The sequence below is a fragment of the Durio zibethinus genome, chromosome 5 (genome assembly GCF_047325235.1).
Source record: "Durio zibethinus cultivar Kanyao isolate XHJ-2024 chromosome 5, ASM4732523v1, whole genome shotgun sequence".
NCBI lineage: Eukaryota > Viridiplantae > Streptophyta > Magnoliopsida > Malvales > Malvaceae > Durio > Durio zibethinus.
This window is the reverse complement of record NC_143166.1, coordinates 10,789,550-10,933,728: the sequence shown is the minus strand read 5'-3', so window position 1 is coordinate 10,933,728 and position 144,179 is coordinate 10,789,550. Positions and strand designations below refer to the sequence as shown.

At 29.5% G+C, this 144,179-nt stretch overlaps 2 protein-coding genes and 1 pseudogene across 5 annotated transcripts; 1 reads left to right on the top strand and 2 right to left on the bottom strand.

Moving 5' to 3' along the window:
• The first annotated feature begins 33,798 nt into the window (after positions 1-33,798).
• LOC149518754 (uncharacterized) lies at positions 33,799-34,164 on the top strand. The gene has a single exon (XM_089760388.1). The coding sequence runs from the start codon at positions 33,799-33,801 to the stop codon at positions 34,162-34,164; it is 366 nt and encodes a 121-aa protein (XP_089616514.1).
• Positions 34,165-42,427: 8,263 nt separating this feature from the next.
• Positions 42,428-43,693, bottom strand: LOC111282994 (zinc finger protein GIS3 pseudogene; annotated as a pseudogene). Its single transcript, XR_016342473.1, has one exon. The product of XR_016342473.1 is annotated as a zinc finger protein GIS3 pseudogene (transcript).
• Positions 43,694-58,288: 14,595 nt separating this feature from the next.
• On the bottom strand, positions 58,289-77,105 carry LOC111283088 (chaperone protein dnaJ 15-like). 3 transcript variants are annotated; one of them, XM_089760836.1, is made up of 12 exons: positions 76,810-77,105; positions 76,419-76,632; positions 75,614-75,737; positions 73,270-73,349; positions 73,055-73,166; positions 72,875-72,979; positions 72,603-72,653; positions 59,793-59,882; positions 59,589-59,697; positions 59,346-59,494; positions 59,205-59,258; positions 58,289-58,830 (listed from the first exon to the last, which is right to left on the bottom strand). In XM_089760836.1, exons 2-12 carry the CDS (start codon positions 76,544-76,546, stop codon positions 58,609-58,611), a joined length of 1,224 nt encoding a protein of 407 aa, XP_089616962.1. In that variant the 5' UTR covers positions 76,547-76,632; positions 76,810-77,105; the 3' UTR covers positions 58,289-58,608. The 3 variants fall into 3 exon arrangements, with proteins under 3 accessions (XP_089616962.1, XP_022727218.1, XP_089616961.1); XM_022871483.2 differs by having other exon boundaries at positions 59,793-59,903; positions 76,810-76,947; XM_089760835.1 differs by having other exon boundaries at positions 76,712-76,938.
• Between the last annotated feature and the right edge of the window lie 67,074 nt (positions 77,106-144,179).

Sequence of the window (144,179 nt, the reverse complement as noted above, 5' to 3'; positions counted from 1 at the left end):
TATGATGTTTTAGGGATTTGATTTTAGGGTTTTGAGAGTTTAAGGTTTCGTTTTTAGGAGTTTGAGAGTTTAAAGTTTCGCTTTTAGGGTTCAAAGGGTTTAAAGTTTAATTAGGGTTAAGAGGTTTTAGAGTTTAATTTTAGGGTTTGAAGGTTTGGGGTTTAAGTTTTAAGGTTTAGAGGCTTTGGAGTTCCAAAGTTTTAGGGTTTAATGAAAAACGCAAATATCTCCAAAAATTCTCAACATCTAGACAGATTTTCGGAACAAGTTCGATTTTCATCATTTTTAAACATTAATTGAAATTTTTTCATATATTTCTTTTCTTTTTTACGAAAATTTATTTTTATTATTATTATTTTTATTATTATACCATTTTTTTATTAATTAATTTTTATAAAATAATTCCTCAACATCTAGGGGAAATTATTTTTAAAAGTATATTTATTCCCTCCAACATCTAGGTAGGAAAAATAAAAAAATATTATTCAATTTTTATTTTTTTAGATTATTATTATTATTCTTATTTTAGCATTTTTAGTATTTTTCTTAGTTGTTATCCTATTTGATTTCATTTTATTATTATTAAAAATATTCAAATATGTATTCTAACAAATTTAAAAATTTATCAAGCATGAATATAAAAAGATACTCAAAATAACAAAAATAATAATTTATAAAAAATTTAAAAATTTTAAAAAATAAATCATTTTTACCTGAACCGGACCGGTCAACGATCTGATCAACGTTGGTCTGGATTGGTCTGACCGGTTTGATGGTTCAATCAGTTCTTTAGGCGATCCAGCGGTTTAGACAGGTTAGACATATTCGCTAGCGGTTTATCTGGACCGGTTCAAGGTTGCTGAAGTAGGTCGTGGGTCGGGTTACGCAGATCCCGAGTCAGATTTAGGTTGACGAATGGATCCCCTTAGTCCAAAACGATGTCGTTTTGGGTTTTTCCCCTCTATATAAAACCAAATTTTTTTTTTTACTTCATTCTCACCCTTCAGCCCAAAAAAAAAAAAGGTTAGAGCTCCAAGAAAAGCTCTAAAGGCTCGGTTGGCGTCTGATCGTCGGTGGCCACGCCATTGTGCCGGCCACCGTGCTTATCGCCGTCTATGGGCAGCCGGTAACTGCCTTCGGTGATCGAAATCTTCCAAACTTTCCCTAAAAACTCCACTCGAGCTCATGAGTCCAGATCCAGTCTCTTTTTTGTGAGAGACGACCCCGATTGACGTAAATCAGGGTTCAAAGTTTTTGAGTCCTTTTTTTTTTTTTTAAGAAACTTCAAACTAATATCTTTCTTTTTTGTTGCAGGTATTTCTTTGGCACTGGGTTCCTCGTCGATTTGACGAAGACTGTGGTTTTTTTATTTTTTGTTTTGACGGAGGTGGGTGGGTTTTATGTATGGTGTTTGGGTTTTTTCTTTTTTTTTTTAGTGTGGGAGGTTGGGCCTTTTAGGGTGAATGAGAGCTGGGTTTTCTGGTGTGTTCGAGAGAGGTCTCTTTTTCTTTTAAAATGGGAGAAAATTGAGGCTTTAAAGAGATGAATGTCTGGGAAACATGAGGTGTTGATGGGGCCACAACACCCTGGTGAAAGGACTGGATAGGGGATGGCATGATGGCTAGGGCAGGGGACGCAAATGGCTAGGGCAGAAGCGTGGGCAGCCAGTGGTGCCGTGCACGGTACCACTGGCACCCTAGTCTTTTATTATTTTTTTTTGTTTGTCTTTTCTTTTTTTTAATTTTTTTAAATAATTTTTAATTTTAATTAAACCAATATTATTATTATTATTAAATTATTATTAGTAATATTAAACAATAACTGAAAATAGTAGACCCAAACAAAATTAGTGTCCACAGCTGCCCCTCTTTGCACATTATTGAGAATCAGGAATAAGGCAAAGACAAAGACAACGATTTTGTCCAAAAGCAAATCGTGAATTTTTCAAAAGTTTTTCTTTTTTTTTTTTTTTAACCACGAGTCAAGTAATAAAGAAAACGATCGAGACGACACCACAAGTCAAAAAATAAAGAATCGATCGGGACAACACCGCGAATCAAAATTATACCTGGAGGTCTTAAAAATTATGCTCGAAGGTCTTACAAGTCATGCCTGGAGGTTTTATAGAATTGACCAGGATAACACCACAAGTTTAAGAATAAAGAATCGATTGGGATAACACCGTGAATCAAAATTATGCCTAGAGATCTTAAAGATTATGCTTTAAGGTCTTAAAAATCATGTCCGAAGGTCTTACAGAATCACCGAGATAACACTACAAGTCAAAAAATAAAGAATTGATAAGGATAACACTGTAAATCGAATTTATGCCTAGAGGTCTTAGATTATGCTCGAAAGTCTTACAAAATTGATCGGGATAACATCCCAAGTCAAAAAATAAAGAATTGATCGGGACAACATCGTAAATTTAATTTATGCATGAAGGTCTTAAAGATTATACTCGAAAGTCTTAGAAATCATGCTCGAAGGTCTTACAAAATTGATCGAAATAACACCGTAAGTCAAAAAATAAAGAATCGATCAGGACAACACTACGAATCAAATTTATGCCCGAAAGTCTTAAAGATTATGCCCAAAATTCTTACAAATCATGCCCGAAGGTCTTAAAAATCATGTCTGGAGGTCTTATAGAATCAACTAGGATAACGTCGCAAGTCAAAAAATAAGAAATCAATCGAGATAACATCGCGAATCAAAATTATGTCCGGAGGTCTTAGATATCAACATTTTTGAATGCTCATTTAATCAGAGGTCTGTGAATTTTGAAAATTTAAAAATTTTTTACCTGAAAATCTTGAAAGTTGTGCCCAAAGGCTTTAGAGATTATGCTCAGAGGTCTTACAAATCTCAAAATCTTTGAATGCTCTTGTAATAAGAGGTAATGAAACTTTAAAAATTTAAAAATCTTTTGCTTGGAGGTCTTGGAAGTTGTATCCGGAGGTCTTAGATATTATGCTCAGAGGTTTTACAAATCTCAAAATCTTTGAATGCTCCTCTTAATAAGAGGTAATGAAACTTTAAAAATTTGAAAATCTTTTGCCCGGAGGTTTTGGAAGTTATGCCTGAAGATCTTAGAGATTATGCCCGAAGGTCTTACAAATCTCAAAATCTTTGGATGCTCCTTCTAATCAGAGGTAATTTAAAAATCTCTTTAAACATGGCTTTCGCCTGATTAGAGATTTTTGAGACTTTAAAAGTCTTGTTTGAAAAAAGTTCCTCTTAAATAGAGGCTTTTAAATCTTGATTCAAAATGGTTCTTCTTAAACAAAGGCTTTAAAACTTTAAAATCTTGTTTTTTTTTCTCTCCCTCTCTTTATATATATATATATATTTCTAATGTGCAATCATGATACAAATGTCCATTCTCATCAGATGATGCTAATGAAAATGTCAATGCGAATGTAAATGTCGATGCAAATGCAAGAATATGAATGCTTGATGCAAATATAATTAACTTTTTCACAATGCAAATGACAATATTCTTTTCATATAAATGCCCTACGAATACTTTTTCTTAAGATGCAGATGCCATGATACAAATGCAGATTCTTTGTATGATGCGAATGCAAATGTCTTATACAAATGCAAATGCAAATGCAAATGATGCAAATGCGAACGTCTTTCTTATGATGCAGATGCAAGCGATGCAAATGCAAATGTCTCTTTCATGATGCACAAACAAGTAATGCAACTACAGTTGTCTTTTTTTTTATTTTTTTTGTTTGCAAGTCAAATGTCTTTCTCACAATGCAAGCAATGCAAATACAAAGAATCTTTTTGCCTCTTTTTTTTTTGAAAAATCTCTATTCAAATTTTCAATGTTTCATTTTCACGAAAAAAAAGAAAAAAAATGATCATAGTATTATGTACAAAATGCTCAAATAATCTCTAAAATTTTCAAAAGTGATAAAAAAAATTACCCCACATAAAGTATCTTTGCAATCAAATGAAAAAAAATTTAAAACTCAAGACTTCTAAATCTCTTGGAAATTGACGATTACTATTTGGAATACTTATGGATGGAGGGTAATTGACAATTCAATTCTTTCACTGGTGGGCATATCTCATGGAAAGCTCAACGAAGGTTGTAAAGATTTCTCTTGGGCTTACGAAAAAGATGATTGTCTAAAACATTTTTCTTTTATTGAAAATGTGATACTTCAATGTGTGTCAAAACTAGTCATTATTTTCCAAACAAGATTTGGGAAAAGGACAAGCTGGTTTTTCTTTTTTTTTTTTTTTGAAATAGAAGGTCTTTAATGGGTATTGGTCTTTCAAAAGGATTTGCATTGAGATTTTTTATTCTGGATAAAACCTTGAAACTTTAAAGTTCATTTTGGGGCCTAATAAATGACTTTAGCTCTAAATTACCCTTTTGGGGTTTTCACCTTAGAGCTATATCTTCTATCAATGAAAAATTTGGTGAAATCTTGCTAAAATAACACGTATATACAAATCTTCAAGGACATTGCTCTTCAATTCAAGTGTCTATATTTGATCAAAATAGACTTTTCAAGATATGTAATGTAGGCTGAGGTTAGGGGTTTTGAAAGAATGGATAAACATGCTAAAAATATATATATTATTCAGGGTAATTAGGCTAAGGATCTTAAAGAGCATTTTCTGGCTTTTTTTTTTTTTTTCATTTTTGAAACATCTAGTTTTAATTTCAACAGCTTTATTCACCCTTTTTTTTGCCCTGAATTCTCCTTTTCAAGGTACACATTTTCTCCCCTTTTTTTTTCTCTTTTTTTTGTTTTGTTTTGTTTTTGTTTTTTTGAAATTCTAGCTGAAACTTTAGATTCTTATCTCCAAGATTTCTTTACTCTTTCTTAGAAATGCCCAACTTCATCTTTAACTGTTTACTCTGTTGAATTTTTAGGACTCTAATTGAAGTCTTATTCACTTTTTGCCTCAAACTTTCATCTCCAAACATTTTCATTGAAGTTGGTCTCTTGAAGGTATCCGTATTTTACCCCAAATGTGAAAAACGATCCTTGGCTAGGGTTCATTTTGGAATAAAAAATTTAATAGGCTCAAATAGATAGCAAATGGATAATTTTTATGTATGAAAAGGATAGAGAAAGATGGTTATTCATCATTTCAAACATGATTACTTGGTTAGAAGAGCAAATCATTGAAAATGTGTAATGACAATCAAGTCGTATAGGATCGATCGCATAGTTCAAAAAGGCTTTTTGGGCTTTAAAAATTTTTTGGCATTTTTTTTGATAAATGGAAGAGAAAAGGTATAAAGATATGACAAAAATTTTCTTAGGCAGAAAAGGATTATGTTTTCTTTTTCTCAATATGCCTTAAGACATGAAACACAGGTTACTTAAAAGAAAAGGTTTAGACATTTTGTGTCTATGGTCATGGTAAAATTTTGACACAAATTAAATTATCAATTGAAAATTTGAAAGAGTATCAAATTTTTTATGATTTAAAATAAAATTTTTAAATTAACCTCTTTTATTTTTTGCCCAAGAAAAGATTATCGGCCCTTTAAAGTATGAGTTCAAACTCACATTTCCTGAGGGATTATAGTTTATGAGTCAAATCACTTGAGTAGGGACATGAAAGCATTCAAAAAGGTGTGAAGGTATTTGATGGGCTTTTTCCTAATAGTAATCACCAATTCTTTCAAGAATCCTTCTATCCTTATTACAAAAGAAAACTTTTTTTTCTCTTTTCTCTTTTTTCTTTTTTTTTTCTTTTTTGATTTTGATTTTTTTTTTTTGAAATCTTGAAAGTTACTTATGTGGGACTTTTTATTCAAACAAATGCATAAAGAGAAAAAAAGATCCAAAACATTCAATTCTTTCAAAATAAGTTTGATAACTCCTAGAAACATAATGCACATGTCATATATACATAGTAAAGAAATTCAAAAAGAAATCATCCTATCCTAATTTTCAAAACTCGAAACCTCTCTCTTCATCTCAACTCTTCACATTTGACAATTGGATGGAGTCAACAACTTTCATTATTCTATTACCTTCGAAGTTAGAATACCATTCTTGATAAGATCTTCAACCTTTTCTTTCAATTATCTGTATTTTTTAGTTAAGTAGCCAATTACCTCCATATGATAATCACACTTGCCATTGGGATTATAACTAATTGCTGATGGATTTGGTGTTGTTTTTAGAGGCATTGGAGTGAGATACAGACCTTCTATTAGCAAAGATAAAAGGTGAGAAATAGGGATGGATAATTTTTCTTGATCATTCTTTAGTCTCTTTCGATTCTTTTTGGTCAGATGGTGGATTCAAATGTAGGAACAAGATCATGAATGGCCATTTGAGGATGGGAATTTATTGGAAAGCCCAAATACTGACTTGGTTGGCAAAGATTTGGGTTTTGAGAGATATGGCCTATAGTAGGGTGATGAGGTTGATAAATAAGATAAAGATTGTACGTGATAAAATTATTAGGTAAATGCCCCTCCATTGTGACTGCTTGCACCTCTCTTTTATTTTTTTCTGATATACTTCTCTCTTCAACATTTATCGTATCTTTTAATTTAATCCTGCCACTCTTGATTGTATTTTCTATAATTTCACCAGAAATCATTATGTGAGAAAAGTTTTTGGAGACATTCTCAATCATTCTTTCGTAATAGGGAGTATTCAAAGAATTGACAAACAAAACAGTAATTTTTTACTTTGATAAGGGTGATTGTACTTAGGTTGCTATGTCTCTCCATCTATGTGCATATTTTTTAAAAGTTTTAGTTGACCTTTTCTTCACGTTTTACAAAGACATCCTATCTGGTGCCATATCTTTAACATGCTTATATTGTGCTAGGATGGCCCTAGCCAAGTCATTTCAAAAGTAAATCTTATTTTGGTCCAACTGAGCATACCATTTTACTGTGACCTAGTGAGACTATCTTGAAAGTAATGGATCAACAACTTATCCTCATGAGTGTAACTTGTCATTTTTTGACAGTACATGGTGATGTGTGTTAAAGGGCATTTTGTTCTATCATACTTCTCAAATTTTAAGGCTTTGAATTTCAATGGAATAACAAGGTCAGGCACTAGACTAAACTCCTTGGCATCAACATTCTCGTACACATCATGGCTTTCAATTACTTTTAATCTCCCTTCTAACAGATCAAATTTATCTTTCATCACTGTATCTCTTGATGGATCTGACACCTTTTTTTAATTTTTTTGATTCTTTAGGATCATTCACATTAGGCACAGTAATGGAGTCATGAAGAGTACGTTTGGGGTTGATATTTGTCTAAACTGAGGGTAACTCGACAGAAATATCAGTAAAAGGTTGATGAGTAGTTAGAGGTACTCGTGGCATATGAGGGTCTTGAACATATGTTTACCTAGATGGATACAATGGTGTCTCAACAACTATTTCTTCCCTTACTTTGTGTGTTTCAATAACTTTTTTTTCTTTGTCAACTCTATTAACATCTGTTTTAATTCTGTCAACTGTCTGTTCATGTTCTGTTGTATTCCTGTAACTGTTTCATTGATCTCTCCTTGGGCCTTTTCTATTCTGTCCATTTGACTTACATCTTCATTTTTCATGATTCTGGTACTTACTCGAATGCTATAAGTGTGTAGACTTAATTGACCTCATTTCTTAGGATAGCTATCCTTGAACCTTTTATTAATTATCAAAAGTCTGAAATGCACGACATGAATTTTATTATAAAAAATCTTTTAGCTTTGAGGGTTTAACAAAAGTATATTCACAATCATCATCTTTTGTGCTTAGCTAGCATGAAGAACAATGAATTCTAACAGATGATGCATGATGTGCAAGTCAAATTTTTTATTATTAAGAAGGGAAAACTGGAGTTCCATCCTATATTTTGGCTGGGTTTTCTAAAGACATTCTTTCCTCTTCAAAAGTTTGGTGAAAGCATAATCACAACTATCACTTTTTTCACAGGCTCCTTTAGACAAACAATTATTAAAAGTGGACAGAGGCATCAATTCATAAAAATTCAGGTCAAAAAAAGTTTCCATTCATTCTCAAAAGTATCAAGTTTACACATTATGAACCATTCTAGGGCTATGGCCAAAAAGTGGTAGACCTGCTCTCACTCCTATTTGTTTCACCTAAAAAATTTAAAAATAGTTGATTATGATTACTGGAGAAGACAACCCTTTCCTTTAAAAGCTTTTTATTCATCATCCTGACTAACTTTACTATTACCTACAACACTACATGTTATCTCAGCATGGATCAATGAAAGGTTCTTGTGAACAACTAGCTTCATTTTAACATCAAAACTCAGATATCCGACTTTCATCAATCCCTACACCCTATGTTTCAAAGTTATGTAATCTTTTAGAGAATGGCCCACGACACCAAAAAGGTATTCACATCGGGCATTAGTGGTTTTCGAGGTTTAACAGAGATAGGGGCGATAAGGTAACTCTCTAAGAGCAACAGGTATAACTCTGTGTAAGACATGGGTATTAGATTAACAAGGGCTTTTTTTGGTGTTGCCAGAGTTTTTCTGTCCTATGGTTGGTTTACTTTGCTGAAAAGATGGTGGTATAGTTGGTCTTGAGGTGAATTGAGAAACTTTGTGTCAAAGATTGGGCTACGAAAGTGGTGATGGGATAGCATGTTGAACAAGCAATTGTGAAATATGAGATGGGGGATGTAGATTCAGGTGTAAAATTTTTGAAGGTTGTATGACACTTGGGGGCCTAATTCTAGGTGCTTGGAAAGGAGGTTGAAAATAGTCATAAGAAGGATTTAGATACGGGTTAGGACTCGGGATAGTTGGTGATGGTTGGTTGAAGCCAGGTGACCCTTTCTTGAAAATCAAACTTTTGAGCTCAGTCATTTACGTGGCTAGTTCACCCATTTCTTTTTTAAGTTCGCCCAAACCTTGGTCATTGTTCAAATCATCCAATGCCTTAGTATGCTCTGGAAGAGTTCTAGAACTAAAAGGAGCCAGTTGATCTTAATTTGATGGAATAGAAAGTGACAACGATCTTTAAAGAGGAACAAATTCAACTCCAACACTACCTTTAACCATTTCTATCAATTGAGCCATTTGTTGTTTCATCTCTCGAAGCACGAGCCATAATTCTTTTTGATTTAACTCCAAAGCACTAATCCATACTTTCAATCGACCTTTCATTTTTGCCATTCTAATTTTTACCAAGACTGACATTTTATTCTGGGACTTAGACAAAAAATTATAGATTATTACCCTTATTGAATGAATGCCACAAAATAATTTCTAACTCATATGACACACATAGCGTATTCATGAATGTGACAATAATGCCTAATGAATGTCTTGAAATCCATATATGCTTAAGGTAATGAATTTTTATATATACAAAGGCCTAAATGAAAATTTTTGTCAACCATGAATGTGTATACAAGGAATGTAATGTTATGTTACAAGGATGGAGGGATATGAAATGCAATGTATGTTTCATAAAACCCTACTATTCATGAATTCATATGCATGAAATGCAATGACATACTTACATGAATGATGAGATGTATACCTATGAATAATGCAACATACTTGTATGGAATGCATGAACCTATCAAGTGCTCATTATATTTTTACATGAAAGGCAATGCTTGTGTTATGTCATCTTAATGAACTGACACTACTTTCAAGTATGTAATGAAATGGAGTGTGCGCACTACCTATTAAGATGCAAATGGAAGGCATGTATCATTTATCAACATATGCATAACATGGGATGCATGAACTATCCATTGATATGGATGGGATGAATACTCATATTATCCTATTATGATGTGCATGGGATAGAGTATATGTATTATTTATTATGATGTATGAAATGTAAAAGATGAAACAAAATACAAATTTTTTTTTAGAAGGAAAAATAAAATAACGAGGACTTGAAAATTAATCTTTGTTTGGCCAATAAACAAAGAATTTGAGAAAACCCTTTAATCTTTGAAAATGTTTTTTTTTTTTTTTTGTTGCTTGTTGGATAATGCTAAAAATTATTCATTCTATTCTAAAATATTTTATGAAAATATAAAATTTGGATAACTACCAAAGGAATGAAATACATGTCAGAAGAAAAAAAAATCTTTAAGAAAGTACTTTCTCTTATTTCTACAAAAGGGTAATGCTTTATCCAAGGCTAGTCCCCTAAGATTCATTATATGCTGAGTGAGGATTTATTCATCTAAAGGTACTAGCATCCACGCTGGACTAGTAAGACACCCTGATCCTTACCCATTACAGGCTAGGAGCGAAAATGTTCAATTTGAGTGAAAGTATTTCACTAGCAAATGCGGAGGTTATCACCTCACGAGAGCGTAGCTACTTCACTTCCTCCTAAAAAGGATAGAGCCCGAGCATAGAGCTCATGCATATGAGTGAATATGCAAAGTGTGTGCCAAGTAATATATTAATCTAAATAAATAAATCAAAAGAACAAAATCAAAATAATAACTAACATACAATTTATTCTGTTTATTAACTTGTATTTTTTTTTTGAAAAATTAAAACAAAGGGAATTAAACTAAATATTAAATAAAACCAATTAAATCCAACCATTGCTAATAGCGCATAATTAAAATTTTGGCCTAACTCTTAAAGTCCCCAGTAGAGTCGCCAAGCTGTCGTAACGATTTTAGGATCGCTAGATGTAAAGTGTTTTAAAATAAAAAAAAATAAAAAAAGTCACCACCAATCTTTTTTAAAGTGTGATTGGTCACCCAAAAGTTTATCTTTTTAATAAAACTATAAAAGCGGGTTTAAATTTATCAAAAAGATAAAGTTCGGTTTACGAAAATCAGGTTGGGTCCGATAGTCGATTACATGTGGGAAGGGTTAGCACCCCCACAACACCCATAAATTGGTACCATTTAATTATGTGCTATTTTCGGTGTTGGACGAAATGGTTTCGATTTGATATATAATATAAATTCCCTTTTATTTTGTTATTTTATTTAAATTTTATTAAAATTCATTATTTAGAAATATTGAGGAAATCTCTAAGTTAAAGAATTATTTTAAAATTTTTCAACATCTAGGTAGAATTTTAAAGATAATACTTTTGATTGATATTTACCACGACATCCTTTGAAAATGAAAATAACATCCTTTACAGAAGGTAATTGTTGGTGACTCTTTAACATCTAGGCAGAGTACCAAAAATTATTTCCTTCATAATGTTATTTTTATTTTGCTTTAAAATTGCACATTTTTAAAAGTAAATAAATTAAATTAAAAAAATATTTTGTATGAAAAAGTAAATGATGGTGTTATCAAGTAACAAGTAGAAATTAAAGATAGAGGAATGCAAACAAGTGCAAACAATAACAAATAAATGTATGTAAGCCAATAGGTGTCGTGTATGAAGATGAAAAGCAAATTTGAAATTGGATTCTTAAATATAATGACCACCTTGACTCTCTAACATCTAGGCAGAGTTTAGGTGTGACTATTTATATTTAAGATCCTATTTTATTAGTATTCTTATTTATTTATTGGTCATTAACCCCATTGTTAAAGCGAATTAAGGAATCATGAGAAAAATTTAATGGAATAAGATTTCTTTAAATACCCCATCATCTAGGTGACATTCGAGAACAAATTACTCCACTTAAGATTTTTACATGTCTCGTTAAAGTTTCGAAAAGGTTTTGAGTATAGGTTTAGGTCGAGGTTTTAAGATTTGGTGAGTTTCAGGTAATGATTCGGGATTTTGTACCAAATTTGGGGTCTTTAGAATTTTGGATTTTAAGGTTTTGGATTTTTGGATTTTGGATTTTAGGGTTTCAGTTTTGGGGTTTTAGTTTTAGGGTTTTGAAGGTTTAGGGTTTCAATTTCGAGGTTTTAGGATTTTTTAGGGTTTGGAGGGTTAGGGTTTTGATTTTATGGTTTAAAGTGTTTGGGGTTTGATTTTAAGGTTTGGATGTTTTAGGGATTTGATTTTAGGGTTTTGAGAGTTTAAGGTTTCGCTTTTAGGGTTCGAAGGATTTAAGGTTTAATTTTAGGGTTAAGAGGTTTTAAAGTTTAATTTTAATGTTTGAAAGTTTAGGGTTTAGAGGTTTTGTGATTCAAAAGTTTTAGGGTTTGGTTTTAGAGTTTAATGAAAAACGCGAACATCTCCAAAAATCCCCAACATCTAGGAACAAGTTCGATTTTCATAATTTTTAAACATTAATTGAAAATTTTTCATATATTTCCTTTTTTTATGAAAATTTATTATTATTATTATTATTATTATTATTATTATTATTATCATTTTTATACCATCTTTTTATTAATTAATTTTTATAAAATAATTTTTCAACATCTAAGCGAAATTATTTTTAAAAGTATATTTATTCCCTCTAATATAGAGGCAGGGAAAATAAAAATATATTATTCAATTTTTATTATTATTTTAGATTATTATTTTTTTTAGCATTTGTAGTATTTTTTTTAGTTATTATCCTATTTTATTTTATTTTATTATTATTAAAAATAACCAAATATGTATTCTAACAAATTTAAAAATTTACCATGCATAAATATAAAAAGATACTCAAAATAACAAAAATAACAAAAATAATAATATATAAAAAATTAGAAAATTTTTAAAAAAATTAATTTTACTTAAACCAGACCAATCAACGGTCCGGTCAACACTGGTCTGGATCGGTCTGACCGGTTCAATGGTTTAATCAGCTGTTCGGGTGATCTAGCGGTTCAGATTGGTTCGACCGATTCACTAGCAGTTCGTCTGGACTGGTTCAAGGCTGACTGAAATGGGTCATTGGTTGGGTTACGCATATCTTGGGTCGGATCCGAGTTGACGCACGGATCTCCTTAGTCCAAAACAACGTCGTTTTGGGTTTTTCCCCTTTATATAAAACCAAATTTTTTTTTTACTTTATTCTCACCTTTTAGCCTAAAAAAAAAAGGTTAAAGCTCCGAGAAAAGCTCTAAGGGCTCGGTCGACATCCGATCGTCAGTGGCCATGCCATCTTGCCTGCCACCGTGCCTGCCATTGTCGATGGGTCGTCGGTAACCGCCTTCGGTGATCAAAATCTTCCAAACTTTTTCTAAAAACTCCACTCGAGCTCCTGAGTCCAAATTTGATCTCCTTTTCGTGAAAGACGACCCCGATCAACGTAAATTGGGGTTCAAAGTTTCTAAGTTTTTTTTTTTAAGAAACTTCAAACTAATGATCTTTCTTTTTTGTTGCAAGTATCTCTTTGGCGTTGGGTTCCTCATTAATTCGACGATGACTGTGGTTTTTTTATTTTTTGTTTTGACGGAGGTGGGTGGGTTTTATGTATGGTGTTTGAGATTTTTTTTTTTTTTTGAGTGTGGAAGGCTGGGCTTTTTAGGGTGAAGGAAAGCTGGGTTTTCTGGTGTGTTTAAGAGAGGTCTCTTTTTTTTCTGAAAGGGGAGAAAATTAGGGTTTTAGGAAGATGAGTGTCTGGGAAACAAGGGGTGCTGATGGGGCTATAGCACCTTGGTGAGGGAACTAGACAGGGGTGGCAAGATGGCTAGGGTAGGGGGCGTATGTGGCTAGGGCAAAAGCATAGGCAGCTAGTGGTGCTGTGCATGGCACCATTGGCACCCCAGTCATTTGTTTTTTTTTGTTTATTTTTTCTCTTTTTTTCATTTTTTAAATAATTTTTAATTTTAATTAAACCAATATTATTATTATTAATATTAAACAGGAACTGAAAATAGTAGACTTGGATAAAATCAGTGTATATACTCATCAAAGTAAGTGACATGACTATTTAGGAGTGCTTCACTTAGGTAACCCAAGGATCCAACTATGTTGACCAAGCTTTGATTATTGACCAATTGAATTAGGCGTAATAATTACTGTTGGATTATAAGATCTAGTGGTCTTCTTTAGGGACTTGATATGTTGATTCATTTGGGTGAGGTATCCTATGATGGATCAAATTTTGATGTATAGCAACCCAACTTGTCAAGGTCCAATGGGTGAGGTACCCACAATGGCTTTGAAAAGCCCTTCATGTCCACCTGTCGCTTAGTATGGGGCTCTACACTACCAAAAAAGAATAAGGAAATAGAGTTGCACCTTCACTATTAGCTATAGCTTTTGGTGTAGTGGTAAGCGCTTGATCCTGAAAATTGGTATCAAAGCGAGGTTGTAGGTTCGAGTCCCTCAGGTGTCGTTGGATGGAAGATTGTTGGATTATGGGATCCAACGATCTCTCTTTGGGACTCGGTATGTTATTCATCTATGTGAGGTATCCGATGGTGGATCGAATTTCGATGTATGGCAACCCAACCTGTCGAGGCCTAATAGGTAAGGTATCCCACGAAGGCTTTGCAAAGCCTCTTATGTCCACATGTCACTTAGTACGAGGCTCTGTGCTACCAAAAGAGAATAAGAAAATAGAGTTGCGCCTTCACTATCAGCTATAGCTTTTGGTGTAATGGTATCCAATAATTACCCCTCAAGTTTGTGGGGAGGGAGGTTATAAAGTGACTGCCCTTAGACTGTTGTCCAAAGCCTAAAATAAAGAAAACAAAGGAAAAGAAAATTTTACTTTGGTGAAAGGTCTTAGTGGCTTGTCATGTTAGCCTTTTATCCTTCAGCCAAACCTAATGACAGCTGAGACTCTATATGGGCCTTCCTGGTTGGGTGATAGCTTCTTCCTTCAACCCTCTGGTTTACTAGCTTCATAATTTTTAAGTTCCAGGTCACTAACTTGGAAATGTTTATGTTTAACTCTGAAGTTGTAGTACTTAGTGACCTATTTAGCTCTAACGGCCATTTTGACTTCATCCAAGTCCCTAATTTCTTACAATAAATCCAGGTTAGCTTTGAAAGCTTTTCCATTCTAACTAAGGTTAAAGTGTGTTTTTTTTAGTGTCTTAATGCCCATTTTAATAGGTATTATTGCTTTTGTCTAGTATGTCAAAGTAAAAGGCGTTTCCTCAATTATCGAGTGGTTTGTAATCCTAATTACCCAAAGTATACCAGGTGTTTCTTTTTCCCATGCCCATTTTGCTTTCTTCTTTTTTAGGGCAATTAGAATATTTTAATTTATAGATTCTACCTGTGCATTTGTTTGGGGATGAACTACTAAACTATGCACAATGTCTATTTTGAAATTTTAACAGAAGTGTTTCAATTTGTCAACCTAAAACTATGTTCCATTATCGACCACAATGGTGTGAGAGAGATCAAACCTAAGCATGATATACTTTTAGATGAAGTCTTCCACTATTTTAACCATGATGGTGGCCACTGGTTCTATCTTTACCCACTTTGTAAAGTAGTCATGGGCCATTATCATAAACTTCTTTTAGGCAATCACTATAAGGAATGGGCCAAGATTGTCGATGTCCTATTACGTAAATGACCATAGACTAAAAATCTGATTAAGGGATTATGTTGGCTACCTAGGGACTTTAGTGAATTCTTAGCATTTATCATACTTTTTAACCAACTCCATTACATCTTACTTTATTGTGGGCCAGTAGTAATCTTGTCTTATGCTTTTTGTGCTAATGCTCGCCCACCTTTTTATGGTTGTTACACTCTTTCATGAATTTCTTTTAAAATATATTATGTTTCAAATAGAGAGACACATTTGAGGAAGGGGTTGAAAAAGCTTTCTTATACAGATTGTTTCCCACTAATACAAATTGAGCTACTTTTTTCTATATCTTCTTACTCTTTGTAAGGTCATAGGGGTACTCCCCTTTAGGGTATGTTTTAATAGAGGTTATCTAGCTATCCTTTTTTTTTATACATAGGACAAGTGGAGCTTGCAAGTACTTGAGTATGAGCATATATTCCAATAAGATTTTCCTACGCTCTCTTTGATCTTAATAGATGTTGCCAACTTAGACAAAAAGTCAGCTCTGGTGTTGTTGGCATGAAAGACCTGGTGCAAGGTTATTAAGGTAAAGGATTGACTTAGTTGGCTTATAATTACTGTCAATTCTAGCATCGGTGCAAGGTCATTGACCTGGTGCAAGATTATTAACATTCAAACTTACTATCAATTTGAGTCTTACAATTAAGGTTTCATACTTAGTTGCATTATTAAAGACTAAAAAATTGAAGGATAATCCATGCTGTTATTTTTGCCTCATCGGGTTTAATAACAAAATTCTTATGCTAAAGCTATCTTTTCTTATAGAACCATCCACATACAATAATCATGCGTGTTTTGGTAAAGGACCCACACTGAAAGATGCTGATAATCTAAAAGGTGGTGTAAAGGGCTTAATTAGTTTATCTATCTCTTATATCTTTTGTGGCTTTGATTTAAGCTGTTTTGTTTAGGGATTTAGAAGTATAAAGTGAGGTAGATTTTGGGTTTTTGATTCAAGTGTAAAAAAACATTTTGTGAGAAAGTTTGCCAAAGCCTAGGCCTTGATGGCTTTCCTTAGCTTATACTCAAAATGAAATTTGCTAAGTTCGACAATTTATTTCACTATTCTCCTTAAAGTGTCTATCGTATGTAAGACTTCCTAAACGATTGGTTTATTAGCACAACTATGGCTTGTGCTTAAAAATACTATCTTAATCAGTGAGCTGTCGTGACCAGCATAAAAGTTATCTTTTCCAACCTTATGTAATTAATCTCTTCATTCTATAAGGCCTTACTAGTATAATACACTGGCACTTGGTTGCCATTAGCTTCCTTTACCAACATTACTACCATTGTTTCATTAGAACCTACCAGGTATACATATAGATGCTTGTAGAGATAGGACTATGAAGTAAAAATGATGAATAAAAAATATTACTTGAGTTTTTTTGAAGGTTTTCTAGCACTACTCATCCCATTTGAATGTGGTGGCACTTCAAAAAAAACATTAAAAAATTACAAACACTAATTTACCAGCTTAGACAAGAACCTATTAAGGGCTGTCACTCGTTTTGTTAATCTTGTATCTCCTTAATAGTAAGGGGAGGATTCATGTCCAAGGTTGCTATCACTTTCTTAGGGTTTGCCTTTGCTAAAAACCCATAAAACCTAAAAACTACCTTACCTCCATGCCAAATGTACACTTAACATGATTTAACTTCATATTGTATTTCTTTAAGATGGCAAAGGCCTCTGTTAGCTCCTTATGTGTTGTTCTAATGAAGGGCTTTTCACTAGCATATCTACATACATTTCTAAAGAACGCCTAATTTGCTCTTTAAAAATCTTATTCACCAATCTTTAGGAAGTGGTCTTGACATTCTTTAGCCCAAAAGACATCACTTATAGCAAAATAAATCATCTTTAATTATGAAAGATGTCTTTTTTTTATCATTCTTTATTAATTTGATTTGGTTGTACCCCGAAAAAGCATCCATGAACTCAAGTATTTATGACCTATAGAAGAGTCTACTAATCTATCCACTGAACGTAGATGAAAGCTATCCTTAGGGCATATATTGTTTAGATCAGTGAAGTCTACACATATTCTTCATTTACTATTTACCTTATTTACCAAAACTATATTAACAAGTTAATCAAGATAATTGACTTCCCTAATATATCCAGTTACTAACTACTAATCTAATTTTTTCTCTCACTATTTAAATTCACTCATGGATGAGTTTTCTCTTTTTTTGCTTAACCAATTTGGCTATTGGATCTACATTCATGTGATGAGCGATAACACATTCATCAATGCTAGCGATATTTGCTACAATTATGCAAAAACATTAATATTCTTTTGCAAGACTCTATGGAACATACCCTTTACCTTAGCATTTGACAATGAATTTGCTTAAATGGTGAGATCTGGGTTTGGAGGGTAAAGTTGCATTGGTATGGTTTACTTAACAAGGCGAGTCTTGTATTCCTTAGTCTCATCTCATACATCCAGGCTATCAAAAATCAAAGTCTAGCTAAGGTTGAATTTATGACATGGACTAATGGAAAGGATATGTTTTGGGGTCGTCTACTGGTGGAGATTAGGACAAGTTGGTATTTTGGTCTTTTTTTATGTAAGTTGAAGTCTCAAAGAGTGGCATTGATAAGCCATCACCTAGTTTATTTTCATGTACCTTACCCCAGTGGATGTGCAAATTTTGACTTTAAATAGCATATGACGATCACCATCTTAGCCTTTTTCATCAATGGCCTACCAAAAATTACATTTTAAGTGGAAAGTTGATCAACGACCAAAAAATTTACTAATGTTGTTGATGTGTGTTCACCATCCCCCATCATAACTGGCAAGATTGATTTTTTCACTACAATAGGTTGATTGACAAACCTAAAAGTAGGTTTTAATGGCTTTAAATCTTCATTTGTGAGCCCCATCTACTTAAAGGCTTGATATTAAGTTAACTCTACCACATTACCACTATCAACTAATATTCGTTGCATAAGATAGTTAGCTATCTTTACTGTAACCACTATACAATCATTGCCATTATCCACTAAGATGTTAGTATCATTATCTAAGAATTACACTTGCTAGTCTTCAACTTTCTATCTCTTAGGTGCAACATCGATAGCCATTACATTGTGCAAATGTGACTTGCCCTTAGATTTTTTGTTTACTCAATCTTCAGTGGCCCCTACTATAACACGAATAATGTCCTGAATTGGATGCTTGCCCACTACTATCTCTTAATAGACCTCTTTTGTTTGGCAAGATGAGCTCTCACCTAGGCATTAGGCTAGATGCTATGTAATGGCATTTAGGGCTTTACTTTAGTTTTGATGTTGGTTGGACTGTGTTTCAGAGTTTCTGTTGTTGTTGTTGCTATGCCAATCTTTTTTTTTTTTGCTGGCTATAAGCCTAATGATTGTCATGAAACCACTGGCATGATGAATTAGTCTGCTTGTACTCTCTTTGTGGACCTTTTTGGTTCACATCATTTCGCCCTATTAGTGGCTCTAATCTTTTTTACTTAAAAAAACTTTGAAGCCCTTTCACACAATTAGTAAAACTATTTTGATTTGTTTTCTATTAAAGAATATCTCAAATGGTCATGCCTTAGCCCAAAGGTAAAGGCCTGGATGACCCATTTAACATTTAGATCTTTAATCTCTAAAGTGGTGGTATTGAACTTTTTCAAGTACTGAAATAAAGTTTCTTTAGATTTTTATTTTATGGTCAACAAATTCACACAAGAATGTATGATAGCCTTGCTGTTCAGAAAAATGGTTATATTGAAAGATTTATTTATAATGAATGAACAAACATAAACTTCTATTCAGATGGTTATGATTTTTTGTATAATCATGACCTTTATGAATAATAATCTATTTATATTCAAATAGTTATGACTATTTATCATATGATAATTATTTGTGTTCAAACATAATTATTTAAAATATGAATAAAATTAATACAAAAAATAATTTTATTCATCAAAAATTAAATCTTTCTATCAAATATAGGATGCATCACATTCTAAACTGCTAACAATATGATCTAGGTGATTTTCTGGTTTAGTGGTCGCATTGTACATGTCTTTCAGTGGTTTGAAAGAAGATAGGTTGTTAACTTGCCTGATGATAGAGATAAGAGGATTATAGTCATCCTTAAGCCATTGGAGATCCTTGTTTTTCTCTTTTTTCAAGTCAGCTAGCTCCTTGCGCAAAGCAACAACTTGTGTGGCTAGCTTATTTTTTAGGATAGGGTTTGCATATGTTTGGTTTAATATTGGGTTTTGTATGGTATGGTCAAAATGATAAGTATTGTCATATATGATTTAGGGGTATATTTTTTCAAGGTTGGTTGGGTTTTGAAGTGGTGGTGGTTCTTTGAAGGAAGATATTGAACTTTTTGTAGGGTGGTGTTGTTTTTGAAAGGTTATTGTGTGGTTTCTTGATACTGCTAGAGTAATCTTTGTTAAGAGGCCACCTGAACATTTAACAGTTGTATTTGGGCCATAAGGCCTTAGTAAAAGTTTAAGAGAGATTACATGGCAGGTTGATATGTTAGGATTTATGGCACTGGGAGCAAGACATAATAGTGAAAGTTACAGGGGGAATGTTTGGTCACGAATTAGCATTAATGGGTTATGAAGAAGGGATCTGTGATGTGGGTAGTTACAGAACAAGTTTTAAAGGTCCATGTGTTATGGTGTGGACTAATGGTGATGTCAGTGTTACATTTGGAGATAAAAGTTTCGTTAAATTATGATAAAAGCCTAGAGGCTATATTGCCTAGGCCTTTAATGAAAGTAGATTATCAAGGAATGGCAAAACTCCAAATAGGTAAATTTAATGATGGAATTTGAAAAAGAATTGGTTAAAAAGATGTTACCTTACTAACAGTTACAGGTTGAGTATGAACATTAATGGTGGGAGTTATAGTCTCAAAAAAATGTGGTTAATGAGACATGGTTATCATTTCCCATAGATAGTGTCAATTGTTGATGGTGTTTTTGGAGTTATCTTAGTTGAGAGGAATGAGGTGAAGTAGAAGATAAAGATAGCTATGACATGTAGCTAGAAAACATGGTCAATGGGAGCCGAAGTTATGGATTTAAGGCATTCTTCCAATGCTTAAGTTAGTGCAATGCCAAAGATAAGGTTAGGAAGTAAGGAAGATAAAGATGGTGAAGTGTGTGAAAAAAGTTTCAATGGAGGAAAAGTAAAAAAGTTTCAAGGGTCATGGCCCGGCTGAGACAGTTGATAGTTGATAGGATTTTTGTATGAAATTTGAAAAGGATCCATGTGAGTAAATGGGAATTACATTTAATAATCTTAGGTAGGCATGGACTGCATTTAATGATTTTAGATAAATTGGATGTCGGTTAGTCAGTTTTGAAAAGACAATCTTGACAAATTATTGGTGAGGCCTTGTACGAGTCCTTCTCTTGGTAAAGGGCGAATCATCTTCTTAAAGTAGGTGATGTGGCTGTTTAGGCATTTTTCGCCTAAACGATTCAAAGATCCAACTATATTTATTAAGTTTTGATTGTTGACCAATTGATTTAGACATAACACAACTAAAACATATACAGATGGACAAGTTGCAAATATGTTATTAGAGCATATTGCAGCAATCTTTTATGACCTATAAGTGATATTTTAATTTTATTGTGATTTATAAAAGTCAATTTTTAGATTGATGATTTTTAAAATACATTGCAAATTGATGATCTATTCTATTATTATTGTTAAATTTTGATAAAATCTATCAATGTTACATGATATAAATACTAAATACATGAATATCCACATAGTGAAAATATTTGAGTTCATTTGACATTTTGTTGAGATTTATGCCATGTGGCTTTGAGATTCCGAATTTTATTAGCTTTTAAAAGTAATTGGTGGAATTGATATATTTAAAATATTTTGGAAATTAAAAATTGAAATTTATAAGTCGAATAAAAATGATAAATCACTCAAAAATCATTTATGATCGGTGCATCATTCAAATTAGGTGTCTCAACCCATAAATTTTTTTAATTTATGTGTTTGCTTGGAAAGAAACTAATTGCGGCCAATATCATTAATTTTTTGGTGAACTAGCAAACTAACTAAGATTTCTTTCGATGCTATGTAGACACCGGTTTTGTTCGATATATTATATATATATAATAATAATGATTTTAATAATAATAATAATAAAATTGGTTTAATTAAAATTAAAAATTAATTAATTATTAAAAAAAAGTAAAACAGAACGAAACAGAAAAAAATAAAAAAGAGGGGATGGCAGTGGTGCCTTCCCCGGCACCACTACCATCAACCCTACCACCTTACCCCACCCCTCTAATCACCCATATCACTACTGCCTGTTTACCCTACTACCCATACCGTATTTATTATCCCCACTGTCATATCAAACAAAAAACAATAAAAAGGGCATAGGGCTCATGCTTGCACCCCATACCGAGCCCTGTGCCACGTATGGCTGGAGCTCTATAAATAAAGCTCCGATCGAACCGTTAAAAAGAGAAAAAGAGAGGGAGTGATGCTGTAAAAAAAAATTACTGCAAAAAAAAATAAACAAAAAAAGAACACATTCCTCCCCATAGGGAGGAACCTCAGTGCCGAAGCTCCATGCAAGAACAAAAAATCATATCAGTCTTCGTTTTACAAAAAAAAAAAAAGGAAAATAAAAAACTCAGAAAAGTTCAAACCTCGATCTACGTCGATCGGGGCTTGTTCTCCTGAAAAGGACATTGGATCTGAGCTCAAGAGGTCGAGAGGAGCATTATAGTGAATTTCAGTAATTTTCTGGTCACCGACGATCACACGGTCAACACGACAGTCCGACGACCGGAATACGAGAGCTCTAGAGCTCTCCTTTCTTTTTTTTCTAAAACAGAAAAATAATGAACAAAATTTTTTTTTTCGTTATATATAAGAGCCTAAAGCTCAAAACAACACCGTTTAAGCCAGGCAGAATTCGCACGTGGACCCGGACCTGACCTGGGGTCCGTGCAACCGACCCACAAACTCGATTCCTCAACAGCCCTGAACCGGTTTGATCATACCAGACTGAATCGCTCCCTAGACAAGCTTGAACCGCACCTCAGCCGGCTCAACCAATCAACGCGCTAAACGGAACCTTTTTCGGTCAAACCGAACCACCGTTGATCAGTTCAGTTCAGGTAAAAAAAAATTTTTTTTGAATTTTCTAATTTTTTGATATATTATTATTTTTGTTATTTTAAGTTTTTTTTTTTATATATTTATGCATGATAAGTTTTAAATTTGTTAGGATAAGTTTTTTAATTGTTTTAATAATAATAAAAATGAAAATAAGTAAGATAATGATTAAAATATATATATTAAAAATGCTTTAAAATAATAATAATAATAGAATAATTATTATTATTTTCCCTGCCTAGATGTTGAAGGGAATAAAAAATATTTTCTTAAAGAAATAATTCCACCTAGATGTTGGAGAGTTATTATTAATAAATTTTTATAAAAAGAAATATATAAGAATTTTTTTTAATTAATTTTCAAAAATCATTAAAATCAAACTTGCTTCGAAAATTCGCCTAGATGTTGGAGATTTTTAGAGATATTCATATTTTCTTAAAAACGAAACCTTAAACACTAACCCTAAAAATCTAAAATCCCTTAAATCAAAACCCTAAACCTTACATATCTTAAAATTCAAGCCTTAAAATCCTCTAAACCTTAAAACCAAACTTTCAAAACCTCTACTCAAACCCTTACTCAAAACGTTCTGAAAATCCTAAGGACACGTGTGAGAATCCCATTTGAAATTATTTATTCCCGAATGCTGCCTAGATGATGGGGTATTTAGAAAATTTTATTTCATTAAGTTTTTCATATGAGTTCTTAATTTGCTTTAATAATAAGATTAATGAATAAAAATTATAATAGTAAATTGGGATCTTAAATATAAACAGTCACACCTAAGCTTTACCTAGATGTTGAAGAGTCGGGGTGGTCTCATTATACTTAAGAATCCAATTTTAAAATTGCATCTTATCCTACATAACATTCTTTGGCATACATACGTTAACATGTTATTATTAGAGATTATTTGTATTATTCTGTCTTTAATTTTTATCTACTACTTGGTAATAAAATATTTTATAATAAAAAAACACATTTTAAAAAAAAATTTTGATATTATAAAATAAAATAAAAATAACATTCAGAAAGAAATAATTCTTGGTACTCTGCCTAAATGTTGGAGAGTCACCAACAATTTTCTATAAAGAGTGTTATTTCATTTTAAGGATTGTTGTGTTAAATCTTAAGCGAAAAGAGTTATTTTAAATTCTGCCTAGATGTTGGAGAATTTTAAGATAATTCTTTAACTTAAAGATTTTCTCAATATTCCTAAATAAAAATTTTAGCAAAAATATTTTTTAAAACAAAGGGAATTAGTATTAAATTTCAAGTCAAAACCATTTTTATCCAACACCGAAAATAGCGCATAATTAAATGGTACCAATTTATGGGCATTGTGGGGGTACTAATTCTTCCTCACACGTAACCGATTTTTAGACCCAACCTGATTTTTCTTAGACCAAAATTTATCTTTTTGATAAACTTTAAACCCGTTTTTATAGTTTTATTAAAAAGATAAACTTTTTTGTGACCAATCACACCCTAACAAAGATTGGTGGTGACTCCCTTTTATTTTTCTCAATTTTAAAACCCATTACGTTTGACGGTCCGAAAATCGTTACGATAACTTGGTGACTCCACTGGGGAGTTTAATTTGAGAGTCAAGCCAAAACTTTTAATTATGCGCTATTAAGAATTGTTGGAGTTAATTGGTCTTATTTGAAATTTCATTTAATCTCTTTTATTTTGATTTTTCAAAAAAATATGCATTAATGAATAAGATAAATTGAATGTTAGTTGTTATTTTATTTTAATTTTGTGTTTATGGTATTTTGATTAATACATTATTTTGCACACACTTTACATATTCATGCTTGAGCTCTAAACTCGGGCTCTATCTTTTTTAGGAGGAAGCGAAGTAGCTACGCTCTCGTGAGGTGATAACCTTCGCATTTGCTAGCGAAACACTTTCACTCAGATTGAACCCATTTCGTTAGTAGCCTATAATGGGTGAGAATTGGGGGGCCTTACTAGTCTATAACGGACATGATGTGAGAAATAGTCTGGGAACCTTTAGATACGTAAATCTTAACCCGGCATATAGTGAGCCATAAGGTCCAACTTTAGGATAGAGCCATGTTGTCCCTTTTACTAGAAAATTACCTAAATTAAGACACTATGTATATGATGTTATGACGCACGTTATACTTGTTCATTTATTCACTCATTTTTATTTATTTGTTTTATTTACATTATTGATTTGTTTAATTCTATTGTTGTCTTCAATTTTGTTGCATGCATCATATAGGTACCATATTTCTAGAGGGTATTGTTTTGGACCAATCTTTAGCAAGAAAAACTTTCAGAAAACTTAAATAATGTCATCCATGTGTAAGAGCTACTTAGAGGTTAAGAGCCATTTAGAAAGTATTCAGGGGAAAGAAGGAGATTGCTTAGTAGATGGTCACATATCGGTGCTACCACAGTCAGTGCATATGGATCTCAGTTAGAATAATATATCAAAATTAGAAGCTATTTGGAAACAGTGGAGAACAGAGAGAAAAGAATCTTTTTTTAAAAAATACGAGGATGTGGCACTGTTTATGTTAGTGAAGGTTGATGAACAGCTAATGACAGCCGCAATATAATTCTGGGATCCATCTTATCGATGCTTTGTATTCAACCAAGAAGACTTGGCCCCCACAATCGAAGAATATTTTTCTTTACTCTGGATAGAGTCTACCAATCAAGATAAGATCTATTGAAAAAAGCATAAGACTACCGGATATAAAAAAAAGTTAGCCAAGATCATGCAAGTATAGGTTGAAGAGATAGACAAGCACAAGAAGGAAAAGAACAGGGTTGAAACCATTTCATCAGCTTTTTTGCTAGAGTACATAAAGAAGTATATTGAAATTGATTAGGGATTGGATGTGTTTTCTTTGGCTGTGTATGGATTGATGATATTTTCTAAGGTGTTAGGACATATAGAACCATCAGTGATTAAATTTTTTGAGTAATTAGATAAAGGATAAATCTTTCACCAACTATTTTGGCAGAGACTATTAGATCACTTAATTTTTATCGAAGAAAGGGTGAAGGATGATTTATAGGGTATGCTCAATTACTTTTTGTCTGGCTCAAATGCCATTTTTAAGGAAAAAAAAAGACATCGTTTTGGCTATTCTCTGTTCAGTTCATTCTTATCAGGAAGTTTGTTGCCAAAGAATGGATAAGGGATTGGATAAAAAGTCAGTGGATGTCGTTCTTTTTGGAACTCACTAGTGATGGTGTAACATGGAGGGCACTATGGATGATTCCTATGCCCATCTTGTATAGTTGTGAAAACGAGTCATGGTTACCTTTGTTAGGAATATGGGGGCAGTGAGTTATGCACCCCTTATGGTTCAAAGACAATATGACTCATGGTAGTTCATTCTTATGACTCATAAACTCAGTCCACTCAAGTTTGATTATGGAACACCTAGTTACATGAAAAGGGTTCGAAAAATCATCAAAGCATAGAAACAGGTCAATCGAATGAGCCTTGCTAGATTTACAGATAATGTTGCAGAAGGTTACCTCACGTAGAGGATGAAAAGGGTTAACGAAATTAGGCCTTTACCAGTTGATGTGTCAGAAAAGTTACCAACTCTTATTTCAGTATCGATATTGTCAACTTTTAAGATTACCTAACGAAAATTTAAGATTGAAAGAAAAAAGTTAAAGAAAGAGAAGATGGCCATGATGGATCAAGTTAACCAACTAAGAGATGATTTGATGATAAAAGATGATGTAGTACAAAAGTTGAACAAGGAACGAAAGGTATTGAAAAAAGATCTATAAAATCTACATCAAGAAAATAAAAAATTGAGGTTGGACAGTAAACCTTTGAAGGGATCTAAAAAGGATATGAAAAAATTAAGAGATATGGTGGAATATTGAAAGAACAAGTAAGTGATCTATGCACTTAGCAAAGAACAAAATGAATGCAAAGAAAATGAAAGGTAGGAAGGAATAGGATAGGAGTTATGATTTGCAAAATGAGAAGAAAGCTTAAGAGTATGAGTTAATGAGTCTAGAGCTTCAATTGACCAAAAATCAGAGCCACATAGATAAGATTTTAAATGAATGGTAAGAGAGAGAGGATTATTGGGCCCATACTTATAACATGAAAGTGGATGCTCGAGAGATATGGAGAGCAAAAAGTTTAGAAAGACAGCAATACATCGAACATTTGACTGCTCAAATCTATAAGACTGTTCAAAAAGTAGGCAACATGGTCCAAAAGGCAAAGGCACTAGAATGAGAGATTGTACTAACTCAAAGCCATGGTCAGAGATTACTGAATTTCTTGTGTGAAGCTAGGGAGCAATATGCTCAAATCAAATATTTTTATGATTTTAACATAAGAATGATCAGATGATGTATAAAGACCCCCATGATTAATGAAAGTTTCTTTTTGTTTCAATTGATCTAAAATAATACCCACAATTTGCATATCATTCATTCCATACATGCATTTTAATAAAAGTAAATAAGCAATGATATTATATCATGCGTTCTAATTCATGCTTAATAAACTAAGGTTTAAAGATAGCAAAGTCGAAGAATCTAAGTTAGACAATCACGCATAGATATAATACTCGTTCTTAAGCTCGAGTTATGGAAGAAAAGAATGTAACTAGATTTGAGAGAGTTGAAAGGGCATAAAAAGAAATAAAAGAAAAAGTGATGGAGATACAGCAAAGTATCGAAGCCCAGATGGCTGAATTAAGACAATTACTAACTGGCTCAGTGAAAGGTAAAAAAGTTGTTGGGGCATTAAGGATAGAGGAAGAAGTTAATACAAAAGAACCACTCTATCCTCCTGGATTCATTCCACCTCAAGCCCAAGCTCAAGCCCCTCGTGGCATGCACATACACCCACCAAGTTTGCATGCTGCTGGCCAACGATCAATCTACTTAAATACTAATGTTGGGCCTATCCCAATTGATCCCACCATAGTACCAAATCTTGATGATGTTGTTGAACAAGAGAAGTCTCACGAAATGTTAGAACCTGTTATAAATTCAAAAATTATAGGTATGACCAACTTGAAGAGAGGCTCAAAACGGTGAAGGTAGTGACATTTATGGGGTTAATTGACGCCAATGAGCTGAGCCTAGTGCCTGACTTGGTTATTCCACCAAAATTCAAGACCTCAGATTTTGAGAAATATGATGGAACAAAGTGTCTTTCTGCTCATATTACTATATTTTGTAGAAAAATGACGGGTCATACCCATAACAACAAACTACTGATACACTATTTTCAAGATAGTTTGATTGGTTCAGCAGCTAAATGATACGTGTAGTTAGATCAGAACAAGATCCGTTCGTGGAAAAACTTGACCAAAATTTTTCTTGCTCAGTGTAAGCATGTCTTGGTCACAACCCTTGATAGGCTGTCATTACAAAATATGGAGAAGAAATCAACAGAAACCTTCAAGGAATATGTACATCAATGGAGAGATACAATAGCCCAAGTCCAACCACCACTGATTGAAAATGAGATAACTATACTATTTGTCAACACGTTGAAAGCCCTGTATTATGACAGATTGGTAGGAAATGCCATGGAAAACTTCTCTAATATGATAATCTCAGGAGAGATGATAGAGAACGCTATCAAAAGTGGTAAAATTGAAGGACCCAAGAAAAAGATAGCAACTTTAAAGAAGAAAGAACAGGAGACACATGTTGTCACTCACAGAAATCCCTCACACCATCCATTTGTCCTATATAATCCATACCCCTCTTACTACCCTGTCATAAACTAAATTTTTCAACAACCATATCATTACCGAACACCCTAACAACCACTATCCAGACCAAACTTTAGCCCTCAACCATCCAATTACATTTCCAACTCGACCATTTACCTAACCAACCTACCTAAACAGTAATAAAAAAACTCACAAAATAATAACAATTGGGAAAGACCTCATTTTGACCCAATTCTCATGTCTTATACCAATTTGTACCCTAAATTAGTGAGAGGCCACCTTGTCACTCCTTCTTATGCGAAACCATTAAAACGACCTTACCCAAGTTAGTATGACCCTAAGGCTAAGTGTGATTATCATTATGGAGTTACGAGACACTCTACTGAAAATTACACGGTACTTAAACACAAGGTGCAAGGTTTGATAAATGATGGACTTTTATCTTTTGATACCAAATTCAAGCCAAGTGTCAGTAAAAACCCTTTATCGAATCACATCGAAGGAAAAATCAATATGGTGGATCAGGAAAAATATGTGAAGATCAAAAGATGCACGAATGAAGTGAAGACCCCTTTTGAACAGGTGTACGACTGTTTGTATAAGACGGGCATGATTCAACCATTATTTTTAGATAACGAAAGTCATAAAGACTTTGAACATTTTTGTAAATACCATGGGGAAACAATTGGACATTCGATCCAAAGTTGTGAGGTCTTTAAGTGAACATTGCAGAGCTTGATGGATGAAGCCATCATTGAGTTCCATGATGAATATGATGGAAATAGCGTGAATACAGTGGGTGACGAGCGTCTTGGCAATCTTATATCCCTAAACCTTTCACTGTCTACTATGATGAAAAATCAGAGCCTGTAACTGAGAAAATCATCTCCTCTTCTAGGACACCAATGACCATTTATGTCTCTAGTCTATTCCCTTATCAGATTGACAAAGCAATCCCAATGACATACGATTATGATGTGGTGATGCTAGGGCCTGATATGACCTCGAATAATCCAAGTACGGAGAATACTACCAACATAACGAGAATAAGAGGAATGACCCGAAGTGATCGAATTTACACTCTTGAAATATCAAAAAAGGCCAGGAAAGGGAAAGGTAAGATAGGAGAAAAAGACACAAGAAAAAGCTAAGATTTTCAACCGATGGTAAGCTCAAAAGTATAAGTTAACAAACCGGTGTCAGAAAAAGAAGCTTGTGAGTTTTTAAAGATCATCAAACATAATGAGTACAGTGTGATTGACTAGCTAAATAAATTACTAGCTCATATTTTCTTATTGTCGTTACTATTGAATTCTGAGCCGCATAGGAATGCTTTGCTGAAAGTGCTCAACCAAGCTTATATCGAGCATAACATTTCTATTGAGAAGATAGATCACATGGTTGGGAATATTATAGCCCCAAATTTTATCACCTTCAATGATGATGAAATACCTCCGGAAGGACGTGGTAGTAGTAAGGCTTTACATGTTACTATCAAGTACAAGTTTCACACTATGACTAAAGTACTGATTGACAATGGATCATCTATTAATGTTATGCCTCTGATGATATTGTCAAAGCTTCCAATGGATCTTTCTCACATACGAAATAGCCATATGATTGTAAGAGCATTTGATGAGACACGAAGAAAAGAATTGGTGATATAAAGATCCCATTAAAGATCGGTCTTTATACCTTTAATATCATATTTCAAGTAATAGACATAACTCTTACATATAGTTGTCTACTTGAAATATCTTGGATTTACACGATCGGAGTTATACCTTCATCTCTACATCAAAAGGTAAAATTCATCATAGAAGGAAAACAAGTTTATATGGATGGTGAAGAGGATTTATTGGTAACAAAGACCTTAACAACTCCCTACGTTGAAGCAACAGAAGAAGTAATTGAATGTTCTTTCAAAGCTTTTGAAGTAGCAAATGCTACTTACATAAGAAAAGGGTTAAGGATACCAATCCCTTAATTGTTAAAAGCTACGAATATGGTGATCAAGCAGACACTAGCAAGGGTTGGCGAGCCAGATAAGGCTTAGGGAAAACTCTACCAGAAATCGTAAGAGCACCATGCTCGATTGAAAATAAAGATAGATAGGGGTTAGACTATAAGCTTACGGCTGCTGATAAAAAGAATATAATGCTGGAGAAAAAAGAAAAAAGAATGGCATGCCTCAAAAGACAAAATTTGATTAATGAAAAAATGGTGTTCTCTTATTTGTATGAAACCTTTCGTTCAGTCGAGCATGTCTATCATGGGTCAACAAAAGTTGAACAAGGAGGACTAGTAATGGGATTAGAGGAAGCTTTCTTACGATTTCAAGTTGAAGCAGATGAAGGAGTCATGCAAGATGAAGAGATTTTTTTTCTTTTTTAGGAGACTTGAAGAATGGTGTATCATTTTGGTTATCCTTGAACCCTTTAACTCAAAAATTCCAATTACTTCTGCCCAAAAGCATGCGAAGGATAAGTGTATGGGCTTATTTTCATTGTCTTAATAAAATGATGAATGCAATGCATTTCACTTATACCATGTTCTCTATTTTGCATTTTTCTTTTTTTTTTATTACCATTCTCTTTGCCCTTGCCAAGATCAATATATATTTCTTTATGATTATGCCCATTTTCAGGGTTTCTAATAATGAACATTATGGATGACCAAGGCAATAACACTAGGTTTGATTTTAAAAATTTGACTCACATTAGCAAGCTTGATAACGATGTTGATTAAAAAAACTATGATTTACTTCATGATCTGTTGAAATGGATAGAACAAGAGAAAAAAATTATAAAACCCCACCAGGAATCAACTGACCCATTAAATTTGAGAGATGGTGACAATAAGAAAGAAGTTAGGATCGATACTTCATTATCATCGATTGAGAAGCAAAAATTGGTGAATCTACTGTAAGAGTACATAGATGTATTTGTATGGTCTTACCAGGATATGTCAGAATTTAACACAGAAATGGTTGACATAGGTTACCTTTAAAACTAGAATACCGACCAGTACAGTAGAAATTGAGACGCATGAAGCCAGAAATGTTACTGAAATAAAAAAAGAAGTAAAAAAGTAATTTGATGCTAGTTTCCTAGAAGTAGCCAAGTACCTTGAATAGGTAGCCAATATAGTCCCAGTTCCTAAAAAAGATGAAAAAGTTAGAATGTATGTGGATTATCGAGATTTAAATAGAGCTAGCCCATAGGATAATTTTTCATTGCCACATATTGATACCCTTGTGGATAACATTACTAAGCACTCCACTTTTTCATTCACGGACGGGTTCTTCGGTTACAATCAGATCAAAATGGCTAGTGAAGATATGGAGAAAACTACATTTGTGATAATGTGGGGCACATTTTGCTATAAAGTTATGCCTTTTGGGCTAAAGAATGCTGGTGCCATATATCAAAGGGTGATGGTCATTCTCTTTCATGATATGATGCATAAAGAGATAGAAGTATATGTTGATGATATGATAGCTAAGTCCCAAGAAAGTGAAGATCATGTTGTTAATCTCAGAAAGCTCTTTGAAAGATTACGGAGATATCAGTTCAAGCTAAATCCAGCCAAATGCACCTTTAGTTTTAAATCTGGAAAATTATTAGAATTTATAATCAGTAAAAGAGGTATAGAAGTAGACCCTAATAAAATTTAAGCCATTCAAGAGTTGTCAGCACCATGCACGCAAAAGAAAGTGAGAGGCTTTTTAGGACGATTGAATTATATTTCTCGCTTCATATCTCAACTTCCCTCGAAATGTGATCCAATTTTTAGGTTGTTTCGTAAAAATAATCCTGGTGAATGGGATGAAAAATATCAAAATGCCTTTGAACAGATTAAAGAATATTTGATAAGCCCGTCAATATTGGTACCACCAATTATAGGAAGGCCATTGATTTTATATTTAACAGTTCAAGAAAGATCAATGGGATGTGTATTGGGGCAAAGAGATGAAACTGACAAGAAAGAGCATGTTATCTACTATTTGAGTAAAAAGTTTACGGAGTACGAGGCCAAGTACCCCCAAATAGAAAAAATATGTTGTGCCCTAGGTTGGACTACTCGTAGATTCAGACAATACATGCTCTACCATACAACTTGGCTAATATCAAAATTGGATCCCCTCAAGTACATTTTTGAGAAACCGTCTTTGTCAGGCAGGATAGCGAGATGGCAGGTTATGCTTTCAGAATATGATATTGTGTATGTGACATAAAAATCTATAAAAGAAAGTGCAATTGCTTATTTTCTTGTTGATCGAACTACAGAAGATTACGAACCTATGAAGTTTGAGTTTTCAAATGAAGATTTGATGGTGATCTTACAGGATGAAGATGAAGAGCCTATAAAAAAAATATGGAAAATGTTTTTTGATGGGGCATCCAATAAAATAGGGCATGGCATTGGGGCAGTGCTAATATCCCCAGAAGGAAATTATTACCCATGTACTACAAGGTTAGATTTCAATTGCACAAACAATATCGTTGAATATAAGGCATGTGTCATGGGGTTACAAATGGCCATTAAAAAGAAAATTGAAACACTAGAAGTATATGGGGATTCAGCCTTGGTAATTTATCAACTAAAAGGTGAATAAGAGACCAGGGACTCGAAACTAGTGTTATACCAAAGGCACATAGCTAGCTTGATGAAACATTTTAAAAAGATTCAATTTCAGCATGTTCCTCGATAAGAAAACCAGATTGCTAATGCTTTGGCTACTTTGGTAGTAATGTTTAAGTTAAATAATAGTATGGGAATCCTGTCCATTAGACTACAAATGAAATTTTCACCAACCCATTGTTCAAATATGGAAAAAGAGGTAGATCGACAACCATGGTACTATGACATTGTACAATATATCAAGCATCAAAACTACCCAGAGCAGGCTTCAAAAAATGATAAGAGGATCATTCGAAGATTAACAGCAAGTTTTATGCTTGATGGAGAAATCCTGTATAAAAAGAGTTGAGATTAAATTTTGCTAAGGTGCGTCGATGCTGTAGAAGCAAGAAGGATACTTGAAGAAGTACACGAAAGAATTTATGGAACACATGCTAACGAGCATATAATGGCCAAATAGATTATGAGAGTTAGTTACTATTTGTCTACAATGGAACATGATTGCATCAGTTATGCTAGGAAGTGTTACTAATGTCAAATTTATGCAGATAAAATTGATTTCCCTCTAGTCCCGCTACATGTCTTGGCACCACCATAGCCTTTTTTCATGTGAGAAATGGTTGTGATCGGATCCATAACCCCAAAAGCTTCAAATGGGCATTGATTTATCTTTGTAATAATCGATTACTTTACAAAATAGGTAGAAGCAGTTTCGTATGCTAGTATTACGTGATCAGCGGTATGTAGATTTATAAAAAGAGAGACAATATATCGGTATAGGCTCCCGAAAAGGATCATCTCAGATAATGCTAGCAATTTGAACAATAAAATGATAAAAGAATTATGTGCATAGTTCAAGATCAAGCATCATCATTCAGTACCATATCGCTAAAAAATGAATGGTGCAGTGGAAGCTGCGAATAAAAACATCAAGAGAATACTGAGAAATATGACTGACACATATAAAGATTGGCATGAAAAGTTATCTTTTGCTTTGCTTGCCTATAGAACATCAATCCGAACCTCCACAGGAGCCACCCCATTTTCACTAGTGTATGGGATGGAAGTTGTATTGCTGATTGAGGTGAAAATTCCTTCTCTGAGGGTGTTGATAGAGACAAAATTGGATAAGGCAGAATGGGCTCAGGATCGTTTCGAGCAACTGAATCTTATCGAAGAGAAAATGCTCTCAGCACTTAGTTATGGACAAATGTATCAAAGAAGAATCATGCGAGCAAATGACAAAAGGATACGACCCTGATGCTTTCGCGATGGTGAATTGGTTTTGAAAAAGATTTTGTCATATCAGCATAACAATAAAGGAAAATGGACGCCCAATTAGGAAGGTCCATATGTGATAAAAAAAGGCTTTTTTTGATGGAGCTCTGATCCTTGCAGAATGGATAAAGATGAATTACTGAATCCTGTAAATTCGGGCACTGTCAAGAAATATTTTACTTAAAAAAATAAAAAAAGAAAGAAAAGTGATTCAGATTAAAAACTCGAAAAGGGCAGTTTAAATCAAAAGGCAATTTGAATATAGGTGAAGCTCAGAGAAAGTCTTTCAAAGAATAAAAGAGTGACACCAAATGGACGAATTGTCATCAAATTAAAAGAGATGACTTTTAGGGGGCAAGTTCTCATTAGTCACAGATGTGGGGGTAAGGATTGGTCATATGAAATCACACGTGATAAGATCGTAAATGTAACGAGTTTTTAGAGAAGACCTGGTCTGAGTAGGCTAAGGTCATTCAAATGTTCATTATCTAGAGAATTGATAATTTGGTTCTTGAAATACTTTTAAGTTAACTATTTTTTGTCCCAAAAAGCTTATCTTTATCTTTTTAAACCTAAAATACCCCATTAATGACCGTGTTTCACACTCAATTTTAAACCAAAAAACATTGCATTTTTCATTTAAAATTAAGATAATGATTGATAAACTTCATAATGGACCAATGCATCACTAAAAAAGAGAATACAATATAAGGATGACAGAAATAATAATATAGGGTCAGAAAGAATGAAATGAGATTGATTGATCACTGAAGACAAAGAAATAGAAGAGATAAAGCAAGAATTCAAAGAATATTTTTAGAATAATTAAAAACCAAATGGGTCAACTAGAAGACGAAGATTTTTGAAAGAGAATCGAAAGATTTAAAAGGGTAGGACTATTGGAAGCGGCTTTTAAAGATTGAAAGAATTGAACCAAAAGTTAAATTAACTTGGATGAAAACGCATGATATAATTCATTGGTTGTATCTTTGTTCTTTCAATCATCACAATTATTACATGCATCGCATACCTCTTAGTAAGTTGCATAAAAGGTTTCTTTATGAAACATCAGGAAGAAGTCCTCTTTTTCAAAACAAATATGACGGCCTTGAAGGTAATATGTTACCTCCAAGATAATTCTTAGAACCAAATTGTCGGTTTATGGAGTATCCAATCCCTTATTTCTCAAATCATAGCTCAGTTTTGGTTACTTTTATTTCCCTGACTTGCGATTCAGTCCAGGTCATTGTTAATCTTTAACTCGTGATTTAATCCCGATCATTCTTATGGCTTCTCCACTTATGATTTAATCCTAGTCGCTTTTATTTCTTTGACTTATGGTTCAATCTCAGTTATCTTTAATCTTTCACTCATGGTTTAATCTCGATCATTCTTATAGCTTCTTGACTTATGATTTAATCCTAGTCACTTTTATTTCTCTGACTTGCGATTCAGTCCCAGTTATCTTTAATCTTTGACTCGTGGTTTAATCTTGATCATTTTTATAGTTTTTGAATTACGGTTTAATCCCAGTCTCCTTATTTTCTAATTTATGATTTAATCTCAATCTCTTTATATTTTGACTCGCTGTTCAATCTCGATCTCTTTAAATCCAAAAATCACAGTTTAATCTTGATTATTGTTATTCTTTGACTCGCGGTTCAATCCCGATCTCTTTAAATCCAAAATTGTAGTTTAATCTCAATTGTTGTTATTTTCTGACTCGCAGTTCAATCTCGATTTTTTTTAATTCAAAATCGCAGGTTAATCTCGATTGTTGTTATTTTCTGACTCGTGATTTAATCCCGGTCTCTTTATTTTTTGACTTGTGATTCAATCCAAGTTGACGTTATTTTGACTCGCGATTCAATCTCGATTTCTTTAATCCAAAATCACAGGTTAATCTCGATTGTTGTTATTTTCTAACTCGTGATTTAATCCCGGTCTCTTTATTTTTTGACTTGTGATTCAATCCAATTGACGTTATTTTGACTCGTAGTTCAATCCTGATTTCTTTAATCCAAAATCGCAGTTTAATCTCGATTGTTGTTATTTTTTGACTCGTGGTTTAATTTCGATTAATCTCGATTGTTGTTATTTTTTAACTCGTGGTTTAATCCTGGTCTCTTTATTTTTTTACTTGTGATTCAATCCAAGTTAACATTATTCTGACTCGCAGTTCAATTTCAATTTTTTTAATCCAAAATCGTAGGTTAATCTCGATTGTTATTATTTTTTGACTCGTGGTTTAATCTCAATCTCTTTATTTTTTGACTTGTGATTCAATCCAAGTTGACGTTATTCTGACTCGCGGTTCAATCTCGATTTCTTTAATCCAAAATCGCAGTTTAATCTTGATTGTTATTTTTTTCCGACTCATGGTTTAATCATGGTCTCTTTATATTTTGACTTGTGATTCAATCTAAGTTCAATCTTGATCTTGTTATTTCTTTACCCACGGTATTACCCTGATCATTTTCTTTATTATTCGACTTGTGATGTTGCCTTAATTGACTCCTTATTTTTCAACTCGCGATGTCATCTTGGTCATTTTCTTTATCACTTGAACTATGGTTAAAAAATTCATCAAAAAAAAAACTTTCGAGAAATCCATGATTTACTTCCGGACAAAATCGTTATCTTTGTCTTTGCCATATTCCTGATTCTCAATAATGTATAAAGAGGGGCAGCTGTAGACACTAATTTTGTTCGGTATATTCTTTTTATATATATATAACAATAATGATTTTAATAATAATAATAATAAAATTGGTTTAATTAAAATTAAAAATTAATTAATTATTAAAAAAAAGTAGAACAAACGAAACAAAAAAAAAATAAAAAAGGGGGGATGGCAGTGGTGCCCTACCACCTTACCCTACCCATTTAATCACCCATATCACTACCCATTTACCCTACTACTTATACCATATTTACTACCATCACTGTCGATCAAACAAAAAATAATAAAAAGGGCATGGGGCTCATGCTTGCACCTCATGCCGAGCCCTATGTCACGCATGGCCGAAACTCTATAAATAGAGCTTATGGCTGAACCGTTAAAAGGAGAAAAAAAGAGGGAGTGACGCTGCAAAAAAAATACTGCCAAACAAAATAAAAAAAAAACATAGTCCTGCCCATAGGGAGGAACCTCAACGTCGAAGCTCCCTGCAATAACAAAAAATCATATCAATCTTCGTTTTACAAAAAAAAAAAAAGATACAAAAAACTTAAAAAAGTTCAAACCCCGATCTATGCCGATCGGGGCTTGTTCTCTCGAAAAGGACATCGAATCTGAGCTCAGGAGGTCGAAAGGAGCAATGTGATGAATTTTAATAATTTTTTGATCATCGACGACGACCATCGCCGGTGGTCTAGGCGGCGGCTGGCACGGCAATCCGGCAACCGGACGGCGAAAGCTCTCCCCTCTTTTTTTTTCTAAAACAGAAAAATAATGAACAAAAATTTTTTTTTCGTTATATATAAGAGCCTAAAGCTTAAAACAACACCATTTAAGCCAGGCAGGATCCGCGCGTGGACCCATACCCAACTTGGGGTCTGCGCAACCGACCCGCCAACCCGGTTCCTCAGCAGCCCTGAACTGGTTTAATTGGACCTGACCGAACTGCTTTCTGGATCGACCTGAACCACACCTCAGCCAGTTCAATCGAACATTGTGCCGAACCGAACCTTTTTTGGTCTAATTGAACTGTCGTTGACCGGTCCGATTCAAGTAAAAAAAAATTTTTTTTTTTATTTTTTTATTTTTTATATATTATTATTTTTGTTATTTTAACTATTTTTTTTTATATATTTATGCATGATAAGTTTTAAATCTGTTAGGATAAGTTTTTTAATTGTTTTAATAATAATAAAAATGAAAATAAGTAAGATAATGATTAAAATATATATATTAAAAATGCTTAAAAATAATAATAATAATTAATAATAGAATAATTATTATTATTTTTACTGCTTAGATGTTGGAGGGAATAAAAAATATTTTCATAAAGAAATAATTTCGCCTAGATGTTGGAGAGTTATTATTAATAAATTTTTATAAAAAGAATATATAAGAATTTTTTTTAATTAATTTTCAAAAATCATTAAAATCAAACTTGCTCCAAAAATTCACCTAGATATTGAAAATTTTTAGAGATGTTCGTTTTTTCTTAAAAACGAAACCTTAAACATTAACCCTAAAAATCCAAAATCTTTTAAATCCAAACCCATAAAATCTGAAACCCCTAAAATCAAAACCCTTAAATCAAAACCCTAAACCTTCTATATCCTAAAATTCAAACTTTAAAATCCTCTAAACCTTAAAACCAAACCTTCAAAACCTCTACTCAAACCCTTACTCAAAACCTTCTGAAAATCCTAAGGACATGTGTGAGAATTCCATTTGAAGCTATTTGTTTTCGAATGCTGCCTAGATGATGGGGTATTTAGGAAACTTTATTTCATTAAGTTTTTCATACGAGTTGTTAATTTGCTTTAATAATAAGATTAATGAATAAAAAGTATAATAGTAAATTGAGATCTTAAATATAAACAGTTGCACCTAAGCTATGCCTAGATGTTGGAGAGTCGGAATGGTTTCATTATACTTAAGAATCCAACTTTAAAATTGCATCTTATCCTACATAACATTCATTGGCACACATACGTTAACATATTATTATTAGAGATTATTTGTATTATTCTGTCTTTAATTTTTATTTACTACTTGATAATAAAATATTTTATAATAAAAAAGAATAATATATTTTTTTTAAAAAATTTTATATTATAAAATAAAATAAAAATAACATTTCGAAAAAAATAATTCTTGATACTCTGGCTAGATGTTGGAGAGTCACCAATAATTTACTATAAAGAGTGTTATTTCATTTTAAGCATTGTTGTGTTAAATCTTAAGCGAAAAGAGTTATTTTAAATTATGCCTATATGTTAGAGAATTTTAAGATAATTCTTTAACTTAAAGATTTTCTCAATATTTCTAAATAATAACTTTAGCAAAAATATTTTTTAAAACGAAGGAAATTAATATTAAATTTCAAGTGAAAACCATTTTCATCCAACACCGAAAATAGCGCATAATTAAATGGTACTAATTTATGGGTGTTGTGGGGGTGCTAATCCTTCCCCACACGTAACCGACTCTCGAACCCAACCTGATTTTTCGTAGACCAAAATTTATCTTTTTGATAAACTTTAAACATGTTTTCATAGTTTTATTAAAAAGATAAAATTTTAGGTGACCAATCATACCTTAACAAAGATTGGTGGCGTCTCCTTTTTATTTTTTTCGATTTTAAAACTCATTACGTCTAGCGGTCTCAAAACCGTTACGACATACTGCATGTTGGATTGTACAAATTTCTGGTTATAGCCGGTAGGAATAAGTATAGAAATCAATCTAACCATCAATAAATAATTACACTGCATGCCTTGCAATGGGGCAACTAACTAGCCACTCACCAACAAAAAATTTGATTTGTGTGAAAGAAAAAGATCATGTTGTGCGCACCATAGTGTTTCCAAGTTGTTTTTTGTCAAAAAAAAAAGTATGAATTTTATCGGAATTAATTTGGTTTGAAAATAATAATAATAAAACAAATTATACAATATTGAATTGATTGCTTAACTTTTAATCATGTGTATCAAGCTTCAACCAGTTGGCAGAAATGGCTGCCTCATTGAGAACAGAATTCCCTGGTCCCAATTGATCCCAGCTGGGGAGTGCTTGTTATCATGGCCAATCATATTTAACACGCGAACTACTTTAGCAACCAAATTTGATTGGATCATGGTGACTAAGAATTGATAGACATATGATACCTCACTTTGGCTTTAGTTAAATTAGACAGATATTGACCTTCATTGGAGGGTGACTTCTAGAAACTAATTCTCAAGTAAAGAAAAGAGGGACTTATGCTAAGTGGGTGTTGACATCGGCTCCAATGGCATTGATGAAGCTAAATATAGGGTCCCAATCCGCGGCTGGTTTTCTGTTCAAGGCTAGGATGTGGGTACGAGTTTGATTTTCTTATCAGTTTTTGCCTCAACAACCACTACTAGCCGTATTTTGTATTACTTATATGTCAAAATGCCGTTTAAAAGAAGAAACTTTTTCAAGTGCACCAGTTTGCTTCTGCACATTTCTTTTCTCTCTCCTTAAACCAAATACACCAAAAGCTTTGATCAGCAGAAAAATGGAAGCACTTAAACCAAAAGCATCCAATCCAATCCAATGATATTAGTATTCTATTCTTAGTTCTTGTGTTGTCTGGTGGAATCTGATTCCTTTGGTTCCCACTTGTGCTAGCTATATTCACCATTCATATGCTATCAACTTCTTCAAACCAATTATTGACACCGATGCATCTAGGCATTTCAAATCAGAATAAGGGAAAAAAGGGTCAGCTAAATCTTCCTTTGGGAAGTGCAAATAGATAAGGCAAGGCCTGGCACCGACCTTATGGATATGTTGAACGCTTTAAGATTCTAAGCTTCACTTTGCACCGAAAAATGTATAATTTTGGGTGCTGGTGCCAGTGCCATTGCCACTGCCACCACCTGCCCCTTTGACCAATTTAATTTAATCAGTTTAAATTAGTGGACAAACCCTAGAAATGATGCATTAGGTTTTTTAGTTGTCATACATTATCTTGTTTAGTGCTTACACGTAAGCTTCTTTTTGCCCACAAGCTGTTTTAGTTGCTGATTTGTGAGAACCGCAATATTCTTGGCAGGCCAGCCATTAACAATCCCATTTATTTTCTCAACCAAGTACATTCATTATTCCTCTCTCAAGCTAATATTAAATGTTGGACACCAACCAACCCATGTGAGATATCTTAAGAATTTAACATTAAATCCTTAATGATTCCAGGCAATGAGAGACTATGGCACTCTAATTTGACTCTAACACTAGGGTTTTAGCAGCTCAAAATCCAACCAAAGCAGCTGATTTCAAAATGTGGGGAGTTCTAAAAAAATTTGGATTGCATATGCATGTTATGGGGTCCCATTTTCCATCAACTTCTACTCAACTAAACTTGGAGGGGGTGACAACTAAGAAAAGAAACACCACCAAACTGTCAAACGGTTAGTTGGAGTTATTGGGAGTAGAAGAGAACTAGTCGATCCCCGCAATAATATCACATCCTCCAGAAAAAAGGAACCACAAGATTACTTTGTCCTTGCATCTAGAAAAAAAAAAACCTGGAGATTGGGTAAGAATATTATAAAGAGTAATGATGATACCCTAATGTCAAAACTAATTGCAGATGGCAATTAAAGGGGTGGTCTTTTTGAAAAAGAAGACTCCGCAAAGAATAAAAGCAACAGCTGGAATAGCTGAAACTGGCTGCATGGTTCTTGTGTATACAGATCCATCAATTGGCCTTTTCTTTTAAAGCATGATAAGACAAATTTTGGGTTTTAAGGCTCTCTTCACTTTAACTTGTCTTGTTTGTACTGGCACTGACAACTTGCTGTTAATGCATTCTTTCAGGTTACAGATGATTCAAGACATTGATTTCGACTTGAAAAGTTTGAAAAGATACTAATTGGCTTCAAGTTGCAATCCAGCTTGAATTGTCTTCAAGCCCACTTAATTTATTTGATTATATGCTGAGTATAATCTACGGAAAGAGAAAATCTCTGTTTCTGAACAAAGAAAGCAACAGCACAAGTTTAATATCCAAACTTCGGCTCCGCCTTAATCTCCAAATCTTATTCACAAATCGTTGTGTTAAAGACCCTGATAAGAAATTTTAAATGATTGATCTTAATTATTTCAAAAGGATCATGCAAAAAAAAAAAGTTTATATGCTGATTGCTTCCCAAAAGGTTCATGATAATTATGGGAACAAAAGAAAAAAAAAACATTAAACAACAAGTATTTCCAAAGAACTCAGACTGCCTGCTTCATTAATTACCATTATCGTAAACCCACCATTTTCCACCGTATGGCTTTCAAATATATATTTTAACATTTACTCTTGCTCTTAGGTTTTGCTATTTGAAGAGAACTGGAGAAAAAGTTACTAAGATTCCTACCTTTCCACAGCCATGTATGACCAACCAGCCAAGCAGTAGTGTGTGTTTCATTAGATGAATCACATTTCACTTGCCATAATTAAGAAGGCCAAATGTAAGGTAAACTCACAACATTTGTCCATGGCTGGTGCTACTGCTATGTCGAATCTCCATAACTGCTTTTTTTTTTTTTTACCTATGATCTCATCTGTCGTTTGTGGAGTTTCAACTTTCAATTTACTATTATAAATAAAGATAGCAAAAAAAAAAAAAATTGCATGCATGGAACTTTTGGTTCTAAATTTAGATCTTAAAATACAATATTGAAATTGGTGAGGAAAATTAACTGAATTATAACTCAAAAAAAAGGGGGAAAAGTATGTGCAAGTGAAACAAATAAATAAATAAAAATTTTGAAAATGTACAATCATCCCAACACCAAAGCCCGAGTCAAGGCCCGGCCGGAGCAAGACTAAGATGCAAATCCAAGCCCAATGAATCATCAAAACTAGGACCCCCATCTCCCTTTGAAAACCTACTCAATGAGGACCCATCAACTGAACGTCCATGGTGGGCCCTGCCTTGCATCATTTGCGGGCCAACTCCCATGCCTGTATCTACTAAACCACCACCATAAGGTACCACCGCTGGCCCTGTCCCCATTCCACCACCACCACCACCAGCAGTGGGAATCACACAACCATGTGAGACGTGGAAAGGCGGTGGCCCTCCTCGTGGCAAGTAAACCCACGAAGGCCCCGCCGCAGCTGGGACCACAACTGGCGTAGCTGACGCTAAGAGATGCGTCGGAGGAGCAAAAGCAGAGATCATAGGATTTCTAGCAAAAGAAACAGCTGCGCTTCGAGTGGCTTGAAGCTGAGCACGCTTTAACTGTTGTCTTTCCCTTTTATGAGCGTTTTGGTGACCACCCAAGGCTTGAGAGTTGGCAAACTCACGGCAACAATACTGACACTCGTATTTGCGGTCACCAGGAGCAGGGAAGCCGCCTGGCTCTAGGGACCCTGATGATGAAGCTTTGGTTGTGGTGGTGTTGGATTCCGAAACATCGTCATCTTCTGAGACGTTGAAGCCGAAGAGCTTTAAACGTGCAGTGGCGCTGTTTGTTTTAGTATTAGCTTGGTACTCTAGCGCTGCCATGTTGGAGGGAGAGAGAATGAAAGGAAGAGAAATGAAGAAACGTATGCAATGCAATGTAAGAGAAGAGTTGCACTTGTGGTGATTATATATACAGGATAAAAAGGGTTTGCAAAAAGTGCACAGTAGAATCAGAGAGAGAGAGATTACGGATATCCCAATGGGAAATGAAGAGGGAGTGTAAGGGAACACGACCCATTAACACTTGGGGACCCAAGGGGATTGCACTTTGTCTCCGGATATAGCTGTTTCTTTTTTCTTTATCTGCTGCCATAAAATAATTAGATACTATTACTTCACGACTGCATTTGCATTGCATATATATATATATATATATACATAATTCTAGATCTTATTTTCTTTTTTGTGTTTTTCCTTTGTTTTAGCTAGTGTTTATATGGAAGAGAAAAATGATTGAGTTGGTCCATGTTTTTAATATATATGATTTCAGAGAAATGACGAGCATTTGACAAAATTGGCACCAAAAAGTTCAATTGAGAGAGGTTTTTATATTTGTTGAGAACATAGATGCAATTAGGTTAGAAAACAGATAGGAGTGGGGGAGTGATCTGGACCACTTTGCTTTGAATTAGAAGCTAACGAAGGCTGTTTCGTTGAAATGGCCAATCAGAAGCTAACGAAGTTGTTTGCAAACATTGTTGGGTTAATGGCTGGTCACATATGATGTGCTTACCAAACACGTACAATACGATAGAGCTGGTAATCCGACAGTGAATTCTATAGCCTAGGCTCTAGCTAGGTCGATCCTGGTGGGAGTGGTGGGCATCAACATGTTGAAAATTTTATGTACTTACTAATTAACAAAACCCTAGCTGTTATAGTCATGCAGATGCTAGTGGAACAATCTCCAATGAGACGCCGTGATGCACATCTCTCTGTTTCCTGACAAATCTCTGCTACAAAACAAAATTGCCCAACTTCCCTCTTTCTCTCTCTCTCTCTCTTCCTTTGTTTTTATTTGTTTTCCTTCTGTCTCTCTGTATCCCGCACTTCACTTCAGCTCGATCTCAGGATCCGACACTGCCACCCACCACCACTCTCGCTCCCTCCCCTCATCTATCTCTAAAAAGTCAAACCATGTATGCATGCACACAGTGCACAAATTAGCAAATTAAAAGGGAAATATTTAGCAATTTTGCTATATTATTTTTTTTTGGAATTGGGATGATAATGGAGGAATGTTCAGGTGTTTACAACTATGAAACGGGACCATCTCTTTTTTTTAGTACGTAAAGGGACCCACCTTTACATGTTGACGATGAATAATTGTTTAGGATGTTTGCGTGATTGACGTTGAAATCTATATTTCTATATGCTTTTCTTTCCTTTGCAGCATATCTCTCCTAATCTTACTAACTACGAGAGAGAGAGAGGGAAAGAGAGTGTTTTGGTTTTCTTTCTAAATTCTAGTTCTAATCTCTTCCTTCCCCACTTCAAAAGTGAATAATTAAGTATGCGTATTATTATTCAAAAGCTCTTACTAAGTCTTGGTCACAACTCCAAATATGACCCACCTTTGTCTTCCCTTCCTCATCTGTGTGTTCCATTCAGACGCCTCTTTCACTTTTGTCCATTTATCTCATCCTACTATCAGAACCCCCACCATCATCTTTAGCTTCAACCTTATGTTCTTTTTCAACCGTTTAGATTCCCTATTAATTATGATTATTAAGTAGTGTTATTTTATATTTGTTAAATTTTAAATTATTTGTGATCTTATATTTAAGTTGAATATAAAAAATTTTTTTAATAAGAAATAATGAGATAAATTAAATCATTTGTTATCTATTGATTTTAATTTAAATGATTAATATAATATTTGAAGGTTAATTTTATTTAGCTATTTAAGTCTTATTTTATTACGTTGTAGGCCACTTTGTGTCAGATTACACGTGATGATATTAAATTATAAGTTGTATGTGATTTTATGTTTAAATTAAATTTTTTCCTCAAATGTTCAGGAATGATTATTACTGTGATCAACATGTGTCCATTCTTTTATACTTATGCATATGTAGATAAATTCCTTCTAAATTTATTTACTCAAAGCATAATTTTATATACACTAAAACATCTTGTCCAATTGCAGATGCATATATCTCATTATTTAAAATTTGAGTTTGATTTTTTTTTTCCTTCAAATTATAAAAGAATAGAAAAAAGAATCATAGACCTATATGTATATCAAGTTTGACTTCTTTTATAATTAGTAATGTCCTTAGATTCTTTCTTCCCCTTTCAAAACAATTTTCTTGTGGATTCCTATAAGCAAGTAAGATATGGGATGCATCAATTTATGTGGGACCTGATTTTAGATCTGAAATTATTATGCACATAGATTTAGGACTTAGATTGGGATCTCCATTACTTTAGAAAAAAAATTGCTTTTATTAAACCCAACAACCTTTTTGCTTTATTATGTGGATCCAATTTTTTATTTTTGTTTCCTTTGGTGTCTCCTTCTCACTCCTTGGAGGGTTAGAAAATTAAAATAACTAAAAAAAAAAAAAAAAAACAAAGTTGGGCCACTATCACCCACTTTGGCTCTCAAGAAGTTGGTCTCACTCAAAAAGTAAATGTGAGTAGTCATACTCATAAAGGTTAAGGAGTTCACATTGGGTTGTTGGGTACCACTGTTGCCCAAGCAAAGTTTGTGCTAGTTCTTTCGGCTTCACTTGATTTTTGAATTGTCTTTCATTTAATAAGGCATTTTTATGGTGTTGTGAGAGTGACATTAGGGCTTTCATTAATTAAATTCACCACCAAGTCCTGAATAGTACTATATATGTTGATTTTCTTGGCAACTTGTTCATAATTTTGAATATATAAGTATGGATTCATTTACATTAGTACAAATTTAATATTTTTTTACTATTAAATCAAAATTAAATTCATAACTTACTCGATTCAAAATAATATTTTAAAATTTAGTAATTTTTGTTCAAAAGTTTAAAAAAATGTAAGAGTTACACTAATGTAAATAAATCTTTCATATATATATATATATATATATATATATATATATATGAGGATAGATTCACTTATACTAGTGTAAGTCACACATTTTTTTTACTATCAAAATTAAATCAATAACATTTACACTTAGTCATTTTGATCCAAAGGTAAAAACAAAATGTATAACTCTTACACTAAGGAGGAATCCACTTATATCAGTATAAATCTTATATTTTTTTTTCTAATCTTTGGTTCACTTATTTCAAAAATATTTTTAATTTTAGCTATTTTTATCCAATAAGAAGAAAATAGTGTAAAACCCAGTGTAAGTGAATCTTTATTTTTTTTTCTTTTTTTATATATATCAAAGAAAATTAAAACTAAAATTCACACAATCACTTTTAAAAGATGATCACTCTTAAAAAATAATATTCAATAAATCTAAAATTTAAATCCCAAACTAACAATTATAATCACTTCTCATATTCCTAAATTTTTTTTTTTGGTTAATCAAGTTATGATCCCTTTTATATATTAAAAAAAAATTATACAAGAGCAAATTAAGTGCAAGTTGAAAGTTCCATGTTTTCCCAACATTACTTAATTGAATAAGACCTATACCAAACTCTAACAAATGAAGTTCTTTAGGTATACCTAAGTGGAAACACATACGTGATGGGAAGAAGAGGAGAAGAAGAATTGAGTAATGCTTTTGATACATTAACTTTTAGAAGGGAAGGTGGACGAAGACATAGGCACAATGTCTTCTCCACTAATGAAGGATAAAACATGTGAGGTCGCATGCAAATTCCAAATCCAGATGGTGCAAGCATGGTAGGACCCACGCACGTTGGGGCATGTTTGGGACCACATGGCCAACTTTTTGCGGTGTTGACCCCACATGAACTAAAGCAGTGCCTAGCTCCCGGAAGGGAAGGGTGGTGAAAGAATTGTTCAATCAAACATTCACAATCCCGTTGATTAATAAACAACTGTTTCTTGTGGCAAAAAAAAAAAAAAAAGAAAAAACAAATGTTGCTTAACTTTGGTGTTTAGCATTGTTGGAATGGCTTGTTTTAAATATTAAAAAAATATGAACTAAAATTAAATAATTATTCTAATTTTTTTTGTTTTATTCAATTGAGTTTAAACATTTATTTTTTTACTTTGATTGAACAAACTAAATGTTGACATTTAACCAATTGGATGAAGATAAAATTAATGATTTAATTAATTATAATAAAATAAGAAATTTTGAATGATTATTTAATTTTAATTTAAAGATTTTTCCTATGCTTAAAGTCTAATGGCTTTCACCATCTTCATATATATATATATATATAAAAAAAAAAAAAACACTTTTTTAAGAAGGCTTAAATCATGCTTTATTTTCTTTGTTGATTGAAGGGATGGGGATGCTGATATTATCATCTTAAGATCGCCCCGAATCAATAGGTGTGGCCCACTTAGTTTGTGCTAATCAAGAAAAATTAACGAATTGAAACAATATATACTAAAAACTAGAATAAAAAACAAAATATTATTTGAGACATGATCCTCTATCATATTACAAACTCCATTAACTTTCTAATCATCTTTTGTTTCTTTTTTGCAACCATTACTTTTGGAAGGATCCAACAAGGATATCCCCAAAATGTGACTTAGTTTTCAAGTTGAAATCCCTTTTATGGATATGTTCAAAGCACTTTTAAGCAATCCCAAACAATGTGGGTGTGACCTGTGACTCAAAAATAAAACCCATCCATGTATTCTGAGTGACACTACCCACTGCTCTTTTAAAATATAAAAAGGTGGGAGGTTGGGTGGAGTTAGCTTTTAAGTCATGTGATGAAGTGACCCCCTTTCTCTCTTTTCCTCCCTCTCTATATAATTGAATTAATTAATCACTAATACAAATCAGAATAATGTTATAATTGAATTTTAAATTATAGTAAAATATTTAATATAATATTTAAATTTTAAAAATTTAATATGTTATCTAAATTATGAATCTATTAATTAATATGATATTTAAAAAATTATTTGTCCATTATGTATTATTATTTAGAATTAACTATGTTAAAAATGAGTATTACATTAATTAAAAAATTTATAATTTAAATTTACATTAAAATTTTTAAAATTCAAATATCAAATTAAATATTTTGTTATAATTTAAAGATCATTCATAATATTAATTCCTATAACAAATCTAACATGGAGCTAAACCTAGATTATTACAAGTGTAGATTGTCTCCACATTACATGTATAATTTAAAGCAAGAAAAGCATTGCCAAATTGTATTTTTAGTTTTAAATAAAATAAAATAGAAAACCTCTAGTGAAAGGAGTTTTGGAAGAGAGGGAATCAGGGACTTTGGGTCAATCAATGAGACAAAAATAAATGTGCTTTGGTTGCTGATAAAGTGAGACACTTAGACGGCAACTCAATGCACGTCCCTCATAACATCTAAACAAGAAGACACAGAGAATTGGAAAGAGGGACATGTGCACATGCCATGCCCTGACAAAAAATTTTAGGTTGAAATTTGTTGGGAGGGGGGGGGGGGGGGTAAAATGAAAAATTCTTTCTTTGGATTCTCTCTGTTTTGACAAAAATCCTTTCTGCCTGCCACACGGTTCCTGGGTTAGCCTATATCTTCGCCGCCTATCGATTGATAAAAAACCCAATACTTTGTGTAGGAATATTTGTTTCAATAATAGATACAACTATTTAAAGAATAAATTCAAATCCCTTTTTTCTTATTTTAAAGAATAAGCCTTGAGTTATGGAAGAATTTGTCTGCATGGAAATTCCATGTAGAGATGGATGCTATGCCAAAGGGGCTTAGTCTTACGAAAAGCACAGGTGGGTTTTGATTCAAACTGTGTTTTTTATTTAAACAAATACAGTTGAAGTAAGTTGCATGTGTGCAATAAGTCGTTCCTCAAATTCTAAAACTTTTTTTTTTTGTCTGTTTCAGCTAAAACTACGTAGCCTTCCAGACAGATAACCTAAGAACTAAGATGGTTTTTTTTTTTTCCTAATCTATTCGAAAAACCACTATTATAATTTAAATTATCAGTGTTTAAAGTCACGATGCAAGCGACTTTAAGCTATGGCTTGCCAAGATTATCTAACTGGAACAAGTTTTGCCTAATAGTCAAATTGGTTAAAATATATGTATATATTACGCTCACCTATTCTTTAATTAGTAAATATGGTAGGAGTGGAGTAAAAAAGTGTGTTAAATAGGACAACTACTATAAACTGATCTTTACTCTCCGATCTCCAATTTCTATCTTAAAGTAGGTACAGACTTAATAAATTTTTTTTGGGGGGTAAAGTTAGTATATTTTTTATTAAAAATAATTAAAAATAATTAAAATCGAAAAATCAAATTTGATAGATTGAAAGTTCTTATACATATTGTAAATATCTAATTTTATTTGAACTAATCAAAATTAAAGTTAAATTGTGTTTGTGGTTTTTATGTGTTTATTTTAAATTCATTCGGGTATTTTGATCATGTTTTCAATTATTATATTAATTAATCTTAAAATAAAATAAAACTTAAAAAAAAAAAGCAACAAACTTTGAAATTTTGGAACAGCTGAATTCAAGCTTTGCAACTGCTGCTTGATTGCCCATTCTACCATTGCCTAACTTGGCATTAGAAATTCAGCTACTGAATCCCCCAAAGTCTTACTCAATTTCAAAAAATCTAGAATTTGATCAAGGAGATAAGCTCTTTAAATTGAGTTGTAATCATAAACATAGGGGCAATGGAATTCAATTAAAAAAAAATCTTGCAAAAAATTAAAAAGAAAAAAACCAATCTCCTATAAACTGAACCTTAAAAGCCACCCCTAAACCTTGAAGCACCACTGCTCCAAGCTAACCCTCAATGTTATTGCCCAATACCAACAATACCTAAATCACCAACACTACTCAAACCATAACATATTCAACCAAAACCATAGCATACTCAATCACAAACCATAAAGCCACCAAGCTCTTCCACAACTAACAACCACCATTCGGCTTACATCAACTGAGCCTAGCTCACTACCATCACCCTATCTCCACACTGCCACTCAACATTGCCCAAACTACTAGTCCAAACCATTACCAAAGACCACCTTACACTACTAGCCACTCTATAAACATAATGTTACAAGTAAAAAAATCTAAACCTAAACCTATTCATCCCAAAACTTAGAAAATACCAAAAAATAAAAAATAAAAACAAAAATTAAACACATCCCATAGAATGGGGGATAGAACACCAAAAAGCCAAAAATATACTTTAAAAAAATCAAAATACTAAATGGGAAAAAGGCTTCAATTTTTCAAATGTTTTAGGCCTAGTTTTTTGGTGATGAGAAAGGTTAGGACTAAGGAAACAACATAATAGAAAAGAAAACCGAATGGTGTGATGAAGGTAAAACTTTTTTAAGTTTTTAGTCATGGATTTCCCTTAAGATCTAGGGCAAATCATGTGTTTTCAAGCAAAACAAAGTTTGAAAATGAAAAAATAGGATTAAAAAGAATAAATGGTTTAATTTTGGCTTCAAAATGATGCAGGTGATCGATGGCCGACACAGTGGCTATCAATCAATTTTTGGGTTGGGGCATGAAGTCATGCTTTAACAACAAAAAAAGAATGCCTTAAGTTATAGGGCAAATGTCAGATAAATTGAGTTTTATAAATTTTAGACCTATTCCAACAAAAGTTAAAATATACAAGAAAAAGTAAAATTGGAAATGATACAAAAAAAAAAAAGAAAAAAAATGAGAGAAAAAGAAAAAAGATGATCAGATGTTAAGATTGACGAAATAAAAAGGATAAATGCTAAAAAAAATCATTCACATGATATAAAATGATCTTTAGTTTAATCACCTTCAAACACATGTTTTGGGCCTATTTATTCATTCATTTATAACCTAAAACCCTGGCCTATATTAAATATCTTAGAAAGTTCATTTCAACCAAATATGGATACTTGAACCAAAAAGTTTGTTCCTTGTAGAATCCTCATGACCAACTTTGCTTTTGTCTTTTTTTTTTTTGTAAAATCTTCTCTTTCACGAGAATACTTAAATGTATGATGAAATCGTTAAAAAAATAATGAAAAAAATGAAAAAACGAAGCTCTAAGGTGAAAATCCAAAAATGGGAAGTCTAGGGGTAAAACTGAGATTGCAATATGAAAACTTATTGCAACCAATGTTGAGATGTGTGAAAGAGCTATTATAGAAAATCTTGGCATGATCTTAAAATCTTAAACTTACTATAATTGATCTTGACATTTATTAAAATACTACATTGTGATAATAAAAAAGGCGTCAAATCTGATTATACCTCAAAAGAACCTTTTAATAGAATTTATTGTTGAGCATGGATAAATAGAAATTCAATTTCCCCTATCAAGTTGTGAAGTCCTTTTTTATAATCAAGACTTCAATTTGACAATTAACCATCCACGTTATTTAAAAAGGTGGAATTACCTTTCTATCTAAACATGTGCATAATAATGATCATCATTTTTTTCAAAAGACTTAAAAGTTATATTGTTTCATGAAGGTTAACTAAGGCAATGAAATAAAATGTTTTCAATGAAGGAAAATAAAATTTTGAAAAAAATAAAAAATTTTAAGAAAAATAAGTGGCATAATATGAAGCATTTTTTAATACAAAAATATTTTAATCAGCTAAATTTCACGACAGTTCGATGTTTTGTTTTTTTCAACTCCCTTTCATTAAGTTCAAACTCATCATATGCATGTTTGATCTAAAGATGAAAATAAAATGGAAAGAAAAGTCGACAAATCCAAGTTAAGAAAGAAAGCAAAAATTGATGAAAAAAAAGCAACAAAGAAAGGATTTAGAATTGAAATGAGATAAAAGATTTGGGATTGAAAGAAAAAGAACTTTGAAAAATTTAAGAAAAGAAGATTTTAGGCATTTGCATATTTTGACTTGTTTTTTTAATTAAGAAAAGTTAATTTTTAAACATTTGCATATTTTAACTTTACTTTTGCATTCTTAGCTTGTACATTATTGATAAGGATGTATACATTGGCATATTTGTAAAAGACATTTGCATTGCATTTGTATCATCATTTAAGTGAAAACATTTTCATCATAGTGGTGTTTTCCAATTTTGGAAACATTAAAAATGAAAAAAGAAAGGAAAAGGGCAAAAACATATTTAAACAAAAAAATTTTAGAAATTTCAATGAAATGGCACAAGATGAGAGCTTTAAGCCAAATCTAGTTGGCATGAAAGTTGTAAACCCAATGAAGTCAACATTAGTCAAGAAAAATGTTGTGATAAATTGTTATCAAAGTATTCAATAGTGATATCCGAGTATTAAAATATGGATTTCATTTTTTTCAGTGGTGATATTTGACCCGTTTTTAAAATCACTTAGTGATGACATCCGAGTATTAAAAATCTGAATTTCATCTTTTCAGTGGTGATATCTGAGTATTAAAGCTTGAATTTCATTTTCTTGGTGGTGACATTCAAGACATTTTCAAAATCACTTGGTGGTGATATTCGAGTTTAAAGTTTGAATTTGCATTTTTTCTCTACATTTGTATTTTCTCGATAGTGATATTCGAGTTTACTTCGATGGCGATATTGGAACTCATTTACATTTTCTCAATAATGATATTCGAGTTTACTTGGGTAGTGATGTCCAAAATTATTTGCATTCTTTCGATAGTGATATACAAGTCTTTTTTTTATGGCAATATCCAAACTCATTTGCATTTTTTTTATGATGATATTCGATCTTCTTCAATGGTGATATTGAAAGTCATTTACATTTTCTCAATGATATTTAAGTCTTCTTCAATGGCAATATCCAAAATCATCTACATCTTTTCGGTGGTGATTTTTTAGCTTCATTCAGTGACAATATCGAAAATCACTTAAATTTTGATATCTGAATTTCCTTCAATGGTGATATTCAAAGTTATTTTTCGATAATGATACCTATGCTTTTATTTTGATTTATTTTTGTCAAGCCTCTAATGAGAAGAGTTTTTATATTAAAATTTTTAAACAAAAAAAATTTGAGTATATACTTGTCCTGACAAAATTGTTGTCTTTTGGTTTTTACCCTATTATTGATTCTTAGTAATGTACAAAAAAGGATAGCTATAGACATTTAATTTTATTTGGACTGATCAAAATTAAATTCAAATTGCATTTGTGATTTTTATGTATTCATTTTAAACTTATTTAGGTATTTTGATCATGTTTTCAATTATTATATTAATTAATCTTAAAATTAAAAAAAATTAAAAAAAAAAGCAAAAAGCTTTGAAAATTTAGAACAACCGAATTCAAGCTTTGTAGTTGCTACTTGATTGCCCATTCTACCACTGCCTAACTTGGCAATAGAAATTTAGCTATCGAATCCCTCAAAGTCTTACTCAGTCTTAGAAAATCTAAGATTTGATCAAAGAAATGAACTCTTTAAATTGAGCTGTAATCATAAACACAAGGGCAATGGAATTCAATTCAAAAAACAAATTGTAAAAAATAAAAAAAATCCAATCTCCTATAAATTGAACCTCAAAAGCTACTTCTAAATCGTGAAGCACCATTGCCTCAAGCCAACCCTCAATGTTATTACCTAACACTAGTAATACCTAAATCACCAACACTACCCAAACCACAACAAATTGAACCAAAATCACAGCATACTTAATCACAAACCACAAGCCACCAAGCTCTTGCACAACTCACAACCATCATTCGATTTACATCAACCGACCTTAGCTCACTACCGTCACCCTATCTCTACATTGCCATTTAGCATTAACAAAACTACTAGCCCAAGCCATTACCAAAGACCACCTTACACTACTAGCCATCATTGTGAGACCCTCAGCCAAACCCCTTTATAGACACAATGTTGCAAGTAAAAAAATCCAAACCCATTGATCCCAAAACTCATAAAACACCAAAAAAAAAAATTAAACACATCCCATGGGAATGGGGATCACAATGCCAAAAAGAAAAAGAAAAAAAATACATAAAAAAATTAAAATGTAAAAAAGGAAAAGGGCTTTAGTTTTTTTGGGGTTTTAGGCTTAGGTTTTTTTAGTGAAAAGGGAGATTAGGACCAAAAAAAAAACATAGTAGGAAAGAAAAATGAATGGTACGACGGAGATAAAACTTTTTAGAGTTTTTAGCCATGACTTTCCCTCTAAATCTAGAGCAAATCTTGTATTTTCAGGCAAAACAAAAGTTTGGAAATGAAGGGAATAAAAAAGAATAGGTGGTTGAATTTTGGGTTCAAAATGATACAGGTGACTGGTGGCCAACAACAGTCGTCATGGCGTCTATCGATTGATTTCTAGGTTAGGGTCGTCTGTTTCTAGGTTTTCCTTTAGAGAGAGAATGAACATATGAGAAAGAGAAAATGTGTAGAAAAAGAGTGGAAAAAATGAAATAAAATTTTTTTTAAGGTTTTTATACAGCAAAAAGAAAAATGAAATGACTTTGTTTTGCCCAAAAGGATCCACGCATAATTTCAAGTGCGACCCGGTGTTCGTGCAACCTAACTCGCCACTGGCTTCTCCTTTAACCATTGATTTATTCAATCCGATTTTTTTTTATTTTTTTCTACTCAAATTTTTAATATATTTCTATTATTTTATTTTTTATTTTTGTGGTATTTTATTTTATTTTTGTATAAACTTTTGATAAAAAATAAAATAAATGGTAGAAAATATAATATATTTTTTATTAAAATTAATTTAAAATAATTGCTAAAAAATAAACTTAGGAAATTTTGAAAATTTAATTTTCCCTTAAATAATATAAAAAAATAAAATGAAATAATGAAAATAAAAATTTTAATGAACAAGAATAAAAAAAAATAAAAAAGACAAAAAATAATAAATAAAATAATAAAAACAAGTCACAAGTTGTGATTTTATTAAAAATATTCACACAAAGAAATTTTCTAAAATATTCTAAAAGTATTAGAAATATTTTAGAATTTTCAATTATAAAAAAATTATTAATAATAATAATGTCACAAATGTTGATTTTATTGAAAATATTCATACAAAAGAATTTTTTGAAATATTCTAAAAGTGTTGAAAATGTTTTTATAATTTTTCAAACATAAAAATACTAACAATAATATTCACTTCAAATAAATAGTAAGAATTAAATAAATACATAAAAAAAGAATAATAACAATAATAATAAAATCACAGGTAATGATTTTTTTAAAAATATTTTACAAAATTTTGCAAAAAGTGTTGGTCAAATTAATTTAAAAATCTTTTCAATAAAAAATAAAATATTTAAATTGTTAAGGTAAGTAAAATTTTACAAGAATAAAAGTTATGAATGGGACTTTATCAAAAAAAATTTAGCAAGCAATTTTCTCATAATATTTCAAAAGTGTTGAAAATATTTTGAGAATTTAACCAATAAATTTTTTTCTCAATAATAAAATAAACAATAAATAAATATTACAAAGTAAATTAAAATTTTCATCGAAAATGAAATTAAAAGGAAGTCATAAGTGATGATTTTCTTCATTTTTTTAAAATCATACCATTATCGTTTGTATAAAGAAATTATAATCTACTTAAAATATATTAAAATAAACCCAATGATTAAATTTTTTTAAAGAAATAATTTATTTCTTTGAATACTCTTAAAGTAATAAAATTTTTTAAATTATATCGAAAGTATCATAAATAACTTAGAAAATTTTTAATATTCAAGTAATAAAAAAAAAAAAAAGGTAATAAGTAAAAGAATATTTGAATAAGATCATTCTAGGATTTTATAAAATTAATTGGTAATAGCTTTAGATAAACGCTGTAAGGGTGTTATAATTTTTTTCACGCTTACCCGTACTTCGAAACCCAACCTCGAATTTATAGACCAAGAGATAGGATTAGTGGCCAATTACATGTTAACAAAAAAGGTTAATGGTGACTCATTGACTTTACTTATAGCAATCGAATCTTCGGATCAATACGTTATGACACATATGTCAACTGTATAAATTTTGAAAAAAGTTTAATTAATTTTAATATATTTTTTAGATAACCTTTTTTAATAAAAATTTTTAAAAAAATATATACACTGTTGAATAAAGTATTGATCAGATTTAAATTATAGATATTATTTTCAATATTTTTACATTTTATTGATCTTCTTGTAAATTATATCAATCTATTGGTTTTGACTTTTATGTAAGTTTTAATTGAATCATTTTTATTAAAAAAATTTTACGAAATTCACTCAAAAAATTTTATCTGAATTTTGTCCTTTGAATTACATGTACTATTAATAATTCAAAATATCTCAAATTCAAAATTTAACTCAATTGATTCATATAATCATTTTTTAAAACTGATATCATGTAAGTTTAAAATTCAAATCTTGACACTCGCAATTATTCTTTCATTCTCAAACTATAATTTTTTTTTTTTGCAAAAAAAATTTAAAGCACCCTAACAATTGTTTTTCGGTGCCAAAACATAATTTTTCATTTTTGAAGTACTCAATATAATTGAAAGTAAATATGATAATTTATATATTTATATTGTATATGTTTTATGTAAAACAAAATTTATAATCTCAAATTCATGTGATGCTTCGAATCTAAAATATATTTTTTTAAATTTTACTAAACTCATAATTTTTATTAAAAATTTTAAATAACGTCATTTTTATATTTTTTCATATATTTTTTAATTATATCATCATATCATATTTAAATTTATAAACATAATTAAAAATAAAAAAACTTTTAAAAATACCATAAAAAATCACTTTGAAAAATTATATTAAAAATTTAATCCATTCTAATAGGTGGACCCTCAATATCTTCGCATCTTTGACGTTTCACCTTTTACTTTTTTTTTTTTTTTTTTCAGACCCAACAGGTCCAATTTTTTATGGTGGGTAATTATCTTCACCATAGAATCATATAGTAGTACCAAAACAACTCTCATAGAAAGCATATTGTACCTAGGAAATGATAATAATTGCAGTTGATAAAATCATAAACACACTGAACTTGGGAAATGGTAATAATTAGAGTAGTTGAATTGTTGAAACATTGGTGCTTCACTCATGAAAGAGATGGATGAATATCTACTCACTCATCATTAATTTTTTTAATCACTGATCATTAAAGTTTTAAGCTCATGAAAAAAGACAAATTGCTTTGAAAAACCCATGCGAATGACTTCAATGCATTATTACTTTTAAGACCCAGCATATTTACATGTCAACTAGGCTTTTTTTTTTTATTTTTTATTATTATTAATATTTATTTTAATTATTACGATTAAAAATTTAACATTTTATCAATATATAACACAATTGTCTAACTAGATTATTTCGTTTATGCTATCGCCAGATTATTTTAAGTTGTTTTCTTATTGGCCAAAAAATTTGTAATTTGATTTATAAAACATTTTGTTTATTCATGACAAGAATCGTCATCCTTATAAATATTTTGATCACCTCTGTAAACAAAACTTCTGATGATAGTAATAAAACCGGTGGTAAAAGGCTTTCGAGCACTGGAACAAAATTTCGTTTGATTGATTTTGTGATTTAATTTTTACTTTTATAGAAAATACTAACAAACACCAGTCAACAGAACTTAATTAATCTCTTCATTAATCCCCTAGCAGACTGATCCGAAAACATAAGATAGTTACATTTAAATATGATAAACTTATGAAAATGATATGATTTAAATTTTAACAAAATTTATATATGAATATAACAAAAATTAAAAAATATATTTTTTTATTTAATATATAAATAAAAATTATGATAATAATTTTCATATTTTACATATATTTTACATGAAATAAACACATGTACACGCATTACCAAATTTAGTTACACCAGCAATGTCGGAAGAAAAGAAAATTTTCCATTCAAAAAAATAAGACAAATGAATTTCCTATTACACTATGAGAACTACAAATGTTGAGGCTGCTAAACAGACAAGTGGATGGGAGAGCCCACTTCATCAAATAAGTATATACAGGACCATTACTGCAACATGAAATACTGAACAAGCTTGGTGGAGAGCCATAGACGGGGAAAAGAATTGAATAAACAATACAAGGCAAGCTTTAGCAGGCAGCAGAGTGCTGGCAAATATGTCAAACTCAAAGGTGGACATTTCAAACCTCTCATGTAAAACAAGAATCTATCTGAATACCATTTCAACCAAGTTTTTTATCAGATCCCTTCAGATTCAAATTGAACCATTTCTTTTTCCCTGATTTATCCTTCCCATCTGAGTTTCCATCTTCCGATGGGCTCTCAATCTCACCAGGAACTTTGCTAGTGCTTCCATTACTTAAATTAACACCAATACTATTGGGTGCTTTTGTTACAGTGAATGAATCATGGATAGTATCGCGCTGTTTCAGCAGCTCATCTACCTGTATTGCAGATCCCAATAATCCAAGTCAAATCAGCACTGTGTTTAAATGACTCTGGTTACAGTTTTGTTCATGATAAACTTAAAAGAATGAATTGAATCCAAATGAGAAATTACGTTTTTTAGCAATATCAAGAAGCTCAGGAGCATTTTCTATAGACAATTATTAAAAATTAGAAGCAATTAGTACCCGAGTCTGTGTATGAGAAGGGGCATTAAATGTGCATATATACAGACAAACATATCCTTATGCATACATGGATGCAGCCGCTTGCTAAATTGAAAAGATAGCATAAATGCAGGAAAAGCAGTATAACTGCAAGGTTGAAAAAAAAAAAAAAACAGTTACAAAGAAACAAGGCTTTGTAAACATACCGACTGCTTTTCTTGGCTGTACCGGTTGGTCACTTCTTGAAAGCGTGCTAATGCCTAAAAAATATCCCACCAGAATCATAAGATCAAATGAGCACAACTCATACTTATAACAAGCCAAATAGAACATAGCAGGATTAATACTTTTCTGTACTCTGTTTCAAATTGGCGCAACTCATTTCTCTTTCTTAATATCTGAGCTTCAACATCCTTAAGCTTCTCGGTAGTATCCTCATATGACTTTGCACAAAGTGCCTCAATTGTATAAGTAGCAGTCTTGAAAAAATTATCTCCTGTGAAATATTATCCAAACCAGTCAACCAATAACACAAAATACTCCAAAACATACTTTTAACAAAATCAATAGACAAATCGAACAGCTCCAACCATAGACAGCGAATATATGTGTGCCAGCTTTTAGTTCTGAAACCTCACAAGGTTGAAGACCTTCCAACCTCTTAAAGAAAGCAGATTCAGGATCTTTAGCTATTGCTAACTGCATTACACATGAATAAACCAGCACTTCTTACCACAAGAAGAAGCCAAACACCCAGCAGATACAAATAAAGCAAGAGATGACAACTCACATACCGCATTTACAGTGGAATCCATTCTGTATACTTGAAAATGTAAGAAATACATGCCAGCAGATGTCACCTTGCCTGTCTTCTCGCTGTCTTCCTGCAGACAAACAGTGAAATCCTAAATAGAAAGTAAGATATGTATGGATAAATGCCTAATTACTTCAGAAACACAACTGCAAGTAACAAAATATCCTTCAACTTCCAAGACAATGACAGGAAAAAGGACAAACGCATCATAGCAATGACCACAAGAGCTTTCGTTACACAAACATTGAAGCACTAATATAACTAAGATGAGCTTTCACTGAACAATAGATCACCAGTATAACATTAAATTAACCATGTCAAAAACACAGACAATCTGACAGAAAGTGTCAAAGGGTAAACTAAAAGTCTCAAGTACTTAGGCAAAAATAAAGAACTATTATTTAAGGTTGCAGAAATAAGGAATTGCCCTTTTAAGTATCAAATGTGCACATGCATCACACAGATATATGCAGATATTTATCTTTAGACATGACTCATCATGGTTTATGTGTATTTGAATTGTATTATATAGCAATCAAGAATACCAGCTTATTCTGATAAGTTTTTACATCTAGAAAGTGAATCATTGGAATAGAGAGAAATAATGGCATACAAGCAAATACATGATATTACCAATATCATATACACAGATAATAGAAATACACATACAAAGACCAAGAAAATTATTCTAAAAATTAATTCTGAATGTACACAATCCAACATAGAGTTTGCTACTTGAATTGCACTTATTTTTATGGGGCTCACTTGGGCATCCACAATTATTATATGAACTAGAAAATAGATATGAAAGACTATAATAAGAATATCCATTCTTCTTAAAAATACCCTCTACTGAGAATTTTTTTTCACTGTCCTCAAGGGATACCTTAATGGCTAGAACATGACACTTCAGCCAGGACGTCTTAGGTTTGAATCTTGAGTAGGGGAGGATAGAGTTTATGGGAAGGTAAAGGGCTACATCCTTTAGGCATTCAAATGTACCAAAAAAACCATTTTTGAAAATTGAAATCCAAGTTTAATTCCACAAAATGGTGATAAAATAGGTTGGGAAGCAATATTTAATGGATCAAGTTATTGGAAGTTCTTTTACCTTTTAATGCCAGATAAGAATGAGAAAAATAAGCAGTCCAAGAAACATGACTCGAGGACAAATGATAAAAAAAGGCAATAATATTAGAAACGGTTGTATCTTTTTTTTCTTCCTTCCCATAACACAGACAAAAAGAAAAACTATAAAGCATTTGCTGCAACTTTTAATTATTATGGCTTCATATCCCCAACCATTACTTTTTTCTCCATCATCATTTTTCGGATGTGAGGGTGTTATGGACCAACTCATTTATGAACAATAGTGAGGAAATGTATCAAAAAGTAGTGGACAAAAAATTGGTCAAGAGGAACCAAACCAGCTTAATATAATTTTCACTTCTAATAGCAAAAGACCAGGAAAAAAAAATTGGCTACAACTTTTCCTTTTACTTTTCTAGAAGCAAAAGTCAATAATTTAGTCTTGATACTCAGACCAATATTTGAGGGTAAAATAGCACCATTTTTCTCTAAGCTTGTAACAATCATTTTGATTCCTAACCTCTCCATTACTCCATTTAGTTCCTAAATGTCTTTAAACAACTTTGTTAAAAATGACAAAAAAAGGGCTTTCATGTTACTTTTTTTTTTTTTTTAATTTAGACACTTTTTTAGCATTAGTTTTTTTTTTTTTTTCATTTCTTTACTTAAGGACTAAATCATGACGTTGTAAAGAGCATAGAGAGAGAAGGAAAAAAAAAAACAACTTCATTAAAATCCTAGTATTATGACATTCTAAACAAATTCATCTTTAACATCTTTATCAATTAATTGTTAGTGTACGAGTGTGTGTGAGTTGGAATATTATTAGAATATTCCATGGGAGATAGTTTAGGAGGGATTAATTAGGAGCATTAATATGTAATTTGTAATTGATTCTCTTTCTTTAGTATTGTCTATATAATGAAAGGCTCATCCAAGGTATTAGTAAGTTGTTTTCTAAACCCTTAATCCTAACATGGTACCAGAGCCAGTAGCCCAACCCTAGCCGCTACAATCCCACTCTCTCTTTCCCCAAACCCCTCTGTCATAGCCCTTGTGTTGTCACCTAAGCTATCGCCAGGGATTTAAATTGCGGTTGCGAACACATTTTCGGTCTTGTTGCATTTGTCGTCGTTATAGATATAATGAATCTCATCGCGATCATTGTGGTTATCATGGTCATGAATTTTTTAAAAATTTGCACAACTTGTTATAAAACATGGTAATTATAATTATAGTCATAAAAATTCTTTTTTCATGATTTCTAAAGTAATTAATGATACCCTATGTTATTTTATTTATATAAAAAAATTATTTACAATTTTTTGATACTATAATAAAATATTCACGTTTAGAAAATTAACAACTTACAAATATCAAAACAATAAAATCATTAATAAAATCTAAATAAAAAAAATAGAATTAATATATTAATCATTTAATTTTTTTTCATCTAAATTATAATATAATATCCCTTTCAAATTTACATTAAACTCATTCATCTCATATGTCTCATTCTAAATCAAAATTAATTCCCAAAACATTTCAATTCTAATCAATTATTTCTCCCTTAAAATTCTCTTAATTAAAAAAAATATATAAATCTAATCTTTGATTGGTCAAGCATTGACCAAACTAATGCCCACCACATTACACTCAAATATTTCTTTCAGTTACAAAAGCAAAAGAACCTTTTCGTGAATGATAAATTAAAAGAGACAAGTTCTTCTCGGTGTACAACATGGCTGCAGAACTAGGGACAAAGTTCCTTGTTGTTGATTAGGGGTTGTGTTGTCCGATTGAAGGATTACCAGTTGTATTCTATAGAAAGAAGGTTCTGTGACCATAGCCAAGGAAAAAGCAACCGTATCAAAAGTGATAACTTAAGATTATCACGGGCTCATAGTTGTCGGATGAGAAACTTAATAGCTCCAACTACTTGTCATGAAGCAAGATTGTGTTGGTGACCTTGCGAGGTCTTGGAAAGGCTCGGTTTTTTACAAGTGAACCGCCAAGAAAGGAAAGCTTTGAGTATGCAATGTGGGAGCAGAAGGACAATCGAGTGCTTAGACAATTGTTCAACTCGATGGAACGATGAGTCAAGGTCATGTTCAATCAAATACTTCACAAGTAAGAACTTTGGGATGCTTTAAAAATTGTTTATGCAAATTCTGAGAATTGGCTAAGGATCTCAGTTCCATCGATGAGTCAAGGTCATGTTCAATCAAATACTTCACAAGTAAGAACTTTGGGATGCTTTAAAAATTGTTTATGCAAATTCTAAGAATTGGCTAAGGATCTCAGTTGTTACCAAGGCATGTACTAGAATGGAGCAATCCGATAAGAGCCTGAGGGAATATTTTGCTACATTCATTGAGGTATATGACGAGTTTAATGAATTCATGCCCTTGTCTACTAATCTGAAGACAAACCAGAAGCAACAAGCAGCTCTAGCTATAGTGTTTTTCTTAGCAGGATTGAGGAAAAAGTGTGCCAATGCTAGTATTCAAATGTTGGCAGATAGAGATCCACTTTCTTTATTGGATGCTTATAAGTGCCTCAACAAGGTCACCTAGCATGATCCTCCACAAGAAGACAGGGTAGTATTTGTGGCCCCACAGCGTAAAAAGCAAGCACCATGTGGAAGACATGGTGGACAAGGTAGAGGACCTGGAAGTGGTAGAGAAGAGCCATGGTCTTGCTATTATTGTGGAAAGCAGGGACACTAACGAAATGTTTGTCCACATCTGCAAGGCAATTTTGGCCCACCAATGGCATGTGATTGATGCTGTGCTTCAGCCCCAGCAGTAAGAAGAGAAGAGAGTTCAGTTATCCCGAGATTAGTATGACAAGCTTATTCAGATGCTTCCAAATCAGACTTCGATCTCCTCTCCAACAACAACTTTTATACAAGGCAAATCTATTGCATGCCTAGCAACCCCCTCCAGGACTTAGGTGATTGATTCAGGAGTTTTGGATCACATGACGGGTAATACAGGTACTCTTTGTTCATATACTCCTATGACAAGGAAACAATCTATTTTGGTTGCTGATGGAAACTCTATAGATATTGTAGGAAGTGGCAAGGCTCAACCTATATCCACGTTACCTTTACATTCTATGCTACATGTCCCTTCTTCTCCTTTTAACTTACTTTCAGTTACTCAAATTATGAGTAATTTGAATTGTAGTGTCTCTTTTCCTACTTAGTGTTTTTCAAGATCTATTGATGAAGCAGACTGTTGGTAGGGGAAGGACCGTATGAGGTCTTTATGTGCTTGATGACATACAGAAAATATAGTCTTGATTAATGACATGCCCAGAAGAATTGTCATTAGCTTATGAGTCTCATTGTCGTTTTGGTCATCCATCTATGTCAACTTTACATGCTATGTATCCTCATTTATCATCTTTTAGTTTTGATTGTGGATCACGTAAGTTTGTCAAACTACACAGAGTGTCCTATCGACCTCAATTTAATAAAAGAGAAAAGTTTCTTTTTGCTGTGATTCATTCTAATGTATGGGGGCCTTGTCCTATTATTTCGGAATCTAGATATAGATGCTTTGAGACATTTGTTAATCATTCTTCACAAGTTTGTTGGTTGTATTTGCTACAGAGCCGCTTTCAATTATTCTTTGTCTTCACTACCTTTCATGCAAAAATAGAGAATCAATTTGGTAAGTCTATCAAAATTGTGGGAAAACACTTATTTACAGCTGATTGTAATCTTATAATCTGTATATTTATATTTGTATCCCTAAAATTAAGTATTTGTATCCCTAGAATTAAGGACAAAAAATTATGATAGACAATCCCTCAATTATAGGCTCAGTTTTTAGGAAGATTTAGCTTCCTAATTTACCCACTAGTTAATTGTATATAAACCTAAAGTGCTTATATAATACTTTATGAGCAGTTTTTCAATATACATTCAGTTTCTCTTAGTTTTTCATACAGTTTTATTCCTCAGTTTTTTCACATAGTAACAAAGCTTTAGGCTCTTCTTGGAAAACAAAATTTTCAGCCTTCATTGCTGACTTCTATTTTAGGCCTTTATTGTCGAACCTTATTAAGGCCTTAATAGCCATTTTATTTGTCCCTTCTTTAGCCTCTATTGCTAAGAGTCATTTCTGGTTATATTTTGAGACTTATTTCAGTTCAAAGAAAGATATCACTACCACCCAATTTGAGGAAATGTCAACTGAAAAAATCACCGGAATACTACAAATGTCTCGAAAACAAGGAGAGTTGGACAGAGAAGTAACTGAAAAGCTGATAAGCCTATTCAAAGCCCTTGAAAAACTTACTAGGGTATGTTCCTTGGGTAAAGTCTCTAGTTCAGGTAAAGCTTTTGGTTCTCATGGATCAAATGTCTCGATTAAGCCTATTACGAGTTCTTGAGTCATTGACTCAAGAGCCACAAACCATATGACACATTCCTCACAGAAGTTTGGTACATATACAATGTGTCCTAGTAATAAAAAAAAATTGTTGTTGCAGATGGTTCACTTACTACAATGGCAAGATTAGGAGATGTTCAAATTAATCTCTCATTTGTTCTTAAAAATGTTTTTCATATTCTTGGATTGTCTACTAATTTGATATCTATACAAAAACTTACTAGAGATATGAACAGCAAAGTGATTTTTTATCCCTCTTATTGTGAATTTTAGGACCAAAGTTCAGAGAAAAAGATTGGACTTACTAAGGAGAAGGATGGACTATACTATCTTGATACATCAAACAACACAAGTAATATCAAGAATAATTTACCTTTGTCATTTCTTTCTGAAAAATCTCCCAATAAAGATAAAATCTAGCTTTATCATTTTCGTCTTGGGCATCCTTCTTTTGGAACTTTGAAAAACATGTTTCCTTTTTTGTTCAAAAGATTAAATGCCGAAAATTTTCATTGTGATGTTTGTGAATTTGCAAAACATAGACGTGTCTTTTCCAGTTAGAAAAATAAGAAGTTCTACTCCTTTTTACTTGATTCATAGTGACATATGGGGTCCCTTTACAATTCCTAATATTTCGGGTGCAAGGCGATTTTTTCTTTCATAAATGATTGTACCAAGGTCTCTTGGATATTTTTACTTAAATCCAAATCAGATGTGAATAGTTTGTTTTTAAGCTTCCAAAACATGATCCAAAATCAATTTAGAGTGAAAATCAAGAGATTTAAGTCTGATAATGCAAGACACTATTTCAACCAAAGTTTATCTACCCATTTCCAAAATGAGGGAATTATCCATGAGTAATCTTGTGTTAATACTCCACAGCAAAATGGAGTGGCAGAGAGGAAAAACAGTCATTTACTAGCCACAACCTGAGCTTTGCTTTTTCAAACAAACATATCCAAATCCTACTGGAGGGAAGTTGTTCTCACTGCCACACATATCATAAATAGGTTACCTTCAAGGGTTTTGAGATTTAAAACTTCTATGGAACTACTCTCACAATTCTATCCCAACTTTAATACCACAAACAACCTCACACCTAGGATATTTGGTTGTACATCATTTGTTCATGTTCACATTCACAATAGGGGGAAATTGGATCCTAGAATTAAGTGTTTTTTTATGGGGTATTCATCAACTCAGAACGTGTATGTGTTATCATCCTCCTACCAAAAAATTGTCTATAGATGTCGCTTGTGAAAAAAGTAAACCATTTTTTTACTCAACCTTATCTTCAGAAGGAGACTTCATTCATGGAAGATAAGGATAAAGACTTCTTTTTGCTTTGATTTGTCCTCTTCTTCAACATTTTCACCCATTAATTCTTTTGAGTCAAAACTTGTTTCTTCTGAGTCCAAGTCAAACATTGAATTTGAATCTGAACCCATTTCAAACACAAAAGATGTGACAAAAAATAATATTGTTCGTGATTTTATGAAAGAATTACAGGTGTACTCAAGAAAGAAAGTTCCAAATCCTGAACTAGTGCCAGTCCAATAACCTGATCCTAACTCTAGAAATGAAGTAACTACAGTCTTTGACTCTGTTTCTCAAAATGAGCATGAATCTCCTAAAACTATAACTAGTGATTATGATTTACCCATTGCCATTAGGAAAGGAACCAGAGAATGTACAAAGCATCCATTATACCCAATCTCTAATTTTGTGTCATTTGAAAAATTCTTACCATCCCACAAAAATTTTTTTGTGAGCTTAAACACTATTTTTGTTCCAACTATATTATCCGAGGCATTATCCAGTGAGAAATTGAGGCAAGCCATGAAAATAGAAATGAAGGCCTTAGAGAAAAATAAGACATGAGAACTAATAGAGTTGCCTAAAGGAAAAAATCTAGTATGGTGTAAATGGATTTTCACTGTAAAATATAAGGTGAATGGTACCATTGAAAGGTATAAAGCCAAGTTAGTGGCTAAAGGCTACACTCAAACTTATGGAGTGAATTATCAGGAAACTTTTGCTTCAGTTGCTTAGATGAATACAGTTAGGATTTTGTTATCATTGGCTGCAAATTACAATTGGCAACTTCTACAATTTGATGTAAAGAATGCTTTTCTACATGGTGATTTGGAAGAAAAAATATATATGAAGGTTCCACCGAGATTTGGAGGTCATCTAGAAGCAAACAAAGTATGCAAGCTAAAAAAGGCTTTATATGGCCTTAAACAATCTCTTAGGGCTTGGTTCAAGAGATTTGCCAAAGTAATGCTAGCAATGGGATATAAACAGAGTCAAAGAGATCACACATTGTTTATCAAGCACTCTGATTCAGAGAGAGTCACAGTTCTATTAGTGTATGTTAATGATATAATCTGGAGATAATGAAAAAGAGAGAGAATCTCTAAGATAGTGTTTGGCTAGAGAATTTGAGATAAAAGAGCTAGGGAGATTGAAGTACTTCCAAAGAATTGAAGTAACTCACGGAATGGTATTTTCATCTCACAACAAAAATATGTGATAGATCTTTTGAAAGAAACTGGGAAGCTCGCATGTAAACCTACAAATACGCCTATAGATCCTAATCATAAACTTGGAAAAGCTAATGAAGATACTGCTATAGAGATGTACCAAAGATTAGTTGGAAGACTCATTTCTCTCTCACATACTAGCCCTGATATAGCATACGTTGTGAGTGTGATAAGTAAATTTATGCATAGTCCTAAAGAAGTGCACCTACAAGCTATCTATCATGTATTGCACTATTTGAAGGCCAAACCTGAGAGAGGTATCTTATTCAAAAGAAATTTGAGACTGGTTCTAAAAGCATATACAGATGCTGATTATGCAAGTTCAGCAACTGATAGAAGATCCACCTCATGCTATTACGCTTTCCTAGGTGGTAATCTTGTGACTTTTCGAAGTAAAAAACAGAATGTGGTGACAAGATCAAGTGCTGAAACAGAGTTCAAGGCGATGGGTCAAGAAATTTGTGAACTACTATGGTTAAAGATTATCCTAGTAGACTTGAAGATCAAGTGGGATGACTAATAAGACTTTACTGTGATAACAAGATTGTAATAAGCATTATACAAAATCATGTGCAACATGACAAAACAAAACACATTAAAGTAGACCGGCATTTCATAAAGGAGAAACTAGACAATGGGTTGATTTGTAAACCATATGTATCAACCAAGGGTAACTTACAGATATGTTGACTAAAGGTCTCAGTAGTGCAACATTTTAAGAAATTATTTCCAAGTTGAGAATGGAAAACACCTATTAACCAGCTTAAGAAGGAGTGTGGGAAAACACTTATTTACAGCTGATTGTAATCTTGCAATCTGTATATTTATATTTGTATCCCTAGAATTTAAGTATTTGTATCCCTAAAATTTAGGACAAAAAATTATGATAGACAATCCCTCAATTATAGAATCAATTTTTAGAAAGATTTAGTTTCCTAGTTTACCACTAGTCAATTGTATATAAACCTAAGGTACTTGTATAATTCTTTATGAATAGTTTTTCAATATACATTCAGTTTTACTTTTAGTTTTTCACAGTTTTATTTATTAGTTTTTCCACAAATTTTACAAAGTGATAATAGGGGAGAGTATTTTTCTATAGAGTTTGTTCAATTCCTAAATGCAAAAAGTATTGTTCATCAGTCCTCGTATACAGATACCCCATAGCAAAATGAGAATGTTGAAAGGAAGAATCGTCATTTGTTGGGAGTGGCTAGAGCTATTTTGTTTCAAATGAAGGTCCCCTAAGTATTCTGGAGTGAAGCTATCCTCACAGCATGCTATCTTATAAATCGTTTGCTATACTCAATTCTTTAAGGAAAAGTTCCTCTTCAAGTATTGTGTCCTAATCGTCCCTTACTTCCAATCTCCTTCAAGGTGTTTGGGTGCACATGTTTTGTTCGTGACACTCATCCAAGTCATAGTAAATTAGACACACATTCCTTTAAGTGTATCTTTCTAAGTTATTCACGACTAAAAAGGGTAACAATGCTATTCTCCAGACCTAGGTTGCTTTATTATTTTGACAGAAGTCAAGTTTCATGAGTCGGTTCCTTTTCCTTCGATACTACAATCTCTTCCATCACCTATCATATCAGAAGAAGATTTCTCATCTATCAAATACATGGTACACTGGTCAATACATCTCCATTTGTGGCATGCCTAGATACTTGATTTGGTCATACACTAGAAGGACTTGCATAGATTCGCCTACGAAAACTTCCCCTGTCGAGACAATCTTTTCGTCATTGGATTCATCTCAAGACACTATGGCTACTATGTACTGATTGCTATACGACAAGGTACACAAACTTGTAGAAAATTTCCTTTATACACACCCTCGTACAAAAGACTTTTTGCTTAACTTCAGGCTTGTATTGCCACAATTGATGCTATTACTGTGCCACGTACTCTTCGTGATGCTTTTGCAGATTTAGGATGGTGTAAGGCTATCGAGGATGAGATGATGGCCCTTGAGGCTAACCATACATGGGACTTGGTTTCCTTGCTAGAAGAGAAGCAAGATATTGGGTGCAAGTGGGTTTACATAACAAAATTGAATCCTGATGATTCATTGGCTAGACTAAAGGCAAGGCTAATAGCGAAGGGATATGCACAAACATATGGAGTAGATTATTTTGATACATTTTCTGTGGCAAAGATGACATCTATTCACCTATTAATCAGTTTTGTTGCTACACATAAATAGGCATTACATCAATTGGATGTGAAGAATGCTTTCCTACATGGTGACTTGACTGAAGAGTTATATATGGAGCAACCACTAGGGTTTGTTGCTCAAGGGGAGTGTGGGAAGGTGTGCTGTTTGCGTAGGTCTCTGTATGGTCTGAAGCAATCTCCACACACGTGGTTCGGCAAATTTAATGTAGCTCTTGTTTAGTATGGGCGGCAGAGTTCTACCCTTATATTGTTGGGAGTGTATGTAAATGATATCATCATCACTGGCAATGATGGTGCAGGGATTGACAGACTTAAGATGTATCTTAAGTCCCAGTTTAAGACTAAGGATCTTGGTCAATTGAAATATTTTCTAGGTATTGAAATGGCAAGGTGTAAAAAGGGAATCTTTGTATCTCCAAGGAAAAATGTACTGGATATTTTGAGAGATGTAGGCTTGTTCCATGCCAAGCCAAGTGACACACCGATGGATCCAAGTATTAAGTTTTCTCTAGAAAATGGTACTTTACTTGATGATCACACACCTTATAAGAGACTAGTAAGAAAACTGAATTACTTGACCATAACAAGACTTGATATATCTTTTCCAATGAGTGTGGTTAGTCAATTCATGGCAACTCCTAGAGATACTCACTGGAGAGCAACAATGTGCATCTTTTGATATTTATTGAGAAATCCTAGAAAAGGGATCCTTTACAATTCAAATAGTGATGGGGGTATTCGAGCCTATGCAGATGCAGATTGAGTAGGGTCTCTTATAGATAGGAAGTCTACATTTGGTTATACTAACTTCCTTAGAAGTAATCTGGTGTACTAGAAGAGCAAGAAACAGCATGTAGTTGCTAGGTTTAGCACAGAAACCATGGCTTTGGCTACAACAGAGGTATTATGGATGGTTCAATTCTTAGATGAAATTGAGCTTCCATTTTCGGACCCCTACAAAGTTATGGGGTGATAATCAAGCGGCAATTCATATTGCTTCCAATCCAGTATTTCGTGAAAGAACCAAGCATATAGAAGTTGATTGTCATTTCATTAAGGAAAAGTTGCAGAGTGGAACAATATTATTAAAGCATGTGCACACAGGGGAACAACTAGCTGATATTCTTAGGAAATCACTTCCAAGAGTTGGGGCTGACTATATATGTAACAAGCTGAGCATGGCTGATATATTTGCTCCAGCTTAAAGGGGAGTGTTAGTGTATACGTGTGTGTGAGTTGGAATGTTATGACAATATTCCATGGGAGATAGTTAAGGAGGGATTAATTGGGGGCATTAATGTGTAATTTGTAATTGATTCTCTTTCCTTAGTATTGTTTATATGATGAAAGGCTAATCCAAGTGATTAGTAAGTTGTTCTCTAAAGCCTTAATTCTAACATTAATGAATTTATTTTCTCATTCTTTAAGAAAGAAAAGTACAAAACGCTTCTAGCATGCTTTATGGAAAATCTCCAAAAATCAAGAAAGTGCTTTCCAAAACGTAAAAGGGTTTTCCTATTTATTTTGTTCTTTAAAAAAAGAAAACATCACCAAATCCTACAATCATAATTACTAATATAACTGTATGTTTCCTGATTTCCTTCCAAAATCAACCATACAATCAATATCCATCCACTAAAGAAATGGAGAAGAGAAAGAAACGAAAATATAATATTATAACCCCTCCTCTCTTCCTCTCCCCCATAAAAAAGAAAAAAGATAGTGTATCATCTATTCACCCACGATACAAGGAAGTTCATCCAGCCTAAGTTAAAAACATACTACTACGCATGATGTATGCTAGAGGCAACAGATAAAGAAGTAAAGTAAAAAATAACATGACTTCAGAATTATACAATGAGTCTAAAAAATTTATTTGCTGAAGATTGGGTAGTAAATAGAGCAACAGACTCGACCATCATAATCACCTATCCAACTGCTATTCAAACCATTAAAAAACCACTATTTTTACAGGCAATAGGACACATTTCACCAACAACAAAGCTTTTTAAGTGGCAACAACATATTTAAATGGTTCATTTTAGTAGAGCACATATGAAACTTGGGAGAAAAGAGAACCATAGTGCTGAGAGATTAAACTTTCTAAGAAAAGTTGAGGAGGGGAGGGGGAAGAGGGAGAGAAAGGGGAAAGTTAACTCCGGCAACACTAATAGTATGCTTTTTTCAAAGTCCAGTCTGACCAAAATTACAAATGTTCAGATCAAAATATACCACCAGAACTAACTTATTCATGACCTGCACAGACAGCTAACATGAACAATAGCTGTAATTTTTTTAAAATCATTCACAAGGTTTTCACTAGCGTTCTCACTAAGGACATGGAAAGTAATAAGGTGGCTATAGATTTTTTTTTTTTATTTGTCACTTAAAGTTTCCACCTATATTACCTGAAAGATATAGCAAAGACAATCACATGACAAATAAATGAAACAAAAAATGTATTGATTATCTTGGCAAGTAACACCAAAAAGTCAAATATTTACTACAAAAAAATTATAGATAAATCAAAGAAATTGGAAAGGACAAGAATCAAAGACAAGTGCTTAGTACCTGTAGGGCCAAACCATAGCCACCATTGACGTCTTGTTCAAAATAAAGTAACTGAAAGTTTTACATTATGAAACAGTGAGTTATTATCTAATTTTGACAAGGTACCACTTTGAAGAGATGCATGCTCATGCACAATGGACACACGCACACAAACATACAGCAAAAGTGCAACATAGAGAGAAGTGATCAGTTGTGGCACACACCCAAATGCTTCATAGTCATTTTGAAAGGAACACAATATCATTCAAAGAAAAGTTTCATGTATAACCTACCTTGAATTTGCTTTGTGCTGTTGAAGTTACCCTCACAACAATCCCAGCTTCAGCTTGTTCATCTCTTATTGTTACACCAAAGAAGTGGGCACATTGCTTATCTACCTACAGCCAAATGCATGAGAATTTGGGAAAGAATTTGAAAGAGTATGGTGCATCAGCTAGAAATAAAGTAAGCACCTTTCCGCTAACTGATGTTCCAATAGGAAGGGGTCTAACTGTGACAGTTCCATTTAGAGCTTCTTCAAGAACATTAGCTGAGATCGTAGTCTTGATGGGGACACCAAGCTTACTAAAGATATATATATTTAACAAGCAGGGTAGAAGAAAGAATAAGTGACTCAGAAATAAGTAAATTCAGCATAAAAGTTGCAATATTTCAATGGATGTCTCACCTGAATAATGCTGCAAACATTGTATTAACAGTTCCCAGATTGGACAAATCAATCTCCATATCCATTGAATCTTCAAGAGCCTTGTAACATTTGTTGAAAAAAGAGAAAAACATCAGGTTTTGACAACTTGCCATCATAAAAGGAATATAAGGTGGAAATTATGAACAAGAGAAGAAATACAATTGGAGGAAACCAATACAATCTTAAGTTAACAACATCATCAAGGAAATTTACGAACTAAAATAGTGCAGTCAATGATAAATGCAAATAGATTCTTTAACTTTTTGTCAGTGACATGAGGTTTCACAACAATATTCGATGGAATTAGAAAGCGACACTTTGGGAACTCTAATGAGATGTGAATAGGGGATGGTAATGTAACACTAGAAAATGTAGGTGATTTAGTACTTAAAGGAAAGTAGTGTTAAAAGAAGGTTAATCTGAAACAAGGAAATGAGATAAAGTACATAGGTCATAAAGAACAGTTAAAACTGATGGTTTCCTAGTTTCAAGTGGTAAAACTAGAGGGAAAATTTAAAAGAGAATAAAAGCCAAAATCCTCAATAGGTGATCTGAGGAGATGTTCATGGTTTAAGGGGGATGGATTTCCATCAATAGAAGTATCCATGGCAAGTCTCAATCAATCAATCAAAGCACATAAATACCTCTCTCTTTGCGCACAAGTGCATGCATGTGTGAGAGAGACAAAGAGAAAGACCAAGATATGTTATTTGCACAACCCTTTTTAAGACATCCTCATATTTTGGATTAGAATCAATATCCTACAACTAAATTCAGAGATCAAGTTTATACATGAAAATCTTCAAATACAAACAATCTAAACCATGTCCTGCATTAAAAAATTTCTTTTTTGGTTAAAGCTAAAATAGATTGGGGTAAATATAAAAGTAAAATTATTAAAAAATTACACGTTGGAGATCCAATTATGAGCTAAAAAAATTACAAGGTGGAGACCTAATTATGAGCTAAAAGACACACACACAACAAATAAATCAGAGCTAGTTCCAAAATATGCATGAATAAAAAGAATTCTATATAAAAGGGAAAATCATCTTATACCTAAACTCAACTATGCCAAACAAACTAGTTGGCGATGGCTATATGATTTAGAACAAGGATAATGGGACAGAAAATGCAGACTACTAAGAAAATATAAAGGAAAAGGGAGATATAAAGTAAGTGGACAAGGCGAAATAGAGGGGAAAGGAAATATCACCACTCAGAACTCAAATCTCAATTCATAATATCTCAATAATCAAAAGTGGAAGGAAATTGAAATAGGCTACTCTTAAGACCTAACATAAATACAAGAAACCAAATATAACACCAAATGCCCTTATAATTCTTTAAATACTAAAAACTACAGTTGAAATGCAAAAAATTTATAAAACCAGTAAAAAAATCTCAAAATAATTCAATCCTTTCATAAGCAGAATCTTGTCCTGTGTCATCAAGTCAGTGTTTCCATTTTGATGTTTTCCTAGATGATTTGATATTGAGGTTTAATGATCCACAGTACTCCATAAGGGAACTTGAGAGAACCTATGAAACAAATATACATAACAAACCCTACATACCCATGCCATATTCAGATTCAACTGAGATACATTACCTGATATGGCTCGATACATAACCCAAATCCCTATTTTCTATTAAGCCGCATCACAAGATCAACGTCACCAATCGCCTCATTAATTGCCAATCATTTTGCCAATCCAATCCAATGGTAATAGCTGCCATGCTACCGCATTATCTAACATGTCCATGATACATTACCATGGACATCAGTAACGCCATGTTAAAGGTTTTGAAAACAGTCTTCACTACTAATTTTGACACCCTAATTCCATTTTTTAGATTCATTTTACAAGATTCAGCCTCTATGGGGAAAAATCATTTTTTCTGTACTGACAAAAAAGAGTTCTCGGTCCATCAAAATCACCGGTTCATTTTCTACATCAAGTTGTAACTCTAACTTTGTAACCTTAAACTAAAACCGATGTTCTCAATAAAACATCTCATGATAAACTTTTTTTTTTTCCCTTTTGAATTGAAGTTCACCATAAAATCTAAATTTGCAGCAATTACACCAATCCCTGAGCAAGAAATTATTAATTTCTCAACAAGAAAGTGAGACTCAAATAAAAAAAAAATGCTTAAATCTGTGCTGAACAGTAACACTGAATAAAGGAAATGAACCTTGAAACATATGTTGCAATGCTTAATTCTGTGTAACATAGAGAGACATAAAATACAACATTGAACATAATGAAGAATACTAAAACAATGTGAAAAGAAAGGAAAGGAAAGGAAAGGCAAGCACCTCAAACCCCGCACTGTCATATTGTCTTCGCTTTTCTGGGTCAGATAAAATGCTATATGAATATGCAACCTCCTTAAAAAGCTCTGAAGCCTCAGGGTTGCTGGCATTCTTGTCAGGATGATACCTGTTAAAAGAACGAAAAAGAAAAATGAAGAAATCCAGGTTAAAAATAAACCAAACAAACAAGCATTTCATTGTAATGTTAAAACTTGAGAGATCAATCATAATTCTTGTGCGGCGAAGCTATGGATCTTTCATTCCTCTGGGGATCAAGAAGAATGTCAGTACAAATATCATCCGTAAGATTCCATTCACATTTCAAATTTCACTCATTAATTTTAGTCTGTATGTAGCTGGATGGGAACCATTGTCATAATGTCACCAGCTCGTACACCAAAATCCTAGCATAATAAATTAATAACTCATAAAACACAAGCACTCAACTTGCAGAAGAGAACGAAATAAACATCCTCACTGAAATTAATTACACGAGGAATTGGCAGTCTTAGAAAGATTTGCTGGAAGCTCAGCAACACACATTGTTCTGTAAACAATTCTACCACAGAATTTCACTAAGAAACAGACTTCCTACAATTATAAGAACTCTTCATAGAGGTTTCCTCTCGGTCATTTTCACTGATAACCTCATGAGCTATAATTCAGCTAGATATTAAAGTTAAACGCAAAAGCTTTGCAATAATCCCATTAGATCGAAATCTAATCTAGTATTAAAGCAACCGAAACATTGCAAAAGAAATCCATAAAATTGAATAAGAAAAGCATTAAAAAGAAAAAAAAAACTAACTTGAGAGCTAGCTTTCTATAAGCAGTTTTGATCTCCTGATCAGTAGAATCCCGTGAAACGCACAAAACTTCGTAAGGGTCTCGACGCATAGCCGGGGCCGATGGTCCTTCCATTTTCTTTGAACGCATCTTCTTTTTTTCTTTTCTCCCCTCTATCAAAAACTCCCTTTTGTCCAAAATCTCTCTTCAAATATGTCTAAACTACAGACGCAAATCTACAAATTTACAAACGGAAAAAGAAAATCAACAAAAGATCAACATTTTTCAAAGAGAAAAAAAAAAAAAAAGAATTACACGGAATTCAACACGTATTGGATCGCTCCATTTCGGGAAAGAGAAAAAAATAGTAATAAATAACAAAAACAGAATAAAAAAAAAAGTAAAGATCTAACTTAGAATGAATATATGGAAAAATGAGGGAGCTAGGATTTTGAAATTTCAAATTTACAGAACGCCAGAACTAAAGAAGAAATTGCAACCCCCCCCCCCCCCCCTTTTTTTTTTCTGTTTCTGTTTTCCTTATTTCTTAGATGCGAAGAGAAAGCGAAGAGATAGATGACGTAATAAGTTTTAAAATTTTTTTAATTTACAAAACGCGACGCGATACAAGGATTCTCTCTCTCTCCTTTTTTTTTGGTAAGCAAGGGTTCTCTCTTTTCTTTGATTTAGGATCCCTCTATGCTCTTCTGTTTTTTTTCCAATTTCTTTTCATATAGTATTTTATAATTTTTATTTTCTCAATTAACGTCACATCACATAATTAAATTTTCTTTTCAAGGAATTATTATTTTAACTCAATTTGATAAAATTATTAAAATATCTTCAATTTTTTGGCCAAAATCTTCGATTCAAAAAGTATTTTATTTCTTTACAGTTAAAAATATTTTCATAAATTTATTACAATATTTAAGGGTGAGATTTATGGAAACATAAATTTTATAGCATGTCACTAATTTTTAAATCACAAAGCTTTATGTGAGAAAAGTTGAAATCATTAGGTTCGGTAACTTAGATATGAAAGATTTCAAATTTAACATAAATTATGTGATAAAGTGTATATAAATGTGATCTTCATAATCATTTTCAAATTTATGTATTTATGGAATCCTTAATTTAATAATGAATTTAAAATATTCATAGATTATTGAAAAAATGAAATTTATTTTTTATAACATTTCAAATATATAAACATTTGGAATCATAACTAATTTATACATAATGTATATTCATTCCCATAATTTAAATAACAAACTAAATTTAAATCTATCCTCTCAAATTCTTTTTTTCAAACATAATTCTTTTTTCACTCTCAAAATTTCAATGTCAATTTCTCCTTTTAATTAGTAATTTCAGATTTTACAAATTTTAAGTGTTTCCTTTAATTTAACTAAGAAAATTCCCCAGCTATTGGCTCACAATTCCCTTTTATTTTAATAAAATATTAATTTTTTAACTTAGTGCTCATATTTTCTTTATAAAAATTCGAATTCGAACTTCCCAAAAAAAAATAATAATGTATTATTAAAATGTTAAAATTTCTTAAATATTTTTAATTATTTGAAATTAAAATATTTTTAGCAAAAAAAATAAAAATATCTAAATATGTTTAATAGTAATGTACATATGATTTTTATTTATTTAAATATTTTATGATTACTTGAATTTAATTTTTACAATAAAAAATATATATCTAACATATATCTATTTGAACTTACAATTTCCTGAATACTGACAGAACTTTTTAAAACTACTTATATTATTATTTTTTCTATTTTGATTTTTCAACTTTAATTGAAAGGTTATTAACCTCTTTTATAAATTATAGCAACACGTAAGAATCTAAATAATTTATATTTTCATATTATTTTTTAGAAGATTGTCCTTGTATTTGGATGGAGCTCATTAAAATATTTCTCACTTTAAAAAAAAAAAGTTTTTAAAAAAAATGTAACCATAAAATCTCAAAAAAATTTAATTATTGTGATATTTAAGAATAATTTTTTTCTATTGTCATCAATTTTACATGTTACAAATAAAATCATTAATCCTAATTTTAACATTTAAAATATATATATAAATAACATAATTTATTTATGTAATTAGTATTTTTTGTCAAATGACTTGCACATAAATAAAATTTATAGATTAAATGTATAGTTGTATAGTGTACAAATATTTAGAATTAATAAAATATGGATTAACACGTAAAGTTTATCTCATCTACAAAATACATAAGATTAACATAAATTTGGTTACTTTTATCTTTAATGCAAAATTAACATTATGAAGACAAATTGAAATGAATAAAGTGTATGTTAATGGGAACTTCTACACTAAATTTACATTTTTTGACTTTATTATAAAGTTATTGAATAATAACCATTAGATATATAAAAATTAATATAAACCATTGATTTTTTTTATTGTAAAAATAATTAATTACCTATTAACTTGTTAATCTAATTTTAATTAATTAATATTAAATATAATTTATTAAATAAAATAAAAGGAATTTTAAAACTGCCAAGTTTTTCTTCCTTTTATTATTTTTTTAGGACTTTTCATTTTTTTCTCAGCTTCTTTCTTTTATGTTTTATTCTTTTATTGACTTAATGTTTTTTATCATCTTTTTCTTTGTTTTAGATTTTTGGAATTCATTACTTTGCATTCCTTGTTTCATTTCTTGGCAGAAGGATACATATTTGACAAAATAATTAATATAGGTTGATGAATCATCTTGATCTTTCTCAATAAGCAATTCTATAATTTTATTCGCCAGCTTTAAGCATATATATAAATGGCATGTAGAAAAAAAAAGATGAGAATAATGTAAAATTAATATTATTTAATGTAAAATAGTTAGAAATGTAGTAACACTTTTAAGAAAAAGTTATAATAATTTTAAGCATAATGAAAGATAATAACAAGTGCAAAATGATATTATTATAACATAATAATTAAGTTAACAATGTAAAAAATTATTAATACAAATAATAAAATAATTTTAAACAAAAAATTAAGAGTCAATGTAAAACGGTGAGAATAATCATAAAATTAATATAATTTAACATAAAATAATTAGAAGAATCATTACACTTTAAGAAAAATTATAATAATTCTAAATATAATAAAAAGTAACATCAAATGTAAAATGAGTTTATTGAAATGTAATAAATCGATAACTATTATAAATAAAAAAAAAATAAGTTTTAACGTAAAAAAGTGAGAATAATCATAAAATTGATAACATTTGACGTAAAATATATTAAAAGTGTCATAATGTCTTAAGAAAAAATTGTATTAATTTTAAACATAATAAAAGATAAGAATAAGAATAAAAGATTTTATTATAATATAAATAATTAAGTTGACAATAAAAAAAATTATTATTACCAATAAAAAAATAATTATAAACAGAAAAATGTTAATGTAAAAATATGAGAATAGTTATAAAATTGGAATCGTTTGACATAAAGTGCATTAGAATGTTGTAAAGTAAAAGGATAAGAATAGTTATAAAATTGGTATCATTTGGTGTAAATTGGATTAAAATTGTCGTAATACACTAATAAAGAGTTATGATAATTTTAAATATAATAAAAAGAACGAACAAGAATAAAAAAATATTATTGTAACATAAATAATATTATTAGCAATGTAAAAGAATTATTATTACAAAAAAAAATTCTAAACAAAAAAATAAGTGTTAATATAAAAAAAGTGAGAGCAAGTGTAAAATTAATATTATTTAATTTAAAATAATTTGAAGTGTTATAACACCTTTAAGAAAAAGTTATAATAATTCTAAACGTAATAAAAGATAACAACAAGCATAAAAAGATATTATTACAACATAAATAATTAAGTTGGTAATGTAAAAAAGTTTTTTATTACAAATAAAAATAATTTTAAACAAAAAATAAAAGTTAACATAAAACGCTGAGAATAATTGTGAAATTAGTATAATGTAACATAAAATGGTTAAAAGTATTGTTACACTTCAGTAAAAAAATTATAATAATTTTAAACGTAAAAAAAAGTAACAACAAACGTAAAAATATATTATTAAAACGTAATTATCATAACATATCGGTCTTGAAGCTCAATTGTTAAATGTAAAGATTTAAAATCATGAACAACACAGAGAGTTGCCACTAATCTTTTTTTAAGGTATAATTGACCACCTAAAAATTTATTTTTTAATAAAACAATAAAATGAGTTTAAATTTTATTAAAAAAGACTGTTTTGGTCTACAAAAATAAGATTGGATTCGAAAGTTGATTACACGTGAGGAAAGATTAACACCTCCATAATGCTTATAAAATCAGTATCAATTAATTATGTGCTATTTATAACTTTGGACAAAAATGATTTTTTTATATGAAATTTAATTACAATTCCCTTCATTTTTAAGAAATAAAATTAATTAAAAAATTTTTATTTAGGAATATTATAAAAATCTTTAAATTAAAGAAATACTTTCAAATTCTTCAACGTAAAGACAGAATCTAAAGATAGTTTTTTCATCTAAGATTTATCATAATATTCTTTTCAAAAATAATAAAATAGCATTCCTTATAAATGATAATTATTGATAACTCTTTAACATCTAGGTAGAGTACCAACAATTATATTTCATGGAATGTTATTTTAATTTCATTTATTTAAAATTATATTTTTTAAAGAACTTTTTATGTAGTAAAATGAAGAATGATATAATGAATATTTACAATAAACATATATATGCACTATAAATGCATACATTACTATGAAATGAGATGTATGCAAATGATGATAAAATACGAGTTTAAGAATCGGGTTTTTAAATATAAAGAGACCACTTAGACTCTCCAACATTTAGGTAGAGTTTATGTGCAATTTTTTATATTTAAAATCTCATTTTGTTATCTTTTATTATTTTATATTTTTATATTTATTATTTTAACAAAACAAATTTATTTTAGATTAAGAAAATGTATGAAAATTCTTAATTAAATAAAAATTTTTAAATACCCCATCATCTAGGTGACATTCGAGAATAAATTATTTCACAAAAGTTTTCATGCAAATCCTTAAAAATTTTAAATGAGTTTGGGGTTGCAAAGTTTAGTTTCAACTTAAGTCTATTTAAGGTTTTAGGTTTCCCCTTAGGGTTTCAATTTTAAGGCTTAAACCTTAGGGTTTTATTTAGGGTTTCAATGTTAGGGTTTCAATTTAAGGTTTCAATTTTAAAGTTTTGATTTTGAGTTTTAATTTTAGGATTTCAGTTTAAGGTTTCAATCTCTTACAAACCTTTCTAAAAATCTCTAACGCTATGTTTGAATTGAGGGGAAGGGAAAGAAAATAAAAGAAAATAAATGAAAGTAATGAAAATAGAAAAATATTTGCTTTGTTTGGATAAAATTTAAAAAAAAAGGAAAGGAAATATGCGAAAACCCAATAACCTTTGATTTTTCTTATAATCCTCACTTTTTTAATATCTCAATTTTGGGGAAAAGCTAAAGAAAGGAAAGTTAAAAAAATTTAATTTTTTATGAAAAGATTATTATATCCATATTTTTATTATGACATTAGATTTGATTATATAATTGAAACCTTTTATAAAAATAATTTTCTTTATGAGTATTTTGCATAACATCATAATTTATAAATATTTTATGAATTTTCAAGTCTTAACAACAAAACAAACCAAATTATTATTAGAATAAATTAAAAGGCTGAATTAAATATAAAATTAAGAGTAAATCAATAATTAGCTAGTACATCTTACCGTATTAAACATGTTCAATTTTATTAAAAAAGACTTGTTTATACAAGTTAGGTAGTATAAGAGATATATTTATATATTATATATTACTTTATAAAAAAGATTATAATTGGAAAGAAATATTATAATGAATTATTTCTTTTCTTTTTCACTATTTATCCAAATAATGGTTGTTAGAATTTTTTTCCTTTTCTTTCCTTTATTAATTTTAATTATCCAAACAAGGGATGCATGTATCATTTCCTTTCCTTTAAAAACTTTGCTTTGCTTTCTTTTTCTTTCTTTTTGGAGCAAACTCGCTTTTTATAATTTCCAAAAATTAGTTTTTACATTTTTCGAAACTAGTTCATTTTTCATAATTTACAAAACTTCTTTAAAAATCTTCAACTTTTAGGCAAATTTTCAAAGCAAGCACGCATTTTATGATTTTCAAAAATTTAGTTTTTACATTTTTTAGAATGTTTTTCATAATTTCCAAATACTAATTTTCATGTTTTATGTATTTTCTTTTCCATTAAAATTTATTATCATTATTTTTAATATTTTATAATTATATTTTTATTATTTAATAATTTCCCAACATGTAGGCGGTATTATTAATTTAAAATACTATTTTTTTATTTATTACCTCCAACATCTAGGCAAAGATTTAAAGCAATTATTATTTTTTAACATTTTAAAAACAGATAATTATATTTGAACATTCTCTATATATTTATTATTATCTACATTATTTCTATTATCATTATTTATTATTATCTCATATTATTCCATGTATTTTATTATTATTATTATTAGTATCATTATTATTATTATTATTATTATATATTTTAAATTATTAAGCTTATTAATCAAACCTATTAATACAACTATATCATACTAAATTTTCTTATGTTTAATATTTATTGTATTTTCTATTCAGGCCAAATTTTGAAAAAACATACAAAAAAAAAAAAAAACAATTGGCCCTACAAAATGCATGTGCCTAACCTAAAACAACAAATGTAAACAGAATGATATTAAGCTTTTCCATTTCCACCAAACCATGTAAATATATAGATGAAATCTTGCAACCCCTAACCTTACACCACACATATACAAAAAAAAATGTGACAAAACTGAAAATGCTTTTGACTCTAATAAGCAGTCAAACAACATTAAAAATGATGAAATATGCCATGTAAAAGAGGAATGAAAGACTAGTAAATGAATCAAACAAAAACCCATACCAATAACCACGTCAACTAGGTCTTTAGCTCCTTCTTGTCCCTACTTGAATTCTTCTTTGCAAGAAAACTTTCTTACTTCCCTTTTATATTTTACTTTCATTTTGTCTTTTACCTTTCCACCATAGAATTTTCTTCCTTACCATTTGTTTTTGTTTTTGCTAGTTTTTTGCATCATAACATGTTCATATACTACCTCCAATTGGTGTTTCTTCTTTTTTTATTCTTTTTTTATTTTCATTGCTATTCTTATCTGATTGGTTGCTCTTTTTTTGCCAAAAGCTCTCCCTTTCTGTTTATTTCTCTACGCACCTAGCTTTCTCAGTTTTTGGTTTCACGTTTATCATTATTGTTTTTCTTCACTGCTGCTACCCACTTTTTATTTTTTTTAGCCCTCATTTTTTTGGTTGCTTTTTCTTCTTTCTAGTTTTTTTTTTCTACCACTACTCTTTTGTTACCTGTATTTTCTTTACTTTCTTCCCATATCTCATTTATGCCTCTTTTTTTTTTGTTTTACTTGTAGGTTTTTCTTTTTCTATTTCTCTTCATAGTAGCCCCTTATTCCTGTTTTCTGCCTTTTTTTTCTTTTTTGGTTCATTGCATGTTGTGCCATTATTATTTTTTTGCTTTTTAGTTTTTTGCCCAAGTTTTTCGTTTCTATTACTATTGATTTTTTTTGCTTTTTTGCTCTTCTCTTCTTTTGCCTTTTTCATGCCTTCAACCCATGAAAGCTCTCTTTTATTTTTAGATTTTTTCAGTTCCCCTCATTCCTCCTACTGCCAATTCTTCTTCTAGTTTTCTTCATGTTGTAACTAACCCTCTTTCCATGCAAGTTTCTCATGCCATCCAATGCCCCCACATTGCTGCCATAAAGCCGTGCAGTTTGCTACAGTCCTCATACTCCACACTTTTTTTTTTTGCAATAGCCCTATTCTGTTTTGGTTTTTTTGGACATGCCTTCAAGCCTCATTCCTCTTATACGTATGTATGCTTCAACCAAATAAGCCTCTCTTATTGGCCATCAAATGGGCCTTCAATAAAGATTGTTTTTAGGGCATTGGCCCTTTTGTTTGCGCTTTCCAAAAAATTTTTAAAGGTTTTTTTTGTATATATATATTTTGCCAAGCTTTTCCTTATTTTTATTAATTTATTAATAATAATAATAATTATTATTATATTTAATTTATTGAATGTGTTTAATGGTCAACAATGGGAAGTCTTTATTGGACCATTTTGGGCCTTATACGGAGCATTTGAAAGTGGATTGTGTATTAGGCTCAAAAAACAAAAATCAAGCCCAATTGCAAAAACTAACCCTTGATTATAAGGAAAAGTACTTCGAACAAAATTAGTTGTCTATAGTAATAAATTTGTAACGTAAAAAAAATTAGTTTTATAAATAAAAAATAATTGTAAAGTAAAAAATAAATGTGAATAATCATAAAATTAGTATAATTTTGTGTAAAATATACTTGAAGTGTCTAATACTTAAGAAAAAATTGTGATAATTCTAAATATAATAACAGATTTTATTGTAATATAAATAATTAAATTGATAATATAAAAATATTATTATAAATGAAAATAATTTTATATAAAAAAATAAGTGTTAACATAAAAAGGTGAGAATAATCATAAAATTAATATAATTTAACGTAAAATGTGTTAAAAGTGTGGTAATGTAAAAAATGTGAAAATAGTCATAAAATTGATATCATTTGGCATAAAATGAGTTAAAAGTGTCATAACATCCAAACAAAGAGTTATGATAATTTTAAATGAATAAAATGTAATAATAAGTATAAAAAAATATTATTGTAACATAAATAAATAACTTGATAACATAAAGAATTATTATTATAAATACAAAATAATTCTAAACAAAAAAAATAAGTATTTATGTAAAAAATAAGAATAATCATAAAATTAGTATCATTTCACGTAAATAGTTAGAAGTGTCATAACGGCCTAAAAAAGAGTTGTGATAATTCTAAACATAATAAAAAGTAAGAACAACCATAAAAAAGTATTATTGTAAGTCAATAATTAAGTTGATAACATAAAATAATAATAATTCTAAAAAAAATAGTGTTAATATTAAAAAGTGAGAATAGTCATAAAATTAGTATCATTTGACATAAAATAAGTTAAAACTATCATAATACCTTAAAGAAGAGTTATGATAATTCTAAAAATAATAAAATATAAGAACAATCGTAAAAAAATTATTTTAACATGAATAATTAAGTTGACAACATAAAAGAATTATTATTATAAATAAAAAATAATTCATTTTAAAAATAAGTGGTTACGTAAAAATGTGAGAATAATTGTAAAATTTATATCATTTAGCATAAAGTGTATTGGTAGTGTTGTAACACCTTAAAAAAATTATGATAATTCTAAACGTAATAAAAGATAAAAACAAGTGTAAAAACATATTATTATAACATAAATAATTAAATTAATAATATAAAAAATTATTATTATAAATAAAAAGTAATTCTAAATCAAAAAATAAATGTTAATGTAAAAAAATAAAAAAGTAAGAATAATCATAGAATTGATATCATTTGAAGTCGTAAAATTTTAAGAAAAAGTTATGATAATTTTAAATGAAACGAAAAGTAGGAACAAGCGTAACAAAAAATTAAAGTAAGTAATTAGCTTAACAATGTAAAGGAATTGATATTTTTAAATTAAAAGATTCTAAAAAAAATTACTAAATAAAAAATATGAGAATAATCATAAAATCCATATAATTAGACATAAAATGAGTTCGAAATATCTTATCTTTTGAAAAAAGTTTTAATAATTCTAAATGTAATAATAAGAAAAGTATAAAATATATTATTAAATGTAATTAATTAAGTTAATTTTGTAAAATAATTGATATTATAAAATTATAAAATTTATTTTTTATTTGTTAAATTAATAAATTAAATAAAATTATATATACTTTTTTAAAATTTACCTGTTAACCTATTCTTTCTTTCTTTCTTTTTTCTAAGTTATATTATTTTTACATTTTATCATAATATATAATGAGATATCATGATATTTCATGACTTGATTTTTAATTCATTTTAAGTTATTTCTCAAATAAATTTATTTAATAAAAGTTATTCAATTGAAGTAGAGTTACAAATTGGATAGATCAAATTAATATTTATAACAAAAAATAAAATGATAATTTAGAAATATAATAAATATAGATGAGAAATTATTTAATACAATAATAGAGGAGTTTTAACTCTAGAAACAGACTTAAAATAATGACACATGTCTTATTTCTTTTTTAAATTATTTTTTTATTTTTTAAAAATATATAATAAAAGACATGTATCACCATTTTAGTTCGGCTTATGGAATTAAAAAACTTTACTATTAATGTATTTAATAATTTCTCAATATAGATATCGATTTTGGTTAGCTAAAGTTTTCTCAAATTTGTGTTTTTATACTAATTATACAATATAAGTTATAAATATGATGAAAGAATATACTTTAGAAATTATAAAACCACTTTGTTAATTAGACTTGAAATTTATTCCTAGACTTGATTTTATTAGGGATGGCAATGGGTATTTCATAAACAGGCATATTGCATTATCCAATCCCATTGTATCAGTTTCAATTATTTTATAATCGAATAATTAATTGATATGGACAAAAAAAAAACAACTACTTATAATGGGTTCAGATAGGGTTTATGGAGGCACCCCTTGAGTGCTCTAACTTGATTAGCATTTAATCCAAGTAGCACAAGGTACCTATGCATGTTACCAACCTAGTTTAATTTAAAGTGTAAAATATTATGTGTGTGGAGAGAATTAAATCTTGGCAAGTTACTTTCTTTACTAAAGGTTTTGCTAACTGAACCGATCTTAAAATTTGAAATTATTTGCTACAAAAATTATATTATATGTGATATAATATACTTAAAGGATTGCTTTTACCTTTTAACAATTATTTTGAACAATATGTAAGACAAAAAAAATTCATGTTGAATAAAACTTTTAGAATTTGCTTAATAAATGAACTAATTATGAATAAGTGTGTGTTTAATTCATTTATATTAATTAACTCATTTAATATTTATGAGTAAGTTTGATTATAATTTATTTAAACCATTAAAGTTGATTACTTTAAATTTTAATATTTATTAAAAATTTTATAAATTATCATATGAAATTTATATCATTAGAAATTATGTATGACATAGAATAAAAATTATCTTTAAATTATTAAAATATTAATATAAATAATTTTTTATATGCTTAAACTTGGATACTTAATGAATTTAAAAGTAAAAGTTTGAAGAATAGGGGCCATGCCTTTGCTCCCTCTACCAAAAATATAACTCTTGGAAGCTAATTGCTTTCAGCCCAATGGGCCATAAGCTTAAATAGGCCATAAATGGCCCACTTGGCCTTAGGCTCTAATTGGCCATAAATTCCTCCATGAGATTTAAACTTTGTTGCAATAGTTTATTTTTGTTTTTTGTTATTTGTTTAAGTAAAGATTTTTTTTTTAAATAGTAAACTTTTTGGTTTGTTATTTGTTTTAGTAGAGAGTTTTTTACATAGTTGATTTAATTGGGTAGTTAAATAGATTTGGATAAAAAAAAATGGATATCATTAAAGGTTCGGCTAAAAAATGGATATCATTAAAATTATTAGTATAGGATTTGGGTAAAAATTTAAAAAGTAATATGATATTTATAAGGTAATTAGTACCGTAAGATTTGGGTAAAAAGTTTAACAAAATATAGGGTATTTATAAAGTTTGACTAATATGAAATATAGTTAAATAAGAGTATGGATATTTCAAAAATAATGAATGCCTTACACATTAACATCTCTAAATTTTCTGAATCTTCAACGAAATTTGACATGGGTTAAAGCATTTGAGTTGAATTGGCTAAAGGCCTCGCTTCTCTTTTCTATTTCCATTTTTTACCTTTTCCATAAAATGCTGCCTTTTAATTTTGCATAAAAGCTTAAAAAATCTATGTATGTCTGATTTTAAAAAAATACAATTGTTTTCTTTTTTTATTTTTATAACAATAAAAAATTTATAAAAAAAAAATATTTTTGGTTAAAAATAAAAATATTTTTTAAAAATTGAAAGAAATCAAAATTAAAGAAAAAATATGTTTCATTTCTTTCAATAAAAACACCTTAAATAAAATGAAAAAAGTGAAAATATGGGATTTAAGATTTCTTTTTCCACTTCATGTTTTAAATCAACAAAAAAACCCCTAAGTTCTAGTGTATATTGTCGTAACGGTTTTTGAGGCCATTAAATGAAAATTTTAAAAATCTTGAAACAAGAAGAGTCATCACTAATATTTTTTGTTAGGTGTAATTAGTCATTTAAAAAGTTTATTTTTTTCATAAAACTTTAAATTTAATTAAAATCTATTAAAAAGACAATTTTAGTTTACAAAAATTAAAGTCGAATTCAGGAGTATGGTTACGTATGAGGAAGGATTAGTATCCCTACAACGCTTATTTGAAAATGTACTAATTAATTATGTGTTATCCTTTAATTTTGACAAAAAAGGTTTTAATTTCAATATTTAAAATTGATTTTATTTTTTCCTTATTGCAACAAAAAATCTTTTTTTTATTCTTTTATTTGAAAAATAAATGAGAACGTTATTTATTGAAAATTTTCTAAAAGTATCCTGATACTTTGACAATATTAAGAGTAATGTTCTCACTTAGAAATTTATTAAGAATCACTATTCGGACTTTTAAAAAGTCACCTCCTCAATGGTTCATATTTATCTTCAAATTCAATATTTAAAATATAAATAGTAAAGTGATATTCATAATCTAACCCAAATATTTGTTGAAAATTATTCCAAATGCCTCAATTCTTTGGTGACGTGTTAGTAAATCTTTTTACTTAGAGATTTTGAAAGAATCACTGCTTGAACTTCTTTAGCATCTCATCCTCGAAAATTTATTTTTTAAATTATTATTTTTTCACCCTAAAAGTTATAACATGATACAATTATCCAAAAATAAATTTATTTCTTAAAAATGTATTTTTTATAGATATTTTATATTTCATTTCATTTTTTTAAATTATTTAGATTAAAGAAAAAATGAAACTTTTTGTATTGAAAATAATTTTTAAATATTTCAATGTTTTGAAAATTTTTAAAAGTCATTTCTCATCTAAGGAATTCTTAAAAATCGCTACTCAGACTTTCTAGAGTCCTATCATTAGAAAATTTTTCATTTTTTTTATATTTAACACTAGAAATATTCACACAAAAGTAAAAATAAAAATAAATACTAATAATAATTTTTTACAAATATTTATTTTTATAAACTTGTTTCATAAAAATATTATTAGCATGAATAATATAAAGACATTTAAATAGGAAGGGCAAATAGACATAAGAATTATACCTCAAACAAATTATTGGTGTTGATTAATGCCCAATTATCACAAAAAATGGGCCTAGGAAAATTGGATTGCTAAAATGGGTCGGATAATGGGACGTGAGTTGGGTAGATCTTGTTTGGGTCAAACCTTTGGTCATGGGTCAAAGCTACTTTCTTTCTTTTCTTTTTTCTATTTTCCAATCAAAATTATGCCGTTTTGAATGTGCTATATATAACATAAAAACCTTTATGCTTCTATTTTTCCTTAAACATTCTCTCTAATAGATTCATTCTCGTACTACCCTTCATTATCTTCAAAGTTTCAAATAATAGCCACCATTGTACCCAGATTCTAACACTATTGCTATCGCTCACTGTCGTTAACTGCCATTTGCTGGTGGTGGGTTTCTTTCAAATTTCATCAAAAAATTCTTCTCTTCCTCTTATTTCTTATTTTTTAGTTGGTTTTCTTAAAATTTTTCTAGAACACCCTAGATCTATGCTAAAAGCTTCAGTTCCAAAGTTCTAAACCACCCACTTTTGTTGCGTCAATGGCTTTTGTTTCTCACTATGCTTTTTTTTTTCAAATTTCAATACCCACGACCCTTTCAAAACTCCCCAAACCATTACTTTTTTTTTTTTTTTATTATTTGCTACCTTGTTTGCTTGATTGAGGTTTCTTCCCCCTCAGAAGACTATTATTGTTTACTTTTTAGATGTTTTTGCATCTTGTTTTGGGTGATGGAATAGAGAAACAAAGGGTTTTTTTTAGGTAAAATTTTTTGTCATCAGAAAACAAAATAGTCTTTCTTTTATTTTTGGTTTGGGTAGTTTAGGCTTTTTTTTTCTATGGGTGTTTGAGGGGAAGGGTTGGTTGTTGAATGGGTGTGCTCTTTGTTGCTTGGTAGTAGGTGAGTTTAGTGAAAAATGGTCTTAGTTTAGGGATGGAACTTCAATAATGGAAAATGGATAAAAGGTTTAGATAATAGGGGGTCAGCTGGTAGGGTAAATAGGCTTTGGTGATGGTTAATTGGTGATGTGTGTAGAGTAACTGCTATGTCGAATGGGTGTTTGAGGATTGACCACATGAGGGTGGTTTTTACTTACTTCTTTTTTGAATTGTTTTGTTGATGATGATTTTTAAAGATGGTGGGATTGAAAAAAAATGAAGGTGATCGGCAATAGGGCAACAACTTTTAGAGAGTGGTCGAGCATATGATTTTTTTGAATTGGATATTTTGGCTATAGAGAGGGATTATGTTATAAAGGGGCTAGGATTTTTATTAGGTCTTTGAGGCTGTTTGAAGATTAACTGAATAGGGCTTTTCAAGTGGAAAATTTTTGCTATCTTTTCCTTTCTTTAACTAAATTACCTCTATGGGTTTTTTATCTAGGAATTTAGGTGCAATAGTCTAAGGTTTAACAAGTCCTTAGAGTTGCATGGTAGTGGCCAACAGTAGTAATGAAGCAAGGTAATGGTGGCTGGCAAAGCTAGAATATCTTTTCTAGTGCCATGGTTGTCAACATTCAAATCAATTTGTTTCCTTTTTTTTTGTAATTTTTAAAGTAATTGGGTTTAAAAAATTAGGCTTTAAATTGGACTGCGTTTGGGGCCATTAATAACATATTTGGGTTTTAAAAAAGTGTTTTGGGCCTCTTTCTATCAATTTGGACTTTAAAAAGTATTTTGGCCCTTCATAATTAGATTTAGGTTTTTAAGCCTAAATTTTAAATTGCACCCAACAAAATTAAATTAAACCTAAAATAAATAAACCACCAAATGATCTTATAAGATAAATTCAATTAAAATTCTCAAATGATCCAAATCATGACATGCAAATTAAGTAAAAAACAAAATTGAACAAACTCAAATTAACCTGAACAAAATTAGGTGTCTATAGTTGCTCCTCTTTTAATAATACAAAAAAACAAAAAAACGGTAAAGATATATATAACAATTTTGTCTAGAGTTAACAATTTAAGGTTTTTCATTTTTTTTATTGTTTTTTTTGTTGTTGGATTTTTTTTTTTATTTTTTAGATCCATAAGAGGTTTTAAAAATCTTAAAATCTTAACTTTGAAATCTAAAACATTCTACCTAGAGGACTTATAAATTTCAACTTGAAAAACTTACGAATCTTACTGGGAAGACTTAGAGATATCAAAACTCGAATAGATTTAGCTAAAAAAGCTTAGGGATCTTGTTTGGAGAACTTAGAGATATTGACACTCAAATAAATTCAGCTTGAAAAACTTACGAATCTTGTTCGGAGGACATAGAGATATCGGCACTTGAATAGATTCAACTCAAAAGACTTACGAATCTTGCCTGGAGAACTTAGAGGCTATGACCAAAGGTTTTAAAAATCTCGACACTTAAATAGATTCAACTTAAAATACTTATAAATCATATACAAAGGTTTGTGAAAATTTAAAATTCTACCCAAAGGTATTGGAAATTGTTCAAAAATATGAGTTTTTACCCAAAGGTCTTGGAAATTGTTCAAAAATCTAAGGTTTTACTTGGAGATCTTGGAAATTATTCAAAAATCTAAGATTTTGCCCAAAAGTCTTGAAAATCATTAAAAAATCTAACAAATTTGCCCATAAGTCTTGAAAATTATTCAAAAATTTAAGGTTTTACTTGAAAGTCTTGGAATTCATTCAAAGATCTAAAGATTTTACCCAGAGGTCTTGAAAATTATTAAAAAATATGAAGTTTTGCCTAAAGGTCTTGAAAATCAGTAAAAAATTGAAGGTTTTGCCTAAAAGTCTTATAATTTATTCAAAAATTTAAAGTTTTACCTAAAGGCCTTGGAATTCATTCAAAAATTAAAAGTTTTGCTCGGAGGTTTTGAAAATTGTTAAAAAATTCGAGGTTTTACCTAGAGGTCTAAAAAATCTTTCAAAAATTTAAAATTCTACCCAGTGATCTTGGAAATTTTGTACTCATTCTCTAAATCCTAATCTCCTTTAGGGTTTGAAATCTTTCCATTTCAAAATTTTCACTTTTTGTCTTAAAATTTGTTGACTCTTTATTCCATGGCATCTTATCTTTTAAATTTGAAAACACTTAATATTTCATTTTTGTTAAACCGTTTTTCCTTTTTAAAAATGCTTCGCACCATTTTTTAAGTATTTTCAAATTTCAAATTTCCTCTTTCTTATTTTATCATCAAAATTTGGCAAACATAACCATGACGCAAAGGATTGTTGAAATGATTATATGAATGCAAATTTTTTACTTTATGCAAAAATGCGAATTCATGTCTTTCAATGCAAATGCTCTATGCAAATGTCTTTTTCCTGATGCGAATGTTCCATATGATTATGCAAATGTTTATGTCTATCACAGTGATGTAGATGTCTTGCAATGATGCAAGTGTAAATACATTTTTAATTATGTAAATGTAAATATAAGGATGTAGATGCAAATATCCTTGCCATGAAAAAAAACACTACTTTTACGTGATGCAAATGTCTATATAAAGATGCAAGTACCATGATTCCTTTTTCTTATTCTTTCTCAAATTTCATTTCCACTAATTTCTCTTTGTTCATCAAAATAGCTTTTCAACTTCCTCTCAAAAGAGTCTTCTCTTCCATTTTGCTCATGTCTTTTTCTTCATTTGTTCACCTATCTTCTTTGTGGTTTTTTTAACAACTTCTACTTTCTTTATTTTTTCGATAGGCTTTCTTGATTTTTCTTTTATTTTCAACATGTTTCCCTTTTTTATTTTCCTTTTCAACATACACTATGCAACATGTATTTCAAACTTGATCAAAAGCAAAAATCATTATGTTTCTTTAAAACATTTTTCTTTCTTAACTCTAAACTAATCTAAAAATTTTCATAAGTTAGTAATATTCTTTTACACCAAACATGATTTCCTTTATTTTCACAAAAATGCATGTTGGTTATTCAAAAATATTTTCCAAAATGGTTAACAAAATTGCATTACATAATTAAATACCTTAGTCAAAGGGAACGATGTATCTAACAAATGTGATTTTGGGAGTCCTTTTGCAATTGACGTTTCTTATTAGAAATTAAATAGGTGACAATTTTCTTTTCAAATGGATTAAAGGTTTAGCATATTAAGGTTCCATTTCATTTAAAAAGCTTTTACCACATGAAGGGCATAAAAGAGATGTGTACTTTTTCATCAAGGCACACACATGAAATATAAATTTTTTTAAGAAGCATGAACCCTTAGAAACTAAATATGTGTGACACTTTTTTCAATATCCAAATGTGGCATTTTGATGGATATCAAGATTAACTGTGATGGGCTTAAAATTTTGAAAAGTTATTTAGAGATGAGGAAAGAAGTTTCAAAATTTCAAAATCAATCCCTTTTTATGCATTTCAAACTTTTGGGAACCTTGATATCTTTGGATCTTTTGAAAGGTCTGGGTTACCTTTGGTTAGCATCTATCTCATTTAGTACCAAGATTGGTTTTAAGGCCTTCAAAGTTTGTTTTAAACTGTCATTTTTTAGGGTTTTCACCCTAGTGCTACATTCAACTTTCTCTTTTTTTTTATTCTCTTTTTTTATTCATTTTAATTATTACATCATGTACTTACAAACTTAAACTTATCCAAATGAGTTAATGGTCCAAACGAGTAATTAGATAATAAAGAGAGATAAAAAGGTTTATGGGTTTTATGGTCATTCTTTAAAAAGAAGCCTTCAATTTTAAGCATCCATGCTTGATCCAATGTGGACTTTTTTAAAGACGTAACGTAGGCCAATATTTGGGGTTTCCAAAAAAAGGAATAGATATGCCCAAAATAAATGTTTAAGGGTGATTAAACTAAGGATTATTCTTTCTCATTTGAAAAAATCATTTTGGGGGTATTTGTCCTTTTATTTTCCTATGTTTTCCACTAAATCATTAATTTATTTTCTTTTTCTTGTTTTTTTTCTTTCTTTTTTAATTTTTTTATGGTTATTCATTTTTTCATTTTCTTTCATTTTCTTTATTTTTTTATTTTGTTCACTTTTTTTCTTTTCTTTGAGTGGATTCAAAACTTCTGAGAACCTTTTATTGGACATTTGCCCTCCATCTATAGGGTTGCATATTGGATTTTACAATATTTACCCATAAATGCATCTTTTTTACCCCCAGTGTAGAGGATAATCCTTGATCAGGGTTTATTTTGAAAGAATTTTATCAGGCCTAAAGAAGTAGCAAGGTATAAATTTTTATTTTTGTGAAGGGATAATGAAATATGACCATTTATTATCTCAAGCATTATTTAAATTTAGAGAGCAATTCTTTTAAGAAAAAGGTTTGAAGAAAATTTCTCTATTTTTTTGTCAAAATTTTCTTTATTTGGGACTTTTCTGGTTTTTTTAGCTTTCTTTGAACTCTTAGGTTTTTTCTTCTTGGTTTTTTACATAAATTTATTGAGATCCTTTAGATTTGTTCAAATTTCTCAAGTATATGATGTCACAATAATTTTTTTTCATTTTCTTCATCTTTTTTCTCTTTTTTTCTTTTTTTCCTCTATTTTTTTCTTTGCATGCCCCTACCATAAATTGAGAAAGATGCCTAATTTTGACAAACCACCTATAGTGAAAAAAGACTCATGTGAAGCAAATTCATTCAAGGTGTCAAAGAGTTATTGTCACTCCACAAAAAGAAATGTGTCGATCATAACTTAAGTTATTTTAAAGACAATGAAGTCTTTTTTTTAAGTTAATGTGCCTTAAAATACTGAATAAGGATAATTTTAGGGTAGAGAACTAAATGACGAGTATGTTTGTGGTCATTTAAAGAAATTTGAGTGGTAATTTTTAAAACTACAACATAACCTTAACATTTACTAAAATACATGCACTTTTTGTATAAGTGTTATGTTTATTCAGTTTTCTAGGAACCTAAAAAGTTCAAATTGATCATTTCATTATTCATTTCTAAGGAAAGATTATCACATTTTTCGGCCATGGTATGATCAAATGGAAATTTAGTCCGTAGAATTCAAATGTATGCCCTTTGAAAAGTTAAGGTTCTTTTTTGTTTTTATTTAAATGGGCTCGACCACAAAATATTCGAGGGAAAAAGTGGGATTGGTCCATAATGACCATTAATTCTTTTGAGACTCTTTTCATTATTTTAAAAAATATTTTTTATTATCTTCATTTTTTTATTTTTTTGGTAATTTTTTTATTTTGCAAATTTATAATGTGGGGCTTTATTCTAAATAATTGCAAATTTCATAGAAAAAAATCCAAGGCATCCATTTTTTTCCAAAATAAACTTTAATAAGATTAATCCAAGTAGCTCCTAGTGATACCATTTGTATGAAATACATAAAATAAAAGATCAAAGTTCAAGAGAGAATTATCCTATTGTGATCATTCAAAACTTGAAAATTTCTCTTATATCTCAATTCTTCACATTCTATGATTAGACAAAGTTAACTTTCATTGTTCCATAACTTTCAAAGTCAAAATACTGTTCTTGATGAGATCTTTAACTTTTTTTTTCAACTGCTTGCATTTTTTGATCGAATGGCCAATTGCTTCTATATAATAATCACAATTATCATTAGGATCATAACTCCTTGCCAATGGATATGGCATTATTTTCAGAGGCAGAAGAGTAAGGTACTGGACTTCTATTAGCAAAGGCAAAATATGAAAAATAGGGATTGAAAGTTTCTCTTGGTTATTTTTTGGTCTTTTTTGGCTCTTTATTGGTTGGGTTGTAGGCTTAAGTGTAGGGATAGGATTGTGAGTGGTCATTTGAGGATGGAGATTTGCTTGAAAGCCTAAATACTAGCTTGGTTGACAAAGATAGATATTGTTTATGATAAGGAAATAGGGTTGATAAGGAGGATAAGGATTGTATGAAATGAAATTCTTAGATAGATGCCCCTCAAGTGTAACTACTTAATGCCAAGAATTGATGGTTGAGAAGTTGAGATTAACAGCAAATAGAAAAACTCACAAAGAAAATAACTCACAAGAATTTGAATAATGGTAAAATATGATTATTAGATTAAAAGGGATAAAAGTTTACCACCATGACTAGAAACTAAGGGATTCAGAAACACTACCCTAAGAATTATAATAAAAGATATCGAATAATAGAAGTTCACCACTCTAAAAAATCCACTTAAGAAATATAAAACTTGAAGAACAATTTAAAAGATTGCTTAAGGATAAAGAAAGCTCTATTTTGCCTTCTACTAAAGAATAATGGAAAATATATAGGCTATGAACATCTTTTCAAGCATGAGAACTTTCAGATTGAATTGCTAGAATTATGTTTAAAATCAAGTGATTTGCATGTGAACCTATTTATTCATGCAGATTACACAATAATGAATCTGACTATAATCTTATCTATATTCATGCTCTTCTTTTCCAGCTGGTGTGAAAATAATCTTTCTATTCCAGCCTACCTTATTTTTGTATTTATTTAATGGATTTGGACCAAGGATAGGACTATCTTATTTTTGGATAAGTCCTTTTTAGTCTTAACCCAAGTTGTAAGATGTGTTGATACTCTGGTGTCACTGTTTGTACCTTTTTTTCATTCTTTTTTGATGTACTATATGTTTCAACATCAATCACATTTTTTTTAACTTAATCCTACCATTCTTAATTGCATCTTTTATCATTTTATTGGTAATTACCATATCAACAAAGTTTTTGGAGACATTCCCGATTAGTTTTTCACAATAAGGAGTGCTCAAGGAGTTGACGAACAGAACAATGACTTTTTTCTTTACTAATAGTGGTTATACTTGTGTAGCTACATCTTTCCACCTTTAAGCATACTCCTTAAAGATTTCATCATCTCTCTTTTGCATGTTTTGTAAGGATAATCTATCAAGAGTCAAGTTAATCATATGCTTATATTATGCAATAAAAGCCTTGGCAAAATCTCTAGGAATGAATTTTGCTTTCACCTAAATAACCATACCACTTTACTGCAGATCCAATAAGACTATCTTGAAAACAACGAATTAACAATTTGTCATTATATGTGTAACCCACCATCTTTTGGCAGTATATGGTGATATGGGCTGAGGGGCATTAGGTCCAATCATACTTTTCAAAGCCTAAAACTTTAAACTTGGTTTGTATGACTAGATTAGGCACCAAACTCAGCTCATTAGCAACAATACTTTCATACACATCATGCCCCTTAATGGCCTTTAGCTTTTCTTCAAGTAGGTTATACTTGTTTTTCATTTTTGTATCCTCTATTAGATTTGGTACCCTTTTTAACTTCTTTCATTTTTTGAGGTCATCCAAGTTAGGTTCCGCGATAGGATCATAGTGAGTAGATCCGAGACTGACATTTATCTGAATCGAGGATAGTCTAGTAGAAGTACCAGTATAAGTGTAAGGCTAGTGGTTTATTAGTGGTGCTTGTGTAGTATGAGAATTTTGAGCATAGAGATGTACGAACCTGGTGGATACAATGGTTCCTTAATAGCAATTTTTTCCTTCATCCTAAATGTTTTAATAATTTTCTTTCCTTTTGAAAACCCTAATACTATCTGCTTTAATTCCATTAATTATCTTACAAAATCTTACCATATTTCCATAACCTTTTTCCTTATCTCTTCATGATCATATTTAATCCTTTTTATTACGACCCTATGATATTCCATGTTGTGAACAAAACTATTATCAAAAGATTTTACAAGAAATCAACACTATTTAACCTTTATTTTTCGAAAGCAGCTAGATCAAATCTACTTTATATGGTGGTAAATGTGTATGACATGATCGTGGATGTATACAAAACACTATTGAGGCACATGGATGTTTGAAAGATCAATATTCACATACATACAATGCCTAAGTGACAAAAATCATCCCACATATGTAAATATGTATGCATGGGACACAACATCATATTCAATGGTGGTCAGATGTGTTCATATGAAATGCCATTTGTATAATGCATGTTTTATCATAATTATATCACTCGTGAATCCAAATGGATGAAACACAATGCCATACTTCATGAATAATGAGATGTATATATATGACTAATGAAACATATTTAAGTGAAATGTACTGATATATTATATCTATGCTAAGATATGTTTACATGAAATGTAATGCATATGTTATGCAAATTCAATAAAATTAGCACTATCATTCAAATATTTATGTGTGAGATGGAGTGCATGTACTACCTCATTATTTTCAAATTCTAAAAATGATAAGAACATCTGTAAAAAGGTTTAAATAAAATGTAAGGGATGAAACAACATTTAAACTCAAAACTCTTTTTTTTCTTTTTCTAGAAAGAAGAAAAAATTCAAGAACACATTTAAAAAAAATACAAAAAATTATTAAGATTCAAAGATCTTTCCCATTTCCATATTATATTTGGCCAATAAACAAGGAATTTCTTTTAAAAAAACCTTTTTTTTTAAAAAAAAATTTGTTTTTATTCCTTTCTTTGTGTTTGTTGTAAAATGCTAATTTTTTTTCTTTTTTTAAAAAATATATATTTTTGAAGATGCAAATTTTGGACAGGTATTAGACGAATCAAACTATATATCAAAAGAAAGTTTATTAAAAGAATATTTTTTATTCATCCTTTTTCATTTTTTTTAAGTCTTAGCTTTATTTACATTATTATTATCCCTAAATATAGATTGTATCAGAATGTTCCTCACATGTCTTAATTTAGGTAATTTCTACATAAAGGTTTCACATGGCTCTTCCCTAGGTTGGCCCTTAAGGTTCACTATATGTCGAGTTAGGATTTATACATCTAAAGATTCTTAAATTGTTCGTTACAAAATTATTCATTATAAATTAGTAAGGTACCCCAATCTATACCCATTATAAGTTACAAATGGAAAGCATTTAATATAAGTGAAAGTATTTCACTTGCCATTGTAGATGTTAACACCTCACGAGAGCATGGGTACTTTACTTCTTCTTATAAGGGACAAAACTCAGGTATAAAGCTTATGCATGAAATGCAATGTGTCATTATGTGTGTGAATGAAAATAACATCATAATTTCTATCTTATAAACCCCACAATTTATAGAGAATAATATATATAAAACATAAAATAATGAATGAAATAATTAAAATGAAACGCATGTGATTTTTTATTATTGTTGTTATTTTTAAAAAATCAAAATTAAGAAAATTAAAGTTAAATATCAATTAAGATCATTAAATCAAAATTAAGGATAACACATAATTAATTTTGACCTGATTCTAAAAAAAATTACATCTTTGATAGAGTCACCAAGCTGTTATAACGGTTTTGGAGACCGTTAGGTGAAAATTTTAATAATCTCAAAATAATGGGAGTCACCACCAATCTTTTTTGTTAGGTGTGATTAGCCACCTAAAAAGTTTATTTTTTTAATAAAACTTTAAAACTAATTAAAATATATTAAAAAGATAATTTTGGTCTACGAAAATCAAAGTCGGGTTCGAGAATACAATTATGCATGGGGAAAGATTTGTGAATTAGAATCCTAGAGTTTTCATTCTTATCCCCTATTAAGTTTATTTTGAACTTTCAAACATGGGAGACTTCATGATGGATTGCCATTTACCAAATGTTACATCAAGAACTTGAGCCATAGCATCACTCTTAGGTTGTTAAACCTATACAAATAAAGTCAAAGCTTTGATACCAATTGTTAGCTCAAGTGTAGGTAGTAATCCAAGAAGGTTAATGAAACAAGAGAAGGTTACGCTTAAGCTAATCCTTTAAAATTGGTACAGAAGCTCTTATACCAATTGTATGGTTACACTTAGGGAAATATTAGCAACCAATTAACTATGTTATCCTTTAATTTTGAGAAAAAGATCTTAATTTTGATTTTTAAAAATGATTTCCTTTTTCCTTATTGCAACGAAAAATCTTTTATTTTTTTAATCTTTTATTTGAAAAGTAAATAAGAATCTTGTGTATTAAAAAATTCTTAAAAATATTTCAATACTTTGGTAATATTAAGAGAAACCTTCTCACATAGAGATTTTTTAAAAATCATTATTTAGATTTATTAAGAATCTCATCCTCTGTGGTTCATATTCATCTTCAAAATCAATATTTAAAATATAAATAATAAAGTGATATTCATAATCTAACCTAAATAATATTTTCTTTGTTATAAAAATTCATTTATTATCTTTTTTATTAATTAAAAGTTAAATAAAAATTTTTATTGAAAATTATTCTAAATGTCTTAAGACTTTGGTGACATTTTAAAAAAATCTTCTCATCTTGAGATTTCTAAAAAATTATTACTCAAACTTTTTTTAGGATTTCATCATCGAAATTTATTTTTTTAAAATTATTATTATTTCACCTTAAAAGTTATTCCATGGTACAATTATCCATAAATAAATTTACTTCGTAAAAATGTATTTTTATAGATAATTTATATTTCATTTATTTTAAAAAAAATTATTCAAATTAAAGAAAAAAAATCTTTGCAATGAAAAAAAGCTTTTAAACATTCCAATATTTTGACAATTTTTAGAAGTCTTTCCACGCCTAAGGAGTTTTTGGGAATCATTACTTAGATTTCCTAAAATCCCACCATTAAAAAAATTTTCATTTTTAATTTTTTTATATTTAATAGTAAAGATTTTCACATAAAAGTAAAAATAAAAATAAAATAAATACTAATAATAATTTTTTAAGATTATTTATTTGCATAGGCATTATTAGCTATTGCAAAGCAAGCATATTTCAAAAAAATATTATTAGCATGAATAATGTAAATACACTCAAATAAGAAAGGCAAATATACATAGTAATTATACCTTAAACAAAGCTTTGGTGTTGAAGCCCAAAGTTTTATGTCATCAAGTCAAAATACTTGAAGCCCAATTATTACAAAAAATGGACCCAGGAAAAGTGGGCTGTCGAAATGGGTCAGATAATGGGTTGTGAGCCAAGTGAATCCAGTTCGGGTCAGCCCCTTGGTCAAGGTTCACAGCTATTTTCTTTCTTTTCTCTTTTCCTATCAAAACTATGCCATTTTGAATGTGCTATATATAATAAAAAAAACCTTTTATGTTTCCATTTTTCCTTAAACATTCTCTTTCTAATATTTTTATTCTTTCACTACCTTACTTCATCTTTAAACATTCAAATAATAGCCACCATTGTACCCATATTTTGGTGAAGGTGCTGTCAATCACCATCACCAGCCGCCACTCATCGGCTATAGGTTTCTTTCAAGTTTCACCATAAAAATTTTTCTTTTTATCCTCTTTCTTATTTTTTAGTTGGTTTTCTTGAAATCTCTCTAGAACACTCTAAATTGACACTAAAAGTTTCAATTTCAAAGTTCTAAACCACCTACTTTTGTCGCTCCAATGGTTCTTGTTTCTCACTATGCCTTTTCTTTTCCTTTGTTCTTCCTTTTTTCCAAATTTCAAGGCCCATAAGCCTTTTAAAATTCCCCAAACCATAACTTATTCTTTTTTGTTCTTTGTTACCTTTTTTACTTAATTGAGGTTCTTCCCCCTAAGAAGACTATTACTATTTACTCTTTAGCTATTTTTGTATCTTGTTATGGGTGTTGGAATAGAGAAAGAAAAAAAAAAATTTTTTGGGTAGGATTTTCGATCATCAAAGAACCAAAGAGGTATTTTTTTTATGTTTGGTAGTTTAGACTTATTTTTATTTTTATTTTTTAGGTTTATGTAGGTGTTTAGGGGGAGGGGTTGGTTGTCAAATGGGTGTGCTCTTTATTGCTTGGTAGTGGGGGAGCTTAGTGAGGGATGGTCTTAATTTGGTGATAGGACTTAGATGATGGAAAATAGGTGAAAGGTTTAGCTGGTAGGGGGTCGACTGGTAAGGTAAGTAAACTTTGGTGATGGTTAATTGGGTGATAAGTGTGGAGTAGCTGCTATGTCGAATAGGTGTTTAAGGATTGACCACAAGAGGCTAGATTTTGCATGTTTCTTTTGTGAATTGTTTTGTTGATGATAATTTTTAGAAATGATGGGCTTGAAAAAAAAAAAGGTGATTGGTAACAGGGTAGCAACTTTTGGAGAGTGGTTGAGCATATGATTTTTTTAAATTGGTGATTTTGCTTATGGAAATAAATTTGGTTGTGAAGGGGCTAGGATTTTTGTAAGTGTTTAAGGTTGTTTGAAAGAAGGTCGAATGGGTTTTTATAGTGGAAAATGTCTAGTGTCTTTTTTTTTTCCCTTGGTTGAATGGCTTTTGTGGGTTTTTTATTTGGGAATTTGAGTGCAATAGTCCAAGGTTTAAGAGCTCCTTAGAGTTGTAGTGTAGTGGCCAACAAAGGTAATGGAGTAGGTGGTGGTTACTCTTTTGGTGCCATTGCTACCTACTTTTAAATCTATCTATTTTTTTTTTTTTGTAATTTTTAGAGTAATTGGGCCTTAAAAATTGGGTTTTAAATTAGACTACATTTGGGCATTAATAACAAATTTGGATTTTAAAAAAGTGTTATGGGCCTTTTTATATTAAATTTAGGCTTTGAAAAGTATTTTGGGCCTTTATAATTATATTTGGGTTTTTAAGCATAAATTTTAAATTACACCCAACATAATTAAATTAGACCTAAAACAAATAAGCCACCAAATAACCTTATAGGATAAATTCAATTTAAATTCTCAAATGATCCAAATCATGACATGCAAATTAGGTAAAAAACAAAATTGAACATATTCGTTTCAACCCAGATAAAATTAGATGTCTACATACATATAATAATTTTTTTAAGGATTAATATCACTTTTAATCCCTAAATTTTGACTCAAATTCTATTTTGATTTCTAATCTTTAAAATATTCTAATTAGATTCCTAGTTGTCCAAAGTTGTCCTATTTTGGTCATTTCATCTATTAAACCGTCTAAATTGACAGCAAATGTCAGTTAGCATTATATGATGATGTTGGCTGGCATCTAATGTTATAAAAAAAGGTACCAAAATAGAATTTTCTCAAAGTTTAGGGACCAAAGATGAAACTATCCTAAAATTTTATATATTTCATATATATGTTATAAAATATTATGAGAGGGATTAACTTACATCAATGTAAAACTTTTTAGTTTTATACATCTTTCTAAACTTTTTAGTTTTATACATCTTTCTAACCATTGATTTCAATAGATTAAAAAGATGAGGTTAAACTATTTTTTTTCTTTTTTTGACTTGTCTTTATCCTTTGTTAGATCCATTGAAATCAATTATTACAAAAGGTATAAAATTAAAAAGTTTTACACTAGTGTAAGATAATCTTGCCCAAAATATTAAATTTAAAATTATATTTTTATGCTTTTTATTGTGACATAATTTATTAGTTATATATATATTTTTAATATAAAATAGTTTTTAGAAATTAAAATTTTTTTTAATTGTTGTTGGCTTTATGGGGGTTAGCACCACCCTTCGACTCGATAAAACATAACCAACCGAGGACTAACAATCGACCAACAACGTTTATAGGGGCATAGCACCTTATGTCCACTTATTGCTTAATATGGGGCTCTGTGCTATTAAGAATAAGGAAATAAAGTTGCACATTTACTATCAATTATATCTTTTAGTGTAATGGCAAGTGCTTGATCTTAAAACTTTGTATTAGAGTGAGGTTGTGAGTTTGAGTCGCTTAGGTTGGTGCTGAAGGGTCATTATTGGCTTTATAAAGGTTAGCATCACCTTTTGACTCAAAAGAATGTAATTGGCCAAGGACTAACCACCCGTCCTGCAATGTTTATAGGGGCATAGCACCTTATGTCCACTTGTCGCTTTACATAGAGCTCTACACTATCAAGAATAAGGAAATAAAGTTGTGCCTTTGCTATTAGCTGTGGCTTTTAGTGTAATTATAAGCACTTAATCTTGAAACTTTATAAGTGCTTACTCTCTTGTTTCATCAATTTTCTTGGATTACTACCTACACTTAAGCTAATAATTAGTATCAGAGCTTAGACTCTATTTGTTTGTATGTCTAATGACCTAAGAGTGATTCGATAGCTCAAGTTTTTTATGTAACATTTGGTGAAAGGCAATCTATCATGAAGCCTCTTATATTTAAAAGTTCAAAATACTTTCAATGGAGGGTAAGAATGAAAGCTTTCATAATGGCTCACTATATTGAAGCCTGATTTATGGTAGAAAGAGGGCTTGAAACTTCTTCCAAATATGTAAACTACATAAAGCAAATACTACATGATGCCAAGACCAAGTGCATTCTTTATGGAGCTCTAAACTCTTATAACTTCAACTTAGTCTTAAATTACTCAACCTCCTAGAAGATTTGAGACAAGCTTGAAAAAATGAATGGAAAAATGCCTTATGGATTACAATGTTCAATAAGTGAAAGGCAAGTCTTGAACCAACATGCATCATGTCTTATCGCCATAAAGAGCCCAAGGTAACCTTTAACTCTAGTGATTCAAATTCATATGTTTTTATGAACTGCAAGATGCATTTGATGAGTTAGTTATGAAATTTGAATAAATGATATTGAAATATAAGAAAGTAATTTTAAAATTAAATGTTGAAAATGATTGTTTTGATAAATGCAAAGTATTATTTGGAAAAACAAAATGATAAATTGAAAATGAATTTTGAAGCATTTCAAAATAGAAATGAAATTTTGGAAAAGGAAAATTTTGATTTGAAAAAAAAGTTTGAAGATTTGATGAATGAAAAATAAGAGTTTTTCAAAAATTGTTTAAGTGTTAAAATGACAAAATGAAATTATTGTAAATTTCATGGTCATTCTGTATCCACTTGTCTTATAAGAAAGAAAGTCCAATTTAAAATTAGGAAAGTGTGGGATCCTAAAGGAATAAAAGACTTTGTCATTAACTTTCAAGGACCTAAAGCAATTTAGGTATTAAAAATCAAATAAAAAATTATCTCTTATAGGTATGCTAGAGCAAGAAGATACAAAGTACTTTTGAAGATTGAATACTCTAGACACACAATGGAGATGGGTAACCTTTAAATTTTTATTTAAAGTGAATTTGAAATTTGGTTACTTATTAATGATTGAATTTTATGTGCGTTATATGTTGCATAATCTTGAGAAAATGTGAGCTTGAATTGTGTATGCATTTATGTTTGCTCTTAAGTGCATGATTGTAATGTTGGTGAAATTGATGATGTATATTCTTGAGATATGTTTATATTTTAATTTAAGAACTTATGCATAAACATGATTCCATATATGAATGATGGATATTGATAAAATCATGCTTTGATGAATGATGGATATTGATAATATCATGCTTAGTGGAGTTATTATTGGTGCTTGGTGTGATTAATTATGTGCTTAATTATTTTTAGATTTATGTACAAATTTAGGGAGAGCATATAAAACTTAATGATTTTTAAAATTTTTGTTTTGCTTTGAAAATAATTTTTGCAAAAGTTAAGCTTTAAAATGTGAAAATTTGTTTTAACAAGTTTGTAAGTGTAAAACGAATTTGAATATCTTAAGTTCAATGATTTAAACTTGCTCAAATAAAGAAAATTGATGACTTGCAATGGTTTTAATTTTTCATAGTGTTATATGCAAGTTTTAAAGAATTTGGAGTTTAAATGATCAAATACGGTTTTAAAGCATATGTAGGCATAAAAATCATTTGGACAATTTCAAATTTTGATATAAAACTTTTCTAAATGGTTTAAAGAGCTTAAATATAATTTTAAACATAATTGCCCATCTCAGTAGCCTTTTTTTTAAAAGGAAATATAGGGATTAATGGTTAACTTTTTGACTTCCTTATTTCTAAGATCAAATGACCACTTAAACAACTTTGTTTTGTCATTTGAAATTTGTTAGAATGATTCAAGGTGGTTAAAAATGAGCTTAACTGATTTTGAGATTTATTAAGGTCTTTTTCAAGCAAAAATGAGTTTTAAGGTGTCAAAATCAAAATCTCAAACATATTAAGTTTTGAATTGTTTATCCTTTTTCTTTTTTTGCATAAAAAAGTTCACTTAAATGAGTTTGGTGCCATGAATATAATTTTGGGTCTTAATGCAATTTTGTGTAGCATATATCGATGTTTAAATTATTTATATCTTGATTTCTTATAATCTTGAAATATACTTCATGATTGTTAGTAATTGTTAATTCAAGATATATTTCTTCTTTTATGTTGGTGAATTGATGAACTTTTTATACTTAAAAGAAATATATTGATTTTTGGTTCATCTATAATTTTGGTCAAGATATACGTTTATGTGATTATTGATTCAACTTGACCTTAATGCTTATGATTTGAAAGTGCTTAAATTGTTTATTTTTTATTTTTGAAATATTCTTGTTATTCATACTTAGATGAATATGATCTATCTTGACTTGACATGTTTACAACATGACTTAAGAGAATGATTTTCTTATGATACTTATTTTTACCTTAAGTCATTGTTTATGATGGCCTATAATTTGTGTAGAGATATTTATGCTTTTGTGCTAATTTTTTTAATATGTTTTAATGATAAATATGTCTTCCTTTAGCTTCAAAATTCTATATGGCCTAAAATTGATTTTGACATATTCTTTTGTGATTTCTTAAATACATATGAATATTGAATATATCTTCTTATATTCATAAATGGTCTAAAAATGTTTCATGTTTTGCACATTATTTGAGAACTTTTAGCTTTAGTGCCAATATTGTGCTATTTGATTTTAATTTGATACATGACTTTTAGCTTAAATTTATATCTCCCTTGTAATTGGCAACTTATGTTTAGTAAACAAATTTTCTTTTGCCACTAATGACTTGTAATGTGAAATTCATTTTCTAACAATTGGTATAATTTTTATCAATTGATATTTTTGGAGCTACTAATGAATATTTCTTGTTAAGAATTTTTCTAAATCTATATAAAAAATATTTGAAATGAGCATGAATGGGTCAACATTCTTTTTAAGTTTCAAGTTTAGCAAACAAAGCATCTTCATCAATCAAGCCCAAGTACATCAAAGATTTGCTCAAAACATTTAGAATGGAGAACTCAAAGCCAAATGAGTATGTCAACATAACTTGATAAAGATGGAGATAATTATATTGACTCTATGCTATTTGTCTATTGATGCTTGCTTTGATTATGTGCTAACATGTGATATGTGTGCTAGAATATATTAACACATTGCACAATTCAATTACCAAACTACTTTATAGAAATTGTTTTAATATTCTTGAAAGCTTATATTGATTAATTCACTTTGAGTAATATTCCTACCTAGTTTTTGATTTTTTTGAGGCTAATAGTTTTTCATGCATAAATATTTGTTTAAGATAAAACATATGAACATGATTATGAGTTGAATATATTGATTTCTTGATCTTTAAATTGCTTTGACTCAAACTATAAACTTATAATTTGAAATTTTTGTACATGTTTATGAATTGAGATAATTGAGATAGCACATACCACATTATGTTAAATGTTTATATCCTCTTTAGTATATTGCTATATATAATTTGAAATATTTTTACATATACTTGGATATGTTTGGATTAAGTATATTACTATGTATTGAAATAATTTGAAATATATTTGAACAATTATGCTTTTATTATTTCTTTGCTATAGCATATATGTTCATCATGTTTGGAAAATCATGCCTGTATAATTCTTTGTTATAACTTGATGAAAGAACCTTATTGCTTGTTAGTACTCATGTCTTGTTCTGTGATTTTTGTTAAATATTTAGTTGGATATGGTATGCTTATGAAAAATTGCTTTTATCATTTTAGATTTATTGATTAAATCTTTCATATGCTTGAAATATATGTGATATTTGAAAGTTATTGGGCAAAATTGCTAAAAATCTTTTGAACTTTCATGGATGCTTGTATATATGTTGATCCTTGATATAGCTTGTACCTTCATGCAAAATTATGTGTGCCTTAAATTGATTAATCTTTATTTTAAAAAGGAAAAAAAATCTTATAATACAATTTCACTTGAATTAAAATGATTTGTTTTGTGATAACAATTGGTATCCTTTGTGATAAAATTTCTATAATATTTGGTATAAGCTTGAATGCATGTACTTGAATATATGCTTACATGATAGTAATATCTTAAATTCTAAGCACATTTTATAAACACATGATTTATGAGATGCATGCATATTATTTTTCTATCCTTTTACTCATAAGTTTTATGTAGCAAATGTGAATGATTTTGTGCTAAAATGTTTAAATTAGATACATTACAATACTTGTATGTTATTGTGATTGAATACATGTATTTGAATTTCACTGTACATATTAAACTTGAGTACATGCATTCATTACTCTTGATTGAAAATACTGCTTGATATTATTTGCTCTTATATTTTGTTTCATGCCTTGAATTAATATCTTTCTTTTGTTATGACAAAAAGGGAGAAAGTTTATGGAAATCTTCTTGCATGTATACTATTAGCAAAAAGGGGGAAAGCTTTGATAAAAAAGGGAGAAATGAATTTTTGAATATGTGAATTTTTGCTAATGACTTTTTACTATGGCAAAAAACAGGAGAAATATTATGTGGATAAATTTACTGTGTGTTTGATATGCATATGCTTGTGTGTGCTTAATTGTTACGTATGCTTTAATATATGTATGTTGAGTTGTATTAGAGTATGATGCATTAATTGCGGGGGAGTTTTGCTATGCATTATTTAAGGGGTGTTTTTTCAAAATCATTTTTGAAAATGGTTTTCAAAACCCTAAAATGTTTTTCATCAAGCAAATTTATCTTTAAGTTTTTTCATATCGAAAAGGGAAATATTGTTAGCCTTGAATTGATCTTTATTTTAAAATGACAAAATATTTAGCCAAATAAGCTTGATTATATTTTTGCAAATAGATTTATTTAGTACTTGTTCTTAAGTTTTATTATTTTGTACTAAATACATAATATGTTTATCAAAATGATGTTTAATTTGCTAGAACTTGGAAAAGTGTTTTTAAGTGTTTTATCAAGTGAAAAATTGTTTTAGAACAAAAGCTAACTTTTTTCTGTGGTTTAAAAATGTTGTGTAAAAATAGGAGAAAGGGATCAATTCCCTAAGAGATAGGATTAATCCCCTAGTTGACAAGATCGAATCCCTTTTGCATACAATTGATTGGTATTTTACCCAGAAAGTTTTCAAGTTTGATTTTTAGCAAAAACAATCGATCCTCTACCATACAAGATCGATTGTGTCTAGGATTTTCAAAATAGGATAAATCCCTTCCTTTTAGGGATCAATCATTTTCTTTTATCCAAAAAGCTACGAAACTTGAAACTGGCCAAAAAAGATTGATTCCCTATAGTAAGGGATCGATTGGGTAATAAACATGATCGATCGAGTTCTTTACCCAATCAATTGGGTCTTGTGCAAAATGCTTTAAATAGGTATTTTCATTACCAAACCATCCCTAATAGCTACAAACCTTTTCTTCTATAAATTAGGTACTTTTACACACTATTGAAGCTAAGAGAAAGAGGAGAGAAAGTACCAACAAGTTCTATATTTAATCTCTTAAGAAATCAAGAGTTTTAAAGTTAATAGTGCTTAAATTCCATATTCTTGTTCATTTGTTGTTCATTCATCATTTTTTGTACTTAACCTTAGCAAACGCTTACTTATTAGAGGTTTTTACTAGTTTGTAAAAGGTTTTTGATATATAAAGGGGGTTAGAAAGCAAGATGTGAGTTATTCTTTTGAGAGTTTTGTAGTGAGATTAGATAAAATCCTACAAAGGGGTAGAGGTTGCTACATTGATCTCAATAAGATAGGGATTGTATCTTGGAAGAGACTTCTTCAATTAGTGAATTTAAGCCTAGCAATAATAGTTAAGAAAGAAAATGTATGTGCTTTTGGAAAAGAACCAAACCTCAATAAATTCTTGTATTTGATCTCTTCATTTCTACTTTCTTTAATTTCATTGTTGCTTATATTTGCTTCAAGTTCATTAATTGTTGTTTATTTGTGCTTTAATAACATATATTTCTTATTTTTTTAATTTCTTATTTACATTTATTAGAAGATTTATTTTTGGAAAATAATTTGAAGACAATCCAATTCATCACTTTCTTAAATTTTTATCTATACTTGAGCTAACAATTTTAAAAGCAAAAAATTTAATTTCTCTTAAAAAAATTGATTTACTAATAAATCATAATAAAAAAAATATTATTTTCCATCCAAAATATATATTTTTAAATATTAAATATCTTTTATTTTCCTTTTTCAAATATATTTTATAAAAACTAAAAAAAATAAAAAATACAAATAATAAAAGAAAAATTGATTTTTTATATTTCAAATACATTTGATAAAATATTACAATTTAAAATATTTTTTAAATTTTTATTATGATATGATTTATCAATAAAATAATATTTTTAATAGAAATTTTATTTTTTAAAAAATTAAAATTAGGTTAAAATTTTCAACATAATTTTTTAAAAATTATATATCATTTTACAAAATTAAGTAAAAATTTCTATATCTGTTTAAGAAATTAAATAAAAACTCCATATCATTTTAAAATATTATGTAAAAATTTTCATTTTATTTTAAAAAATAGATTTATTAATCTATTAAAAAATTTATTTTTTATTTGAAAATTTTAATTTGAATTTTTAAAACAAAACTTTATATTCATATAAAATTAAAAATATAATTTAAAGCATTTTTTATTTTTCTTTTTTTATAAAATATATTTAAAATGAAAAAAGATATTTAATATTTTAAAAAATAATTTTTTGATAGAAAATAATATTTTTATTATGATTTATTAGTAAAATAATATTTTTAATAGAAATTTTTATTGTTTTTAAAATATATTTAATTTTTTAAAATTGACATTTGAAGTTTTAAGTTAATTTTAAGTTTTATATATCTATTTTTTATTTAAAACAAAAAATTTAACTAATAAATTAGATTACAAGAAAAAATATAAAAATATAATTTTAAATTTAATATTTTTATAAGATATGTATGACATATATAAAATTTCGAGATAATTTCAACTTTGGTCTTTAAATTTTGAAAAAAAATTTATTTTGATCTTTCTTTGTCAAGTGAGTGCAAGTTATGTTATCATATGATATAAGTTGGGATTTATCGTTAATTTAGATAGTTTCATAGATGAAAAGAATAAAGTAGGATAACTTTGGGTAATAAAGAATCCAATTAGAACTTTTTAAAAATTAGGGTATGAAACAAAATTTAGGAACTAAAAATGCTATAATTCCATTTTTTATTTTTTTTATCAAGGTTTTTTTTTTAGTCATAATCTATTTCCATAGTGGGGGTTTTGCATTAATGGATGCAAATTGCTAATCCTATAATGATTTTTGTCTACAACTAGCTAGAAAGCTTATAGTGATTGTCATTTTTGTCAATTATCAATTTTTATTAAAGCATTGATTGTCATCTATGATGGGGTATTAATTCCCATTACTACCTTAACATAATAATAGAAAGAAATATTAAATAAGAAAAAGTTGAGAAGACAAAGATAAGGACTCAAAACTAAAAAATGAAAATGGCATACATGGAGATTGGTTAAGGGGTTGAAAAATAAAGAATTGATAGAGATGAAATAATGATGTTTATAGGCTTGAAAGTCTCACTTAAGCTAAATTAGTTTTTTTTTTTTTATAATACTCAAAATTTGTGTGCCTCTTACAAAAGGACAAAATAAATTAAAATGAAAAACTGAATTAAAGGAATAAATAACATAAAATGATATAAATAATAGTTTTTGTAGAATTAATTAAATGAATAATATGATTGATTGTTTTATATGAATTTTTGTGTTTATTTTAACTACATTTTACTTCTATTATTTTAATAATATTGTAATTTTTTTATCAAGAAGCTATATTTTACTTCAATTAGAAATGATTCTCAATTTCACCCAGGATTGATTTGTTTTTTTCAAAATAAAAGTGTATCTATCTAGTTTATGTGAATAGGGCCTAAAAATTATAAAATCTGTCAAAATGAACATGAGTAAGTTTAAAATGCAAACTAAAATGATAGATTATTAATCATAAGGAAATTCAAAGGATAATTTACAAACATAAACAATTAACACAGAAAAGTTTAAAATATAATCTAGAAGCATAAGCAGTTAATCATGAGGTAATTAAAAAAATTTTTTTTGTGTGGATATCACTTATATTATGTAGAAATAAGTTTTTACTAAGCATTATTATTGTGCTCCACTTAATGCACTATAGTGGATTTGCCTTTTTCTAGAAAAAAAGGAAATAAAAAGTTGTTTCTATCATAGTATGCATTTATATGTGAAGTACATTTATGATGGACAATCAAACATATACCAGTCATTATGTGTTTGATTTCCTTCACAAATTTTCTTTCTAATATTTAGCCTAATAAAAAGTTATTCTAGACAAAAAGTCAAATCTTTCAAGTGCTTTGTCTTGTCATCTATGCAAAGGTTATTTACCTTATTATTATTGTTATTGAAAAGAAAAAAAAAGGAAAAAGTAAATGTTTATTTGCTATCCATTGTAACACACAAAGTTTTGTGTATAATATGTATATAGAAATAAATCTCTTTGTTGAGTTTTGTCAGTCATACCTTGCATTCAAACAAAATGTTATTTCATATGTATATGTATTTGAGTAGATATTTGTGTTTCACTGGTAGAGGGGATCTATCCCTTTGCCACTGTCATTGAAAGATAGAACAAATTAAGGCAAGAAAAATGAGTTTTTCAATTCTTTTGTTTTGGTTGAAAGTGTTAAAAATTATGGTAGGGAGTGTAACTTGATTTTTTACTTCTTGGCTGGTGATTTTTTAGGAAATAAGTTAAAATGAATGTTTGCATGTGTTGGTGACATTGGCAATTGCTTTTAATATTCTTGTTTTAGCTATTGTGTTTATTATTGTAGTTTAGTTTAAATGTTTTATTTAGATAACTATATAGTTTGTACCTTTTTTTTAGAAGATGAGTGTTCACCCACAATTAGAGGTAAGATTGAAAGAGAAAAGTCTTTCTCAACATTGTTTAGCTGATAAAATAGTATGAACAAAAAAAAAAGAGAAATTCTAGTGTTAAATGATTGTTTTATTATGGAGACTTGGAAAACTCTTTTTTGATTTTCAAGTCTTTCGAAAGGTTGTGAAAGAGTCATGGGGTCTTCTTTTGCCAATGCAACCAAGCTTATCATTGTGTCTCGCAATAATCTATCTTTAGGGTCCTAAAAAAAATGAATTGTGCAATTTTAGTGTGATCTTCAACTATGATAGACATTTTACAACTGCAAGGATAGATTTGTTAGTTTTGTAAAAATGATTGAAGCTGTTATAGTTGTTTTTATTTTCAGTTTAGAGTATACCTGGGTGTGGGAACTTTTTCATTATGTTGTGTGCACCAGAACTTTTCATCACATGTAATCACTGTTTGGTTCATTGGTTGTAATAGTTATAGAACCAACTGTGGGAGGCATCTTTCTCAGGGATTCTTTTTGCACATGTGTATGTAGTGTTCTAAATTTGAAAGAAATTTTGAAAGTTTGTTAGTTGTTGGTTTTTTTTTTCCAAAGAATAGATAGGTAGATATTATAGTTTGATTAAATCAGTACCAAAGTTTTGGTTTGGTCTAATTAGAGTAGTTGTTGAATGGTTATCTTGTTCTTTTTTTTTTTTTTTCATCTTACAGTGCAAGGTGAGGCACAATTTTTAAATTAAGCAACTTCCCCTTTGATTTTTTAGCTTTGAACCTGGGAAAAAATTCTGGACTCTATTTAAGCCATTGTAATTTGAATTGCATTTATGTTTAGGCATACTTAGCCTTTCGCTCAAGAATAGGTGGAATGTCAAGATTGATAATAATCCTTGAAGTTGAACATGTTGCAATTGATAGTTGCCTTATTTTTTTTAAATGTAATAGAATGTGAGAATTGTATATGGCGTAATAGAGTTGTGTATGTCATTTAAAAAAAAAAAAAAAAACTATTTTATAACCAATTGAGTGGTTACATTTTTTATCTATAAAAAACTAAATAGTATTGAAAGTAAAAAATGTAATACGTACCCATGAACTTTATGATGGTCATGGCTGCAAAGACAATGATTGGCTTATCTTTATTGCCTAAAAATTGATTTTCTCTACGGAGGTGCACAAAATCCTCCTATAGTGTGACACTTATCATATCATTCCTGTGACAAACATAATTTGTGAAAGGAATATAACTGATCTTTATATGAAAAAAATTGGAGTTGATTAATGTTGTTGATAGATTGTACTATGAAATTTGCACTTGCAAATTTTTCTTTGTCACTTTTTGAAGATTTTTCCCAACATCTATATTGCCTAATTTATTGATACTAACTAACAACCTAATGACATTTGACAATATTTGAAAAAAGAAAAGTAAGCTTAAGATTTGGGTTAGAATTTGAAATTTAAATCTAATGATCTTGTAAAAGACTTAAAACTTGAAAGGAATTTATTTTTCTTAGTTTTATTCTCTAATTGCTAAGTATTGACAAAGTTATAGAGGTAAGCGGCAAAAGAGTTGGGTGGTTTGTTCAATTTGACAACTTTGGTGAATCTAGCAAAACTGATTGTATATCAGTTTGGAGCTACATTATAGTATTTTTTTTCCCTTTTGGTGACATTGACGTTAGATATCTAACAAATTTGGTCTTATTTCAAGATGTTCTCGAAAAGCAACATATAACATCGTTTGATTATAACTTGTTTCATATTGTTTTATTTTCACCAAGGACCGCCATTATTAAATAATGTAAGTAAAATTTTAAATAACATACATGGATATCAATGGCTAAAAAGTTATGGCTAATAAGGTGATTGTTTGCTCGTGGATTGATAGATCTCAAAGGTCTTAATATTTTAACCTCAATAGTACTTATTTGATTCTTGTCTAATAGTTTAGACAGTGGTAAAATTGCCATTGTTTTAATATTGCCTAAGATATAATATGAAATGGTTTTGTTATAAAGGCTAACTTATATATATATATACACTTTGTTTAGTGAAAATATCAAAAAATGAACAATAGATAATTCATAGTATTATTTACAATAGTGCTACTACATAGTTGAAATAAATTCTAAAAATTGAATTATATCAAAAGCCATAATTAATATCATTATTTAGAAAAGGTAGCTAGCTATGAATCTTTAATACTTGGGAATATTTGTTGATTCTAACTTAATTTTTTTTTGGTTTCTCTTAATAAAATAGAAGTGAATGTAGCTAACTTGGAAAAGATGAAGAGCACTAAAGTTAAAAAATTCTACATTGCTAATTAACAAAAAAAAATCTATTTTTGGAGGGGTAAGGTGTACCAGCTAGTATGATGCATGGATGAAAACATTTGTAATTAGAAAAAGTAGGCTAGGGAACCAAATTTAGAATGTAACATACAACAAACATAAAACTATAATCAAATATTCAAAGATTTCCTTAAACACAACATTCATAGTTTCATTTGCATGCATTTCATTCTCATTATTTATCAAAATCTTTAAACCTTGGTAGAAAGTGACTCTTGACAAAACAAAATATAATTGTCTATAGCTAAACACAGGTTTAGGCAAATAAAGACTCACATATTCTAAGGTTTGACTTTGGCTCTTATTGATAGTCATTACATATGACAATTTGATAGGAAATTGTTTCCTCCTAAACACAAATGGCCAATTATGGTGTTAGTTGTCATGACAATTCTAAGAATGAAAACTTTTTTCTCCAATATGACTACCACTAATAATTCTACCTTCAATCACACTCAGAGCCAATTGTGTGATTATAAGTCTCGTTCCATTACAAAGACCTAAAGTTTGATTTATATTTTTCAACAACATAATCACATAGCCTATTTTCAATTTGAGTTCATGATTTGTAATTCCTAGAAAGTTTAAGGAATTAAGGAAATCTGAAGGATAAAGAACTTATTATGAAATGTTGCTAGATTGTAGAGAGATAAAATTAAAGCTTAGATAAGTTTTCAATTCTCTTAGAATCAAGGATTAAATATGTTAATTGAGAACATCAACAATTTTATTATTTAGAGTGATAATGGCTCACTGTATAAGATAAATACTATCAGCACAATTGCTTAAAAAGTTAGCATAGATACTTGAACAAATCACTTAAATTAGATCACAATCATATGCAATTAGTAGTCAACTTTAAGTTTTTATCAACTGTGTTTCATCTTTGCTATTCTCAAGTGTGATCCCAATATTTCCATTGCCTATTTCAAGTAACCACTAGGCAAATTGTTGCATTTCTGCTCTTTTATTGTCTATCATAATTCTTTTAAGTAATTGCATGTTTATGTTCAGAAAACACGTTTTGCAGTTGGCCCATAGATATGATTTACTGATGCTGGCATTCACTATATCTTTTCTTGTTCTACCCTTCATCAAAAGGAGCACTTGTTTGAAGTTACCATCGAGAATAACTATTTTTTCATTGAAACATTTTGATCGTGCATAAGGATCATTGTTAGAATTGATGTCCCTTAAGGTTTTATCTAAAGCTTCAAAGTAGTTTCGATGCATCATCAATGTTTTTGTCCTAGATAATGAGTTTACTAGCTTGGATTAACCTAGCAAGTTAAGTTTATTTGGTAATAAAACATGAGGAATAGTCATTAACAGTTAGTAATATTTTAAACCTTGAATGTGCTGTCTGACCACCAGGCAATAGTAAGGAAGCTATTCCCGAAGAAGTAATAACCAATATAATTTGCCCGATTGAACGAAGCTTAGCAGTAAATGTTTGTCGAAGAAATAATTTTTTGTTTCTCCTTGTCCATTGATAAAAAACATAACCCCTTCATCGTTGTTAATTGATTGTATGACAATATCATGGATTGCTCATTGGTCACTATTCAACTTTTCAAATAATTATTTATATTCTGCATTAGGTTTGGTAGGTCATAGTTCAACTCTTGTTGGGCAATCTATCATTAAAATAATGAGAAGAACTTTGTGATGGGAGTGGAATGTTATAATAAGCCAAAAACTCTAATTTTTTTTGAAAATATCCTCCAAAGCTATAAGAACTTGGTTTCTTAAAAAATCATTAGAAATTTGGTAGTTTGGCACTTGAAAGGCTCAGCATAGTTAATATTCAATATCATCGGATAATAATCTCTAATTATTTTTGAAGAGTGTTGTTCGATCACTGACCTCACATAACATAATCAATGTAATAAAAAATTACCTTATTTCAGATGCAGATGCTAATTGAGAAGCTTGAACCAATGCGTCTTGCCATTCATTATCATTACCTAGCAATTCAACTGCATAACATGCTAGTTGAAAGGTTAGATACATGATGCCATTGACTATTCTTAGTTTTTCATAACTTCTAGCCCCTTTAACAATATTCAAAAGCAAATGTAAATAATACAACTCACCAGCAGTGGGTAAATGTATAAAATTCCACCAATGGATCTTTCATTCTTACGTTCTGTCCATAGCTTCTCGGTTGAGTGCCAAATCCATTTTGTAAGAAAGTTTGAGTAAGTATGTTACTACATATGCTCATATCACATGTTTGTCTTTATCCATTCAATTAACATTATTCTGTTTATATCTGGTCTATGGAGTACTCCATTAAGGTTTTTATTATTATTGAAAACAATTGTATGTTGGTGTGGTAAATGAACAATTAACCTCTGCACAGCTAGTTCTTTGAAATGTATGTTAAATTCGAATAATCTATAGCAAATTTTATGAGCAAATAAATACATGCAATCAAGATAAGTTTTTATCTCATCAATTCATGGTTTGTTTAAGTTCACTTGAGTAGAAGATGCTATAGATTGTCGGAGAACAGTTTGTATTTTATCAGGTCCTTTATTGATATACTTGAACAAATACTTAACGGCTGACCTATTGCACATTTCAACATTGACATGAGATTGGTGTTTGATGACTGAGTCAATATTATGAGGGACAACTTATCTATTATCTAGCTTGACATCATTTCTAATTGCAACACAATTGCCACTTAAGGATTGTCTTCTTTTATACAAAGGGAAACTATTTTCTTCTATGACAGTTTGTTCTTGGAACTCCTTTGGGAAACAATTTGATCATTGCTCATAAACCATAAAAGAAGGATTGAAGAATGCTATAACATAAAGTCCAGGTATCATAAACTATGTAATAGCTTCATAACCAACAGAATTAGAGTTTTTATATGGGACTTGTACAAATATAAATATATCAACATTAGCTGCAATTGATAACTTGTCTTCTTTGTGCAACCAAAGTAAAATATGAACATGTAGTAGCCCTTTCTTTTATAATTCAACATTAGATATGACTACAAAAAGAAAAAGTAAATGAATAAATTAATTCAATTAATAAAAATTTTTTGTGAAACTTTATGCCTTTTTAGACTAATGAACTTAGAACTTAAAGGCATGAACAATATAGCAACCATTATTAGAAGAAAGTAAATCAATAATGTTAGAAAGGAACTAAAGAAATCAATTGTTTTACTAAAGTGATAGTTTTCTGTCAAATCATTTATGAGCTTTCGTAGTTTAAGCCTAAAAATTTTACAAATAAAATTAGGCCAATCTTCGAGTCTTTGTTCAAGTATTGACTTAAGGCTGCTTGTACTTCTGACCATCTTAATTGTAAGTGAAAGTTATAAAAAGATCAAGAAATCTATAGAAGTGACATTGTGGCTATAGCATCTTGATAATTTTGAAACATGTATCGAAGACCAGATGTAAAAGATGCTAGTAGAATGATATACTTTCTAATAACATTTGAATATAGGTCACCTTGTGAAATTGTATCCCTTATTCCTTGGTATAAATCAGATCTCAATTGTTTTTGATTTGCTCTTATGTAATTAAGTCTCTCACTTTCCACAATGGCAAATGCATTAACTAGAAATTGGTGAAATAATTTTCTTCCTTTTAGTAATGTACTTTGTTCATTTAGGCATTACTAGACCAAATATGCACAATATTATCTTATAATAACACATTTTGTATTAATTGTTCTTCTACCCCCACTTAACTTATACATAATATCAGTCCTGTAACCATCCTCCCCAAAAGGAAAGAGCAAAGGGTATTGTATAGGCATATATAAAGGATTAATGCTATTAATATGTTGAAAACCTTCAGATTTATGCTTAATAATAGTATCTCTCTGGATACTAAGTTGGTCGGTTAATATCTCCAACAATCAACCTAGCAATCTCAAGAGTAGTAGAAAACATGTTTCTATCCAAATCAGTCCTGGTTCCTAATAGTTTAAGTTTAATGTTTGACAAATTTGGATTGGTTCATTCTATCTTTGACCTTTTAAAAGCTTTAACAATTTTATTGTTATCAGCTAACATTTGTAACAGACCATGAATTAAGCTTTTATAAAAAATGTTCCTAGTATCTTGACTTCCTATTAAGAATCTTATTTTTAGTATCATAAACATAAAACTTTACAAATTAAGGTCTATGTCCAAATGAAGGTACTAAGGAGCCAATCCTAAGATAATTTTGATCGCTTATTTTGAAAACATATAGTCCTAGTTTATTATTTATTGTATGGTCAACCTTCGTACCTAAAGAAGTAAATTGAAACATAGAATTATAAAGTCTAATGTTGTATCTAAAAGATGAAGGTCGACCATGTAACTAAAATTTAATAAATGATCTAAATATGTAGGTGCGCAATTAGTTCTAGGCAAGTGAAATCAACCTTCTTTATAGCATAAAGAAAATGTTGGATTTGAGGTCATTATGTTATATTAATTCTCTCTTCATATCACATGCAAACTCCACAAAGTGGATAAATATATGTAGGTCTACCTAAATTCAAAGGTTCAGTGGATCTTCTTAAAAAAATCAAAGGGACAAAAAAAAAACCATTTTTCAACATCATGTAAACAAAAATCACAAACAAATGAACTAAACTTAATTATAACTATTGAGTGTTATGCATTCACTCAATCTGGATTGTAGAATTTTATGGGACATTACTAGAATGATTAGCATATCTACCAACCTAATCATTTATAGGAAAAAAAAAGTAGAAAGGTTAGACAAAAAAACCTTTTGACAAAAGAAAACACATAATTACACAAAGGATAAGTACCAAAGTTAATAGATAACAATTTAGCTAAATAATGATTAAAGGATCAATCCAAAACTTGGACAGTACATGTTGATTCAATTGTCAAATTATAGGCATTAACATGATCAATATGAGGAACAAACACTTTGTTGGAACTCGAAGATACATTAGATGAGATATAAGGTCTATAATGGTTAGGCAATGGATGGGGCTGGTTACTGCATTTAATAACATAAGTAGATTCTGTGCTAACAATTTCTAAGTTGCCTTCAACATTAACATTAGAATAAACACTGATATGGTGAACTTTTCTTCTTTTCAAAATTGTTTTGTTAAAAGTTGATCTTATTCCTACCATATTTCTATTTTGTCTCAATCTTTTAGTCTTCCTAGCTCTATTTTCTCTAGTTTGATTTGTATTATGACCATCCATTGTCAATAAAAATAAAAAGGATAATTTGAGTATGAGAGAAACTTAATAAATAGTTTAGAAACATAACACATATTATGCTTAACAAAAAATAACTAAAGTAGGAGCATAAAAAAAGTAAACTCATTTATATCACTGATAAGAATAAAGCAAAAACAAGAATTGATAAAATAGATACAAATAGTACAACATATAAATCATAAAAAATAAAAAAAAGACGTGAACTACCTTAACCTGATGCATAAAACCTATAGTATTTCTTATACTAATACATAAGAATCATAAACAACAAAAGGCAAAAGGATATTAATGCTCAATCATGAAAATACTAAGATAACAAAAGTCAAAGATGTTAAAAACTAAAAAATGATAAATAAGCTAATAATAGCAATAAAAAAAATACCTATTTCATATTTAAGGCACAAAATAGCCGAGGAGAATTAAAACCTTATAGCAGATAAAAAGTTAAAAAAGAACTCAAACATTAAATGACATCTATGACACCGATAAACCCTGTACTTAAATGATAAAAATTTTTATAACTAAGTTACTAACAAAAAATAGCAAAATATAGAAGAAAATTTGATTTGAAAACCAACAACCTCCATAAGATAAACTAAAACAAACTTCACAATTAATGAATAAAAAAAGTACATACTAATCAATTAATTTCGAAAATATCAATGGTGAAATTCAAAATAAATAAGATTTTTATTTTGGTAAATTAAAAGGACAAACATGATAGAAAGAGAGAACTTGGTAAGAACCAATAAAAAACATAAAAAAGCTATAGTCCAAAAAAAAATAGTGAAGAATGTAAGCAAACATAACCATTTAAAAAAGGTGGAAACTATTCCAACAACAAACACTCACATATAAAAAACTATAGGTATAAGTTATTAGTAAATGTGGGAAGTAAATCCATAAAACTTGTTGAGCTTTTAGAAAAGAAAAAAACAAACACCAAATTATGTTCCTTGTCAATAAGCAAACAACATAAACTCGAATCTTTACAACCATACAAAGGATACAATACCTACATCACAATCAAATAGCAAATAAGGAAGATAAGATAAGAACAACTCAAAACAAATAAGAGCCACCCAAAAAAAAAGAAAGATTAGGATGAACAACCTAAAGGCATAGCTTTCAAAGCACACCAATAATTCTTATTAGATAGGATTATTTTCTTGTACAAATACTTTGACAAATATTAAAAGTTAAGTCTCTCATATTCTTTACTTAAACGAGAATAAGTAATAGCACCAGTGCATGAAACAAATTAGTCACACTTCTAGTAATATTATTATATCTATTTTAACATTATTTACAAATCAAAGTTGTTAAATACGTCTAAGAGGTTACAAAATATATATAATAAGTAACACAATTCCAAAATTAAATACATAAAATTTATGTAATAAGGCAATTATCTAATAAATCGGAGCAATTTGATTTCATTTTATAAAAAGCCAACTACAATAATAATCCATGACCTAATTTTAAATGAAATTAAAGAAAATATAATATTTTTTAAAAATAACAACCAACATACCTTCATGGTTAAACTTAGGTTGATAAACCAACATCTTGGAACACTTTGTAGAATGATAAACTTATGTTATATTTTGGTTAAATTGTTAAGAGATTAAATTATCTAATCAGATTCCATTTAGAGAATTACAATGAAAATATATTGTAAATAAATAAAAAAATAAGAACAAATAACACAAACCCAACAAAAAAGATTCAAATCTCTATTATCCAAACTTGTGAGTCAGTAAACATAGTTGAAAAAATAGCAGAAAAGTGAGTTGCTCCATTATTTAATAACTGAGAGTAGCCCAACAACACCAAATGCAAAAAACTTTCCCATTGTTGACCAAGAAATTCTCTTCTCTTTCTTATTTCTTTAATCAAAACCATCTCTTAATAATTTCCCTTTATATTTGAAAGTTCCCATCCTTTTGCTATATTCTCCATTGAAAAGAAGCAAAATGCAATATTCTTTTTTTTAAAAAAAAATGACATAAAGGAGGTGACTATTATTTAAAACAAAGTAAGAGAACAATAGCCCAAATATAAAGGATGAGCTTACAGAAACCCAAAATGTGTAATACCCTGAAAGAAATGGTAAACATGTAAGATGAAAATGATAAAAAGAAAGCAAAAAACCTAGCCAATTTTAATGAAGACAAGAAAAGAATGAACTTAAACACAAGAAAAACAAAACAAACCCAAGACTTGGAACATCCAAATAAAAACAAAATGCACAATATATTTTACTTTACAAAAGAAGACCAAGTGGCACGCTAAGGTTAAGTTGTAGCCAAAAATATATAGAGGTTAGATTGTTTAATAACTAATTTTTATATTTTTATTTAAAAATGTAGATACTAAATACGTTTGACTATTTTATTTTTGAAAATAATTTTTTATTTTCTCAAACCAAACATGTTTTTCATCATTAAAAAAACAAAAAAGGAAATTATTTCTAAAAATAAAAATAAAAATAAAAACAAAAAATATTTTCTCAAACCAATCAAAACTAAAAAACACATATTTTAAAGAATGTTTTTGTTTTAGAAAATAAAAAAATATTAAAATTATTAGAAACAGATACATTATTATTTAAATATATTATTTTATATTATTTAAATGTATTATTAAATAAAAATAATTATTTAATAATAAAATATTTATTAGAATCAAATGATATGAATTTGCAAAGTATTTTCCAATGCCTGGCTTAGTTTGAACTAAGCTCACAAGCCTAGTGGTCCACTACAAATCAAATCTAGTATGGACATAGACCAAATTGATTATATTAGCCATTATTAAAAATTTTAAATACTAAAATATTACATGTTTATGGATTAAAAAATTACGTGTTTTTACTTTTATTCATTTTTAAATGAAACTAAAAATTATAAAATGCGTAATTGGTCAAGTTATTGTAAATTCATAGTGCACATAAATGAAACTTTTAACAAAAGTTGCCATTAATATGATTCTTCCTCTTTATATTATTTACTTATTCCTAAAATCAATCAAAATTAAAGTAAAAAATTCAACAAGTATACTGAATAGAAGCTCTAGTATAGCTACAAGGCTCACAGCTAATAAAATTTACATTTTTCATCCCTAATTCTTTTTTCTCTCTTCAAACATCACATAATTAAAAAATGCTTAGATCTTAGTATATTTCATATTTTAATTAAATTTTCTTTATAAAATCGATATGTCACGTTTTTAATTTTAACATCATAAGGTTTAAAAAATCAAATTAAAAAGAAAAAAAAATAGATTCGGATTATAAAAGATATGAGCATCAAGTGTTTACAAAAACGAAAAGAAAAACGAAAAAATTTTGAACATCTAAAAAAGACAAAAACAAGTCAAAAAGATAAGATGGATGGAGTAGTATATGGTACATTTGATATTCCTAATGCAATGAATTTGGATTTAAGCTCTTAATTCACTCAACTAGATTTAGGAGAATAATTCATTTTCAGCTATTGATTCTATGGTCCAAGCTTTAAAAGCATCTGTCAATTTTGAAGCTTCTTTCATTTTCATCATTATATTTTGTAAATTAAACAATAATACTCTATTCCTTCCAAATCCAATGTATGTCGTTTGTTTGTACCTAACAAAAATTCTTAACAATTATTTGGATTATTTATTAATTAATCAAAAATATTATTATTGTATCTTGAAGAAGACACTAATAGGTAGAATTGAGATTTCATCAAAGAGATTTCCAATTTGAATCATGAGATAAAGATTATGGGGTGTTGAAAGTTACTTTCTATTATACTACTCAAAATTTTCAATCTTCTTATGTAATTCAAAATTGTCATTGTACCAAAAATATTACTATTGAATTTATTTATTGCATATAAATATTAGGGTTAATGATAAATGCATGTAGCTCAAAATTCTCAATGTTCCAAAAAATTATTATTAAATTGTCCATATCATAATATGTAAGTATGAAAACTCGACCATTAGATGTGAACAGAAATTGTCACTAATATTATTTTATTTTGGTTTAATTAGTCAAAATTTTAAACTTGATTAAGATTTTTTAAAACAAGAATATGTTCTAATCTACATTATAAGGTTAAATTTGAGAGGACAATTACATATGCGAAAGATATTAACATCCTACAACTCTCGTACAACCTATGACACTAGTTAATCTTAGGTTAATTAAAATGATCTTTTCTTTTTTTATTTAATTTCTTTTATTACATTATTTTGTTTTCTTTAATTTATTATTTAAATATAAAAATTTTCCTAGGTTTCATCTAACGTTTTGGTGGAGCTTTAAAAAAAATTTTCACCTCAAAAATATTAAAGAAAATACATTTGTTCTTTTAAAATGAGTCCAGATATATTTTGTATTTTATGAAAAGAACTAAAATTCAAATCGTTTACTCAACTTTCAATTCTTTTGATTTTTTATTTGTCTTTAATTTTTATTTTTAATTCTTGTTATAAGCTTTATTTTTAAAAAAATTTGTTCCTTAAAAATAAATGAAAATCCTTAACATTGAAATTATTTTCCAAATTCTTTAACGTTTTGGTGGGATTGAGAAAAATTCTCTTGTCTAAATATTCTCAAGAATTACACACCCATAAATTTTTTAGAATTCTACCATTGGTTAAATCTCTATTGATTTTCATAATTCAAATGAAATGCACATATGTAGACAAGAATGTCTAGAAGAAAGTGAATTAATTTACAATTTTGTCATAATTCAATTATTCAAATTTTGCTAAATCAAAATTTTTATTGTCACTAATTAAAAAATAATTCCAAATCCTCAAACCTATACATAACTAAAAATTAAATAAAATATAAGCATGTATGCAATGAAAAATTAATTAAACAAATAAATGAATTATATGAATTTAAAGATGCACCAGATAGTATTGGGCCTAACCAATCAAAAGAAATCCCAAAATTGAAATAGACTTATAAACACATAATTTTGTGTGAAAGTACTTTGGTTCAATTTATCATTGGACTCAAGCAAGATTTGGATTTTTCTTATTTTCCTAATGTTTCATTTTCATTTGTGACCTTGACCTAAACCCTTGATTTTTTTTTCATCCATAATTTTTACAATTAATTTGTTTCAAATCGAATCCATACATTAATACATTGTTAAATTTTGGACATAATATTGATGAAATTTGTCAGTTGATGCTTATGTTATAAATTTCACCTAAATTATTATGATAAGTTGATGAATGATTGAATTTAAAATAAATTCAAATAATCATGAATGAGAAAATCAAAATTTTTAACACATAAATGACAATGAACCCTTATGAAAAAATCACGAATTAATGATGACATTTACTATTTTTTTTAAATCAATCGTATTTTAATCTGTTTTCAATGATAAAAGTAAAAACTCATTGGTCAACAACTAAATCTAAAAGTTTTATCCTTTTTAATTTTGAAGGATGAAAATATACAAACTTTATATGTATGTGTGTGTATATATATATGTGTGTGTGTTATTAAGGATTTTTTTTAAGGTTAAATGTTATTGAGGAATTGGAATTTTTTTTTTGGTAGGAAAAATCGAGAATAGATAGGGTACTTAATCCCCCAGGTTAGGACAAGATGTGCTGCATTTGACAGCTTAAAATAGGTGATTGTAGGTCCTGCATTCGAGATGACTCAAATAAACGGTTACCAACAGAACTCGAACTTAAGATCTCTTTGTAGAAAAAGATGAACCTTAACTAATTGAATTAATCATTTTTTTTATGATATGCCTCTGGAACATAAATTTCTATTGAGTGGGCAATCTTTAGAAAAAGATATCTTTAATGGAAAAATATTCCAATTCCAACCAAAATAAAATGAAAGAAACTTTCCAGAAACAAATAAACATTGATATGATAGTACAAATAGATAAATTGAGTTCTCACCTCTTCTTTTTATTTTGTGCAAATAATAGAATCATAGTTTTAAAAAAAATTCCATCTCCATTAAAAATGTGTAAATTTTGGAAACGCTTCTACAACAATTGGCCATATGCACTTTCATTAATTATATGGGTGACATAAAAAAATTATTTAATGATTTAGATAATATTAAAAGAGAAAATTTTGATTATTTTAAAATATAAAAGAGAGGAGATAGAATAACTACATGTATAAGTATTTAAATAAGAGAAAAAACTTGTATAAATTAATTTTCACTATACTTTAGAAAAGTTAAATTATTATTATAATCTTTTATTAATTATATTATTTTATAATTTATTTTTTATCAAATTTTCAACTGAATTAAAATTTTACTTAGAAATACAAAATTCAATCGAAGAGTTCGAGAAACCATTCTAAACAGTTACAAATCCATATGGATTTGCTGCTTAAATGGTTAATAAAAGTCATTATAGATAGAACCCCCTCCCACTTTTGTTTTTTTGACCTTCTTCATAATATATCGATGTTGTTGGAAGTATATCACTTATAATAATCAATTAAAATTCAAACTTATGTATAAATTCATCTAATTTTATAGGAGTTCACATTTTTAGGTGAAAGACCTTTACATAATTATTTATTATGATTGAATAATTACAAGATTGTAATAAAAAAAGTTACAAGAAATGCTCCCCTTATTCCATGGCTATAGTAGTATTGTATATATTACCAGAGAATGAGTGTTTTCTTAAGCATTCTTGAATGAGATTTTATGAAAATAAAGTTTAGTTTCCATATAGTATACATAAGTGTTGAAGAATGATGCTTGAAATTTGATAAATAACATTTGGAATGAAGAATAAATAAAGGGATTCAAATGTCATTTGAAGAGAATTCGAATGCTAAGCTTGAAAGATAATCTGTTTGAAAATTTGCCTATAATCTTGTTTTTCTTCAATCTATGCAAATTTTATCATGAGGATAACATTTTCTAAGAGTCCATTTACATATAAATAGAAAAACTATCATCTTTGAAAAGGTTTTTTAGAAGTGCTTTGCCTAAGTTTCTTCTCTTCAAATTAGATTAAATTAATCAACCCCAAATACAACAATATAAAGATAATATACAACAGCTTAGAAGTATTTTGCCTAAGTTTTTTTTTTTCTCCATTGACGACTTTTACACTCACACCTTATGTTTATAAAGTGGATAAACTTGAAAGGTTTAATGGCATGAAAGGATGGTCTTGATATTGAACCATTATTCATAAAAGTTTTTGTTTGAAAATCTGTCTTAGTAAGTGAAGGAAGTTTGATTGTCCCCAATTTTTATAATTGATTTGGGTATGATACAAGATTACTTTTATGGACTTATTCTTCTAAAAATCTTGAACTCATACAAGTGAAAGTAAGTTCAAGAATAAAGAAGAAAAATTGTAAGTGATATAAAGAGTAAAAATCTCCATCGATACATTAAGGTACTAATTAGTTTATTGCACTATTTTATGTGATAATGAATAGATATATTTATATCTATTTAGTTAATACTTTTTTCATGACTAATGTTTAAATTCTTACTTTTTAAATATTTTTATTGAAGTTTATTCTAGTAGTGAATACATATATTTTTTGTTTTGAAGTGTTATTCAGTGAAATGAGATTGCAAGTTACTATAAACTTGGTTTATAATCAAAGGAAGTGAAAGTATGGTATCATGACCAAAATAATTTATTATGAGACATTTCTAGATAAGTTAATTACTACTTACGAAAAATAATTGATTTTCTAAAAGTTTTAAAGTAAAAACTTGATTATGAAAATAAAATATTAAGAAGCAACAAATAGTATAATTTGGGCAATCGATTACCTTTTATCATAACATATAGATCTAAAAATCTATAGCTAGACTTAACTTAAGGAGTTGCCACCAATCTTTTTTAACTTGGTGTGATTAGCCACCTACGGAATCTACCATTTTAAGGAACTCCTACGATTGACTAAGGGTCTTTAAAAGAATAGGCTCGGGTTTATTAATCAAAACAGGTTTTGAGAGTTTGGTTATATATGGGGAAGGTTATAGCACCCTCACATGCCCATCCGAAGGATGGTACCATTTTATTTTAAATTTATCCTAAGGTCTTAATTCTAATAGTCTTAAATTTTTATATTCAAATATTGAAAATAATTCTTAAGATTCTCTATCAATCTGGTAGAATTTTTAAAAATATTTTCTTATCTCAAGAGTATTTTAAAATCCCATTTTTTTCTTGAAGAGGCTCCATCATCGAAAAGATTTAATTATTTTTATATTTTTATATTTTTATATTTTTTATTGAAAATATATCTAATTCATCCACCATTTGGGCCAAAATTAGAAATATCTCACTTAGAAATTTCTTAGATAATTAACAATTTGCGATTATTAAGAATTTTATCATTAAAATTTATTTTTATTTTTTTATTTCTAAATTCTTTTCTAAATTTCGACCATTTGGGTCAATTTAGAATTTTTTAAATTTCTAAATTTTTTACCATTTGGAACAATTTAGAAAATTTTTCTTTTTTTGTTTTTAATCTTTGGAAAAGAATACAATTACTTTTATTAAAATTTCATCTAAATTAGTATTCCACCATTTGGGACAAATTTAGAGAAAATTTTCACCTAGAGATTTCTTATAGAATTTACCATTTGAAATTTCTAAAAATCTCATCCTTGGATGATTAATATTTAATTCTAAAATTTTTTAATTATTTTTTATAATTGAAAATAAGTATTAATTATTGTTATTAAACTTTATCTAAATTATTCCACAATTTAGGTCAAATTTAGAGAAAATTTCTCAGCTTAGAATTTCTTAGAAATTTATCATTTGAAATTTCTAAAAATTCCATCATTAGATAATTAATATTTAATTCCAAAACAATATTTTATTTTGTTTTATATTTTATATTTTTTCCTAATTTTTTAAAAAAGTTAATTATACAAAAATACTTAAAAAAAACAAACAAATAAAATAAAATAAACAAAAATAAAATAAAATAAAAACAGCTCGGCTCGACGACTAGAACTCGGCTTGGATGCAGGCAGAAAGAATGGCTGGAATGACATGGCTCATGGTTCTGTTCGGCTTGAGCTAAGGACAATTATGTGAGCCGAGCTGAGCCACGAGCCGTAGGTCATAAGTGGGTTGACGTTACGGGTCGGGTCACCTGAATGCAAAACGCATGGATCCTGACTAAATAAAATGCCCAAAATGATGTCATTTTGAGACAGTATAAAAGGCTAATTTTTGGCTTTTTCTTCAGATTTCTCAATTTTTTTTCTCTTTCCTCTCATTTTTCTCTCTTTCTCTCTCTATAAATAAAAAAAATTTGGTTGAATTAGCTGATCAAAAACTAGAAAACTAGTCGAAAAATTGAAAACTTTTGCTTGAAAAGATGAATCTTGCTAGAAAACTCATCAGAAACTGGAAATTGTTTAAAAAATTTCTAGAAAAAATTTTTCACCAAAAATTTTCCAAAAACGTTTCACACTTCCTGATCGCTTTTGTGTGCTTTTTCCCTCTGATCTCTTTATATTCCATGTCTTTTTTTGCTTGATCAATGTATGTATTTATAGAGAGAAATCCAAAGAGTTTTTGATTAACCGTGCCTCCATCTTCGATAAAGTTTTGTATTATCACAAACATCAGATTTATCCTAGACTAAATCCATTTATAACTATACCAACCCCAAATTCATGGTGGAATTATTTTTTATTTTTTTAACCTCTTTATTATTATTATTATTATTATTATTATTATTATCACCTAATTTAATGATACCAAAACATAAAGATAAATCAAATAAAAACTAAACAAATAATCAGAGATAAATAGCAAAACAAATCAATAAATAATAAAAAAGATAAAACCCAAGAAATAAAATAATAAATAAATAAATAAATAACAAATAAACATAAAATAATGACTACTTGGGCCTAACTATTTGGACTCTATTGAGCCAGACCCAATTGATTTGGGCTTGAATCAAATAGGGTGTTTACATATATCCCTTTTTGCACATTTTTTTGTGCAACAGGAATTGTGCAAAGACGTATACACCCCTCATACCTAGATAATCCCTAACACGTTCATCCCTTTTTTTTTCCTTTTTTCTGAGTTAGACACTCAAACTTGTTGAATAATATAAATTCCTCTAAGCAGGGGCTCATAACTTTTGAAAAATAAATAAGGTTCCTCTAAACAAAAGCTTAATACTTTAAAAAATAAATAATGCTCATCTAAATAGAGGCTTAATGACTTATGAAAAATAAACAAAGCTCTTCTAAACAGAGGCTCAACAATTTTAAAAAAAGTAAATAAAGCTCCTCTAATAAGAGGCTCAACAACTTCTAGAAAATAAATAAAGCTCCTTTAAACAAAGGCTCAACGACTTTAAAAAAATAAATAAAGCTCCTCTAAATAAAGACTTAATAACTTTTAAAAATAAATAAAGCTTATCTAATCATGGCTCAACAACTTTGGAAAATGAATAAAGCTCCTTTAATCAGAGGCCTAACAACTTTGAAAAATAACTAAAGCTCATATAATTAGAGACTCAACAACTTTGAAAAATATCTAAAGCTCTTCTAATAAGAGGCTTAACAACTTTGAAAACTAAATAAAGCTCTTATAATTAAAGGCTTAATAACTTTGAAAAATAAATAAAGCTCTTCTAATTAGAGGCTCAACAACTTTGAAAAATAAACAAAAGCTTCTCTAATAAGAGGAATCATAGATCATGTTTGAAGAAATTTTAGAAAATAATGCCTAGAGGTCTTAGAAATCATTCCTAATATTGAGAATGCTCCTTTGAGCAAAGGCTTCACAACTTTTATAATTGTTTTTCTTGAAATATCCTTTTTCAAGGATCAGAATCCTACCTCAGAGGTATTCTCTTTTTCAAAATGAGAATTTGAAATCCTCTTATTGGAAAGTATTCATGTTTATCTTCTTTATGGGGAATCTCAAAATATCCCTACTTCAGGCACTAGACAATTCTTACATGCAATGTATGATATGCATTAAACATTCAGAAATGCAATGCAAGCTATGCTTTCCTCCAAAAGTTTAAAATTTCTTGTCATGAAAATTCTCAATCTTTTATCGAAGTTAAAACTTTGTAAAGAATATCATGATAATGATGCAATGCTTTCTTAATGATGCAAATGCATTAGCATAAATTCTCACAATACTATAGATGCCATATGCTAAATCATGATTCAAATGTTTACTGCATGACAAAAGTACCTAGCAAAATCAAATTACATACATGTAATGTAGATGTCACTAACATTATGTTATAATTAATTGTGGTATTATGGTTCTCAAGACCCCACCATCTCTCATTTCCTTTTTAACTTCTCAACACTAGCCATTTTAGAATAATTTTATCAACTGATCCTTATTATTTTCATCATTTGATCATAATTCACAGGCTTTTCAGCACTAGCAATTTTAGAACAAGTTTTGCCTATTGATCCACATTATTTTCATCACAACTCACAAGCTTCTCAGTGTTAGTAATTTTAAAACAAATTCCTCTAATTGATCCATATTATTTCCATTATTCGATCACAACTCATAAGTTATTTTGACCAATCCATCACTATATTCATCACTTGGTCACACCAAGCATTCTTTCAAATTATTTTTTTCAGTTTCTACCATTTTTTCATTTTTTACCCTCTATTATCTTGGATTTCTTTTTAAATGAATACAGGAATCTTTATGAACATTATCATTCATTCATTATTATTTCAAATCATGACAAGTACAATGCAATCATACATTTCCTCGATTTATTCTGGAAATGCAAAAATAAAAAAGCACAAGGTGAATTAGAAGAAAGGTAATTAATAAAGAGTGAGTCTAGTACAAAAACAAATGGGCAAAAAAACATTTCATTAGGGATGGTATTGAATGGTACAATAATGTCTAACCAATGAATACTTAGACAATTCTTAACATTAATCCAAAATTCTTCTTCAAAAACTTATTTTCTTGACTTTCAAAATCATTTTGAGCTCATTGAACCTTACTTTAGTTTTGAGGGATCTTAAGATGTCTTGATCTTTCATCCATTTAAATTGTGTATCCAACTCTTAACTCAGATATTTTTATACCTAAATCACCTGGGTTTTTAATTTGAGTATTTCTTTTCTTTCTTTTTTCATTTTTTTCCATTTTTCATGTTTTTCATGTTTTTCACTATTTTCACACTTTTCATTTTTTTCATTTTTTTCTTTATTTTCAATTTTTTTCATTTTTTATTTCTTCATTCTTTTTCATTTTTTTATTTTTTCATTTTTTTCATTTATTTTCTTTATTTTCTTTTTTTTTTTTCAATTTTTTCAATTTTTTCAATTTTTTCCTTTCTTTCTTCATTCTTCTTTATTTTTTATTTTTTTCATTTTTTTTCAATATTCATCCATTATTGATATTTTTCATATAGCATGATTCCATTGTTTCATCATAAGCATGCCTTAGCCTAACATATTATCATTCAATTTAAGCATTCACATTTGATCATAATGGATTTTTTAAAGGTTATAATGTAGGCTATGATGAGGGGTCATGAAAGAAATAGATAAAATAAGTTTAAAACACAAGTTTAAAGGGGTTTAAAACCAAAATGATCATTTCTTATCATTTGATGCAACTTGGCATTTGCCTTCATTCCACATCATTTCACTACCTTTCTTTTTCCTCACAAAAAGATTTTCATTACTTTGCCCCAACTCATTTGTGGCATTCATTTTTCTTTTCTTGTCTTTTTTTTTTTTTTTTAACTTTTTACCTTTAATATCTATTGTAATCTTTCACCTTTTTCTTTTCTCAAGCATGCTCTTTTCAAAATTTACCCCCTAATATTAAGAGTGATCCTTGGTTGAGGTTTTTAAGAAAAAAAATTCTAATAGGCTTAAAAGGGGTAGCAAGGACTAGTTTTGTATATGGTAAAAGAAAGACACCATTTTTCATCTCAAATGTGAATGCTTTCTTGAAAATTATCTATTGAACAAAAGACAAACTCATAGATCTTTATAAGAAATTGCATATCTTCAATACCTATCTATTTCACATCTGCTAGCAATTTAATTTTTTTGCTCAAATAGTCTCCACAATTAAACTTTATCAATGTGAATGAGTTTCAAAAATTAAATTCTAAAATTATTGTTATCATTGTCTAGACATTCATCATTGAAAATGGGAATAAAAAGACGTGTGAAAAAATTAAGCATGGAATAGTGGTTGGGATGAAAGAGAAAATGTAATGAAATGCATCATCCTTGCCTTTTAATGAAATGATAAAAAAGAAGTCTTTTTGTATAAAAGAATTCCTAACATTACTTTGAAAGAAATCTCAAAATGACAAGTAACTCTTAGCTAGCCTTAAGATTTTTTTCAACATTGTGCCCCTGTGTGATCAGGTGAAAGGTTTTTATTGACTTCCCTGATTCGTTGAAGCTTACCAAGCCTTTTTGAATCAAACTCATTCTTAATCTTCACTTAAAGCATTGACATTATGATTGGGTAGTGGATTGCCACTAATATTAGGAGTTGTTATCCCAGCTGTATAAAAATTTATCATTCCATCATTGATCAATTATTGCACTTTATGCTTTAGGACAATGTAATTTTTAGTGAAATGTCTAGTAATTTTATAGTGGTAGTCACAATGAGCTATAAGATCATACCACTTGAGATAAGGTGGCTTGAGCAGCTCCAAACTATTGGGGCTAATCAAGTGGTTATTATAGAGCTCTTGGTATAATTCCATATAAGTCATAAAGATTGGGTCAAATATGAGTTTTTCTTGAGTAGTTTGTTACTTTCATGAACCATTTGCTAGGTTAGCAGGATGAAACTGAGGTCCTATTAGAGGTTTAGTGTTTAGGCTATATATGAGAGCTTGAAGTCTGAAAGTGGGTTGATATGTTGGTAAAAAAGATGGTTGTGGGGTTGGTTGATTTTGGTACGATGAGGTATTATTCACAACAGATAGTATAGAGAGTAACCTTGTGGTGGATAAGGTTGATAACCTTTAAACTATTGTCTGTCAAAGCCCATAACTTGGGCTTTAGTTTCATTTTTCCTTGGGGCTTTTTTAGTGGGAGCTTATCTTTCTTCCAACTTGCCATTTTTAATGGCATTCTTAATGATTTCACCTAAAATCATTGTATTGATAAAATTTTTTATTGCATTCTCTATCATCTTTTTATAATAAGAAGATTTTCAAGTGCTGACAAATAACACTGTAGTCTATTTCTAAATTAAAAGAGGTTACACTTGATAGCTATATCTATCTACCTTGGGGCATATTCCTTAAATGATTCAATGGTTTTTTCTTTGTATTTTGTAAAGACAAACAATTAGAAACTAGATTTATAATATGTTGATGTTGACTAATGAAGTTATGTGCCATAACACTCTAAGAATGAATGTGGGTTCTATCTAGCTAGACATACCACCTAGCAATAGAGCCAATAAGGTTGTCTTGAAACATATTCATTAACAACTTCTCATTATTAGTGTGGGCAGCCATTTTTTAACATTACAGGTAATATCAGTCTTTGGGCATTTTATTCCATCATTTTTTCAAACTCCAAAACCTAGAACTTTTGAGGAATAATGACATCTAGGACTAAACAGAGCCTAACTGCATCAATAAAACCATAAAAACCAACTCTCTCCACTGCTCGTAGCCTTTCTTTTAGCATACTAATCTTCTAGTTAGCTATTAAATCCTTCAATGACTCACCCCTTTTCATTTTCTTTTTCTCTTTTTTTCTTTTTAGATTGTCTAGATTAAGGACTTGGATTAGTTTTACTACCTTCTCAATAAAGATATGATTTATATAGCTCTGGTACTATCTTGGATTTGAAACTGATGGCATTCCATGGTATGTACACCCTATAAGACATATGAACTGCTATAATGGTGCATCCTGAGTGGATTGGGCTTGATGAGGATCAAAAACAAGAAGGTATAGAGGGTTGTAACCTCTTGTGATAGATAGTCTTGCTAACTAGTATTTTCTTCTACACCCTTGCCTTTGTTCAATTTGTTCAAAGCCTTTAAAATTTTATTCAATTCCCCTTTAAGCTTTTCTTGAGTTTTCTCTATCCTATTGAGATGATTGGAATTTTCTTATTCCATTTGTCTAGCTTGAGGTCTTGTATTGTATGGATGAGTTGATTATGTGGGGATCTTGCTTGGTGGAGCTATATTTGAACCATAAATAAATAATTACATTATAAAAAATGCTACACTTTGTGTTTGATATTTCAATGCATGAATGGAATGTACATTTCCATAGATGAGATCTAATATGTGGCAAATATTCCATATATGCACAATGTTAAATATGACAATGAAAATGATGCACGATATGATAATGCAAATGCAAAAAGTCAGTCAAACTAGATGGTTAGATCACTAAACTCTTTTCTTTTGTGTCCTAACTTTGGGTTACATCTATCAATGGATAAGAAGGGCTCTATCTTAAGGTTGATCTTTTAAGTGTAGATTATATATAGGGCTAGGTGACTTTGACCATTAAAGGTTCCCAAATTATTTCTTACATCATTGTCAATCACAGATTAGTAAGGCTTTCCAATCCTTACCCATCACAGGCTACCAACAGAAAAAATTCAATTTGAGTAGAATTATTTCGCTAGCCATTATGGAGATTATCATCTTACAAAAGCATAGGTACTTTACTCCCTCCTAAGAGGGACGGAGCCCGGGGTATAGAGCTTATGTAATGTAAATGCATGTGATAGTGTGTGTGGAGGAACATATAGGTTTCAAACCCAAAAGTAAAAGACAAAAAAGATAAAAACATTAGTAAATAGATAACATAAATCATTACAATTTAAAACTATTAGACCAAAGAATAAGATAAATTTAAAAATTATGGCTTGACTCTCTAGCATCCCCAGCGGAGTTGCCAAACTATCATAACATATAGATTCGAAAATCTATAACTAGACTTAACCTAAGAAGTCACCACCAATCTTTTTTAACTAGGTGTGATTGGTCATCTAAGGAATCTACCATTTTAAGGAGCTTTTAAGCTTGACTAAAGGTCCCTAAAAGAATAAGTTTGGGTCTACTAACCAGAACATGGTTTGGGAGTTCAATTACATACGAGGAAGGTCACATGCTTATTCGAAAGATGGTACCATTTTATTTTAAATTTATCCTAAGGTCTTGATTATAATGGTTTTAAATTTTTATTTTCAAATATTGAAAATAATTCTTAAGATTCTCCATCAATTGGTAGAATTCTTAAAAATATTTTCTCACCTCAAAAGTATTCAAGAATCTCATTTGTTTTCTTAAGGAGGCTCCATTGTCAGAAAGATTTAATTATTTCTATATTTTGATTTTTTTATATTTTTTGTTGAAAATATATCTAATTCCTCCACCATTTGGGCCAAAATTAGAAATATCTTCTCAACTAGAAATTTCTTAGATAATCAACCATTTGCGATTACTAAGAATTTTATCATCAAAATTTATTTTTATTTTTTATTTCTAAATTCTTTACTAAAATTTTCACTACTTAGGTCAATTTATAATTTTTTAAATTCCTAAATTTTCCACCATTTAGGATAATTTAGAAATTGTTTTCTTTTTTTTTGGTGTTTTATCTTTGGAAAAGAATACAATTTCTTTTATTGAAATTTCATCTAAATTATTCCACCATTTGGAACAAATTTAGAGAAATTTCTCACCTAGAGATTTTTTTATAGAATTTATCATTTAAAATTTCTAAGAATCTCATCCTTGGATAATTAATATTTAATTCCAAAAATTTTTAATTTTTAAATTTTTTGTTTATTTTGTTTATTTTATTTTTTATAATTGAAAATAAATATTAATTATTGTTATTGAAGCTTTATCTAAATTATTCCACCATTTAGGTCAAATTTAAAGAAAATTTCTCACGTATGAATTTCTTAGAAATTTCTAAAAATTCCATCATTGAATAATTAATATTTAATTCCAAAAAAAATTTTATTTTTTTATATTTTTATATTTTTATATTTTCTTAATTTTTTATAAAATTTAATCATACAAAAATACTTTAAGAAAATAAATAAACAAATAAAATAAAATAAGATAAACAAAAATAAAATAAAATACCAAAAAAATAGCTCAACCTGGCGACTAGAATTTGGCTTGACTGCAGGTAAGAAGAATGGCTAGAATGGTGCGGCTTGGCTCGACTCAAGCCAAGGATAGTGACGCGGGTCACAAGCAGGTTGACGCTACGAGTCAGGTCACCCAAATGCAAAACCCGCGGTTCATGGTTGAATAAAATGCCCAAAATGACGTCATTTTGAGAGGGTATAAAATGCTGATTTTTTGCTTTTTCTTTAGATTTTTCTTTTCCTTCTCTCTGTCCTCTTTTTTTTCTCTCCCTCTTTCTTTAGAAATAAAAAAAATGGTTGAGTTAGCTTATTGAAAACTAGAAAAATTGATCATGAACTGGAAAATTTTGTTGAAAAAGATGAATCTTGCAAAAAAACTTGTCGGAAACTAAAAATTTTCTAAAAAATTTTCAAAAAAAAATTTTCACCAAAAATTTTCCAAAAAATTTTCACACTTTTTGACTGCTTTCACATGCTTTTCTCCTTTGATCTCCTTGTATTCTGTGTCCTCTTCTGCTTGATCAATGTGTGTATTTATAGAGAGAAATCAGAAGTGTTTTTGTTTAACTGTGCCTCCACCTTTGATAAAGTTTTTGTATTATCACAAATATTACATTTATCCTAGATTAAATCCATCTATAACTATACCAACCCTAAATTCACAGCAAAATTATTTTTTTAACCTCTTTTATTATTATTATTATTATTATTATTATTATTATTATTATTATTATTATTATTATTATCACCTAATTTAATGATACCAAAACCTAAAGATAAATCAAATAAAAACTAAGCGAAAAATTAAAGATAAACAACAAAACAAATCAATAAATAATAAAAAAAGATAAAACCTAAAATAATAAAATAATAAAAAAATGAATAAATAGATAAATAAATAATAAACAAATAAACATAAAATAATGACTACTTGGGCCTAACTATTTAGACTCTATTGAGTCGGTCCATTTGATTTGGGCCTGGACCAAATAGGGTGTTTACACTTTTGAGTGAAATTTCAATTATTGGTCTGAAATGAGTTTAGACCTTTTCAAAAGGTATTTTTTCACTTATAAAATGTTGTTAATGACAACTATTGAGTTCTAAAAAAATGTGAACTCAATTAATACTATTTGGTTAATTAAACAACACAATTTTGAGAGACATGTCTCTTAACAATAAACACGAAATTCAATAACAATGTTTATCCACTTTTCTTTTTATAAAATTTACTAAATATGTTTTCTAAGTTATTTAGTGTTTTTTAAAATGATCAATATCTATTTATTTTAGCAAGGTGATATTAAAAAGCATATTATAAATTACTTAGTGATTTTGCTATGGACATTGTTTGAGATTAATGCATTTTCTTGCATTATTAATTGTTAGCATAAAATATGCTTATTTGAGAAACTATGTTAGACCGAGTGTTTTATAATTCCTTGATGCAAGTATGCATATCTTTAAAATTTGATAAAGGCAAGACAAATGATATTTCTTATTAAAAACATTCACGGTCACATTTTAATCATGATTATGAATTGTTGCATGATTAAGTTTTAAACTTAAGATTTACATGCATTATTATAATTATAGACATGCTATTTAGTCTGAGGTTCAATTCATATTTTAGGATTAAGTTTTTAGATTTTAGATTTTTTTCTTATTTTTATTTTATTTAGATTATTATTGATTTATTATTTTATTTTGGACAAAAAGAAAAAAAAGAAAGAATTTGCCTGAAATAAAAAAGAATTGGAAAAGGATTAAAACTTCCAAAGGATGTTGGATTGAAATTTTTATGTTAAGTTGAATTGAAATACTTAGCAAATGCATTTAGCCTTTTTTTTTTTTTTCTAGAAATAGCTGAATAGGAATTGGATTTGGATTCTAAGATTAAATTATGGCAAAAAAGAAGTTGCTAGAAATTTTGTTTTGTTTAGGTTAAAATTGAATACTTATTTAAAGAACCTAAATCAAGCACAAGGGGCAATAATGGGAAGGAAAACTAAAAAAAGTAAAAAATTTTTTTACAGTGATCTTTTAATTTTTAAAAATTTTTTGAATTGAATTTTTTAAAATTTTAGGTTTAATTTTGAGAAAGATTTAATTTAGACTAGATTTAGGAAAACAGAAATCAAAATTGAGTTTAGGGAATTGTTCTAGAAATTTTTTTAGATATTTTTTTCCATGGGTACTTTGAATTTTTGGTTAATTTTTCAACGACCCAGGTAAGTCCGATCCATTTGAATTGTTTTCTGTTTCAATTCTTATTTTACTTTCTATTTCTATATTATATATTATTTTCTTTGTTGTTTTTTAGATTATTTATTTTATTTATTTTATGTCTTTTTGCTTATTGTGCTTGTTTATTTACTTAATATTTATTTGCTTATTTAATTTGTAAAACTTAATTTGCAAAATAATTAGAAATAACTAAAATTTTGTCTAATAATGGAATTCTAAGAAAGTTACAAGTGTGTAATTTTCTTAGAGATTTTTAGGAGAAAACTTTTTCTAAATTTAATTAAGATGTTGAAGGATTTAGAAATTGGTCTCAATATAAGAATTTTTATTTATTTCTAATTTGAAAAATTAAAATTAGAAATAAATTGTGGTGATTTAATTTCCTTACATATATTAAAATTTGTATTTGATTCTTGTATTTGAATATTATTATCATTATTATTATGAATTTGAGCATGTATATTATCATGTATTTATATGTATTTCTTTTTTCATAAAATACTTAATAAATCTGATGATAAAACCTTTTCAAGGAAACGTTACTTGAATGCTTTTGAAGACAATAATTTTTTTAGGGGGTTGACCAAAGTGTTGAAGAAAAACTAAAAATATTTTCAATATTTAAATATTTAAACATCGATATTGATAATTAATTAATAAATAATAAGAATAAGTTAGGACCATGTTAATAAAGGCTAAAAAGATCATTTAAGATTAATTGGTACCAATTTATGGGTATTGTAAGGTTGCTATCAATTTATATATAATTGAATTCCTGTACCTAGTTTTGTCTAGAGGACCAGAATCTATTCACTTTTTTTCGATAATCTTAGAAGGGATAGATTTACTTAGGTGGCCAGTCACATATAATTAAAAAAGATTGGTGGAGACTACATGTATTATGTCTAATGGATTAGTTCTCAGACTTACACAATATGATAGTTTAACAACTTTATTGGAGGCATTATAGAGTCAAGCTAGTTATGAATCCTAGGTTGTCTTATGCCTTCTTTATTGGTTTTACTTTGATTATCTATGTATTTATTTTTGTTTACCAACATGTTTGTTTTTTGTACTATTCCTTAGTGAATTATTTGACAGGGCATGAAATCTGAAATTTATGTATAAAATTTGTAAAAGGTTTGTACGTTTTTTTGCATATACCACACATGCATATTCATACATAAGCTCTTTACTCGAGCTTTGTCCTCTCCTAAAAGAGAGCGAATACATACACTTTCATGAGATGATATCTTTCATGTGAGCTAAGGAAACACTCTCACTCAATTTGAGCCATTTCTACTTGAAGTTTGTCATGGATGAAGATTGGGGTACCTTACTAGTCTATAATAAATAATGATGTGAGGAGCAATTTGGGAACTTTTAGATTGTCAACAAATCCAAACCTCTGCATATAATGAACTATAAGAAGCCAACCCTAGGTTAGAGTCATATCCATCTATTGTTAGTATATAGCCCAAGATTAAAACACAAGAAAAGAACATGTTTCATTGTGATTTTGATTTGTTCATTTTTATATTCTTGTTAAAGAATTTTTTGTTTTACATAAAATGGATATCCTCTTGTTACATCATTTAGGTTCATTTCTTCATGCATTACATATATGAATTTGTACATTTATTTTTGTTGTACGTGTAAATGATTCATGCATGCATTACTTCATCTCAATTTTTCATGCATAAAAAGATGTAAATGCCTAATTTTTTGAGGGGCAATATTGACTAACTTTGGTCTTATACATAATGAATGGCTTTTAGTGTTTGAGCATCACAACATGTTGCCATGAATTAGAAGAAGTTTGTGAACACTAAGAATTCTTTTCATTCATCTTTTGAGTTTAGGATTGTTTGACAATAGAAATCCACATGATATTTTTTCCTTGATTGGAAAAAATGTCTTTTAAAAGAAAAGAAAACTTTTGTGATATCAATCTTAGGAGAATAAGTGACTATTGTCAAGAATGAATATACCCATTCATTTCACTAATCCTGACTTGCTCAAATTTAATTAAAATTGAGATTATTCAAAGCCTTGAATCTTTAAGGGGCATTAATTTGAATTTCAAAAAATTCACTTCCACTTTGACCATGATGATTCAAAGTCAATAACTTTCATTAAGGCTATGAGCAATGAAAAAATTTGTTAATTTGCGAAATCTTTTTGAAATTCCTTTGAAAGCCAATACATTAGGCATTTTTTGAAAGATTTTGAGTTGCGGCGATTTGGTATGTGTTAAGGCAATTCTAGACACATTATTACCTAAGTTCCTTCAAAAAGTTCAAACTTTCAATCTTTTCCTTGGGGCAAAATTATTGAAAGACCATATTTTTTTGACATCCTTAACCAACATTTTGACCTATTCAACATTATGTTTCTCTTACAGTTATTTTTCCAAAATTGTTTTTTGCTCGCATCTTAGGGCAAATTTACCAAAACAACAAAATTATCTAATATTTTTATGTGTGACATTCATTATTAGTGAACAAAGATTACATGCATTTGAGTGGGCATTGGGCACGAAATTAAGATTGTTACGTTAGGCCTTTGCTTGGTTACAAAATTGAGATGGTGCAATTTGAGCATGAGCAAAATAGATGAAAAAAATTTTCATTATAACATCTTGCATGCGAAATGTTCAAATGAATCTAAGATGAAGAAGAAAAGAAAATTGTCTCATAGGAATTACAAGAATTACATTTCAATTGAAGTATCCATATTTAAAATGAAAAAGGGTTATTTTTTAAATTCCTTTCACAAAATAAGAAATTACCCATTTATTTAGCCCTTTTGAGCCTTTTAATTTACCCCTTTTGAGCCTTTTAATTTTTTTTTCTGAATGAACCCTAAAGATCACCCTTTACATTGGGAGGCAAGTTAAAAAAAGAATCTCATTAAGACTATGTTAGATCCTATGTTGAGTGCTAAGAAAGATGCCTAATGTTAAAGGACAAGTTTGAAGTAAGCTAAGTTCCAAAAAAAATTGAACTCATCTTGTCAAAAATGGAAACATGTAAGGAAAAATAAATGGAAAATAAAATAAAAAATGAAAAATAAAAAACATGCATGGGAAGTGGAAATGAAAAATGTCCTTATGAAAATAAAATAATCCTTGGTTTGATCGCGTTTAAACACATTTTGTTGGCTTATTATCCTTTTTTTTTAACCCTAAACCTTGGCCTACATTACATCATTCGAAAAGTCCATTTTGATTATGTGTGGATATTTAAGTTTGATAGTTTGTTCTTTAGGAAATTATTACTATCTAATTTTGGATAAGTTTTGAGTTTTCAAATGTATGGTGAAGCAATCTAAAAAAGAAAAAAAGTGAGGAAAAGAAAAAGATGAAGCTCTAGGGTGAAAATCTGAAATAAGTAGTTTAGAGTACGAGTAAAAACAATTCATGCATAATACCAAGGCGAAGCAAGAAGCCT

Excerpts from the sequence above, each read along its gene's own strand:
- LOC111283088 (XM_022871483.2), bottom strand. The coding sequence starts at position 76,546 with ATGCGTTCAAAGAAAATGGAAGGACCATCGGCCCCGGCTATGCGTCGA. Across the intron at positions 75,738-76,418 it reads TATAGAAAGCTAGCTCTCAA|GTATCATCCTGACAAGAATG; the intron begins GTTAGTTTTTTT and ends TTCTTTTAACAG. Across the intron at positions 58,831-59,204 it reads ACAGCCAAGAAAAGCAGTCG|GTAGATGAGCTGCTGAAACA; the intron begins GTATGTTTACAA and ends TCTGCAATACAG.
- LOC149518754 (XM_089760388.1), top strand. The coding sequence starts at position 33,799 with ATGAATGGTGCAGTGGAAGCTGCGAATAAAAACATCAAGAGAATACTG.